General features: G+C 49.3%; 2 protein-coding genes, 2 long non-coding RNA genes and 2 pseudogenes across 15 annotated transcripts; 2 read left to right on the top strand and 4 right to left on the bottom strand.

Annotated features, from left to right (window-relative positions):
• Positions 1-8,896: 8,896 nt before the first annotated feature.
• On the bottom strand, positions 8,897-9,332 carry LOC123381035 (annotated as a pseudogene).
• Positions 9,333-23,904: 14,572 nt separating this feature from the next.
• PLAC9 (placenta associated 9) lies at positions 23,905-38,358 on the top strand. 3 transcript variants are annotated; one of them, XM_006937919.4, is made up of 4 exons: positions 24,103-24,257; positions 36,093-36,190; positions 37,601-37,727; positions 38,221-38,358. In XM_006937919.4, the coding sequence occupies exons 1-4, from the start codon at positions 24,206-24,208 to the stop codon at positions 38,265-38,267; spliced, it is 324 nt and encodes a 107-aa protein (XP_006937981.3). In that variant the 5' UTR covers positions 24,103-24,205; the 3' UTR covers positions 38,268-38,358. The 3 variants fall into 3 exon arrangements, with proteins under 3 accessions (XP_023096378.2, XP_006937981.3, XP_044896145.1); XM_045040210.1 differs by lacking the exon at positions 24,103-24,257 and adding an exon at positions 28,631-29,277; XM_023240610.2 differs by lacking the exons at positions 37,601-37,727; positions 38,221-38,358 and having other exon boundaries at positions 23,905-24,257.
• On the bottom strand, positions 26,237-28,546 carry LOC109492529. The gene is made up of 2 exons (XR_002146431.3): positions 28,388-28,546; positions 26,237-27,487 (listed from the first exon to the last, which is right to left on the bottom strand). It is a non-coding gene; the product is annotated as an uncharacterized LOC109492529 (long non-coding RNA).
• A 10,274-nt stretch (positions 38,359-48,632) lies between the features above and the next one.
• On the bottom strand, positions 48,633-93,220 carry ANXA11 (annexin A11). 2 transcript variants are annotated; one of them, XM_023240608.2, is made up of 16 exons: positions 93,071-93,214; positions 69,025-69,058; positions 66,800-66,862; positions 64,756-64,868; positions 63,450-63,842; positions 62,047-62,134; positions 61,742-61,836; positions 60,918-61,031; positions 59,066-59,156; positions 58,618-58,697; positions 58,425-58,481; positions 56,036-56,129; positions 52,758-52,853; positions 51,736-51,794; positions 51,448-51,570; positions 48,633-49,463 (listed from the first exon to the last, which is right to left on the bottom strand). In XM_023240608.2, the coding sequence occupies exons 3-16, from the start codon at positions 66,852-66,854 to the stop codon at positions 49,404-49,406; spliced, it is 1,518 nt and encodes a 505-aa protein (XP_023096376.1). In that variant the 5' UTR covers positions 66,855-66,862; positions 69,025-69,058; positions 93,071-93,214; the 3' UTR covers positions 48,633-49,403. The 2 variants fall into 2 exon arrangements, with proteins under 2 accessions (XP_023096376.1, XP_023096377.1); XM_023240609.2 differs by lacking the exon at positions 69,025-69,058 and having other exon boundaries at positions 93,071-93,220.
• LOC111557093 lies at positions 90,879-127,945 on the top strand. 9 transcript variants are annotated; one of them, XR_006587043.1, is made up of 7 exons: positions 93,329-93,621; positions 95,044-95,362; positions 95,931-96,009; positions 98,888-99,050; positions 101,421-101,602; positions 106,989-107,170; positions 109,596-110,788. It is a non-coding gene; the product is annotated as an uncharacterized LOC111557093 (long non-coding RNA). The 9 variants fall into 9 exon arrangements; XR_002736853.2 differs by lacking the exons at positions 93,329-93,621; positions 95,044-95,362; positions 109,596-110,788 and adding exons at positions 119,643-119,726; positions 123,678-123,883; positions 127,774-127,945 and having other exon boundaries at positions 95,369-96,009; XR_002736848.2 differs by lacking the exons at positions 93,329-93,621; positions 95,044-95,362 and adding an exon at positions 90,879-91,268.
• Positions 127,946-140,454: 12,509 nt separating this feature from the next.
• On the bottom strand, positions 140,455-141,370 carry LOC109492826 (annotated as a pseudogene).
• Between the last annotated feature and the right edge of the window lie 475 nt (positions 141,371-141,845).

Here is a 141,845-nt window from a genome sequence, read left to right as displayed (position 1 = left end):
ACTTTACTTTCCAAGGGAAAAATAACAACATAGCAACCCTCTGAGACAACTGATAAATAGTAAGTCACACTGCACCCCTTTGTTACTGTTGTTTCCCCTGAAGAATGAAAGGCGGCAGGTGTAATGGAGTAGGGTCCTTGGCTTTTGAGCCACAGCTCTGTTCACATCGTTACCCCGTACTTATTACCTATGTCACCCTGGGTGAGTTTCATCATGTCTTTGAGTCTCAATGTCTACTCGCCCCTTGTTTTGTTTCCTTTTATCCCCATTTCCTGCCTGCCCCGACTCCCAGGCAACAATTCCAATGTGTTTGCTGGGCATGCATTCTTGCAAAATGTACGTTGTTTTGTGAGTTTCATCATGTCTTTGAGTCTCAATGTCTACTCGCCCCTTGTTTTGTTTCCTTTTATCCCCATTTCCTGACTGCCCCGACTCCCAGGCAACAATTCCAATGTGTTTGCTGGGCATGCATTCTTGCAAAATGTACGTTGTTTTGTGAGCAAGTATCTTTAATGTAAATGAGTGGTATTGTGATATATTAAGACTTAAAGACCGGATCATGTTGCAATATGCCAATTGCTACTAGACTCTGGTCTCCAGAAGGACTTCCAGGACAGTGTGAGTTTGGGAACTTAATGTGATTCTTGTTTAACTTTTGACAATTTGCCAACAAGAGCTGGGTTGCCCACATTCCATTGGAGGGAAGAAACTCTGTATGCTCCTTTGGAGCGGGGAAAAATCTGTCTCCAATACAACATGAGAGCCAGCTGGAACCTGTCTGTGAACAAGACAGGTAACAGTAGAAAAAGAAAGTCCAGGTTGGCCAACAAAAAAAAATCTATCTTAGTTTTGCTCAACTTAGAGAGAATGGTGTTAAACTACAGAGATGAGATGAAATCATGTTTGTGGCCCTCTTGTAATCAGAACGCTGGAAGGGACTGCAGAAATGTTCAGATAGACGCCCCCTTCATTTTAGCTTTGGAGAAACTGAGTGCCAGTCACGTCACCACCAAGGTCACACAACCAGTTTGACGGCAGACCTAGGTCCCTGACTCCTCCATATGTCACCAAGCCGCAGGTCAGCGGTGTTGGACGAGACATCCAAAGTATTGTTCTCAATAGCACGCCTCACCTCCCAACTATTTTACAAATGTTATCCAAGAATGATGCACGAAGAGTGAGAATTATCTCCGTTGTGTTAGCTGCCCTAAACCCCTACATCCCGTTCATGTTATGGGTGCCTGCCTTTGATGCCGTCTCCATAGCAATGTACAAATATTGTAAACACTCCACAGACCTAGGGATTTTCTTGCTATTGGTTAAAGATGCGGCAATAATATGTTGCACATGTATACAGAATAGGGGTATTTATAGCCTTTGCGAAACTTTAACATCTGCGATGTTGGCGGGTTGGCCGGGCTTATGTTCTGGTATTACAGAATATTTCCTAGGAAACCGAAAATAAATACATTATGAAATTTCAGTGTTCCACATGTCACTAGCGTTGTCCTGGTGTCCTGTCGTGCCTATTACAAAACACACTGTTGGCCAGAGACCCGAATTCCTTAAGTAATCCCATGATAGCCTTTGAAACTGCAGGAATCTCACAGAATGGCTTCTCTGTTGATAATAATGAGAGCAAACATTAATTGAACTCTCCCTGTGACCCAGGCATTATGCTTAGAGCCTTGCTTGCATTCTTTCCTTGAATCCTCACTAACCTTTGGGAAGTAGGCGCTGCTCCCATTTTCCAGGTTAGAAAACTGAGGTCTGGTGAAATCGAGTAGTTCTTTAACAGTCAGAGCCAGTGAGTGGTAGAACCAGGAATCAAGTCCGGATCCCTGTGAGTCCCAAGCCTACGTTTGTAATGGGCATTCATGGCCCATTGGTTCTGGATGACAGATGTAAACCAAATAAAATCATTCCCTGGGATTAATACATTCACAGTGAAATACACTGCTTCATGAAGTGCATATTCAAAATGGACTCCACCACCTAACTTCTTATATAGATATTATTCCTTCTAGGGGTGCCTGGGTGGCTCAGTCAGTTGAGCGTCCAACTTCGGCTCAGGTCCTGACCTCACAGTTCATGAGTTCGAGCCCCACGTCAGGCTCTGTGCTGACAGTTCAGAGCCTGGAACCTGTTTTGGATTCTGTGTCTCCCTCTCTCTTTGCCTCTCCCCTGCTCACACTCTGTCTCTCTCTCTCCCTCTCAAGAATAAATCAACATTAAAAAAATTTTTTTAAGAAATTCTTCCAAGTATGTTTCAAACAAGGGATCCATTTGAAACGTCTCTTTGAAATGGCATCTAGTAGGAAAGACATTTCCATCTGAGCATGAGTCTGAGCAAGGGCCAGCTAGCTTGGGAGATAGCCCGAAGCAGGTCAGCTATAACCGTTACATCCACACTAGGTGGAACAGGTAGGTAAATGGACCTTGGCCTTCAGGGCCTGTGAGCCAGAGACCAGGCATCTTCATTCAAGCAGGATCAAGGTGGAGATTAAGAGGCCACTGGGGGGGTGCCTGGGTGGCTTGGTCGGTTGAGCGTCCGACTTCGGCTCAGGTCATGATCTCACGGCCCGTGAGTTCGAGCCCCGCGTCGGGCTCTGTGCTGACCGCTCAGAGCCTGCAGCCTGTTTCCGATTCTGTGTCTCCCTCTCTCTCTGCCCCTCCCCTGTTCATGCTCTGTCTCTCTCTGTGTCAAAAATAAATAAACGTTGAAAAAAAAAATTAAAAAAATAAAAGAGGCCACTGGGACTAGAGAGGGCTGGGCAACTAAAAGGGTAGGCCCAGAAATGGGGCAAAGAGGAACCATTCATGTGATATTGGGGCAGGGTGAGGGGACTGCCTTGCAGAATGTAGCAAGGAGAACTCAGTTCATCAGTCAAATGTTCCAAAATAATTCTCGTCCTGGGGTCCACGGATGGATCAGCGAACCTTGAATATAGTCTGGGATCTGAAGAGGCCCAGTGAACACAGCCTGGGGCCTCCAGGAATTGTTCTTTGAGAGGGTGGGGGGCACTGGTGGGCGCAGCACCAAGGCTCTCAGATGCATTCAGGAAAATGGACTTAATAAGATAGGGGGGCAGAGGAGGGTACAGCTGCCGTGTGACTAGCCCGGCAATGTTGGACAAAGCATTTCACCTCCTGCACTTGGGTTTCCTCATGAGGCAGTTTAAATTTGATGGTTTATATGTTTCCAGCTTTAAAATTCCTTTAAAATCCCAGAAGCACTAATCACGAGTGCAAGGATTTACTGGGATAAGTGGTGAGTTCCCCGTCACTGGCAGTATTCAAGAAGAAGGAGAATAGCCACTTGTCTAACATGGCCCGAGAGAGAATTCCTACATTAGTTAGGAAGTTGAGATTTGACTTTGAATAATAAAAACAATAATAACGATAATAATAATATTAACTATCATTGATTAAGTAGATAACACGTGCCCAGTACTGTTCTAAGCATTTACACACATCTTATCTAAGGTATGATTAACATTCCCGTTTTGCAGAGGACATTCAGAGCTGAGGTTGACAACATGTTGCTCTGACTCCCCCACTTCCTAACCACCACCCTTCATTCCACCTTCAGCCTCTGTCACCACCGGGATAGGCATGCCTTCCCCGGCCTGGGTTCCGAGTGCAAGGCGATACGACTGCTCCCACTTGAGCTAGCGGAATACAGACATCCTTGCCAACAAGGATGCTTTCCCAAGGCATGCCGCCAAGAGCAGGAAGGTGTGGTCATCCGTGCTGAGAACCCCGGTGCTCTGGGCCTCTTTCCCCCTCCACCTCCCTTTACAGAGGGAAGACTACTGCCCAGAAGGGGTGAGCTAACTACCCACACTCACACAGCACATTAAGTGTCAGAGTTGGAAAACAAACCCCCTTGCGTCCCGACTTCCAGGTCGGCGCTTGACGTTATGTTGTTTTGTTTTTAGCTCAGCCCTGTTATTGTGGTAGCTCACGTCCGTCAGTCCCTGACAGTCCCCTGGTTTTGATTTCTGACTAGACACATTTTCGCATGAAGGCACATGGATCAACCACAACTAATTGGAGATTCACAAGGCTGGTAATTATTTAAATTCCTGTCTGTTCTAAAAATCCGAATCTAATCTCACCCCCATACGACCAAATTTACCTCGTACTGATCCTGAATCAGCATTTCTGCTTTTAAGCACACGTCTTCACTAACATTGACCCCGAATTACATATTCCTGCCTACTGTATTTTGCCCAAGTCCTCAGCCCGCTAGAATCGCCCCCCCCCTCCAAAACGCCCTCGGCTTATCTGCCAGGGCTGTGAGTTCCTGCTCACGTGCACCCCCGAGGGAACTGCAGTCACTGGAACACTTAGTTTACAAACTAAATTTATGCCTCAGTCAGAGACATGTGACCCCACTCTGCTTTAGAACCCCCCACTCTTCTACCCTTTCAGTCCTAGGGTTCCAGGACAAAGATATTTGCCTGTACCTTCTTTTTCCTTCCTTCCCTCCCTCCCTCCCTCCCTCCCTTCCTCCCTTCCTTCCTTCCTCCCTCCCTTCCTCCCTTCCTCCCTCCCTCCCTTCCTCCCTCCCTCCCTCCTCCCTTCCTCCCTTCCTTCCTTCCTTCCTTCCTCCCTTCCTTCCGCTCTTCCTTCCTCCCTCCCTTCCTTCCTTCCTTCCTTCCTTCCTTCCTTCCTCCCTTCCTTCCTCCCTCCCTCCCTCCCTTCCTCCCTCCCTCCCTCCCTTCCTCCCTCCCTTCCTCCTCCCTTCCTCCCTTCCTTCCTTCCTTCCTCCCTTCCTTCCTTCCTCCCTCCCTCCCTTCCTTCCTCCCTCCCTTCTTCCTCCCTTCCTTCCTTCCTTCCTCCCTCCCTCCCTTCCTTCCTCCCTCCCTTCCTCCTCCCTTCCTTCCTTCCTTCCTTCCTCCCTCCCTCCCTTCCTCCTCCCTTCCTCCCTTCCTTCCTTCCTTCCTTCCTTCCTCCCTTCCTTCCTCCCTTCCTTCCTCCCTCCCTTCCTTCCTTCCTTCCTTCCTCCCTCCCTTCCTTCCTTCCTCCCTCCCTTCCTTCCTTCCTCCCTCCCTTCCTTCCTTCCTCCCTCCCTCCCTTCCTTCCTCCCTCCCTTCCTCCTCCCTTCCTCCCTTCCTTCCTTCCTTCCTTCCTCCCTCCCTCCCTTCTTCCCTTCCTTCCTTCCTCCCTCCCTCCATTCCTCCCTTCCTCCCTCCCTCCCTTCCTTCCTTCCTCCCTCCCTCCCTTCCTCCCTCCCTTCCTTCCTCCCTCCCTCCCTTCCTTCCTTCCTCCCTTCCTTCCTTCCTCCCTTCCTTCCTCCTTTCCTTCCTTCCTTCCTTCCTCCCTTCCTTCCTTCCTCTTATTAGTTCAGTGGTTTCCAAATTTTAGGTGCAAAATTCTTAATTTCAGTATGATTTAAAGGTATAACTTTAAATCATAAACATTTTCAGTATAACTTTAGGTCACATTCTGGCGTGAGGACCAGCCCCTTAGCAAGGGGTCCTTCTGATGGGGTTCTTGTGCAAACGGCTAAGAAAGAATTCTTGAGACATCTTTGGTGCAAAAAGGTGATTTTAGTAAAGCACAGGGACAGGACCCGTGGGCAGGAAGAGCTGCACTGGGGTTGTGGGGAGTGACTAACGATACGCTCTTAAGTTAGTGGGGGTTAGGGACAGCGTTAAGTCCTAAGGAATTTGAAAGCACGGTTTTCAGGCCCTTGAGGGGTAGCTACTGTCTAGATAGATAAGATTACTTTTAGTCTTTAATGAAACAAAAACTTTAAAGAAGTAAGGCAGCCCTGAGTTCCTTGAGCAAGGTCACGCTCTGCAGGTTTTAGGTGTCTATCAGTGGGCTGCAGGCTTTAAGGAGATTTAATTTAAGCTACATTTCTCTCACCTTTGTTTCCTCACCACTTCCACAGTCTGGAGCACTGTTTACAGTCAGGAGCAGGCTTTGGAGTCCAGTGTGACCTTGGGCAGGCTTCTTATCCATTCTCAATCCATTTCTAAAATGGGGGTGATGACAGGACTCCCTCACAGGACGTGTTTGCTGAAGGGGGAATTGGTGGGTCTGGGCCTCTGCACCCTGGTCTCTGTCACCTGCTACAGGTCCTACTTCACCCTCAGATGTAGAGACTGTCGTCCGCATCAGCCCCAGCTGATGCGTCAGGGCCGCCTTCACCAGCCCATCACACTCAGGAACTGTGCCCAATGCCACAGAACTAGGGCCCAAAGCCCTGTTTTCCATTGCTGACTGGACAAGGGAACTCTCAGAGTTTAAGGAGGCAGGGCCCAGCCCCTCCTGTGCCCTCCCATAAGGCTCAGTGCATTTTCTACAGTCTCCCGGGCTGGGCCTCCTCTGCTCCCCTCTTCTCCTTCCCGCCCTGCTTCCTCAACTGCTCCCTGCCCCCACGCATTGCTGCTAACCCACTGGCTGGCCTTTGAGCAAGGCCCTTTCTCGGGGCCTCAGTTTCCTTTTCTGGAGAAAGATGAGCTTGACTGCGGCAGGGGTTGTTTCTACTGCTATTACAAATGTATCGCATGCTTGTAGTGAAACGTGGGATCGATCAACAACGTGCCGTCGGCCACACAGAGCTCCCAGGCATGCGAGGACCTCACTTTCATCCCAGTTTCTGCGTTGAAGAGATTCCACGCTCACCAGCTGAATGTCAGGTTCGTTTTCTAGGTATCAGCAATGGGTGTATGAATGGGCATGCGTGAAAGAGAGTATGATACATATGCACACGCACTCATTCACACACTTTGTTCAGGAATGGGATTGTATCATGAATGCTCTTCTGAAACTTGCTTTCTCTTTTCAACACTAAGTCTCGGAGGTAATTCCATTCTGGCATACGTAGATGGAGTTCCTTCATTGTAACATCTCCTCAGTATACTGTCTGCCATTTTTGTACATTCGACTCATTACCTATGGACTAGATTCTTGAAAGTGGAATTGCAGAACCAAGGGCATGTACATGTAACGTTGTTGTAGATGTGGGCAGATGGCCCTCCACAAAGGCTGTACAAATTTATGTTCCCACCAGCAGAATATGAGGCTAACATCAGAGAAAGTGGGAGCCATCAGGAGAACCAAATCTGAGGTGATGGGTCAGTACGAGGCCCATCTGAGCTTGAAAGAATGAGGCTTCAGCCCAGAGGATCGGGAGAAAGGTTACCTCCATCGGACTGAGGATGGGCAGGATAGTAGCATCCTCAGGGCGGCTCCCAGTGACTTAGGATTGATTGCTTCAGAACCCAAGGCTGGAAGATGCTTCATGCCGTTGAGAAGGGAGAACAAAAACCATTATCTCAATTCTGTGGCAGTGGGATCACAGCCTTTGGTTCTCCATCTCTTTTGGATCATGGACCGCTTTCGGGATTTGACAAAAGCATGGGACCTGTGCCCCGAGTACGCACACATACTCAGACAAATGTGCACATGCAACTTTGCATATAGTTTCCAGGAGCTAATCCCAAATCTCAATGTACACGAGACATCACACAGAAAGCCCAAATTGGCCTTCTGGAAGGTAAGATACGATGCAGAGGCCCAAGCCATTCCAATCCTCTCAAACAAGGCCATCGTAACCTGCTAGTGCCAGCTGTCCCGCCGCTGATCACAGGCCCATCAGTGAGCCCACCTGAGATCAGTGGCGACCAGCAGAAGGACCACGTAGCAGAGCCCAGTCCAAATCGGTAACCTGCAGAATCATGAGCTAAAGAATGACTGATGTTTAAACCATCAAGTTCGGGGATGGGTTGTTATACAGCAAAAGCTAACAGATACAATCTCCATGAAGAACACTTGGGAATGCTATTGGGAGCCTCAAAAGAGGAGTAGAACAAGTGGGAAGACGTTCTATGTTCTTGAGCGGGAAGAATCACAATCATGGAGATGTCGATTTGCCCTAAATTATTCTATAAATTAAATAAGCCGCAAAGGAAACACAAATGGGATCTTTTTATAATCGGAAGAGCTGATCCTAAAGTTCCCATAAAAAAAAGAAAGGGCCAAGAAGAGTCGGGGGGGGGGGGGGAATCTGGAAAAGAAGACGGAGTGGACCTATTCCTATTAAACAGCACAACACATTACAAAGCTTCAGTAATGAAAAACGGGCTCATGAATACAGCAACATATTAGATAAGCAGAATAGGAAGCCCAGAAACAGATCTAAGTATTGGTATATGCTGAAGGCAACTTTTTAAATCAGTAAAGGAAACAAACAAGTATTGTGCAATTAATGTCGCTGGGGAAAGTAGATAGCCATCTGAAAACGTATAAAATTAGGTAGGCACATTTACTTCGAGATTCAAATGTAAAAAAAAAAAAAAGAAGTCATATTAGAAACAAGAATCTATTTTTTTAATAAAAACAATCCCATTGGGCGCCTGGGTGGCGTAGTCGGTTAAGCGTCCGACTTCAGCCAGGTCACGATCTCGCGGTCCGTGAGTTCGAGCCCCGCGTCGGGCTCTGGGCTGATGGCTCGGAGCCTGGAGCCTGTTTCCGATTCTGTGTCTTCCTCTCTCTCTGCCCCTCCCCCGTTCATGCTCTGTCTCTCTCTGTCCCAAAAATAAATAAAAACGTTGAAAAAAAAATTAAAAAAAAAAAAAACAATCCCACAACATTTGCTGTCATCTGATAACAACGTAAAGGTAGTCAAAACAATTATGAACAAGTGTTTCAGAACGACTTGTTCTGAAGCACGCCTAAAAAAACAAAGTATATTGGGGCGCCTGGGTGGCTCAGTCGGTTGAGCATCCGACTTCAGCTCAGGTCACGATCTCGCGGTCCGTGAGTTCGAGCCCCACGTCAGGCTCTGTGCTGACAGCTCAGAGCCTGGAGTCTGTTTCAGATTCTGTGTCTCCCTCTCTCTCTGCCCCTCCCCTGTTCATGCTCTGTCTCTCTCTGTCTCAAAAATAAATAAATGTTAAAAAAAATAAAAATAAAATAAAACAAAGTATATTTGCCTTCTCAAGAATTTCTCACTTCACCGATCATTTCTAGTTGGAGATACTTTGGGACAGGGTAATAGTATCTCTTTTTAGCATGATCCGACCCAGTTGGTTTCTCGACTTTGTTTTAGAATGAATCTGTCTGCATTATCTAACACAAAGTTCATACACTCATCAAAACCAATGATACGGCCCTCTCTCCAAATTTACTTGCTCATAAGGCCACACCTGAATCCAAGATATATTTTGCAAGTATCTGAAGATGAGGTTGATGGGCTCTACCATTACCTTGTACGTTTTGTGACCCCGGGCCATGGTGCACCATGGTGAAAGCTGACAAAGACCACACACAATACTGTGTAGTGTTTTTAAAGCCTTATGGCGGGAAAGGGTTCTCTATGATATAAAACACAAAAGTCATAAAAGGACATTAAAAAGAAACACGGGTAAACTGTATTATATAAAAATTTTAAACTCGATGTTGAAATTACTATAAGCAGACTAAAAAGACAATAATGAAACTGGGATAAATATATGGAATTCATAACATAGACAAAGGGGAATGTCCTTAATATGTAAAGAACTCCCACAATTCAATAAGGAAAAGCTTTACAACACAACAGAAAAAGGAGTAGATGATATTAATATCTAGGTCACAGAAAAGGAAATACAAGTAGTTCCGGATATTTTAAAAGATACTAAATCTCACTCATCATAAAATACATTAAAATTAAAATTCTACTCAGAAAACAATGTCCCACCTGTCATGTTGAGAGGAAACCACCTAAGAGTTTTATAACACAATCTGGAACTCGTGTGAGGGGAAAGGCATTTTTGCATACTGCTGTTGAGAGTGAACATTGGAGTCACCTCCATAACTCAATTTGGCATTATCAATCAAAATTGCAAATGCGTATAGCCTCTGACCCAGAAATACAGATATATCCTGATGCACGCAAGTAATATACAGACGAGATTTTTCACTGCAGCATTATCTGTGACGGCATATCATAAAATATTATGCAGCTGTCAAATGAAGAGAAGGAGGAAGTACTTTTATGTGCTGATATGGAAAGATCTCTAAAAAATAAGTGGAGAAAAATAAAGTGTAACACAAACCGTGAGATCATGACCTGAGCCAAGGTCGGATGCTTAACCGACTGAGCCACCCCAGGTGCCCCTAAAATTTCTAATATTTAAAAAAATTTTTTTTCAACGTTTATTTATTTTTGGGACAGAGAGAGACAGAGCATGAACGGGGGAGGGGCAGAGAGAGAGGGAGACACAGAATCTGAAACAGGCTCCAGGCTCTGAGCCATCAGCCCAGAGCCTGACGCGGGGTTCGAACTCATGGAGTGCGAGATCGTGACCTGGCTGAAGTCGGACGCTTAACCGACTGCACCACCCAGGCGCCCCATAAAATTTCTAATATTTTAAACACATTTCACAGTGTCTCAGACTCAGGTGTTATAAAGCAAGGCAAATGAATTTCATTTCATGTTAAGTTTGTGGCTGACATTTGTAACGAAACGGAATGTATGCATGTTTCTCGGCTGTTATATGAAGGAAATAACTCTCGAAATGTATACCGGAGCATACATTTTTGTTCTGCTTGTGTTTTTTTCCCTCAACTTTCGCATTTACTCCTCAAGTAAGCCAGCACTCCTTTTACTAATGGTTACATTTGCAAATGCAAATCCGTGTTTAACAAAAGGTACATTGTTATACTGAAGAATTTTATTTTTCAAGTTATGTTTTATAGTTGACCAGCTTGAAAATAATTTCTGGGATCTTTAGGTCACTTGAAGCCTTGGACTGATTGATTTGATTAGTGGATATTCACCGGGCACACAGATTATTTCTAAGCAAAATGGAATACGGAGGCATGCAAACTAAGCATAATTTAAGTTTATATACTTTTGCTTCTTCTTTTATATGCTACAGGTAGCCTCTATCTTTGGGTCTCTTAATGCACGTGTTCCTTTTCGCCACTTGGAGAAGCTGTACTATTGGGATACCCATGGCCGCAGAAAATTGTGTTTGAGTACTCATGAGTTCTGCTCATCTGCTGAAATGCTAATGGGTGACAGTGGGTAGTTACGAGTATCTCTCTGTGAAATGGAAGTCACTTTGCTTAAAAGTTATCACCGATGAGCATGATTGACACTATGCTTAACAGTAATAGTTTCAAAGAAAGACAACTGTGTGTGCTTCTGTTTTCCCAGAAAAAGAGTAGTGTTTCCCTAAGGCACCAGTATTCACATTGGTTTTTTGGGGTTTTGTTTTTGTTTGTTTGGTGAAACTCCCTCTACATTCTTCAAGCATTTTGAGGACACCGAACAGCTTTTCTTGTGTTATAACTAGTGATATTTACTGCCTTGGACATTGAAATCGAAAAAGATTTTAACGCTTATTTAGTAATTCAGTTGAAAAAAGCAATAATGAATGCATCGCAAGTTAGTAGCGTCTTAGCAACCTTAGGAGATTGGTTCTTACCTCATGGGTCCTCCGAGATCATTCCTAAAGAGTCAGTTTGTTGCAGAATATGAAAGAGCGTAATGAAAGACTTAACAGTGAAATTCATTTGCCTTGCTTTATAACACCTGAGTCTGAGACACTGTGAAATGTGTTTAAAATCTTAGAAATTTTAGGGGCACCTGGGGTGGCTCAGTCGGTTAAGCAGCCGACCGTGGCTCAGGTCATGATCTCACGGTTTGTGGTTTCAAGCCCCACATCTGGCTCTGCGCTGACAGCAGGGAGCCTGCTTGGGATTTTTCTCCCTTCCTCTCTCTCTGCCCCTCCCCGACTCAGGCTTCGGTTTCTCTCAAAATAAATAAAAATAAACTTAAAAAAAAGATATTAGAAAATTTTTCTTAATTTTGATGGCCCCATTTCCTTGGTTTCCTGTTCTATTGTTACCCATTATATGAAGGGTTATTCTTTTTCCCATGTGATCTGCCTAGAGAGTAAAGACTCTCAGTTTTATCAGAATAATGATCTGATTTTTATGTTGTTATTACGCCTTTAATTATTTAAGAAAACAAGGTTTCTTACTTAGGAGGGTGCTAACTGTGCTTTACAGTCATGTCACTTTCTGTATTTATTCTTAAACGTTTTATTGTCACTTTCAAGTAGATACACGAGTATTTCCTGCGTACCCGTGATCCTACCTTAAGTGTTCAAATCTCCTGACAACTTTGGATTTTTGCCTTCCTCAGGTCAATCCTAAACATAAAACAAAATAAAATTATAATGATATCTGAGATTTCCCAGACAGCCCAAGGAAAATCACAAGAGATTTGTTACTTCGCCTTATAAAAAGGGAGGTGCCAGAAATAATTAGATCTATTTGATACATTACTACTGATGAAGTTGCATGGGAAGGGATGGAATTATTTTTGATCGAAAGAGGAGGAAACTATAGGAAATTTTCTTTCAGTGGAAGACTATGCATTGGCTGTAGTATCCCCTTCTGCATTCTGGTTTTGATTTCATGGGGGTTGTTTTGCAATTCTGTAAAATGTAGGTAACTGACAGCAACAGAAAAATAATTCTTGTTTTTAGACATGCACGTGACCAAAACAGGTTTCCGCCCTGGAAGAAGCTGGTTTGGCCTTCATTCATGCATTTGTTGTAATATTCCTTTACTTCTACACCTTTGTGCTTTTGGACTTCTCTTTTGGACCAATTATAATTTGCTTTGTTCCCTTATTGAACCAGTGAAATAAAATCCTTATAACACGTTTGCATCATATCTGTTTGAGAGTCACTATTTTACCTTTTTTTTTTTTAAAAATGTATCTCTATTAATTTTTAAAATGTTTATTTATTTTTGAGAGAAAGAGAGAGCACGAGTAGGAGAAGGCCAAAGAGAGAGGGAAACACAGAATCTGAAGCAGGCTCCAGGCTCTGAGCTGTCAGCACAGAGCCCGGTGTGGGGCTCGAAGTCACGAACCATGAGATCATGACCTGAGCCAAAGTCGGACACTTAACCGACTGAGCCACCCAGGTGCCCCAAAAATGTATCTTTTAATAATGCATTGAACAGAAGCCCTACTCATCACAATTCATTACAAAAATGAAAGCTTTAGGCATCTGAGTTTGATTCTTTCCCTAATGCTAGTTGAGAAAACCTGGATGGTGGAAACTGAAAGATCAGTAGCTGACATTGACCTTCACCATGTAATCTAGCCCCTCCCCAGCATGGGGTTGCCTTGGGCAAGTCACTTCCTTTCCCTACACCTCCCCGCCCTTCTAGTTGGGTGGGTCTAAAATAATCACTTCCCACCCTACAGCACCAGCCAGGACTGGATCAAGCATCTTAGCCCTGGAAGGTTAGCATCAAACACGTACAGTTTAGGGGTGCCCAGGTGGCCCAGTTACTTAAGCATCTAACTTGATTTCGCTCAGGTAGTGATCTCATGGTTCGTGGGATTGAGCCCCGTGTTGGGCTCTGTGTTGACAGCACAGAGCCTACTTGGGATTCTCTCTCTCCCTCTCTCTTTGCCCTCCCCCCCCCCCTTTCTTTCTCTAAGTAAATAAATAAACATTAAAAAAGAACGTGTGTAGTTTAGATGTCAGTATGCAGGTGGGGGCCAGATTAGAGGCGATAAACGTTAATACCAATTTACATGAACTTTCAATTATTGCCCTCAGGTTTTTTCAACTGGGATTAAGTGAAAGAATTAAACTCTCAAGTGCCTAAAGTTTAGAGATTGGTCCTATTCTATTCAGTTAAAGGGGTTGCTCCAGCAACTGAGCTGAAATGAAGGCAACATGATTTTTAAAAACTTTTTACTGAAGTATGTTCATCTTAAGACTGGAACACACCCAAGTGACCAGCACCCAGACTGAACTGCAGAACAGTACTGGCACCTGAGGAGTCCCTCATTTTTTTTTTAATTTTTTTTTTAACGTTTATTTATTTTTGAGACAGAGAGAGACAGAGCATGAACGGGGGAGGGTCAGAGAGAGGGAGACACAGAATCCGAAACAGGCTCCAGGCTCTGAGCTGTCAGCACAGAGCCCGACGCGGGGCTCGAACTCACGGACTGCGAGATCATGACCTGAGCCGAAGTCGGCCGCTTAACCGACTGAGCCACCCAGGTGCCCCAGGCGTCCCTCATTTTTACAGCCACTGGCAGCCCCAGCCCACATGAGAGTAACTCAATACGCAGTTCTCACAGCATGGGTTAATTTTGCCTGTTTTTGTACTTCGTATAAAGTGAATCATACAGATTTTTTGGTGAATATTTCTTTTCATTAATTATACTTCTGTAAGATTCAGCCTTGCTGCTGGATACGGGTGTGCTGTTTCAAAGGGGCAATTACACCCCAATATTTATAGCAGCACTATTGACAAGAGGCTAAGTATGGAAAGAGCCCAAATGTCCATCGATAGATGAATGGATAAAGATGTGGTGTATATATATATATATATATATACTCACACAATGGAGTATTACTCGGCAATCAAAAAGAATGAAATCTTGCCATTTGCAACAACATGGATGGAACTAGAGGGAATTATGCTAAGTGAAACTAGAGAAAAACCAATATCATATGACTTCACTCATATGAGGACTTTAAGATACAAAACAGAATGGGGGGGTGGTGCCTGGGTGGCTCAGTCGGTTGAGCGTTTGACTTCGGCTCAGGTCATGATCTCACAGTTTGTGAGTACTGGCCCCGTGTCGGCTCTGTGCTGACAGCTTGGAGCCTGGAGCCTGCTTCGGATTCTGTGTCTCCCTCTCTCTCTGCCCCTCCCCCACTCATGCTCTCTCTCTCTCTCTCTCTCTCTGTCTCAGAAATAAATAAACATTTAAAAAAAAAAAAAAACAGATGAGGCGCACCTGGGTGGCTTAGTCAGTTGAGCGTTCGACTTCGGCTCAGGTCATGATCTCACAGTTTGTGGGTTCAAGCCCCGCATCAGGCTCTGTGCTGACCGCTTGTTCAAAGCCTGGAGCCTGCTTCAGATTCTGTGTCTCCTTCTCTCTCTGCCCCTCTTGCGCTCACGCTTTGTCTCACCCTGTTTCTCAAAAATAAATAAACGTAAAAAAAAAAAAGACACAACACAGATGAACATAAGGGAAGGGAAGCAAAAAGAATATAAAAACAGGGAGGGGGCCAAAACAGAAGAGACTCTTAAATATGGAGAACTGAGGGTTACGGAGGGGTTGTGGGAGGGGGGATGGGCTAAATGGGTAAGGGGCACTAAGGAATCTACTCCTGAAATCATCGTTGCACTACATGCTAACTAACTTGGATGTAAGTTAAAATAAATAAATAAATAAATTTTTAAAAAGGAAGAAAAAAAGATTCATCCCTGTTGTTACATGTGGGGGTAGATCTGTCCCTGATGTAGTCAGCCGTCGATGGGAATTTGGGTAGTTTCCATCCCAGGGCTATTGTGATAGTGCAGCTCTCTTGATATTGTTGTCCACGTCTTTTCGTGACCACGCATTTCCATTAGGTATATACCTGTGAGTAGAGGTGCTAGATTACATTTATTTCTGCATCTTTCAATCTGCATATGTATTTAAAAAAAAAACAAAACTTGAATTCATGCTGATCTCTCCAATTCTTTTTTTTTTTTTTTTTAAATTTTTTTTTCAACGTTTTTTATTTATTTTTGGGACAGAGAGAAACATAGCATGAACGGGGGAGGAGCAGAGAGAGAGGGAGACACAGAATCGGAAACAGGCTCCAGGCTCCAAGCCATCAGCCCAGAGCCTGACGCGGGGCTCGAACTCCCGGACCGCGAGATCGTGACCTGGCTGAAGTCGGACGCTTAACGGACTGTGCCACCCAGGCGCCCCTGATCTCTCCAATTCTGATCGAACAGAACAGGGCCCATGTTATCCTTCCCCCTTTCCTTATTTGTAATTCTTTTCTTTGAGAAATCTAGCTCCCATTAAATACAATATATTTACTTATTCGCTCAATCCTAGGATACCCATAACATAGCTTCAGAATTGCTAACCCATAGTCCTTAGTCCTGTCTGCTGAGAGGGCCTAGAAGCAGTGACACCCCAGTAGCAATGAGCACACCCAGCACTCAGATGTTAGTTTCTAAATACCATTCTCCAAAAAAAGGAACCAGGGTTCCTTGGAGAAATGACCGAGTCCGGGGGCGGGGGGGCGGGCCATGGGAATACAAGATGAGCCTGAAACATCCTGTGGTCTCAGGAAGTATGGAAGTGCTCAGAATAGAATCCTGAAGATGCTCCTAATCGCCATATCTGGGACAATGTGAGAAACAAAACAAATAATGTTTGTAATGGATTAGAAGCCACAGAATAAAAGAAATATCCGCGAGTCCATACTTAAATAAACAACTGAATAAGTCACTAAATGGGAGAGAAGGGAGAGCCCTTCTATACACTTGGATTTCAACTCATAAATGTAGAAGGAATTATGGAGGTGGAAAATCACCTTTGGAAAACCAACGGCAATAAATATTGCAGATAAGAATCAGCAATGAACGCTAAAATTACTGGGTTGAAAGTATGATGAGAAATAGATTTATATAGTCTCAGAGCATCTCCACATAAGGTGCTTACTAATTACAAAAGGAAATGCAGTAATTTTGGAGTGGAGAAACCTGGCACACAACACCTTTACCACAGCATCCTTCAAAGTTAACAGTACAAGTAATGAGACAGCAATATCACATGGGCCCTCTGGTCTGATGCACTGGGAAGGATGCAATAGCACTTCTGTGGGGCTCTCACCAAAAATGCACAACTTCAGGGGCGCCTGGGTGGCTCCGTCTGTTGGGCGTCCGACTCCGGCTTAGGTCATGATCTCTCCGTCCATGAGTTCGAGCCCCGCATCGGGCTCTGTGCTGACAGCTCGGAGCCTGGAGCCTGCTTCAGATTCTGTGTCTCTCTTTCTCTCTGCCTCTCCCCCATTCACACTCTCTCTCTCTCTCTCTCTCTCTCTCTCTCTCTCTCTCTCTCAACTCCAGTTGAGGGACAGTCTGTAAAACAATTGGCCAATACTCTTCAAAAATGTCAAGGTTATGAAAGAAAACACAACTGACCCGGACTCATAAGAACCATCAAAGTTCTGAGACACACGGAAAAAGAGCAGCTGTTCTAGATCTGTGGAATCCCGGACGGCATCCTGGACCAGAAAAAAAACAGGAGGGGGACAATTGGCAACATCTGAGTAAAGTTTATAGATTCTTTAATCCTATTGTATTGCTGCTAATTTCCTGGATTTGCTAATTCTTCTGTAGTCATAGAAAATGTTAGTATTTGGGGAAGCTGGTAAAGCCTATACAAGAACTCACTGTATTATTTTTCTAAGTCTAAAATTATTCTGGGGCGCCTGAGTGCCTCAGTGGGTTAAATATCGGACTCTTGATTTTGGCTCGGGTCATGATCTTGTGGTTCGTGGAACTGAGACCCCGTGTCGGGCTCAGCACTGACAGCACAGAGCCTGCTTGGGATTCTCTCCTCACCGCCACCCACCCCCCCCCCCGCCCCAGCTTGCACTTTCTCTCTCAAAATAAATAAATAAACTTAAAACAAAATAAAATAATTTCAAAAGAAAAATATTAAAAAAAATTTTTTTTTTCAATGTTTATTTATTTTTGGGACAGAGAGAGACAGAGCATGAACGGGGGAGGGGCAGAGAGAGAGGGAGACACAGAATCGGAAACAGGCTCCAGGCGCTGAGCCATCAGCCCAGAGCCCGACGCGGGGCTCGAACTCACGGACCGCGAGATCGTGACCTGGCTGAAGTCGGACGCTTAACCGACTGTGCCACCCAGGCGCCCCAGAAAAATATTTTTAAAGGAAGAAGAAAGGGATTGGGCACGACTGTGTCATCCTTCGGCCAAAATCCCTTCCAGCACCTCCGCCCAGAGCACGAAAGCAGACTCTCCTGAGAGTGGCATTCAAGGCCCTCAGTAATCAAGCCAAACATTCCCCACCAATCTCGAAAGCATGAGGTGCTTGGGAGAAGCCTTATGTTTAAAGATCACCGTCATGGGACCTTGACTCAGAACCGACCTCAGGAAGCAGCATCTGCTGTTGGCTCTTACTTGGTCAGCAGTTGACTTTCCTGACTCGCTGGGAACTTTGAACTCCTTCCGAGGGCCTCCGCAGGCCTTTTAGGCATTGCTCACACACCCTTTCTAACCCCAAGAAACGCACGACATGCAAATAAGGCCAGGAAACAACAGTGACGGGCTCAGGGACACTCGGAAAGCAGGTCAGAGGCTGGCAGGGGAATTCACACTTTCTGCAGTGAGGCAGGTGTTGCTGTGATCCCCTCTTCGCTGGTGAGCAAATTGAAGCTTAGAGAAAGGAGGGCATCTGCCTAAGGCTACATAGCCAGTGAGGACAGAGTCAGGGCTTAAACCCGATGCCTTCCCTTGCTTACTGACGGGTTCGAACTGAAATGCTTTGAATAGTTAGCCAGGCAGGGTCCTGAGACAGTCTACAGTTTACCCCAACTCCAGCCTTGAGCAGCAAAATGAGATCTCCCTAGAAAGCAGTGCAGACAAGATTCTTAAAGAGCCAGGGTGATGCCAGCCGACTCCCCACCCACCAAGCCGCGGAGGATGCTGGAATCGAGCATCAACACATTCTTGGCAAATGTCACTGCCTCTTACGATGACCTGAGCGGACACTGAGCAATGTGAATCTGTGCAAAGTACCTCTGGGCAGGCGGGATTCCTTGCTAGACCCCACTCGGTGGGTCTCCTCCACTTTTAAATGTGGATTCATCACTTCAGAAAACGCCGGCTGGGAAAGTGTTCTTGCCAATCTCTGGGATGGCCACAGAACCCATCTCCCAGAGTGGCAGCCGCAGTCACTGAGAAACGGAGCACACGGTGCTTCCAACGCGGTCGGGATCGGTGAACGTCAGCTCTCAGGGCTGTGATTATTGACATCATCATTATTTTTATTTTCTAATGCTTATTTTTGAGAGAGGGAGAGAGAGAGAGAGAGACAGAGCGTGAGTGGGGGAGGGGCAAAGAGAGAGAGGGAGACACAGAATCTGACACAGGCTCCAGGCTCTGAGATGTCAGTGGGGCTCAAACTCGGAATGACGAGATCATGACCCAGGCCGAGGTAGGACGCTTAACCGACTGAGCCACCCAGCGCCCCTTGATATTATCAACGTTAAGCCTCTACCCTCCCCCACTGCTCGGCCCCTTGGACTCAGCAGATCTTCCCTTCTTACAGAAAGATCTTCTTACGTCTTTTCCTATCGGGGGAGATTCAGGACCGCATACCAGAAAGGGAGCAGAGTCAAAACCAAAGAGTTCTAGGGTGGGGGAAATGGGTGACGGACATTGAGGGGGACGCTTGTTGCGATGAGCAACGGGGGTTGTACGTGAGTGAGGAGTCACGGGATTCTACTCCTGAAGCCAAGATTACACTGTATGGTAGCCAACTTGACAGTCAAAAAAAGTTCTGAAATTTCAGCTTGTCGATCCTACCCCCCCCCCACTGCTATCTAACCCCCAACCTCGGCAGAGACATCCATGGCCACGCCCCACCGCCCCACTGGGTCGCTTCCTCTGACGGAGGCTTGCATGGCCCTGGGCTAGTAGCCTGCTCCATCTATGCTGAGAGGAGGCGGCCTGGCCCACCAGCACTGAGGGCTCTCCTCGAATGGGTCTTGCTTGTGCCCAGACAACAAGACGAGGAGGCTTTGTGAGGCCCAGCTCTGACACTTCTAGCCCCTGAGACCCTTTCTATTGGGCTGTGCCTCCCCCTCCCCCCCTCCCCCCAGCCCCCCAGAGATGATGGCCCTTTGCTTTGGTTGCGGGCTGGGAGAGCAAGCCTCTGCCTGACTCCCCTCCCTTCGTCCCGGAGCGAAGCCGGGTGGGAGGCCCGTGCCCGGTTGCCTGTGGAGGCGTGGGGTCCCTGGGAGCAAATCCCCACATTTCTACATGGTATGTGTCTAACCTTGGGCCACTTCTTAACCTCCCTAAGCCTCATATTGCTAATCTTGACGCTATCTGACAGAGTGAGGGTAGTATTAAATGAAAAACTCTGCAAGTTACAGCACTCCATTGACACAGGATGCTATGCATGTCCCCCTAAAGGCCAAGAACTTGCCGCTCGGAGCCCTCAAATGCCCTGTTTGCCCTCTACTCGCCCACCTCCCTCCAGACTTCCTAACTCCCTGCTCACCTGGGGCCTGAGAGTCAAGAGGCTTAATATCACACAAGAGCATGGATTGTAACATCAGATCTTCCTGGCTTTCGAGCTGAGATCTGCCCCCTCTCTGACTTTAACCAAATACATCTTATTTGAAAAATGGGGATAAGGACACTCACCTTATAGGTTTATTGGTACTAGGATTAAATGAGATAACCCACGGACGGCCTTTGCCCAATACCAGGTTCCCAGAAGCTTAGCAGATAACAGAGTAACAACACATAATGATACTTATTGTCATTAGTCCAGCTGGCCACCAACTTGCTTTGAGACCTGGCATATGGTTGACATATTTCCCTAGTTCCTGGCACTTTCCCTAGTTCCTGCCAGTTTCTTCTATTTTTTGTTTTATTGCCCATTTCTGGAGAAGGTCAGAAGGAGGATATTAACAAACGATGACCTTAATATCATCTGGCCCGGAAGTTTTCCCTTGCGTGTTGTAGCCTGATTTCCGTCGGTATGCGGAAATAAATTGATTTCCAGACACTTAAGTCAATCCAGCCAGTTCATGGAATCATTTGAGTTGTCCTTCTAAGGATTTTCTAAGAAAGCAATGGACCCTTCTACTGTTAGCAATATTTTGTCCCCTTCACAATGCCTCTTCGTCTGTGTTTCGTTGCATGGATCACACTAAGGATAACTAACAGTGACTCATGTTGCCTCTTTACCTCATTCCTGGCTTAACAACGAATGCCTCTCTCCTCTCTCCTGTATGTACGTGTCAACTATTTGTGTGAGGTAAAAGTAGCTATCTTGTTAAGGCAATATCCCTAGAGTTTCTTGTTGTTGTTTAGTCTGGGAAGGCTGTTCAATTTCACCAAACAATAGTTTCAGTGTTCGTTGAAATGATACGGTTATTTGATTTTTGTTTCTTTGACCTTATGACAGACACGATGGCTAGAGATTTTTCCGGAACTCCACTTGGGAATGAATAGCTATTTAATTTTGTGTTCCAATTAGTGGCTAAAGGATGGGGTTCACAAGAAGGAGCATCAGGCTGCTTAGATGCCCATTCAGGAAATTATTTAAGTTTGAATCTTTCTTTGCAACCACATTAAAATTCTAGATGGATCAGGGATTATACCTTTGAAAAAGTTTTGGACTAGTTGGCAAAAAAAAATATTGGAGAATATTTTTTATAGTCTTGATATGAGGAATCACAAGCAAGTTGTAAAATCTAGAAGCCATAAAAGAAAATCCTGAGAGATTTGGTCACCTAACTATCTAAAACTTCTGTATGATGAAAGACACCACAGAGAAAGTTAAAGACTTGGGAGGAATGGAAAGAAACATTGCCAACATACGTAACAGGCCTTGGATTAATAATCAGAGTATGTCAAAAGAGGAAAATAGAAAAAAGTATTTGACTAGGCAAACAAATACTAAATAGCATGTAAACAAAAATAGTAAGGTAATATTTTTCATCGTCACACTGTCCACGTTTTAAAAGTTGTTTCCAGCGTTGCGAAATGTGCATGGCTAGCTAGCTCTAGGACTTCAGCGGTATTTTATGTCAACAAGTATTTTATGCAATCGGCGCCCCCTGCAGCCCAACTGCCTTAACTACATGGAACGTTAGTTCCATTAACTACAATGGAATTGGGTGCCCCTTGGAGTCAGGCTCTGAGTGCCTGCCTCCTCCCTCCGGCTGAGTGTCAGTTTTTGCATAACCAGTAAGATGTGACAGGCCCTCTAACTCAATGATTCCTTTTCCAGGAATCTAGCCTTTCAGAAATATATGAGTATGTAACGTGGGCGTAAAGATACACGCAAAAGGATGCTCATTGAAGCTTGCTTTATATTGGGGAAAAACAGGAAAGAAAGTACATGTCCATCGACAGAGGGCTGTGTGCACAAATAAGGGGGCATCCGTTCGTGACATATTTTGCAACTCTTCAAAGGAATGAAGTGGATTTCTGTGCACTAACAGAATGATCTTCAAGGTTTAATGTTCTGACTGAGGTGAACATGAATGTGAAAGCAAATCCCCCAGATATCTATTATTCATTCCCCTGTACGTACGTTTGCGTCTGAAAATGCATAGGCAAGGAGCTGGAAGAGTCCACCAGGCTGACAGAAGTGGACTGGAATGGCTGCGCCAGGGAGGGTGGTGACAGGGAGGACTCTCAGCTTTCACTCTACCTGCTCTACGCGTGACTCTACCACAACCAGAAAGTATAGTACACGTGCTGTTTTTCTCTGCGACTTCAAAACCTTAAGTACCCCCACTTGGTCCGAGCTTCGAGAATCCCTGTGGGTTCGGCTGTTCTTTGACACCTTCCCACCTGGCTGAACTACTGAGGAATGTCCTACGGAAGCGGGACACATTGTTGTTGGCATTCTGAAATAGATTTTTCTGAGCCGGCTCATCCGGGCATCCTAATCCCCACGACAGCTTTCTAAAAATTTAGATCCAAGTCTCTGTGCAAGATCTGCGGATTCAGAACAGGAATTTCTGTGCTGTGGCTATTATCTGGAGGAGGAAGTGACGGGTGAGGGTCCCTGGGTAGTGTGGTGGCTGTATGGGACAGCCACAGGTGGGAGGGAGAAGGCAGGGAGGCAGCCTGGATCTGCGAGGGCTCCAGTGACCCCCAGTGGAGACACCTGATGGATGAAGGTGTGCTCTTGGGCCAGTGTAGCCAGGCCAGGCCCTCAAGGACTGCAGCCTTCATTTCTTGTTTTCGCTAAAAGTTAGCTTTTCTTGCACTTTTTGGGTGGGTGCTATTGTGTTCTAAACTGGAGGGAAGGTGGAGAGTTGAAGTTCACCCCAAAACTCACCTGGGTTTGCTTAGATGGAGAAAGAAAACCCGGCTCTCGGGGACGATGTGTAAGTATATCCTTATTTAAGGATAAATAAATAAACTCCGGCCTGCAGAGGCGGTGGAAGTGGATTCAAATCCTGACTCCGCATTTATCAGCCACGTGACTGTCGCAAGGTTCTTAACCTCTCTGAGCCTCAATATCTTGGTCTGCAGAATGGATGTAACGATGTGCTCCTCCTGGAGTTGCAGTGAAGATTGGAGAGGTTGTGTGTGTAGAAGCGAATCAATCAAAGCTGAGCTGCAGCTTATTAATATTACGGCAGTTCCTAGACCATGAACTCCTGGAGGCAGACATACGTGATGCCGAGAATTTGTTCTCTCCTCCCTTCTCCAGAGTTTACCTAACACTAATCTAGTACAGACCTTAAGTATTTGCTGAACACTGATTCTGATTTTGATCCTATTAGGGCTCCGGGTCTCTCCTTGCGATGAAGCCATTTCACAAGTCTGTGTGTTACAGAGAGCAGTGCAAAATAATTGTTGCCTACAGACAGGCAAACTATTCCTGTTAGAGGTTCAATTCTCCGTCTCCACGTGGAAGAAGCCGGTCTCACCTCCACCTGTGCCTTCTTGCCGATATTCCAGACCCATGTCTGTTCTTTGGACTGGGTGTCACCTCTTGTTGGTTCCCTCCTTAATCGTGAGTGAAATAAAATCTTCAGCACATGCTCACTTTACATCTGTATGAAAGTCACGATTTTACCTTTTTCTGAAAAGTATCTTTTAACACTTGCTATTACCTATTAGCAGAACAGGAAGTTTCCATGAAAGGCAGACCCCACCACTGAGATTCTCAGGGTCCCTGTCCCCTTGCAGTTAATTACGAATTAAAATGCGTAGGTGGACGGATGAAAGCCTCCACACTCGGTGCGTTCGGGGTTCGGGAACCGGGGGTGACACCGGGGAAGCCTCGGTCTGCGGGTCTGAGATGGGCTCCCGCGAATACCCGGGCCGGGGAGCGGTGGCCCCGGGATGGGGGTGGGGGCAGCCCTCGCCCCTCCCGCCCTCCTGCGCCCGGGCCCCCGGGAGCCGCAGGGAAGGGGGGCGGCGGCGGCCCCCGGCTGGGGAGGCGCCCGGGCTGGCACGCCGGCCCCTCCGCCCGCGGGGTCTCTGGAGGGGGCGGGTCGCGCGAGCCGGAGAGCCCGGAGCCGCCCAGGAATCTTGGCTCGGGCTGCGAGCATTTCCTGCGGGCGGGCCGACGCGGGCCCGGGGGCGCGGCGGCGGGCAGACTCCGCGCTGCGCTCGGCCGGCCGGCAGCATGCGGCCCCTGCTCTGCGCGCTGGCCGGGCTCGCCCTGCTCCGCGCCGCCGGTGAGTGGGGTCGGGCCGGGTGGGACCGAGGGGACGGAGAGCGGAGAGATGGAGAAAGGGGGGACCTCCCGGGAAGGGGGGGGGTGTGAAAAGAGACGTGAGAGAGAGCGCCCGAAAGAGGAAGGCTGGAGAGACCCGACGCCCCGCAGGAGAGAGAGGAGACAGGCATCGCAGGGCGGGGAGGTCAAGTCTGCAGGGAGGGCACACATCCCCCCAGCGCCCCCCGCCGCCTTCCGGGCCAGCTGCATCCCGAGGGCCTGTGGAGGCGCCCGGGCTGGGCTTACGGGCAGGGCACTCCCTTGGAAGCTGAGTTCCGGCAGACGACGACCCAGGCTTGGCCCAGCAGAGCCAGCGGGCGGACAGGCGGCCCCAGGAGAAAGGCCACGACTTCACCTGCCATCTGGCCGGCCGGAGGGCTCTGCGGCGTGGGAGAGGAGGCCAGTGTCTCTGCTTCCAGAGATCTCCCCTGAGGCCCCCGAGCTGCCTTGGGTGGGGGTGTTGGGGTGCGGGAGGGAGAGGCCCTCCGGGTGCTCCACAGGCTGCTGCTCCCAGCGGGGCAGGTGAGGGGAAGGCTCGGCTCTCACCGCGGTGCCATGGCAGAGGCCTCACCAAGTACCCAGGCCTCCTGCCCCCTCAGGCGGACCCTTGCCCCCACCAGGCGGCTTGCCGGTCGGCCTGGAGCCAGTGCAGGTGAATCACCTAAGTGAAGTCCCCTGAGCTAAGATGGGAGCCTCCCAGGCCAGTGCCTTTCAGGGCACAGCCAGCTGTGGGTGTGAGCACCCAGGGGCAGGGTGGAGGCCTGTGCTGATCCTGGGCAGCCCGCCCGCTGAGTAAGTTGGGTCGGCTGCCTTATCTCTGTGAGCCTGTTTCCTCCTCTGTAAGGTGGGGAGAATGACACCCACCCTGCGGAGACTGAATGAAGTCCCCAGCACAGAATTCAACACACACGGGCTCCCTCCCTCATCCCCTCAGCTCCACTGATCTCTCTGAGCCTCAGTTTCCCCACTTATTAATGAAGGAGGACCAACAACTGCCTCCTCAAGGGCTGTATGACGAGTGGCTGGGACTGTGCTCGGCACAGAGCCCATAGAGCCAGGCCTTCTTTCCCCCCTCCTCCCCCGCTGCTCCTGGAGCCCCCCTTCCCCTCCAGGAGCCGAGGGCACAAAGCCGAGTCTGTGCTCCCCCAGAGGGAGGATCTGGCTGCCGCCCACAACTGGCCGACTTTATTGTGGCCCCTGCAGTCATGACCAGTATATGCGCTTTAATTTAAAACCGTTCTTAAACATTCTTTCTGATTATGCTTGCTTATTGCTACGGATGTTTTAAAAAGGGGGGAAGTATAAATGTATGAGTGTAATCTCACACCGCGTTCGCACAGTGTTGTGTATAATCTTTCAGACTTCAGACAATTTACCATTGTGTTTCTTAACGTTTGACTATGAAATATCTTGGATGCAAAGGCAGAGCAGTGCGGCAAACCCCGGTGTTCCTGCCATCCTGCTTCGGCGAGTATTGGCCTGTCTTGTTTCCTCTATCACCCCACATTCTGTCCCCTCCCTCCAATAATTTTAAAGGAAATTCCAGGCACCATATATTTTCATCCGTAAATATTTCCTTCGGTATCTCTAAAAGATAAGTAATCTTGTTCTTTTTAAGTTTCGTTTATTTAAGTAATCTGCATACCCAGTGTGGGGCTTGAACTCATGACTCCAAGATCAAGAGTCATATATGGGGCGCCTGGGTAGCTCAGTCGGTTAAGCGTCTGACTTTGGCTCAGGTCATGATCTCACAGTTTGTGAATTCAAGTCCCGAATCGGGCTCAGAGCGTGGAACCTGCTTCAGATTCTGTGTCTCCCGCTCTCTCTGCCCCTCGCCTGCTCATGCTCTGTCTCTCTCTCCTTCAAAAATAAATAAATACACATTAAAAAAATTGTTTAAATTCATATGCACTCTCAGCTGAGCCAGCCAGGCACCCCAAAGATAAGTAATATTTTAATAAACATAACTGCAACACCATTATCACACCCTAAAAAGGGATGAAAATTTCTTAATATCATCAAATGTCCACATCCCCCATTGTGTCGTGTTTACATTTGGTTTTGTTTTGCCCAAATAAAGTACACATGTTGCTTTTGGCGGACATGTCAGTTATGTTTCCTTTAACACATGAGGTCTCTTCCCCCCTGTTCCTTAAGATGTATTTGTGGACGCAGCTGGGTTGTTTTGTCCTATAAAGTTTTTCCACATTTAGATTTTAGCTGATTGCATCTGCCGCGAGTCATTTAAATGTTCTTCTCTCCCCTGTATTGTCTATAAACTGGCAGATCTGGAAACTTTTGCTGTTCTGCAAGAATATGTTGAGATGGTTTGTTGCTTTAATTTGTATTTCTTTGATTACTACTGAGGTTGAACTTTTTCTTTAAGTGCATATTGGTCATTTCTACTAATTCATGCGAATTGTCTCGCGCTTTTCAGTTGCGGTACTGGGATTTTTCATATTGACCCAGAAAAGCTCTTTATGTAGTGACCGAAGCAAACTGCTTGGAATACTGATAAGAGCCCTTTTTCCAAATTAAGTTTTCTGTTGAGTTCCTTTCCTGTTTTCCTATCAGAGACATCTAAACTCCTAGAGCCTGGTTCTTTTACCAATTGTCACCCATGCCTTGGGGCCCTTTGGGCATTCTCTCATTGTCCGCCCCTGCTCCAGATCCCCGTGGACTGGACATCTGTCTTCCACTGGAATTCTGCTTTGTGCTTCAAGTGAAGGAAGAAGATGCCGAAGGGCTGTCGTGAGGGCCACAGCATTTCTTCCTACAAAGGTGGATATCGTGGGAGTGAACCAGTCAAAGACATTTCGATCCCAAGCACATATTTGGGCTCTTATGGGGCCCCAGACAGCTGTAAGGGTCATGCGAACAGGTCCTCTTTGCCCCATACCTGTCCAACCCCTCATTTTGTAACTGTGTTCAAATGTATTTGCTTGCCGGATGATAGGCGAGTTGAGAAGCAAGACGTTGGTGTAGGAAAGCCAGCCAACTGAGGACATGGTGAACTATTGTCCCAAAGAACCATCTCTCAGAGCATGTGAGTCGGGCTTGTTCTATGTTAGAGGGACAAGGGAGTCAAAAGATGACTGATATCTGTAGACATTGAAAACAGTCGTGTAACTTCTTTGCCCTTGGTCAGTTGATCTTTGTGTGTAGGGATCTGGTGGTGTCGTTCCTGTAAATCTTAAACATAGCATAGTCATTTCTGTATGTACTTTTCTGTATTTCCTCCAATGAGGTAGGTTTCAGGTAAGAAGGCGGTTTTTGCAAATCTCAGTTGTAAACAGAATTCCTTCCGTGATTACCGTGCCTGTGTGTGGGGCTAAGCAACGTTTCTAAGCTACAGGTTACAGTGGCAAGGGAAATAAAAGCAATATGGAGTCAGGCATGCTAAGTTTCTCCCTGTTACCTTTTACAGAGGAGGCAGCTGAGGCCCCGAGAGGAGAGGCCCTTAACTTACACAAGGTCACATGACTGCCAGTGCACAGTCTAGACTGTGTCGGGCAGGTAGGATTCAAATCCTCTCCCTACCACCTACTAGCTCTGTAATCTTGGTCATGTTACGCAATCTCTTTGATCTTTAGTTTTCTAATTTGTAAAAACGTGACGCAAGCGTCAAATGGGATAATGTACGTAAGCGCTCAACAGAGAGCTTGGCGCACAATGAGTGATCGCTAATCGATGGGAGCTTCCCGTGTAGAGTGTGGCTATGCCTATTGAAAAGGCGAAGGACCCAGGAATCCAGTGAGTGGGACTGGCTTGTAAGAGAGCCAGAGAGCCGAGTCAGCACCGAGCCCTCTGTGTCCTTGTTGGAGAAGCCCCTCCCCAGCATCCCTTGGACCCCTGCATAGGTTTATCCCTAGAGCAGATGCCTCTCCAGCCTGAGAACTGGTCTGTGTGACCCGGCAGAGAGGCAGAGCCCTGGCAGCTTCCTCTGCCTTCTTCCATCTTCAGCTCCCCTGGTAGATGCCCTACACGCCAGTGGCACAGCACTTGGCAGTTCCAAGGCATCTTCAAGGGCAGGAGTCCCTTTAATCAACACAGCAGTCCTGCCAAGTAGACCTGGCAGGACAGCTCCCTCACCGTCTGAAAGAGAGGCAAAGAGCGTCCTCAGTAAGTCTCGGAGGTGGGGCTGCGTCTCTGACTCCCAGCCATGTGTGCTTTTCACGGTGCACGGAGAGAGGTTTATTCTGGATGGCTTCTTACACCTTCTCCGTCTTGTGGGGCTTTTGGAGTGTTCTAGTACATTATGACCCCGCGGACTAAAAGAGCATGGTATTCCGAGATAGAAGGAATCAGGGTTCCCATAGGGCTCGGGGAGCAGAGCTCTCTGCCAGCCCTGACCACCAGCCAATCTACCTCTGAACTCACATATGAGAAAACGAATAAATACATGTGAAGCCGAGGGGGAGAGGGGGCTTTTTTATGGTAGCCTAGCTTACTTACTGCAACCAGATACTGAATGTACTGGAAATGACATTGAAGTGTTCTCAGAGTGATCAACAAGACTCAGACCCCCATTTGGAAAATGACCAGGGGAGATGGGAGGGCGTGTCTCCCCCAAGAATGTGCCTCAGAATCTGAGCTCTTTCTTGGGGGGCTCAAGGGTCTCTCTCCTGGCTCAGCCAGAGCAGTTCCTCATACTGGAATTCTTCATATACTTGTTTGAAAATAGTATTCTTCTGCTTAAAAAAAAAATTTTTTAAACCGCTGGTGGTTTTAAATGAAGCACCAATTTTAATACGAATATTAAATGTGGTAAATTTTATTCTATTATAGTGAGTGCGGTCGAACACAATTAACCCCTAACTGATGGATGTTGCTGGTCAAAGCAGAGTGTGTCTTTGATGATTCAGAAGGCACAGCAATCTTCAGGGTCTCCTCTGGGAAATTATGCGTCATCCCAGAAATCGTTGGAGCTGTGCACGCTTTCTTGGTGTTTGAGTCCCAGATACAAGAGGTCCCCTATGCCTGTAAGTAGGAGGGGCCATACTTCCTGCCTCAGAGGATGGGGACCCGGTGGCCATGTCTCTTTAACTGAAGAAGTTAGCCCAGCACCTCCGCTGGGCCTCTGGCCTCCCCGACAGCCTGCTCTCACCAGCCCACTGTGTTCCACCCATGGCCGCCATCCAGGGTGCGCATAGGCCCTGAGTGGGAGCCAGGCCAGGGAAAACAGCCCGGCGTCCAAGAAGGTCCATTTCCCAACTGGCCGGGCAGGGAGGGCGGGAGCAGAGGAAGGAAGGGAACATGGAGACCCACAGCCTTGGCTCCTCCAGCATGCTCATGGTAACCCTTCAGCCTTCCCCACTCCTGACTGTCCCAACAACCCCGTGGGGCAGGCATTTTCCTGAGCCCCTTTCTACTGACGGGGAAGCTCAAAGACGTGGCAGACGCCCAGCTCTTGTCTCGCTGGAGCTTCTGATCCAAGAAGCAACTTGTCCTTGACTCAACGCCGGTTTTGTCCTGGTAGCTAATTTTTGAGGCCTCTCAGCAGGCTGTGAGAGACAAAGCGGCATCCCCCATGAGCCAGATGGGGGTGGCGGTGCGTCAGGCCTCCCCACCCCGAGTTAGCAAGGAGGCAGCAGAGACTCAGGGAGGAGAAGAAAGCTTCCCACAGGCCCGCACCAACTCGTGGCGGAGGGGGGCGAGAGGGGGGTGAGAACGGGGCTCTCCGGTGTGTTTGGGACCCTTGTGCAGTGAGGTCAGTGCCAAGTTAGGGACCCACGTGGGGGAGGGAGCAGCAGCACAGGCCCCGAGGCAGCTTTCTGTCTCAGATGAGCTCGTAGGGAGGCCTGGATGAGCTCACGGACAGTTGTGCAGCGGAGCCCAGGGCACAGCTCTGTCCAGATGTGAGGGATTAGTGCTGTGTGATGTGGAAAGCAACCTCAGCCAATCCTTTCCCCTGGAGGGCTTTTGGAGCCAAATTAGACCTCATTGCAGACTCGTACAAAACAGGATGTTTTAGGCCGGCGGAGGGGAGTAGATTCATGTTGTTCAGGACTTACAGGGCTGGCGGACCCTCACACTTGGCCAGCCGGGTCAGACTGTTTCCTCCTGGCCCAAGCTGGGGCTGGGAGAGGGCAGGCCGGGCTCCGGGGAGAGGCTCGGCCAGAGGCTCATGGGCGGAGCCCACAGTGGCTGTGTGTGGACACAGATCCACACTGGACAGACCCCCTTTTCACGGACAGTCCTCCCTGGGGGTGAAAGCGACTCTTCTTGCCCCCCAGAAAACCCTTCCTCTCTAGACTGGGCTCTGGAGAGCTGAGTTCTTTCAGCTGAGACAGATGAGTCAAACTTTCTAGTCCCTTCACCATGGCCGCTTCTAGATCTGCTTCTGCCTATCAAAGGCCCAGAACAGAGCACAACCATCCAGGTGGGGTCCCTCAGACCACCCCCACCCTCTTCCTGAGTCTTTCCCGTCCGCGTATGCGGCCCGCAACGGCTTCTGCTTTTAGCTAACAACCCTATCAGACAACTGGCCTTTATTACGGAAAATTTCAAACCATATATACAAGAGCAGAGAGGGTAGTGGGAAGAACTCCAATGTCCCCGTCACACAGTTTCAACAATTATCAATTTCGGCCAATCTGGTTTGGCCACCCATGCCCCCGCCCACTCCCAGGCCTGGATTACTTTGAAGTGAATCCAAGATATCATAACATTTCATCTCTAAAGATTTCAGTATGGATCTCTAAAAGACTCCTTTTTAAGAACATAACCAGTCCTCACTTGAGCCGCACATATACTAGAAAAAAATAACCGAAGTACCATTGTAATGTCTACCCCCCTCCCCAAAGTCAACAAGACCATTGTCTTTAAAAAAAATTTTTTTTAAATGTTTATTTATTTTTGAGAGACAGAGAGAGCGCGAGCAGGGGAGGGGAAGAGAGAGACGGAGACACAGATTCTGAAGCAGGCTCCAGGCTCTGAGCTGTCAGCACAGAGCCCAACGCAGGGCTCCAACCCACAAAGTACGAGATCATGACCTGAGCCGAAGTCAGACGCTGAACCAGCCAACTCCCCTGGCGCCCCAAGACCGTTGTCTTTTGAAGAGGCTTTTCTAAGTTCAGTGGAGGGAACAATGGAAAATAGAGAAACAAATTGTTCTCCGTGAAAGATGCTCAGGGTGGAAGGGAGTTTTGTCTCTGCTGTTAGTTCTTACCCCTAAGTGGAAGAGCTGGGATCCAGAGAGAGTTGGGACAGGAAAGTCTCAGGACGGGAAGCCTCTGGCAGAGATCCAGAAGGCCAGCTTGCTGCGGTGAGAGATCAGGAGAAGGGTGCTAGGGGTCCAGTCATTTGCTAACCATGTGACCTTGGGCAGGTCACTCAACCTCTCAGAGTTACACATTCATCACCAGCAAAATGGCTCACCATCTCTGTCCTCACCTCGAGAACTGTCAACCTTCTGGGCGACTCTGTATGTCCCCCTGGGCCATCCAGCCGACACCTGGGTCTTACGGTTACAACAGTTTTGCACCTAGACAGATCAAGTCCAATAACTCTTTGTCCCCACTGTGCCTCAGATGCCCACGTCTATGGCCGCAACCTTGACATTGCCACTAGGAAGTTGCTTCACCTCTTAGAGCTGAAGCTGCAATATCTTTTGCCACTCATTCCTTCCGTTACTGCCATCACCCTTCAGCCCCTCCGTTTCTCCCAATTTGTTGGCCCTCTTCTTGGCCTCTCTCCTTCCTTATTCAAGCTAGACTCCAGAGCTCATCCCCTTAAATGCTTGCTGGTCAAACCCTCAGTCCTTTGCTCGCTTGCTCTCCCCCATACTCTCTCTGCAGACTCCCAGCTTCCGCTCCATCCAGCCACCTGTCCTGGCCACTCCCAGCCTGTCAGGTGGCACACTGTGGGTCTGGGGTTTCCAGAGTTCTTCCCTGAGTCGCGTCCTTCTCCATGGCCCTCCTCATTCTCCTCATCTCCTTTTGAAGTCCTCTGTATATTTGAGCCCCCTCCCCAGTGGTCTGCCGATAAAGTGGCTCGCAAAAACAGACACAAACCGAAACAGGACATTTGCTGGTTTCCATGATGTAAGTACTTTCACTGCGCCTCCTGTTTTAGTGGCCGTGTTCAACAACCCCCCTTACAGAATTCCTGAAAACGTCACAACTAGCTTCCTCTTTCACAAGCCCACGCGTATCACCAGCAGATGATTTCCCCTCTTGCTTTACAGAGTGAACAGAGGCCAGCAGGTGAGAACTCACGCAACTTCTTGGCCCTTTGAGTAGAGGTCTGCGGTGCCCCTTGTCCTCTGCTCAGTTCTTTTTTTTCTTTTCTTTTTCCTTTTTTTACTGATTTATTTATTTATTTTTACGATTTACACCCAAGTTAGTTAGCATATAGTGCAACGATGATTTCAGGAGTAGATTCCTTAGTGCCCCTGACCCATTTAGCCCATCCTCCCTCCCACAACCCCTCCAACAGCCCTCAGCTTGTTTTCTGTATTTAAGAGTCTCTTGGGGCGCCTGGGTGGCGCAGTCGGTTAAGCGTCCGACTTCAGCCAGGTCACGATCTCGCGGTCCGTGAGTTCGAGCCCCGCGTCAGGCTCTGGGCTGATGGCTCGGAGCCTGGAGCCTGTTTCCGATTCTGTGTCTCTCTCTCTCTGCTCCTCCCCTGTTCATGCTCGGTCTCTCTCTGTCCCAAAAATAAATAAACGTTGAAAGAGTCTCTTATGTTTTGGCCCCCTCCCTGTTTTTTTTTTATTCATTTTAATTTTTATTTTTTGAGAGAGAGAGAGAGAGAGCACAAATGGGGTAGGAGCAGAAGAGGGGGGGGGATACAGAATCCAAAGCAGGCTCCAGGCTCTGAGCTGTCAGCACAGAGCTCAACCTGGGGCTCGAACTCATGAACGATGAGATCATGACCTGAGCTGACGTTGGACACTTAACCGACTGAGCCACCCAGGCGCCCCTAAATCTTTTTTTTAAATTTAGTGATTTATTTTTGAAAGAGAGAGAGCACACGAGTGAGCGTGGGAGGGGCAGAGAGAAAGGGAGAGAGACAATCCCAAGCAGCTCACAGCCGGGAGACCGAAGAAGGGCTCGAACTCACAAACTGTGAGATCATGACCCGAGCGGAAACACAAACACAAACACAAATATGGAAGCAAATAAGCCCAGAACCGTGAGAGGAACCTCGACTGTGGACCCTTGGGTGGATGATGTTTCTCATGGAAGTTCTGGGCTTGAGAAGCTCTGTGGGACAGCTTCCGAGGGACCTGCACTTCCTGCCATGCTCCCTCTCAGCCCGGTGTGGTGGGCGAGCACGCCCGGAACTGAGACTGCTATGCCTCCTTTACTTCTGGAAACTAAGTCGACGTGAGAGAATCAAACCCCTCACTTGAATTATTTTGACTTAATATGTTCCTGAGACTTTAACTTTGTCATTTCTGGCTGCTCCCATCATTCAATTTAGATCATTAATATAAATTAGTATACGCCTTTCACCTTTCTGTGAGAATCCCAGATGTGAAAGCCCGAGTGAATCTTTCTTTAGTTTGAACCGGGAGTTCCATTTCCAGCCCTTCACAGGTGGGCCCCTCCTGTCTCACGATGTTTCTTTCTTTCCGATGACACTCGGGCCCCGGCGTTTCCGCAGGTGCTCACTTTCAGCCTTCCTTGGGTAGCCTAGAAGAGTTTGCTGCGGTCACTCTCCCACATCTCGCTTAGCTTATTTTTGCCAAATCTGATCACTTATGTATTTAAAACTTCTGAATAATATGCATATATCACCAATCTGCAATAATCCTGATTCAAAAAGAGAAAAAAGTTCTCCATTCATGCAGTCTAATCTGCACTGAAACCCTTTTTCTAAATTTTATTTTTTAAAATTTACACCCCAATTAGCATATAGTGCAACCATGATTTCGGGAGTAGATTCCTTAGTGCCCCTGACCCATTTAGCCCATCCCCCCTCCCACAAGCCCTCCAGCAAGCCTCAGTTTGTTGTCCATATTTATGAGTCTCTTCTGTTTTGGCCCCCTCCCTCTTTTTATATTATTTTTGTTTCCCTTCCCTTATGTTCGTCTGTTTTGTCTCTTACAGTCCTCGTATGAGTGAAGTCATATGATTTTTGTCTTTCTCTGACTAATTTCACTTAGCATAATACCCTCCAGTTCCATCCACGTAGTTGTAAATGGCAAGATTTCAATCTTTTTGATTGCTGAGTAATACTCCATTGTAGATACACACCACATCTTCTTTATCCATTCATCCATCAATGGACATTTGCACTCTTTCCATACTTTGGCTATTGTTGATAGTGCTGCTATAAACACGGGGGTGCATGTGTCCCTTTGAAACAGCACACCTATATCCTGTGGATAAATGCCTAGTAGTGCCATTGCTGGGTCGTAGGGTAGTTCTACTTTTAGTTTTGTGAGGAACCTCCATACTGTTTTCCAGAGTGGCTGCACCAGCTTGCATTCCCAGTCCTTTGTTAAGTTCTTTCCTTCAGACTGTAAGTGTGGTTGTTTCTTCGACTTAAAAGAACAGAAATGACAACAAGAAACATTCTGTAGACCACGTGATCTGATCTCCCTTCCTTCACAGCCAAACTTCTTGAAAAATGTTTCCCAGGGTCCAAATTTCCACCTTCCAACCTCTCTTTCCGTTCCCATCCCACAGCATCTCGGCTTGGCTTTGCCTCCACGACTCCGTGAACAGGGTCGGGGTGGAATTTAGCAGGACTTTCCTGTTGCTCTGTCTTTCAATCCTTATCTTGCTAGACTTCCCTGCTGCTTTAGGCCATGCTGACCACTTCATCCTCAGGGAAACTCCTTGCTTCTCTTTGTTTCTGGGACAGTGGCCTTCTTCCTGAGTATCCGCATTCTCCGAGGATCCAGCCAACTCTGCTGCCTCACAGGTACCTGGGGGTCACTGACACAAAACCTGAGCTCAGAACCTTCTGGTGTGATGGCTGGTGGTGCCAGGAGGAACCAAGGGGGAATCAGCGTTGGGGAGGAAAACGATGAACCAAAATCCGGACGGGTCGGACCTCAGATCTTCCATTTAACTAGCTGCGTGACGTAGGATATAGCATTTCACCCCTCTGCATCAACTGGGGATAATAAACAGGTTATTGTAAGGATTGAATGAGTTCGCACACTTGTTTAGCGGGCCATGTGGTACATAGTAAGTGCTCATCAAATGTCCGATATTAATAACTGGTCATCAATGTCAGTGTGACGACTAAAATATCTTCCCTTCATCCTCTCTATACCTACTGCCTCCCCTCATCACTTCTCACAGGGATTCCTGCAATAACTTCCTGCCTTCAAAGCCAAATCCCTCCGATCCATTCTCTGTATTTAAAAAATTCACATAGGACCGTGTGACTCTTGTGTTGAAATAAACCCCAAGGTAAGCACTGAGGTTGGCTTATTAGGGCCTCTGGTTTTGTTTCCATGACCCAGTGTCCTCCCATCCACCCTGTGCTTTCCAGCCACGCCAACTCCCTGAGGGTTTGCACACGGAACCGTGCCGCCGTGTGCCTCTCTCTTTGCACACGCCGTTCTCTCTGTCTGCAACCTTGCCTCCCTTCCTTACCTCACCCAGTTCAGGCAGCAGCTTCTTGAAGAAGCCCACCTGGGTACGGAGGTGACCATGGCCATAGAGACAAGCGAGTGATTGGGCCAGCCCCCCGGCCCCTCACACCCTGACCCACACACCGAGCCTTCCTTTGCTTCTCTGTGACTGTTTTCAGGACCCACCTCACGGAGCCCAGCGCTTTACGGGAGTCTCTAGTGTCACAGGGAATGGTGACAAGGCTTGTTTTTCCACAGCTGCTGAACCCTTCATGCCCTCCCATGGAGACCCAGCTTGGAACACAGGGTGTGACAGACACATGGCTATCCACGGCCGTTTAGACGTCATAGAGGAGGTAATCAGGGTGACTTGGGAGGACGTACAGCTTCAGGACCACCTGGCAGGCTGGCAGCTTTTTTTTTCTTCTTTAATTTTTTTAATGTTTGTCTATTTTTGAGAGGGAGAGAGACAGAGTGCAAGTGGGGGAGTGGCAGAGAGAGAGACACACACACAGAATCTGAAGCAGGCTCTAGGCTCTGAGCCGTCAGCACAGAGCCCGACGCAGGGCTCGGACTCACGAACCGTGAGACCACGACCCGAGCCGAAGTTGGATGCTTAACCGACTGAGCCACCCAGGCGTCCCCAGGCTGGTAGATTTATAGGGCTCAGGACAACCTTGCTTTGGAAAATTGGGAAAACCCATGCCAATTCTGCTCCCTGGCCACCATGTGAAACATCTCCCTGCCCTGTCTGGGCTCTTAGGCTGACCAGCCCTCAACAGACCCTGCCCCTGGTGGGGGGTGGGGTGGGGAGAGGGGCTTGCTTAAACCCAGCTAGAGATCGCCACATAATTACACAATGAGATGGTGGAAATTCGGTCACTGTGTTTTGTTACACAGCCACGGTTTGTAACCGGGGGTCTATAAACTTGTGTGGGAAAAAATTACACCTTATTTTCACAAACCTTTAACTGGAATTTAGCATTCCAATTCACTATAAATACAGGCAACACACCACAGTAGTATTAACAGTACTGTGACTTTGTTCTCAATAGAAATCACAGATAATTTCACTCCATCATAGTTGTGAATATATCGACACATCATTCATCCTTGTCAGCATGACGTAATTACAGTCGTCGTTAGACCTGATGTTAGATCGTGTTATTTCCTAAGTTAATAAATACATACATTTTTACATCAAAGATTTAATTTTTAGCACTTGGACAGTATTTTAATGCAGTGGGAATCCTTGGAAATCCTAATATGCTTTATTTTGTTTTCAATTAAGGTATTTTTCTGAGAAGGGGGTCTGTAGGTTTCACCAGACTGCTTTTCATTCATGAAAAGGCTAGGAACCCTGAATAAAGAACATTTCAAAATCCCCCACCTGTCATTTGGCAGAATTGCCACCAGGGGGCGGGGCGACAAAAGGAATGTGAGCTCCTAGCGGTGAAGAACGGAAAGGAAAACAGGAAAAAAGGGTGGCTCCTTGTCAAACCTGTTGTGACTGGGTGAAGGGCTTAGGGCCCGAGCCAGCAGCGGCCTTGGAGAATGAAGCCCTAGGATCCTGTCATCGGGGGGAATGGCGAGGCCGGCAGGGGCTGAGCCTGAACGAGAAGGGCCCAAGTCCCCTGGCGCTCAGTTCTCTCGCGCCCCACTGGGCCGCCCGTGCCCCTTAGGATGTGGCTGATGGACTTGGCTCCACTCTAGTGCCCCACTCCTGCCCCCCTGCCCCCGCCCCGCTCCCATCTCTCTCGCTCTAGACGGTGGAGAAGACGGTGGAACACCTGGAGGCAGAAGTGAAAGGCTTGCTGGGTCAGCTGGAGGAGCTGGCCTGGAACCTGCCCCCGGGGTCTTTCAGCCCCACGACCCCCGACCTCCTCGGAGACGGTGAGCGGCTGCCTCGGGCTGGGGTGGGGGGTGGGGGGAGGGATGGTTGCCCACCGCACAGGTGTGGCCTGGACAGGCAGGGAGAGGCCTCGGGTCGGAGTTGGGAGGGCATCACCCCCTCCCCGGTCCACCCCCAATGTTCTTTGCCCTCGCCCCCCTCTGGAAGGCGCTGCAGCCTGGCATCCGGACGGGGCTTCGGGAAGAGCTGGCACAGTTCACCGGGGTCCCACCCAGCGCCGCGCCGGGGGCACAGCGCTGCTGCCTCCTCCGCTGGCCATCTTCCCGCCTCAAAGCTCCTGGTCTCCTTTCAGGTCCCTTGCAGGGAACCACTCCTGCGCCACCACAGAACCCTCCGAGGGCGCGGCGGAGGGACTGCCCCCTGCCCCTCCCCGAGCCCCGAGTTCCCTGTCACAGGAGTTGGGGGGGGGGGCAGGGCCTGGGAGCGGGGCCGCGGGGGGCCTTCAGCGCTCCCGAGCCGTCCCTTCTTTTTCAGATGACTTTGGAGCACCGGAGCCAGAGCTGCCCGGCAACTGGAAATGACACGCCCGTGGTGCAGCTTCTCTGGGCACAGAGTGGCACATGGTGGCCTGCCTTCCTCAGCTTTGTGCACAATAAAAGCTACTCCCTTGGGCCTCTGTGTCTGCTGACCGTGACCCCTATAGCCACAGCCCCTTCTCTGTCCACTCCCACGCCCTGAGGCCCACATCCTCCTGCAGGCTCAGACCTGGGGACTTCCGGCGGGCTGCTTCCGCCCGTCTTCGTTGTAGGGGCAGACAGGGCAGGAGCTGGTGCGGAGGTGAGGCACCTGAGGCCCAGACCGGCAAGGGGACACAGCGGAAGGGCCCTTGAGTAGCCTCACTACTCAGAATGTGGCCATAGATGAGGGGCAGTGGGAGCCCGTCACAACCCAGACCTCCTGAACCAGAACCTACATTTCAGTGAGATCCCCAGGGGACAGGTGTGCAAATTTGTGTGCGACTTAAAACCTTTTCTATTGAGGTAAAATTCGCGCAACGTAAGTTTCAGATTTTTAACCTTGTTAAACTGTTCAAATTCAGCGGTTTCACACTGTTGTATACTCATTGCCGAACATTTTCATCACCCCCAAAAGAAACCCTGTACCTACAGTCACTTTAAAAAAATTTTTCTTTTTATTATTATTATTTTTGAAAGAGAGAGAGAGAGACAGAGTGCGAGTGGGGGAGGGGCAGAGAGAAAGAGGGAGACACAGAATCTGAAGCGGGCTGGAGGCTCCGAGCTGTCAGCACAGAGCCCGATGCCGGGCTCGAACCTCCAGATCGTGACCTGAGCCGCAGTCGGTCGCTTAACCGACCGAGCCACCCAGGCGCTCCCAAGCAGTCACTTTCTATTCCCCTTCCTGCCATCCTTCAGAAACCACTAATATTTCTGTCTCCATGGACATTTTATATAAACGGAATCATACAATATGTGGCCTTTGTGTCAAACCTTTTTACCATTGACCATAATGCTTTCAAGTTTCATCCGTGTTGTAGCATGTATCAGTACTTTATTCTCGTATAGCTGAATGATACTATACCATTTTACATTCTCCCCAACAATGTGTATAGAAGGGTTTCGATTTTTCCACATCTTCACTGTGTATCTTTTTAATTATAGCCATCGTATTAGGTATGAAGTGGTAACTCATTGTGGTTTTAGGTTGCATTTGCCTAATGGTGATGACCATCTTTTTTGTGTGTGTTTCTTGGCCATTTGTCTTTTTGCGGAAATATCTATTCACGTCCTTTGCTCATTTAAAAATTTTTGTCTTTTTGTTATTGAGTGGTAAGAGTTCTTTATGTATTGTGGATACTAGGCTTTTTCAGATATATGACTTACAAATATTTTCTCCCGTTCTGTGGGTTTTTACCTTCTTGGGTGTCCCTTGAAATACAAAAGTTTTAATTTTGATGAAGTCCAATTTATCTATTTTTTTGTTGTTTTTGCTTTTGGTATCAGCAAGAATCCATCGCCAAATCCAAGGTCATGGATATTTATTCCTGTTTTCTTCTAAGATTTTTATAGTGTTTGCCATTACATTTAGTTCTTTGATCTGTTTTGAATTACTTTTTGAATATGGTGTGAGGTTGGGATCCAACTTAATTCTTTTGCTTGTGGATATTCAGTTGCCCCTGCATTATTTGTTAAAGAGAATATTCCTTCCCTATCAAATGGTTCTGGCACCCTTGCCAAAAATCAATTAAACGTAGATGTTTGGTTTCTGAATTCTATCCCATCCATAGGTCTATCTTTATGCTGGTATCACACTGTTTGAATTACTGTAGTTTCGAAGTAAGTTTTGAAATTAAGAAGTATGAGATCCCTGACTTTGTTGTTCTTTTCCAAGACTGTTTTGGTTATTTGGGGACTGGTCCTTTGCAATTCCACATACATTTTAGGATCAGCTTGTCCATGACTGCAAAAAGGCTGCTGGAATTTTTATAGGGATTAGATTGAATCTGTAGATCAGTTTGCAGAGTATTTGCCTTGTCAATACTGAGTCTTCCAATCTGTGAGCACAGGGTGTTTTGTATTTTTGTGTTTTCAGTGTACAAGTCTTACACCAACAAATTTACCCTTACGTATTTTTTGTTATTATTGTAAACGGAATCTTATTTTCAAATGGCTCACTGCTAGTATATAGAAACACAACTGATTTTTGTATTTTGATCATGTATCCTATACCCTGCAGCTTTGCTGAATTCGTTTATTAGCTCTAATAGTTTTTGTGTGGGTAGGATTTATAATTTCCTATATAAGATCATGTCATCTGTGAACAGAAACTTTTACTTCTTACTTCCAATTTGGATGGTTTTTCTTGCCTAATTGCCCCGACTAGAGCTTCTGGTACCATGTGGACTAGTGGTGGCAAGAGCAAACATCTTTGTCTCGTTTCTGATCTTAGGGGAAAGATTTTCTTCTTTCACCATTAAGTATGTCAGCTGTGGCTTTTCATAGATACTCTCTATCTCAGGTTGATAAATACTCCTTTTCTTACAATTTTGTTTTTAACCATCCAAAAGCGTTGGGTTTTTTCAAATGCTTTTTCTGCATCAGTTGGGGTGATCGTGCGGTTTTCATCCCCCTTTATCCTACTAACAATGTGTATTACATGGACTGATTTTTGTATATTGAATGGTTCTTGTATTCCTTTGATAAATCTCACCTGGCCATGGTGGCTAATCCTTTAAATACCCTGCTGGATTCAGCTTGCTGCTATTTCATTGAGGATTTTTGCACTTCCCTTGTGATCTCTTTGTCTGGCTTTGGTATCAGGGTAACATTGGTCTCATATGAGTCAGGAAATGTGCTATGTTTTGAAGAGTTTGAGCAGGATTGGTGTTACTTCTTTAAATGTTTGATTGAGGGGCACCTGGGTGGCGCAGTTGGTTAAGCGTCCGACTTCAGCCAGGTCACCATCTCGCGGTCCGTGAGTTCGAGCCCCGCGTCAGGCTCTGGGCTGATGGCTCGGAGCCTGGAGCCTGTTTCCAATTCTGTGTCTCCCTCTCTCTCTGCCCCTCCCCTGTTCACGCTCTGTCTCTCTCTGTCCCAAAAATAAATAAATGTTGAAAAAAAAAATTAAAAAAAAAATAAATGTTTGATTGAATTCACCAATGAAGTCTCCTGGTCCTGGCTTTTTCTTTGTTGAGAGGTTTTTATTATCGATTTAATCTCTTCTTATAGGTCTATTCAGATTTTCTATTCTTGAGTCTCATTTGGGAATTTGTATATTTCTAGGAATTATCCCATTTTATGTAGGTTATCTCATATGTTGACATGAAATTATTAACAGTATTTTTGTATAACTTTATAATCCATTAAAAATAAATAACATTTTATTTCTATAAGTTATCAGTAATGTCCCACTTTCATTTTTTTTTTTTTTTCAACGTTTATTTATTTTTGGGACAGAGAGAGACAGAGCATGAACGGGGGAGAGGCAGAGAGAGAGGGAGACACAGAATCGGAAACAGGCTCCAGGCTCCGAGCCATCAGCCCAGAGCCCGACGCGGGGCTCGAACTCACGGACCGCGAGATCGTGACCTGGTTGAAGTCGGACGCTCAACCGACTGCGCCACCCAGGCGCCCCCCACTTTCATTTCTGATTTCAGTAACTGAGTCTCCTCTGTCAATCAGTCTAAAAGTTTGTCAATTTTGTTGATCTTTCCAAAGAATTATTTTTTTGTTTCATTGATCCTATTGTTTATCTATTCTGTTTATCTGTGTTCTAATCTTTATTTCCTTCCTTCTGGTTGCTTTGCATTTAGCTTGTTCTTCTGTTACTAATTCCTTAAAGTGAAAAATTATTGACTGGAGATTCCTTTTTTCTTTTTTAACATAGGCATTTGCAACTATATCTTTCCTTTGAGCACTTTTTTTTTTTAAGGATGTTGTTTAATTTCCACACATTTTGTAAAATTTCCAGATTCCTTCCTGTTATTTTTTTCTAATTTCATTCCACTGTGGTCATAGAAGATATTCTGTGTAGTTTCAATCTTTGAAAATTTGTTTAGGGGCACCTGGGGGGCTGTCGGTTGAGCATCTGACTTCGGCTCAGGTCCTGATCTCATGGCTCGTGGGTTCGAGTCCAGTGTCCCACTCTGTGCTGACAGCTGAGAGTCTGGAGCCTGCTTCGGATTCTGTGTCTCTCCCTCTTTCTACCCCTTCCCGCTCATGCTCTGTCTCTCGCTCTCCCAAAAATAAACAAAAAAATTTTTTTTAAATTCGTTTAGATTGTTTTGTGGTCTATGTGGAGAGTTTTCCATTTGCACTTAGGAATGTGTATTCTGTTGTTGGGTCTACTGTTCTATATATGTCTGTTATGTCTAGTTGGTCTACAGTGTCGTTCAAGTTTTCTGTTTCCTGTTATCTTTTGTCTACTTGTTCTATCCACGAGGAAAGTGGGGTGTTGAAGTTTCCGACTATTATTAACTATTTCTCCCTTCAATTCTGTCGGGTTTTGTTTCAACTTTTCTGGGATTGTACAGTTAAGTGCATACATGTTTATAATTGTTCTCTCTTGATGGATTTAACCCGTTTATCAGGATATAATGTCCTTTGTCTGCCAATCTGCTTTTTTGAGAGTTTATGCCATTTATATTTAAAGCAATTACTACTAAGTAAAGGCTTGTACCATTTTGCTATTTGTTTCCTATGTTATGTATATTTTGGCTCCTTAATTCCTCGATTATTGCCATATTTGGTCTGAGACAGTTTCAAGTGTACCATTTTGATTCCCTTCTCAGTTCTTTTACTATGTTTTAGTTATTTCCAGGGATTAAGTTAACATCTTAATGTGTAACAACCATTTTGAATTAACACCAAGTTTCAACAGTATATAAAAACTGCTCCTACATAGCTCCACCACCTTCCTTTGTGTTGTTGTTGTCACAGATTACATCTTTATGCATTTTGTGCCCATCAACAGAGTTATATTTCTTGATTGGTGTCACTGTCTTTAAATCGTGTAGAAAAAAAAAAAGAGCTACAAACCAAAGAACATATTAATAGTAATGTTTATGTTTACCTAAGTAGTCGCCTTTGCCAAGGTCTTTTGTTTCCCTCAAGTGGATTTGGGTTACTGCCTGCTGTCTTTCATCTCAGCTTGAAGGACTTTTAGTGTTTTCCATAGGGCAGGTCTACTAGCAGCAAACCATCTCCGTTTTTCTTTATCCAAGAACGTCTTAACGTCTCCTTCATCTTTAAAGAATATTTTGCCAGATATAGGATTCTGGGTTGACATTATTTTTTCTTTCAGCACACTGAATAGGTCATCCCACAACCTTCTGTCCTGCACAGCTTCTGACAAGAAGTCAGATGTTAATCGTACTGGTGATCTCTTGTATGTGACAAGTTGGGTTCTCTGTTGCTCTCAGGATTCCTTGTCTCTTGTGTCTAGTTACGTGTCTCGATGTGGATCACTTTGTGTATCTTGCTTATAGTACGTCGAGCTTCCGAGATGTGTAGATTAACTTGTTCCATCAAATTTGGTCAGTTTTCAGCCACTGTTTCTGCAGATATTTCTTTCTCTCTCCGCTGACTCCCATTACATGCATGTTGCTACACTTGATGGTCTCTCACAGGTCTCTTAGGTTGTTAACTTTTCTTCATTCTCTTTTCATTTTGCTCCTCAGACTGGGAAAGCTCAACTGGCTTATCTTGAAGTTTGTTGATGCTTTCTGCCTTCTCAAATTTCTTCTTAAACCCCTCTAAGTGAGTTTTTCGCTTTTACTGTACTTTTCAACTCTAGACTTTCTACTTGGTTCTTTTTTTGTAGTAACAGAAATTTTCTCTCTCTTCTATTCTAATATAGATTTTATTTCTATTAGGAAATTACAAAAGGGAGCCAAATAGAAATTGGCGTTTAAAAAAAATTTTTTTTTCACATTTTTATTTATTTTTGGGACAGAGAGAGACAGAGCATGAACGGGGGAGGGGCAGAGAGAGAGGGAGACACAGAATCGGAAACAGGCTCCAGGCTCCGAGCCATCAGCCCAGAGCCCGACGCGGGGCTCGAACTCACAGACCGCGAGATCGTGACCTGGCTGAAGTCGGACGCTTAACCGACTGCGCCACCCAGGCGCCCCGAAATTGGCATTTTTAAAGACAGTCGATTTAAAGTCTTTGTTTGGGAAGTCCAATTTCTGGGTTTTCCTCAGTTTCTATTCACAGATTATCTGGGTTTCCTGCGTACGGCTCATGCTTTCTTGTTTTGCATGCCTCATAATTTTTGTTGAAAATTAGGCATTTTGAACATTATAATGTAACAACTCTGGAAATCAGAGTCTTCCCCTTCCCCGAGATTTATCGTTGCCGCCTGCTGTATTAGTTGTTTAGCGAGTTTTCTGAACTGATTTTTTGACGTTTGTATTCTTTGTTAGGTGTCACTATTGAAGTCTCTGAATTCAGTGAGCTTGGTGGTCACTCGTGATTCGACACATTTCCTTAAACTCCTGGAACCAACTCCCCAACCTCCATCCCCAAATCTCCCAGTCTTTGCAGATGCGTTCTGTGTGTGTTGGGGTTTCTGACACTCGGCCAAGTGGTCTAGGACTCGACCTAAGCCTTTATTTCCTGCTTGTGCAGAGCCTTAAGATCAGCCAGAGGTGAGCGCTGAGAGCCTTCTCGAGTCTTTGCTAGGCACACGTTCAGCCCTGGGCATATGCGTGCCCTTCCAGATTGCCAGGGACTCGTGGTGCTCTTGGAAACCGTTATCCCCCAAAGTATTTCATGCCCAGCCTTTCTTCCCCAAACTCTTGAATTTGTCTCCTATTTGCCCCTACTGTTACCCCTTCCTCCAGGCATCAATGGCTAATACATTTGCCTTCAAATGTCCCCCAGAGTTGCCGCCTCCCCCCCCCCACCCACCTCCACCAAATTAGGTGAAATAAAACCAAGTCATTTGAGCCGGTTGCTTTCAGGGAGCAACCAGACTGATCAAAATATCCATAGTTCTTGAGGACAACAAGATCCATTCTGTTCCCTCCAGTGCTAAGAACTTACAAGGACCGTGGGATATTGTTTCTGAGGCTGCTGCTGAGCTAGGGGGGTGTGGGGGATAGGGGCGGGGTAAGTGAACACGCAACAAAACCCTCTTAACGGAGCCTTTTTTTCTCAAGCATTTGGTTGCTGCAGACTTTCATTTAGTTTCCAGAGTTTGAATAAAGTTGATTCTGACTGTTCTCATCACCTTATTTGTTGCTTTTGTGGGGGAGGAACACTCCTAGAGGCCCCTACTCCACCATTTTTTTTTTTTTTAATTTTTTCAACGTTTATTTATTTTTGGGACAGAGAGAGACAGAGCATGAACGGGGGAGGGGCAGAGAGAGAGGGAGACACAGAATCGGAAACAGGCTCCAGGCTCTGAGCCATCAGCCCAGAGCCTGACGCGGGGCTCGAACTCACGGACCGCGAGATCGTGACCTGGCTGAAGTCGGACGCTTAACCGACTGCGCCACCCAGGCACCCCACCTACTCCACCATTTTTGCTGACTACATTGAAGTTTAAGAAACTCTGATCTAGTCTTTCATTTTACAAAGGCACAACAAAGGCCCAAAGCAGGAACACATGACTTTTCTAGGATCATAGAGCAAATCAGCGGCTGATCTGAGATCGGGACAAGATACTTGACTCCCAGAATGGTACTCTTTCTGCTTCAGGATGTCCAACTCTTACTGTTAGAAGGAACGAGGTTCAGAGTAGACACCCGTGTTGGGCCAAGGCTAGCTTTCCAGGGAATGGGGGCTGAGGGTAAGAGCCCCTTGTAAAGCTGAGAGCTTCAGTGATTGAATCTTTTATGGCGAGGGTCCCTGTAAGGGGCCAGGCAGAAGACTGAGCAACATGGCCAGAGAGAGCTTTCAGGTTTGATGGGGTGAAAATTTAAGCTGTTATCTGCCCGGTGAAGACATTGGTGATGATTTAGCTTGGTTTCTTGTTTCCAGGTCTGACTCCACTTCCATCAGCCAGGGCAGGGAGGAACTGGCAGCAGAAATAAGGGGCCGAGTCCTAAGCTAGAGCTGTAACCCTTTGCCAAAACAAGAGGAAGGACACAGCACGGTCACCCAGCGGTCACCGCCCGTGGGCATCTGTAGAGGGCCAACCTGCAGATCCCTCTTGCCCCATCTTCCATCACCTGACTGAACTCCAAACACAGCCTTCCTCAAGCTCACCTGCCCTGTGTGTGACCCAGCACCTCCAGGCTCAGAAGTTCTGTCTCAGCTCAGGAGCGTTTAGATCAGCATCAGAATGACAAGGCACGCAGGAGGCAGGAGCAGTTTCTTGGCCCCCAGGACTGCTCAGATCTGTGAGGTTGGGGCCCAGGGACCTGCATTTTGACAAGCGCCTCAGATAATCCTGATACACGCTGGGGTTTGGGAACCACCACTTTAGGACCATTTCTCCACCCGCAAAGTAAGCACCTTTATTCAGCCTAATATACAGCAGGGAGGATTTCTTCAATTGTGCACCCAAAACAAGTGACCCCCTTGCCTCGCCCTCACCGTGCTCCTGCCCCCAACCGTGTTCCTTCCGATGCCCCACAGCTGCAGAGAATTCACTCAGGGCTGAAATTCACCGGGTATCTCACCCTCTGGTAGCTCTTCTGGAAGTGACATTAGATGCGTGGCAATGAACTGGCCTCGACCACCATTTCCAGGGGGCAGAAAAAGACCCAGGGTAGCCCTCTCCCAGAAAGGGAGGTTGAATGTCTCCCTCCCCATCTTCTTCGTCTTGGGCATAATCAACGCAGTTAATAACCTCCTGTCGACCTTGGAAGGCAGTAAATGCCTTTGCCCCTGAAGCAAGCTCACTGAGGAGGTCATGCAGTCCTCCAGCCTTATTATGGGTTGGGTTCCACGGGTGTGACCAAGAGGGCAGCCTGAGGGACAGGAAGGTAGAGAGAAACCAAGACCAGGATGAAGGCAGGTGGTCCCCAAGTGTGTGGACCAGGGGTCTCAAACTCCGACACCTACAGGGGCCAAACAGGTAACATGCTGTGGGGTGTGGTGGGGCTGGTGGCAAAACAGAGAGCGCTGTGCTCCAAGGGGGCAGCTGCGACCTGGCTCCAGCAGCTCCTGGTCTGCAGGGTTGCCAGAGCTGGGTTTTTCCAGGGAAGCCAGCATTGTGTATTTTTACAAAACGTAAAACTTCTCAATACCTCAATGTTGGCAATAAATTCGAATGTCTGAAAAGACGCTTTGGGGACCAAAGTAAATGCGTGTACAGTCAGGTACTGCCTGCTGGGCACCAGGCTACAACCTTTGGTGCAGACAACAGGGCAAAGTAATGTCACGGGACACTTACCGTCACCTTGGAGGGGGCTGAATGCAGGCCCTGGCAGGGCTCAGGAGGCCGCCGGGGTCAGCCTGAGTTCACAGTCGTGTCGGGCCAATCAGTCCATCCCACCAGGCAGGGCCCCCCTGGCACCCGAGGGCAAGGGGCCTGCCCTAGGGGGGCAGCACCTGCACCGGGCATGCTGGGCCTTGTTCAAGAGGCCACGGGCATGGAAACAGGGGGAAAGGAGTGAAGAGCAGGACCTAAAATCGATATTCCAGGGCCCACAGGGACTTCTCTGGCTGGGGAGTGGGTCTAGGGGGAACAGGCTGGGATCTAGCTCACGGGTGCCCCATGCCCCTTGGGCCGTCCTCTCCTCTCTTCTATGTCCAGGGGAGACTGAGGGGTCGAGTGGTATTCCCAGGCAGACGTCTACTCCAGGGACAAGGCCTCCCTGGACCCTGCCAGGGCCCAGCTGGCTTGATCTCCCACCTCAGTCCCTGAATTCTCTCCTTTCTAAATTCCAACAGAGGTCAGAAAGGGAGTGAGCGGAGACCCCTGGCAAGGCAAGCTCCAGGCTTCTGGAGAGAACAATGATGTCTAGAAACTGTGACCCTTCTAGACTCACCCTCTAACACTACTGACCAAGGGGCCAAAGGCCCACCAGGACCACAGCCACGAGCACCTCTCAGACCGAAGGGTCCCTGAAGGGAGGCGCCAGTCTTGTGCCTCTCTGGGTTGTCCCCACCCTCCTCTCCGGCGCCTGGCCGTGAGGACTGCCCCAGGAGTCCCACACACCCCCTCTTGCCCGTGCTTCTTCCTCAGGACCCGGATGAAGGACCACACTCTTCTACCTTGTCCTCAGTGCACTACACCACACCCGTATCTGACCAAACTCCACACATCACTTCAGCAGCTGGGTCCTGAGCACGGATGTCGGGAACCTCCCTTCTCGTTCCTTACAAGCCGGGGCTCCATAAATTACCCACGCTCAGGATTTCCTGAGCATGTTTCTACTTAAAGTCATATACACTTGCACTGGCTATTAAGGCCGAAACCCAGAGCTGCAGGCAGAATCGGGAGGCAGGAGAAAACAAGCTGGCACCAGGGAAAACATTTCCAAAATGTTCCAGAGCTGGCTGACTTTAATTTAGAAAGTTTTTGGCTATTGACATCCAGGTTTAAGGCACATTCACGTAATTTACACGAAGCCCTGTCACTGGCAGGGGGCTGGCCGTGTCCTCGTGGCTTCGCACAGAAGGAACAGATGAGTTTCTGGCCTTTTTCTTCTTCTTCTTCTTCTTTTTTTTTCCTTTTCTAAGAAAACTCTAAGGAGTGGGTTTGGCAATGACAAAGCTGATGACACATTCTCACCAGATGCAAAGATTACTGTCAAAGGTCTTCCCTTTTACTCCTTACCGAGGACACGGTGCTCCCCAGCCAGCCTCTCTGACCCGAAACGTGCACGCAGCACAGACCTGTATGCATCTGTCTGGCAGGGACTATTATAAAAAAAGATGCCTCCAGATAAAAATGAAAAATTACAGGACTAATATGAAGCCAAGAGTCTCAGCCACAAGCAAAAGGGGATGGCTGCACGAGTCGAGAAATAAAACACGTACTTCAGCAGCAAGCGGCCGTGAGGGCTGGGGAGGGGAAGGCACCCCGAGGGAGGGAGGGACCCAGGTCCTTCAGCTCGAGCATGATATACGGAGCAGGAGAGGTGGCGGAGGACGGGCCAAGGCTCTGCGGACGGACGGGCGGCACTGGGGCACCTGGGGGGCTACTCTGTGGATTTGTTAGAAACAGATGGACATTCTTTTGACCTTTCCCTGGCATCGCTGTTGCCCGCAGGCGGACAGAAGGGAGCCACCGGTCACAGCTCAGTCGTTGCCGCCACAGATCTTCAGCAGAATCTTCTGGTAATCCCCTGAAGTGTCTCCCTGATCACAGAAACGAGGAAAACATCAGCTGAGGGAGCTGTGGCCCAGTTTCGGCCTCCTATTTTCTGATTTTCTTCTGCCCTGAGCGCTTTTACAGAGAGGCAGGCCCCACGGGGGAAACTCCCCATCACGTGGGTCCCGCGGCGGGAGCGGCTCACTCGTCCTCTGCGCCACTGGCGACCCAAACCCAGTGTGGTGCGGTTCGGCTTCCCCAAACCCCCGCTGAAAAAAACAGAGCTGCACTCACCCCAGTGATCAAAGTCGTCATTTGAAAAATAAATACACAAAAATTATAAAAAGCTCCCCCCAAGCCCCTAACTCTGAGCTAACTCGTGGTGGTCTCTCCCCAGTGCAGGGTCATCGTGCTAAATTGAGACTGCCCCTGATGCGGCACTAACTGTGCCCTGGAAGAGTCATCTCCTGTGGCAGGTGCGTCCGCTGCTATTATTTGGGCATCCCAGCTCAGGGGAGCCTGGGTGGCTTAGTCCGTTAAGCGCCCAACAACTCAGGTTATGATCTCACGGTTATAAGCTCAGGTTATGATCTCACGGTTCGTGAGCTCGAGCCCCACATCAGGTTCTCTGCTGTCAGCTCAAAACCCGCTCTCGATCCTCTGTCCCCCCCTCTATCTACCCTCCCTCACTCGCATGTGTGCACTCTCTCTCTCTCTCTCTCTCAAAAATAAATATTAAAGAAAGAAATTAAGAAAATATGCAGAACACAGCTAACTTTTTTTTTAAAAAAGTTTTATTGATTTATTTTAAATAATTTTATTTATTTTAAACTAATTTATTTTTTAAGTAAGTTCTGTGCCCCAGATGGGGCTTGAACTCACGACCCTAAGATCAAGAGTCGCACGCTCTACTGACTGAGCCAGCCAGGTGCCCTTCACTTAGCTAACTTCTCATCATTTCCTTCTACCGTTTCTTTCCTCAGGGGTGAGGCCTATGGCGTCTTCCAGTAGCCCACGGGCACACAAGACCCACTCTGTGAATAATTACTAATCCTCTGCTATCAACATCATCATTTTTATAGCCAGGAAATGGAGATTAGCTGTTCTCCGCGACAGGCCCAACATCAAATTTGAGGGAGTCTGAAGTCAGAACCTGGTTGTGGTGACTTTGCTTTCAAGGCTCATGTGAGTTCAGAATTTAATGGTCAGACCGCCCCCCCCGCCACCAACAGGAATGCATTTTGTCAGACCAGCCCTGGAACACGGTGATAAGAGTAGCTAGCGTTTCTTAGACATGTCACATGTCATGACGTGCTTTATAGGGGCTGTCTCAATCAAGGCTCCCCGAACTCCTGGGGGGGGGACTATAATTATCCCCATCTTGGGGATGATGGAACTGGGGTTCAAGGAGGGTGAGGAACCTGCTTGAGGTCACACAGTTAGCAAGTGGAAGAGCCGGGCTGGACTCTAGTCTGACAAGGAACCGCGTTCCTGCCCCAGGACAAAGGGCACCCTCGGGACCGGGACCCTCATGGATAAAGGACGGCTGAGTGGAATGACTGTGACCCCGGGGCCCTGTTCTCAAGTGCCTTCTTATGCTGCCCCTGCCATGAGGCTGCGTGAAGGAAGTACTTGTCAGTGGGCTGAGCTCCAGGGAGCCTCGGGATGGGCGTCCTCACTGACGGGTCAGGGTCACAGGGTGACCAAGTACCCAGGTGGGGAGGCCCTGCGTTTTCTCACACACCGGTGTTTGCGCTCCCCCTCTTTCCACTTACTGAGCAGCAGGTGTGCTGGAGGCTGGGGAGATAGGGATGGGGCGCCATGCAAGGTCAAGGCCCAGCCTGCCCTCGGGAGCTTACAACAGTCTGGGGGCAACCGGACAAAGGAGCAGAAGCTGAAGAGGGCCAAGTACGCAGCCCACAGGCAAGATGCCCGTGCACGGCGGAGGCCAGAGTTCTGAGCAGGGAGGTACAGGAACAATGCGGGTGACCAGGGAGGTCCACAAGCATCCATCCCCCAGAGGGCCCTTACCGCAATGTCGTGGTACAGCGACTTGCCGTACAGCCGCTTATACTCCATTCTGATGTCCAGGAGGTCGATCTCACTGCGAGACACCATGATGCGAATCAGGGTCCGGTCCTTCGTCCCCGCTCCCTGGAAAGAGTCCACCAAGGGCGTGAGCAGTGGGCATCCTTCCTGTCCCACGCTCCCGCTGTGGGCCCTCTGTCCTCTTAGCTGAGGGGTGGCTCTCCTCGGGCCCCAGTCATGGGAGGGGCTGAAACTCCCCCACCCAGACCCCTGCATGTGGGAGGCACATACCCTCATGGCCTTGTTGAGCCTTTCAGCAAAGAAGGCTGGGGTATTCTTGAGACATTTCACTAGAAGAGAGAAACAGCAAAACTCAATCTGCAGAAAACTCTCAGTCCGAGGGGCCTCAGAGAGAGCGAGTGTCCTTCCAGGAGGCCGCACGTGATGCCCGTCACTGCATCCACCTTCCTCTCCCCATTTCTCCTCCAGGCTCAATTATCTGTGATCTTGGCTCCGGCTCTTTGGGATAGAATCACACAGGGCCTAGAAACCAACCTCAGCCTCCTTCCTGGCAACCCATGTGGTGAAAGGAGCCACGTAGGGAAGAAGCATGGCTGGTGACGGGGAACCGCGTTCCTGCTCCAGTGCGAGGGGTGGCCTTGGGACTGGGACCCTCACGGAGAAAGGACGGCTGAGTGGGATGACTGTCTCCTTAGAGACCTCAGGCCACGATCCTTACATCAGAGAGGACACGCCAGGAAACGAGGAGACAAAGATGGGCAGACTGCTGCGTCCCCACAGGGTACAGGGAGGTCACGAGGGCTATGCAGCCGGGGCCCAAGCCCTTGACGGTGGGCAGAAGCGAGCCCACCCGGCCCTGTCCTGAAGGGCACGGCCCCGCACTGTTCCGGGAGCTAAGCCAGCTTTCCTTAGCAAGGGCCTGTTTTGCTGTTGCAAGTAGAAATCTTTCCACGTGTTTCCATCACCGACATCTGACAACTGCCTGCAGGGATGTATTTTTAGAGGGAACTTGGAAGGATGTGAGTCATCTTCCTCCGGGAGAGGAGCTGGCTGCCCTCCCGCGAGTGCCCGCGCACCGCGGCTCCCTTCCCCGGAGCTGCGCCCGAGACACAAACAAGACACCTCGGGGGCAGTGGGAGGGGCGGTGTGGCAGTGAGCGGGGAGCGGTCTCGTTTCCCACCAAGGACGCCCAGGAATCAGCATCTTGGATCACGTGGTTCGCTAGCTACCCCTCAAGCAGAGAGCGGTGAGCACCCTGAAACCGACAGCGCTGGCGACCCCAAGACACGGACCCACGGCCAGCATGCCCTGCTCCAGGTCCCCGGACATCTCCCGGCAGATGCTCTTCTCAATGTCTCGACCCGTCATCCGCTGATACTCGTTGAAAACTAGCGGAAAGAGAGGGAACAAGTTACGGACTGAATTCTGTCCCCCGAAATCCACATGGTGGAGTCCTAACCGCCGGTGCGCCTCAGAACGTAACTGTATTTGCAATGCAGACTTTAGAGAGGTGATTGAGTTAAATGAGGCCCTTACCGGGGCGCCTGGGTGGCTCAGTCGGTTAAGCGTCCGACTTTGGCTCAGGTCATGATCTCTCAGTTCAAGGGTTCAAGCCCCGCGTCAGGCTCCGTGCTGACAACTCGGAGCCTGGAGCCTGCTTCGGATTCTGTGTCTCCCTCTCTTTCTGCCCCTCCCCAGCTTGCACTCTGTCAAGAGTGCACTCCTCTCTCTCTCAAAAATAAATAACATGAAAACAGAATTAAAAAAAAAAATTGAGGCCCTTAGTGTGGGCCCTAATCCGATCTGACTGGTGTCCTTATAAGAAGAGATTTGGACACACAAGGAAACACCAGGGACGTCCACACAGAGAAAAGATCGTTTTAGAACACTCCAAGAAGCTGGCCATCTGCAAGCCAAGGAGAGGCCTCCGAGACTGACACCTTGATCTTGGACTTCCAGCCTCCAGAATGGTGGGAAAGTAACTACCTGTTGTTTAAGTCACTTGGTCTGTGGTAGTTTGTTGTGGCATCTGGATCAAACTGACACAGGACACACGGTAAGGAGGCCAACCCGCTTCGCCAGAGCCCGCCTTCTCCCCTCTGCCTGCAGCACCCCACGTGGCCCCACTGACCGTGCCCACCCAGCTCTCGAGTTGGGCAGGGTCTTCACCCCACGAGACGTGTGCCCCCAACTCCCGCCTGCTCATGTGATCCCCTCACCAGACTGCTTTCCCAATCACACCTTACTACCCCACCCAGGACCCCTCCACACACACCAGCAGAATGTTTGCTCTCTTCCCAAATCCTTTCCCGTCTCCAGGCGGACTATATGTGCTAACTCCTATCCGGCCCACACAGCCTGCGCTAGGACAGGCCAAGAACCCACGGGAACAGGACCCTAGGTTCCTAGAGAGGCAGATGGCACAGTAGTGACTTAAGTCCTAACTCTGGCTCTGCCCCCGGAGATTAATCCTCCCTTCCCCTGCCCGGGTCTCCCTTTCTATCACTGCTCCCTAACCTTTGGGCATTTGCCCCTCTGTGTCGTGAATTCTGCTGTACCTGTATTGGTCTTCATTACTTCCTATTTTCTTCAGATCAGCTCCTCTTTTTCCCCTAAGTAATAATATTTTTGAAACCACGGGTTTGATGTACTACTTATGTATTCTATATGCATTGAAATAAATAAAGACCAAGATGGAAATCTGTTCCCTCATGCGCCGTGACAGCGTAGTGGAGGGATTAAGAAGTGCTCTGGAGCCAGGGCCCAAGTTCAGACCTGAGCTCTGCCACGTGACCGGCTGGGTGGCCTAACTTCCCACCGGCCCCGCACCGCCCCGTGGCTTCTCCCCCATCTGTACCAAGGGGAGAACACCAGCACCTGCTGAATGCAGTACAGCCTAGGGCACGTACGGAACGGGTGCCTGCGTTTTCACTCGGGCTCCCGCCGTGCCGCTGAGTGTGGCTGTCATTCCCAGTCCTCACCGCCTCACATACTAGCCTTTCCGACACAGCTGGCCTCCAGGACTCCCCTCCCCTGGGTGTTCCTTCACAGCCAGCTGTGATGGCCATGGCCCTGTCCTCCGCTGGTTTCTCTCCAGATCCCCTCCAGAAGGAACCTCTTGAGGTCCCAAAGCCTCAAGCACCGATGACCCACTCAGAGCTCCCATCTGGAGTGTAGGCGTCTCCTGACCTCCAGAATCCTAAACCCAGTGAGTGGTCCACCTGGAATCTCTGGACAGAGGCTCCCGACTTCTTTCCCTCCTAAAGCCTGTTCTGCCCACAGCTTCCCGATCTCGGGGGAGAGGCAGGCACTCCGCTCCTCCTCCAGCCATCCACCATGCTTTGCTTCTCTCACACCCCACGTCCAAGCGTCAGCAAACAGGGCCGGAATCTGCCCCTCCCTGCCCCTGCCACCCGGTCCGGGCCACCAGCCTCCTGGCTGCTCTGCCCCTGAACCCTCCACCCTTGACGACACAACAGCCAGTGAACACGCAAAATCTAAGTTAAATCACCTCCCTCCTCCACTCTGAGCCCTCCAGGCCCTCTGGCTTTATTCAGGATGAAAACCTAAGTCCGTGCAGTTGTCCCCAGGGCTGCCCACCACTCTGATCTCGTCTCCTCTGGCTCTCACTCATGCCACCCGCCCCAGCCTCAATGACCCCCTTTGCTGGGAGCCCCCCTGCTCAGGGCCTTTGCACCTGCAACTCTGTCATGTTTTCATTTTTTAAACAAGTTTTAAAAGGCAGAGAGACAGAAAGAGACAGAGGCAGAGAGACAGAAAGAATTTCAAGTAGGCTTCACAATGTCAGCGCGGAGCCTGATGTGGGGCTTGAACCCATCAACTGAACCGTGAGATCATGACCTGAGCCGAAACCAAGAGTCATTCGCTCAACTGACTGAGCCACCCAGGCGCCCTCACTCTGTCATGCTTTTAACTCAAATGTCATTACCTCAGCAAGGACCACCCCAAGCACCATCCCTGACCCCTGTACCATTTTCTATCCCCGTTTCCAACTTTATTGTCCATTTCTAAAGGATTTGCCATCTGGCACAGACTTTATTTCGTTTTTGTTTACTGCCAGAATGCGAGCCTCAGGACAGCAGAGATTCCATGGTGCTGTTCCCTACCGCTTCCCCACGCCTCCTCCTTGGCCTGGCACACGGCAGGAGCTTGGCTTATAAGTGCTGAGTGAAGGAGTAAATAAATGCTACTTTTGTACAATGTACGATTGTTCTGCTTATGTTTTTATGCAGGCGCCGGATAACTTGGAACAGGTGCTCTTGAGGGCTGTCTGAATTCTAATTTCCACGTTCTGGTGTAGAAAGACACCAGCCCACAGGAGGCTGCCATTCCTCTCACCTCTTCCTTTGCTTTCCTCCAGAACCCGATGCACGCAGAAACTCGGGAAACCCACCGATAAGATCTTTTAAATCACCACCAGGGGGCTCCTTTAAGGTGGAGTAAAGCTCCACGCAGAGTAGGATTGCCCAGTGTTCCTGCAAGCTGTCTCCCCATCACATCTTGTCTGCTCTTATCTATCTGGCCCCAGGGAGGCCTGGGACTGCCTTACCTGCCACCAGGTGGGCCCGGCTCCGGGAGCACAGAATTGCGTTGAACTTGGATTCATCTGTCCCCAGGCGGTTCTCCCCAGCTGCATACAGCTCCTAGACAGATGGGAAAATGGCCAGGCAACGCAGGCCTCACCCCAGAGACCAGGCCCAGGCCACCTAGGACGGCCCTGCAGGCCCAGAGGGGAAAGAAATGGGAGCACACCCTGGCCGTGCTCCCTTCACCGTGTGGAACTAGCCACCATTCACACATCCTCTCGCTGGCAACACAGAGGATTCTGAGGCAGGGTAGTGGGAGGGGCGGGGCACAGGGATGGGACACCCTGGACCAGGAGAACCGAGGCCGACTGGGGCCAGGACAGGCAAGGAACGGCTTTAACCCAAGCAAGGGAGTACCAGCACAGGGGCAAAACAGAATGAGGGCCGGGCTACCAACTTGCCGCGGGACTCTAGGCAGGCCACCGGCCCGCTCAGAGCCTCACTTCCTCATCTTTAAAGTGTGAAGGTCAGATTAGATCCAGGGTCACAAACTTGAAAGCCCAAAGGGGTCAGCTGGGTAATTGAAATGAGAGAAACGGGCGAGTTATCAGGCCAGGGGGTGGCGGGGACTGAGGCCAACCACGGGGAGGGGCGATCGCTTCTCAGCACCCGCTGTGCACTTTAATAGAGAAGCTAGGCTCAGAGCCGCCGGAAATCCAGATTTCTATGTAAAATTTCCCAGTCTTTATAAGCAGTTTCCCTATCTATAAGGGGGAACACACGAAACAATAAATATTATGACAACTGATAGACTCCAACCGTGGATGTGGGATTTCATGTGATAGGTGCTTTCCCTGCGTTTCACTGCGGGTACCATGATGTTTGCAAACGGGCAGAATTTGCACTTGCCTGTTAAATCCTTGAAAGTTTGAGCCCAAAATATTTGCCAACTTGCAACCCCAGTACCAGATGGCCCGAAGGTGCCCTCTAGGCCCCAGGTAGTGGCTCTTGGACCTAAAGGCACCGAGAGCCAGGAGAGGAGGGCGGCCACCAGGGGCCTGGAGATCCCATGGGTCAAGGTGAGGCAGGAGCAGGTCTACAACTAAGAAGACAGAAAAGCAGGCACAGAACCAAGAAACGGAGGCAACTTCTGCCTCAGTTAGGGAATGGACTATCTAGGAAACAAGAAAACAGGAATAGGAAAATTCCCACTGGGATAAGAGCCAGAGGCTGGGAGCTTGGGGGTGCCCGGCCCTATGTCCAGAAATGGGAACGGATGTCGCAAGCCAAGGAAATGTTAGGGTAGGCCCTGCAGGAGGGCATCTGGGATGCTGTCTGGGCACAGGGAACAAGCCAGGAGTTTGGGCCCTTATCCGGTCTCTGCCTCCAGGTTTCTCTGGGCACAAGGCTCAACCTTTTTGAGGTTCAGTTTCCCTATGTGGAAGGAAATGGGCCAGAGCAGACGAGCAGCTGCCGTCTAGCCCTAAAAAGCGGGCCCTCCACCGAGGTCGCCTTCAATCTGGCAGACAGCAGAGGTGAGGTGACCACTGGCAGCTTCTGGTGGGTGCCGGGCTGGGGGTGGCAGGAGTGATGAAAGGGGAGAGGCGAAGCCAGCTCTGTCTCTCCAGCCAGCACTGCTGTGGTCTGAGCTCATTAGGGGGAAACCCAAACTCCCCTAGAGAGGCACTCAACGCCTGGACAAAGAGGCGCAGCGAGAGACCTTCGCCTTTTGTCCGCAATCATACCAGGCTGGGGAAAAGGGCAGAACTCTCAGGCTGCACAACGAATGTGACAGCTGGCTCCTAGGCCCAGACCTTCAAAAGCATTATGAGGCAAGTGTAAAGTCTGCCCGTTTGCAAACATAATGATATATGCAACCAAACACAGGAAGAGGACCAGGTCACATGACATCCTGCACCCATAACTAACCTACCAAGTCTTGCAATACTTGCTATCTCTCGGGTTGGCTCTGAGAAGGGATCAGAAAGGGGGGGCGGGTAGAGGGGGAGGGATAAAGATAGAGAGGCGGCTGGAGCCCAAGCCCGGAGTAGCTCAAGGTCACACGGCTGATAAGCAGCAGAGCCCATCTGCCCATCCCAGAGCTCCTCCCTCCAGCAGCAAAAAAGTGGGGGGAAGGGGAGGGCGCCTGTGTGGCTCAGTCGGTTAAGCACCTGGCTCTTGGTTTCTGCTCAGTCATGATCTCACGGTTCGTGAGTACAAGCCCCGCTTCGGGCTCTGTGCTGAGTGCGGACCTGCTTGGGATTCCCTATCTCCCCCGCCCCCCTCCCTGCCTGCCCCTCCTGGGTGTTCTCTCTCTCTCAAAATAAATAAACTCAAAAACAAAAAGAAATAAAGTGGGGGGGCACACCCCAACGCAGGAAGCCCAGGAGGGGCCCTGGCCAGCACACCCACCTGGGCGTCTCTCTGGACGAGCGACATGTCCACACTGGTGCTTTCATCCCGGTTTCCCTGAAAGGAAGCAGGACGTGTGGTCAAGTCTCCACCCTGCGGTTGTGTACCTGCTCCGTCCCGGAGCCCTCTCCTTGCTGCTCACAGGTCCACCCCGCTCCGCTCTGAGCCCCGAGCTCTGTCGCGGGAAAGGTACCTGAGACAGAGAGATGAGGAGCCGCTGGAAGTGCCCTGACGTGTCGCTTCGGATGGCCTCCTCCAGGGTCTTTTTGAATTCTGAAAGGGAGACACAGAGAAGGCCCCCCCTGCAGCCGCAGTCGCCAGCCGGCACTGGCAGAAGGGCGCGGGTGCGAGGAGAGAGGTGTCTACACGGCCCTTCAGGGACACAGGGGGCTGTGACCTCCAGGCCCACCTGGCCTGGCCCAGACCACACCCAAGAAGTTCTCCCCCTCATCCCTCCCTTACCTCAGTCACCTGCCCCGTGAACAGCAGGCAGGGGCGGGTCTTGGATCAAAGCCCCATGGGTTGGGGGAGGCAGAAGATAAGGTGATGAGAAGGCCAGGAAAGTTTAAGAGGCCATGGGAAAGGGTGTGGCCGGGGCCCAGAGAGCACAGGAGTGTGCGGAGGGCGGGTGCCAACCTAACCTGTTTTGTAGGCTCTGCTTAATTCCCGGATGTGTTCGTTGTTGCGGGAAGCAAAGATCTCGATCAGACAGGCTTCGTCGGTGCCAGCCCCCTGAGGTGGCAGACAACACAAACCACAGGCTTGTCACCGCTCCCTCACCAGCACCCAGGGAAGGAGCCGGTGCCCTATGCCCCACGGCACGAATCCCAGAAGCAGCGGCCGCCAACACAGCCACACGCCCCTGCTTGGCTGCTGAGGCCCCAGGCCCAGAAAAGTACCACGCAGTGACAGCGACATGGTGATGGAGCACAGATCACATGAAGGGCCACCCCACTGCACCACCCGGAAACTGAGCATCGGAGAGATGTAGTGACTTCTCCAAGGCCACACGGTGAATGGGGGGGGGGGGTTGAGATGCGGACCCAGATCTGTTTTTATTCCAAGTTCGGCCAATGAACGAGACGAGAAAACAACTGGAAAACGGGTATAAAGCAAGAGCAGACGTGTGGACAAATGTGAGTCCCAGACTCGACTGTGGAGAATCTAAAGACATCTAGAAGAGGCAGCAACGAGGGCGAGAGAGATGACCAACCACGCCAGGGACAGGGAAAGAGCCGAGCACACGGTCAGCATCCTGGCTCCTAGGCTGGCTTGAAGCTTGGTCTGCTGCTTATTAGCTGTGTGACCATGGGCACCTTCCTTAACCTCTCTGTGCCTCAGGTTCCTCGCGCATCAAATGGGAACAACGCTAACACCTAACTCCTGGGAAGTCATGGGGATTAAACGAGCTACGCGTGTAAAGCACTTAGAACGTGCCAGTCACAGGAAGTACACCACAGGGTTAGCTATTTTCATGATTACCACTGCTGTTAGATTACTCGGAGCTTACAGAGAGCTCCGGTTAGCTACCATGCCCGGCCCTCACCACACGCCACAAGAAAGAACATCCGCATTCCCGTTTCACAGACGTTCAAAGACACATAGCTTGTCAAGGACAGACGACCCCAAATCTGTGTTGTTTCCTATACTCAACAATTGCCTCCACCTCACGCGGCTGGCTGGGGGGCAGGGGCTGGGCTGAGGTCTGGGCTGCCATCCCCAACTGCCTCCCGACACGTCTCTAGAAGCGGGCATGTCTGAGGATTTCGGCAGGGTCCTCTCTCCCTCCGGGCTCCGTCCTGAATTCTCTGCCTCTCCTCTTGGGGGCCGGAAAAGGCTTTCTGCCTATCAGGCCCTCTGAAAAATGATGGATTCCTTCTGGAGCCCCTGTTCAATTCACAAGGGTGTCCTCCTTCTGTGGGAGCCGCCTCCTCCCCATCCACTGGACTGGGGGCAGATATTAACCCTAACTAGGTCAGTCAGAATCTGACTCTATGTGAAATTTGGACCGAGGGACAGCTTGTCTCTTCTGTGGCTGAACCTCATAGGTAAATGGAGTGGGGTCAACAGGGGTCCTCTGCCCCAGCAGATGAAGAAAGAAGGGGACACTCAGGAAGCAGCAAAGACCAGAGAAATCCTGCCTGGGTCCCTGCCCTCTGCTAATAACAGAGTCCTAAATGAATAAGGATGGCACCACCCAGGGCCTCACATCCCTCTTCCTATCACGGTGCCACCAGCTTCCTCTACAACCCAGCTGCCACCATGCTTTTCAGATGGAGAGACCCGGATGCTCCCCGATGATGAATGATACCTGTGCTGCCTCCTGGAGAAGTCACGAGAACTTGGGCTCCAACCTGAGAGGGTCCAGGAGCCACACTCACAACAGCGGCTAACGAACGGGTTAAGCCACACCACGCAGGCCAGGGAAAGGCCTGGCCTTTGCACGTCCATGCGTGCAAGCGGACACACACGCGAACGTGCACACGTACATACCTTGATGGCATCCTTGATCTCATAAACGTCAAAGAGGACCGGGGTCTTCATTAGAGCCAAGATTGTCCTCTCGAAGTTTCCTGACAGTTCAGATTTCAGATCTTTGATCAAATCCTGGTCGAATATTCAAACAAACAAACAGACCGATCTTGAGAATCCACAGGTCTGGGGACCGGCGGCATCTGCGTCAGAGAAGCCAAATCTCAGCCAGCCCAGACCTGCGGAGCCGGGGCCTCCACGTGAGCCAGCTTCCCAGGGGACCCAGGCACAGTCAAGCTGCAAAAGCACAGGGCTAGGACACCAGCCTGTTCGATTCAGCCAGTGTTTACCTAAGATTCGAAAGCCCAGAAGTTCAAAGCACGTCCCACTGCATTTGTTCAGAGCTGAAAGCCTTTTCCTTCAAAGCTCGTCTGTCAGCTACACCTCCTGGGGCGGTCGTGATGAGGGCGGGGACTAGCAGCCTGGGTCTCCAGGAGGGAAAACAGGCCAGGTGGGAGCGGAAGGGCAATGACTTGTCCGCAGTCTCTGTGAGTCATGGCAGAGCCAGGGCTAGAACCCGGATCTCCAGGCGCCTCTCATCAAGCCTCACCCTCTGGCCTTTGAGATTTCCCCCTCAGAGTATCCTTCCGCTCTAGAAAATGCCATGAGCCGAGAGGCCACCACTGGGCGGGCAGCAGGAAGCACCCTAATGGGCCTTACTGCCCATCCAGGAGATCTAGACTCGCTTGGCACCAAGGAAAAGCAAGGGTGAGTAGGGCTGTGCTGGAGGGCACGCCTCAGTCCGGCGGGGAGCAGGCCTCCCTCTGCCCCGCAGTCCCCCTCACCTTCCCGTAAGCGGTCTTGAAGGACAGGAGGATCTGCTGCCGCTGCTTGTTGGAGCGACTCCCCAGGCAGTCGATGATGGCCTGCTCGTCAGTCCCTAGGGGAAGAAGAGGTAGGTGTGGGCAGGGCTGCGGTCGTGGGGCCACCCTGGCCTGGGCCCTCCAATTCTCCTGGACGTCCCAACCGCACCCCCGTGTCCTCCTCCTCTCCCGCCACCACTGGGACCGGGTTCCCTCTTCCCGGCAACCCCGCAGGGGGCCCGGCGAGCCAGGGGCCGTGAGGATGTCGGCCACCGGGGGTTTCTCACCAAAGCCTTTCATAGCCTTCCGCAGAACCTCAGCATCTCGCAAGGGGTCAAAGCCGGGAGCATCTGTGATGGTGCCTCGGTTTCCAAACTGCTCGGACAAACGGACTTAGGTAAGATGCCGTATCTCCGAAACGCAAGACTTCCCCAGCCCAGACTCTGGAAGTGCCCTGACCACCACAAGTTGGGGTACCCGAAGGAGCCTGCGACCAATAATTGAGTGGGCCTACGGCGATCATTTCGTGTCCTCGTGTTCTGGTACTGAGCTTCCTGCCTGGCTCCTGCGGCCAGGAGCCCCGCTCTAGCTGAGTCCCGATGCTGAAAATCTGCCCTCTGCCCAGGTTCTGCAGGACTGGGCCTGGGTTCCCGATGAAGGGGGAGGCCCCGGGAGCAGGGGCCACTGGCTTCTTCTTGATAACTCACTGCCACAGCGCACGTGAGCATATATTCGGGTCTTCCTGACAAGGTCTGGGTGGTCCGTGCAGCACAGCACCTCTGTGCAAATGAGAAAAAGGTTTTCCCCCCAGAAACGCAGGTGCCCAGCCTTCGCGATGGTACACCCAGCCCCGCAACCTCCTGGGCTAGTGCTGATTTCCAGGCTCTGTGACCCACCTGCCGGACTTCTTCCTCATGTTAACAGCTGTACTTCCGGCAAGCAAATTTTCCTGCCTAAATGGTCTCTTGGTGGACTACCTGCTGTGGCCAGTACAACGCCGGTTTTAACAGAATTAAGGAGAGAAGCTCCGAGAAGGGACGAGGGGGAAGTCACAGGGAGGACAGAGAGTAGGGCGGGAGTAGGGGATTGTGGGGGCAGGGAAGACAGAGACCCTCAGTCTAAAAATAGTAGTCCAGCACTATGCTTGGTTGGTTTGGCCACGTAACCATGACAATGAATTCTAGGCCCTGCAAACATGAAATGCTCTCCAAAATGAGCCCAGAGCAGTCCCGAAGGAACCGCCAACACCCTTCCCTCGCCAAGGGAGGTTTTAAGAATCCTCTAAACCCAGCCTGAGAGGCACCTCAGGGGACTAAAGGCTAAGCACTGTTGGGCACAAAGCCTTGAGGCCAGCGGCCTGGCAGCTGGTACAAAACACAGAGCCCGGGCAGTAAATGACAAAGGAGTGACGAGAACCCCAGGACATTCAGATCCAACTCGCACATGGAACATCTAACCGAACTGGGAGAAACAGGCCGGCTCCCTCAGGTCTTTTCAGAGCACAAACCAGGGGTGGGGGGGTTTGAGAGAACGCAACACCCTGTTAAAACAAGATGTTATGGGCGGAGGACCGAGCCCTTATCTGGCCCCTGCACCCTCCCTGGCCTTGCCGGTGGAAGACACTATGCCACATGTCGCGGGCCTTTGGGGCCCAGGCCTGGGCAAAGGGCAGTGCAGGGCGGGCACTCACCTGGGCTGGAGGCACGGCAGGGGTGACGGTCCCAGACCCCAGGTATCCTGGGTAGCTTGGCACTGGCTGCTGCTGCTGCCCAGGAGGCGGCATCGGCGGCTGCCCGGGGTAGGTCATTGGCGGCTGTCCAGGGTAGGGCCCTGGGGGCTGCTGTCCAGGGGGCGGCATGGGCTGGCCTGGCACAGGGGCCCCTGGGTAGGGCGGATATGAAGGCATCCCGGAGGGCGCGTTTCCTCCAGGGGGCGGATACATTCCATATGGAGGAACAGGCTGCTGGGCAGACGGGGGCTGCCCGAAACCCCCAGGGGGGATGGGAGGGTAACCACCCCCGGGGGCCCCAGGGTACAGATTTGGCACGTTGGCTCCTCCAAATGTCCCGGACATGTTGGATGCCTGAAAGTCCACAAAGCAAGCCTAAAATCAATGGCCGTCCCTGATGAGCATGGCCACACCCATGCATCTGTCCTTCCCTGCCCTGAGCTCAGAGTCCGAGCAGCAGCGATTTCTTAGCGAGGCCCAACCCGACCGCCCAGCTTGAAACTACTGTCCCCCGGCCCCCTATCTGCACTCCTGACCCCTCATCTGCCGTCGTGCCCAAGGCACCCATATTTGCTCTAAAAACACACAGTTTACTTATGGCGACAGTCTTCCCAGTAGGTTCGTACTTCAGGGTTGAGGTTTCTGTTTGTTGTATTCACGTATCCCCAGCGTCTAGAACAAGCCCGGCACAGGTAAGACTGCGTGCCGACTGCACTGTTTACACTGTGCCAGCAGTTGTTTTTAGATTGTAAAATGTATTATTTTACAAGCCAAGTAACAATAAAAGGAGCATGTCCGGGGGCGCCTGGGAGGCTCAACCGGTTAAGCATCAGACTCTTGATTCTGGCTCAGGTCATGATCTCATGGTTGAAGCCCCACACACTGACAGCGTGTGCAGCCCGCTTGGGATTCTCTCTCTGCCCCTCCCCCACTCTCTCTGAAAAAAAAGAGGTGCGCAATACATATTCTATGAAGGCACCACCCCCACCCAGTTCAGAGCGGAAGGGGACTTGAGAGACCATGCGGCCCAACACATTCCCCTTCCCCTCATTTTACGGATGGTAAAATCAAGATGCACAGGGACGGTGAACCGGAGGGAGGCCTCAAGGAAACCCTTCGTTCTCAGATGCAGTTCCGGACTCGGTGCCTGCCCATACGTACGCACACGCACAGACACCTCTGAAGCCACCAAAGCCAGCAGTCTTTGTCCCTCTGGCCATGCAGGTGTGGCCCCCAGGGGCAGCCCCAGCAGGAGGGCTGGACTCACCATTCCCGAGAGGTAGTCCTGGTTGAACTGCCCTGCGTAGTTGGCCATGTTATCCAGCCCGATGGGGGGCATGTTGGGCGGGGGGTAGCCAGCACCTCCCCAGGCACCGCCACCTGAAAGCAACACTGAGCCCTTTAGCACCCTGCTGGCACCCCCGACAGGGAAAGGCAAAGCATCAAGCTCTCAGGGGTGGGGGGAGACCAAAGCAGGGCCTTGGGGACAGCACAACAGACCCCACGGAAAACACTCAGGCGAGAGAGTTGAACCCAATCCCACTGCCAGAAGGAGAGAAGAGAGGGACCCCCACCTCCTTCCGAGGAAGGTGGGGTTCAGCAAACACTCCCAGGACCTCTGTGGGATATTATTAAGGAGGTAGGAGGGCCAAGGGCAGACCTGCCCTCCTGGGCTCACCATCATGGAACAGGAATACAGACATAAAAAAAAAAACAACAACAGGTCTTTGGGGATGCTGTGCTGAGCCCATGACAGCGGTGAGCTCAGAGAGCACCGAGAATCCACAATGAAGCAACAGCATGGCAGGGAGGGGTGGGTGTCCTGCTGACCGGGTTGTTTGCAATCATAAGTCCGTGAAGGGCAGGGAGAGCAGGATGGGAGGGTGGAGGGAGACAGGGTTGGGTCACAGAAAACACAGACACCCATCCCTACAAGGGGGGCTGTTGGGGGAGAGCCGTAAAAAGGCCCAGCTCTGAACCCAGAGGGACTGGGTGTGTGCCCTGGGGCGAGGGACTCAGCCCCTCTAGTTCAGCTTCCTCAGCTGACAAGTAGGGATAATAATTCATTTGTGTCACACTGCTGTGAGCAGGACTAAGACCTAAATGCCCATGCAGGGCTCCCATGCTGCAGCAGGCGCCGGGACAAGGGGCGTGGCAGCTAGCATCACGGTGCGGGCCGCTGGCCTGTTATATGCCTTCCTGACCAGGGCTCCGGGACACTGAGGACAGACCCTGCTGGGAATCACCTCCTCTCAGTGCTGCTCAGTGTGGCAGGGGTAAGACACAAGGGCAGGATCCCTCCTGGGGAGAGGACCATGAGGCCAGTGCCGGCAGACCCAGGCCGTGTCTCATTCAAGAGGGAAATGGCCCCGCTCAACTCGATATGCCACACAACAGTGGCCAAGCCACCTCCCTGCTCCAGGCCCGTTCTCCACCTGTCGGATGGCAGGGTGGGCTCAGGAGGCCTGCAGGAGCCATAGGTGCTCAGACTCAAGGACCTCGGCTCTGAGGAAATGAACGTGCCTGGTGGTCTTGTGGGGGCGAGGGGCAGTGCAGCTCAGGCAACCTCAGGATGACCAGCCTGGAATGATCCCCTCTCCCCCTCATCTCAGAAGACCTCGTTTCCTCCCCTACCATGGGGCCCAGTCTCATTTCAGGAACCTAGGAGGGGCTGGGGCCAGAGGAGCCAACTTCTAAGTGTGAAGAGAGGTGTTGGAGCTGGGGCCGGCTTCTGACGGCCTGACCACTGGTGCAGCCCCATTGCTATCAGGCTGTGCACAGCATCTGGCAGCTGCAGGAGGCCCATCTGACCCTTAGTGACTGCCTCCTCTTCCTCCCTTGGCAGGAGGGACCCTGCCGCTGCACAACCACGTGTTTGAGCCCGGGGTAGGAGAAGTGACAAGGGGCAATGGTCACCTAACAGTGCTTTGGAGGACACGGTGCCGCAGGCTTTACCTGGCTACCTCGTTAGTATCTGGGATAGCCCAGTGAGGAGAGATACTTGAAACCACTTGCAAAGGAGAAGACTGAGAAAATGGAGTCTCTGAGAAAAGAAGGCATTTGCCTGCTGTTATCAGCTAATAACGCAAGAAACTGGGTCTCGGCCTTGTCCCGGCTTTCCAGAAGTGCTTCCAATCCAGGCCTTTCGTGGCTCCTGGGTCCAGGATTTTCTCCAACCCCTCCCCACCTGGCTGAGCCCTTGGGGTAGTGAGGAAATGACTGGAAAGCACCATTCCTCTCTCCCTCTCCACTCCTGGACTTTGGGCAGACAGGGCATTCATTCCCTTCCCCGCCGGCCCCGACCCTCTTACCTGGTGCAGCCGGCGGGTAGCCGCCTCCGGGCGGGGGATAACCTGGGTAGCTCATGGTTCAATCTGAAGGGGAAGAGGAAGAAACCATGCTCAGGCTCTGCTGGGAGCCGCCACCAGCCTTCCCGACAACGGGGACACCCACAAGTTCCTGCAGGAGGAGGGGCCGCCTCGGGCGTGACCTGGGCCAGACCAGTTCACCTTCTACTTGCTGGGTGGGCCCCCAGCTAGAACAGGGAAGCAAGGGTAGACCCATGCCTGCGCCCACACCCACGACAGGCTTCACCACGCACCAGTGGCTGCATTTCCTGGCAAACCCCTTTCTCCCACGCTTCGCTCCCACCTCGGCCGACACAGGATGCTGCACGTGGGGAGCTGTTCTCTGACCTCAGGGGCGAGCATGCACTGCCTCGTTCTCAGGGGTCTGGGTCTATTTGTCTTCGTTTTCCAGTGTCTTCATCACCATCCAGCCAGAGGCCCTGTCCCCTGAGCCCGACCGACAGACCCCAAGCTACCCACGGTGGCCTCCGAAGTGCATCTGCCCCAAGCTACATTTTTCATTCTCCAACCTCTGGTTCCTCAGGCATAGATAGGAATGTGGCACGGAATCATCATTTCTAGCAACCAGACACCTCAGGACAGCTCACCTGACCCAGGATCTGGAGTGAGGGCGAGCGAGGCAGTTGGGAGCCCAGAAAGGGTAAGTGTCTTGCAGATCAGGAGTAGGGGAGGGGAAAGGCCGGGGACCCAGGACGCTTGCCTGTTGGTGGCCCGTAGGATACCTGCTCTCACCAAGTCCCTCTATATACAGATCCCTCTGCCTGCGCCACGCCACTTGAACTGCCCAGGAGGGACACAGACCTGCTGTGACCCAGACCACTCAGACTGTCATGCAGCCTCCTTCCTCTTGCTCACTGGCGGCTGCCACGGTTTGCAGAGGCACTCAATGACAGGCGGGAGTGGCAGGAAACCCGTAGGCCCCCTCAACAGTCATACCTGCTGACCCCCGGTGACCGCCTTCTCCCTGTACATTGGGCCCCAGCCTAGTTCTCAAACCGCAGCGTGTGAACCCCCGAGGGGCTTTTTAAACACGTCGCGGGGCCCCGCCGCAGTTTGGGTCAGCAGAACCAGAATCTGTATTTCTAACTAATTCCCAGGTGACGCGGGGAGCCCACTCCGAGAACCACTGCTCTAGATGCCATCGTCCACCCACAAGATTCTAGTTGCCCTTCATAGCTCCTTTGGAGATCTGTGCATGTTGCTGTCAAGGAGGCTGACGGGCTTCCTTTAGGTGCCACTCGCTGGTCCCCGCAGGGCCCACAGGAATGATGGACGTGGGATGTGTCAGCAGGGGCGACTGTAGGCAGGGCAGCAGGAGGCCAGATGATGGCCTGGTGACCTTGGAGAGAGCCAGAACTGGCCACGAGCAGAATGGGCCAAAGACCCTTCCCCTTGCACACCGTGGTGAGGTAGGTGGTTGAGGGTCCCAGTGGTGCTGCCCTCGGTCTGTCTCATCCCCCCCGTGGCTGGCTGAGCCGTCAGCATAAAGTCCTCCCAGGTCCTGCCCTAGGCCTGACCCTTCTGACAGAATCCCCAGACCCTGCTGATGAGGAGAGCCTGGAAATCTGAATGATGGATGAACCAGGAACCTTCCGATGGGAGGAAGAGGAAGCACCCTGCACGAGGTCAGTGTGAGCTGCAGTTGTGTTCCAGACGCCCTTCTCTCTGGAGACCACCATTAAGCAGAAGCTCTGGGCACCAAAGACCCTTCCGTGCCCTTCTCGTCTCCTCCCGGAAGACTGAGGCCAAAAGGCCCATCCATAGCCAGGAAGGGAAAAACAAACAAACAAACAAACAAAACAAAACCACGAACAACCAAAAGCTGGATACTACCCTGTTTCCACACATCAAAATTAATTTCAGCTAGAGATTTCAATATGAGAGGTGGCCCCAAGCCCCAAAGACATAAAAATAAGTCCTGCACAATAAGAAACAAATAAGGAAAACAGCAAAAAGACAAGAGAAATGAAAAATGTAAGAAAATTGTTTTGTGATTAAAAAAAAACAAACAAACCCAACAACCACTAGAGGAACTCAAATGATGTGAACAGGCCATTCTAGAAAAGCAACTGAAGGTGCTCACCCATGCTAATACCCTAGGAGAGCTGCCAATTACAAACACAGAGATGTCAGAATGTAACACTCCGAGTTCTGACCCAGAAACTCACCTTCTAGAAATCGATTTCCCAGGCACACTGACACCTGTGTGAAATAACACAAACGTGGATCTCACTGGAGCATTCCGTTGCAACAACAAACCCCTAAATGACCATCTGCAATGGGCTGGTTAAGTTCATCAGAACAGATCCATACAGTAAATACGCTGTAGCTATTTTTAGAATTAGCCAGTCCTACGTGTGGGGATAGGTAATGGTCACCGTTATTAATCAAGGTGAAAATGGTGTATACACTAAGCTAACATCTTTTTTTTATATATATAATTTATTTTCAAACTGGTTTCCATACAACACCCAGTGCTCATCCCAACAGGTGCCCTCCTCCATGCCCATCACCCACTTTCCCCTCCCTCCCACCCCCATCAACCCTCAGTTTATTCTCAGTATTTAAGAGTCTCCTATGGTTTGCCTCCTTCCCTCTCTGTAACTTTTTTCCCCCCTTCCCCTCCCCCATGGTCTTCTGTGAAGTTTCTCAGGATCCACAGAAGAGTGAAACCATACGGTAACTGTCTTTCTCTGCCTGACTTATTTCACTTAGCATAATACTCCCCAGTTCCATCCATGTTGCTACAAAAGGCCAGATTTCATTCTTTCTCATTGCCAAGTAGTATTCCATTATATATATAAACCACATCTTATCCATTTGTCAGTTGATGGACATTTAGGCTCTTTCCATAATTTGGCTATTGTAAGCTATAACATCTTTAAAAAAAATGTAAACATACAAACTCAGTGGTGTATATGTATACACACACACACACACACACACACACACACACACACACACCATCCCTGGAATGATAAACAAGAAACTTGGTAACCCCGGTTGCCTTTGGAAGGGAAAACTGGGAATAGAAATGAAGCTTACGGTTTATATTTACACTTTTTTTTGCCACATACATGTATTGCCTATTAAAAAAACAGCTTTAAAAAAGGCCTGATTCAGGTGCGGATTTCTGAGCTCACTTGAGGCCATGGCTGTCCTTCCAAGATTTAAATAACTCACACAGGGTCTATTCAGCCCCAGGCAGCCTGGCTCAGAGCCTGGGGTTAGCATTATTACATAAATGTACCAGGGGACCCAGACCCAGAAGATCCACTAGTGTGTCCCCGCCCAGGGCAGGACCGCAGGGCAGCCTCAGGCTGCTCCCAGCGTGATGGCACTCATTCCCAGGAGGGCTTTGCAGCCTTCCCAGCAAGAGTCTAAATTTGTTCTCTGTCAGTAAGCCAGGTCTAAACCCATGACCGGGGAGCAGGCTTTCATCCCTGGGTCTTCCCCTCCCCTTGTGAGTCCACCTCCAGTCCACGCCCTCTCCTGCAAGCAGCCTCATGTCCCCACCACTTCCGGTCTGCAACTCACTCCCTTCTCTGTCGCGGAGCCCTCTTCAGAAGCCAAGGCCCCAGTTGTGGTCCCCCAAGAGTACAGGGCAGGACAGGACCACCGCCTCCCTCTTCCCTGCCTCTCTGGGGGGTACACTGAGAGAAAGTTCTGGACAAGGAGACCTGATGCAGATTCCTGTTAAACTCCCGATCATTCAGCCTGCTGCTCAGCCTGCTGATGTGCGGACATTCCGATATCAAACATCTTCATGCTCAGTTTTGTTTTATAGCCGCTGATTTGGTAAGCATGACGTCTGCTTTCTTCCAAGCAACTGGGAGAAAAGGGCCAAGGACCACACTCTTGAACTGTCACTGCCGACCACACGCCAGCCCCACAACAGCAGGTGCAGCCACTCGGCCGGCTCTCCGGCCCCCAACTCTACCACAACACCACACACAAGTCCCCATCAACTTCATGATGGTTTAAAGAGGGCCTGCATCAAGTGAGGATTCTAACACACTGCCCATGCCTAGAGGCCTCTGGTTTACCTGCCTAATAATCCCCAGGAGAAGGGCGACGGCAGCTGGATGACTTAGGGCACCCTTGGGGTGCACCATCCCTGCCCCCAGTGCCTACCCAGCCAGGAGGTTGCTGGGATCCAACTCTCTGACTCACAGTGCCCACATGCTTTCCCCTTTGTGAACATTAAGAGATCTGCTCATCGTCCAGTCTTTGTGTAACTTTGAGCCACCACCGGGGGTGCCTGGGTGGCTTGTGGCTCAGTCGGTTAAGCGGTTAAGCGTCCAGCTTCGGCTCAGGACATGATCTCAGTTCGTAGTTCGAGCCCCGCATTGGGCTGTCTGCTGTCACTGCAGAGCCTGCTTCGGATCCTTTGTCTCACTCTCAAAAATAAATATTTTTTTTTTTTTAAAAAAAGAGGCCACCACCAGGGCCTGCTGTACTCGGTGGAGGTGTTCCCGGCACCCCGGGGGCTGCCATATCCCCGCTCGGAGGTGAGCTCAGGCAGGGCTGCTAGGGGCTCCTCACCGTCCTCTCCCAGTGCCTGTCCAGCCCTCGTTCTCCACCGCAGAGGAGAACACAATGAGCTACAACCTAGCAGATCTGCTTTCTCCTTGGCGTCCACAAGTATGGCATCTTCCGCACTGACCAGGCCCTTCTCCTACTTCTGTCCTTCAGCAAAGGAGAAAGGTGCCTGGGGAGGAATGCTTCACATTGCTGATGCAAGTCGCACAGACTGGGGCATATCCCCCATTCTACGGTGGCTCTGGTCAGGATGCTGACCCGGGGGCTCACTGGAGAGAGCTTATTCCACAAGGCAGGCAGCTGGCCTCTTTCAGGATTGCTCCAATTCTCAGACCCCAGTCTCTGGGGAACGTCCAGCCTCCAGTCCTGCCACTTTTGGGCCCATGTGAAACAAACACCACCCCTGCTTCCTCACTGGGGCCATCCACCTGCCACTGGACACTTGATTTCATCCAGCTGTGGCCTGTCTCTGGCTAAATTGTGCTTCTCCAACTTCAGTCTGCAAAACAATCCCCCATCGGACTTGTTAAAACCCAGACTGCTGGGTCCCTTCCCCACAGTCTCTGAATCGGTAGGTCTAGGACAGGCCTCCAACTCTGTATTTTCCACATGGAAGCTTCCAGGTGGTGCCGATGCTGCCTGACTGTGGACCACACTTTGGGTAGCACTGCTTCATCACGCACGGGAATCGTCTGGACTGCTCGCTGAAAATGCCTGTGCCGTGGCCCCAGTCATTCTGGGCCCTTCAACCTGGGAAGGACCGAGGAATCTGCAATTTAAACAATCGCCCCATCCCCATCCCCAGTGATTCTGATGTAACTGATTCCGCGCTCCACACTCCAGGAAACACTCTTTCCTTTCAGGTACCGGGACACCTTCTAGCTTATACTGCCTAGCCTTTCTTCCCAATAGCAAGCCCTGAAGACAAGCACCTAGACCTGGGCATCCCAGGATCACATCAGAACTGAGCCTCATAGTGCCAGGCTGATGAGGAAACAAAAGCAAGAGAAACGTAGCTTGAATTACATCTCCTTACAACCTGAAGCCCACTGACACACATCCGATATACGCAGAGCGTGACCTTGCTCAAGGAGCTCATGGCTGCCTTTGTGCCTTCACGCTTTTTATTACAAACCACAAGTAACCTTATCTCAACAGCAGCTAGCCCCTCAAAACCCTGAAAGCCTTGCTTCCAAATTCCTTCAAAACATACTTTATCTTGGGGCGCCTGGGTGGCTCAGTCAGTGAAGCGTCGACTTCGGCTCAGGTCATGATCTCGCGGTCCGTGAGTTCGAGCCCCGCGTCGGGCTCTGTGCTGACAGCTCAGAGCCTGGAGCCTGTTTCGGATTCTGTGTCTCCCTCTCTCTCTGACCCTCCCCCGTTCATGCTCTGTCTCTCTCTGTCTCAAAAATAAATAAACGTTAAAAAAAAATTAAAAAAAAAAAACACACTTTATCTCTATCCCCCTCCCTCCACAAACTTAAAAGTATATCATCAGTCACTCCCCACAACCCCAGTGCAGCTCTTCCTGCCCACGGGTCCTGTCCCTGTGCTATAATAAAATCACCTTTTTGCACCAACAACGTCTCAAGAATTCTTCCTTAGCCATTTGCTCACGAACCCCACTCCATAATTCCATCAAAGTGATGCTGAAAGTATACAGCAGGCACACACTATATACAGTCTCAAGGACTGTAAAAGGGCCTGTTTCCTAAAACTGTGTATACGTATGCAAGCATATGGTTACATTTCAAGGGCTCCACAAGGGCAGGAGCCAGAGTCCTCAAACGCAGGAATCTAGAAATGCTGTGTTGGCAGAAGAGGCAAAATCATCCAGAACGAGAACCTTACTCCTCCCGCTCACTCGCCCCCCTCCCGTAACAGAGAGCCTAGTCGTTTCCCCACCTCATCAAGGGGAGAGGGAGACAGGAGCCTCCAGCAAGGCTGGGCTACGCACACCTCCTGGTGTCCAGGCTGACTTTTCCGGGACATGGAAGAGAAAGGGAGGGTTGGGTGGTGGCAGTGCCATGCCGGGCACAAGGACACGGAAGTATCTTCCCCAGAAGGCCAGCACGGGACTCAGGTGGGGGACAGAGCTTGCAGCAGGCTAATGCTGAACAGAAGGGGAGGCCTGAAAGCATCATCCCTGAGACCTCCCGCCCCTCTGTGCCCTGCAGCAAGCCAGGCAGGCCTGGACGAGAGTGGAAGCTCTTGGGGGATGACCTCTCTATTGGCCTTCCCCAGCCTGGGGGCTGGAGTATTCATTTGTGTATTCATCTTTTAATATTAAATCCTCAATCTGGTTGTATGCAAGAATTTAAATATAGAGTTTAAGTCATGCAGCTCAGATGATTCTTGGCTGATATATTTTTAAAAACAAAAAGAAGAGAAGACAAGCCACCAACTGGGAGAAAAAGTTTATGCAAGACACATCTGATAAAAGGCTGTATCCAAAATATAGAAAAGAACCCTTAAAAACTCAACAGTAAGAAAACAACCTGACTTTTTTTTTTAATTTTTTTTTTCAACGTTTATTTATTTTTTGGGACAGAGAGAGACAGAGCATGAACGGGGGAGGGGCAGAGAGAGGGAGACACAGAATCGGAAACAGGCTCCAGGCTCTGAGCCATCGGCCCAGAGCCCGACGCGGGGCTCGAACTCACAGACCGCGAGATCGTGACCTGGCTGAAGTCGGACGCTTAACCGACTGCGCCACCCAGGCGCCCCAACAACCTGATTTTTAAAAATGGGCCAAAGGCCTGGACACCTCACCAAAGAAGACCCGCAGATGGCATTTGAGCAGATGAAAAGATGCTCCCCATCAGACATCAGGGAATTGCAAATTAAACAACGATATACCATTACACACTTATCAGAATGCCCCAAATCCCACACAGTGACAACACCAAATGCTGGTGAGGCCGGGGAGCAACCAGAGCTCCTGCTCACTGCTGGTGGGAGTGCAACAGGGGACAGACCCCTTGGAAGAGTCTGGCGGCTTCTTATCTTACCCTATAATCCAGCAATTCTTGGTACTAACCCCAGTGAGTTGCAAACCCGTCCACGTAGAAACCTGCACACAGATGTTTACAGCACCTCTATTCAAAATGGTCAACGTTTGAAAGCAACCAAGAAGTCCTTAAGTAGGTGAATGGATGAATACCCAGAGGATGGAATATTATTCAGTGCTAGAAAGAAATGAGCTGTCAATCCACGAAAAGACATGCAGTGCAAGGCTACATATTGCAGGATTCCAACTCTTGACAGACTGGAAAAGGCAAAACTCATCAGGGGTAAAAAAAAAAAAAAAAAAAAATCAGTGGTTTCCAGGAATTAGGCAGTAGGGAGGGATGAACAGGCAAAGCACAGAGGACTTTTTAGGCCGGTGAAACTATTCTGGATGATACTAAAACGGTGGGTATATTCGTTAAAATTCAGGGAATGTCCAACACTAGAAGTGAGCCCTAAGGTAAACTATGGACTCTGGACGATTACGATGTGTCCACGTAGGTTCATCAATTGTAACAAATGTACTTGTCTGGTAGGGGTGTTGATACCAGGTGTTGATAGTAATGTACTTTCCACTCAATTTTGCTGTGACTCTAAAACTGCTCTGAAATATAAATTACACTTAAAAAACAGAAAATAGAATTAAAAAAGAACAGGGGTGCCTGGGTGGTTCTGTTAGTTGAGTGTCCGACTCTTGGTTTCGGCTCAGGTCATAATCTCAAGGTTTGTTGAGTTCGAGCCCCACATCAGGCCCTGTGCTGACAGCTCGGAGCCTGGAGCCTGCTTCAGATTCTGTGTCTCCCTCTTTCTCTGCCCCTCCCCTGCTCATGCTCACGTGCTCTCTCTCTCTCTCTCTCTCAAAATAAACAAACATTAAAAATAAATAAATAAATAAATAAATAAATAAATAAATAAATAAATCTAAAATAAAAGAATAAAATAAAAAGATTAGAACATATTGTAGCGAAATTCAAACACAGCCAGAAAGACACAAAGTGAAAACAAAAGGTCTCTCTACCCAAGGTTGCCGCTGAGCAGTTTCTCATGTATAATTCAAGACCCCCTCCCCCAAAACATACACAAAAATGCATGTGTATGCACGCGCGCGTGGTTTATGTATGCTCCTATGTATATACAATTGTTTTAAAGCAAGCGATGTATTTGCTTATCTGTAAACTCTCCTCGCTCCAGTGCAAGGCTAGGTTTGGGCAGACTCGGGTGTAATTAATGGTGCACATTCTTACCTGGCACTGTTTGCAGAGATAAAGTTAGTTCGCCCCCAGCCAGTCTGAGCAACTTCTGGCCTCCATACACTGCCCCAGGAGTGGTGGGCCATTCTCCCTGGGTCAGTGGGCAGGACAACAGGAGACAATGACCCAGACAAGATGCAAATGAAGCCCAAAGCAAGCAGAAACACCTACCCAAAGTAATCCACTTCCAAGAATCTTACATGGAAAAGGATCCCAAATGTAACCAGGAACCAGCTCCAACCAGATCTCCGCAGACCTCACTAACCCATGGGTGTGAAGTGGGATTGGGAGGAGGGCTGGAAGGAGGGCTTTACCTCTCAGGGCTCGTCCTTCCTTTTGCATTCTAGGACTCCTAAAGGGGTCTTTAGGTTTTTACTCCAGTCCTAGGTCTATAGACTCCCAAATGTTCACACTGGAAGCGACCTTGAAGAATATCTAATTTCCAACCCCTTTGGTTTTGCAGCTAAAATACACCAGGGGCACTGTTTACTCAAGCCACTAACACACTAGGGAGAGGGTCCGTGGTAGAACTCTGCTTGCTGCCTGCTCTCTCCTAACACAGCCACGCTGCAAAACCTGTGGCCACTTCATCCTGAGCTAGGCTGGCTTGTTTGGTGGTCCCAGTCGGTCCTGCCACTGGAGACCTACTTCCAGGCTCCTCTTCCCAGGGCAGAAGGAAATGCAGTAAATATGCTCTGAATCAGGGTTTGCCAAGGCCATTTCTTATGGCCAGAAGGCTCCAGAGATCCTCAGGTGCCTAGGCTCACACCACTTCCCTCTCCCCACACCTACAGGGTAGGAGGGAAGCCAGGTACAGCCTAGAGCTATGCCACATACAGTCCTTCAGAGCTGGCTCAGCACTGACCTGGACCCCCCACCCGCAGCTCAGCCTTAGCAAGCAGAAACAGGCAGCTTGATGTACAGTTCAGTGTTTCCTGAACTGTGTTCTTGGACACCAGCTTAATATCTTGCAAGTTGAGAATTTAGACGGATGCAAAGAGAGAGAGATCAGTTGTCCAAAAACTTTGGAAAATGCTGCCTACCACATCCCCTCCCCAAAGTGCCAATTCATAATAGCATAATAAAGGCTCTGAGAAATCCTGTAACAAAGGAGCCTACTTAACTTTATCCCCAAATTTCCCAAACTTATTAGGCAATCATGACAACAGTTACCATTTATTGAATAATTATGTGCTAGGCACTGTGTTAAGTGCTTTATGTGGAATTCAACCTTACAACAATTCTACAAAACACTAAAATAATGATGCCCTATTAGAGATAAGGAAACTGAGGTATGGAGAGATTAGGAAACTTGCCCAATGTTACAGCTAGCAAATGACTGAGCCAAGATTCACACCCAAGCAGTCAGACTCCAAAGCCCAGGCCTTTCACTGCCCTCCCCTCGCCCCCCCCCCCCCCCCCGCCCCGGCTATACTATACTCCCTCCAGCCCCAGAAACTAGTACCTCAAAAACTAAAATACACCAGTTGATGGAAGAGTATGGGATTAGGAATTGGGACCATCAAGCCTCACTGTGATCCCAGGTGCTTCATCAAAGGCAGGATAGGGTGGTGGGAAGAAATGAACTCTGATGCCAGACTACACGGGTTCAAATTCCAGTCCTGATCTCTACTAGGTGTGTGGCCTTGCTTGGGCAGGTTACCTAACCTTTCTGAGCCTCACTTTCCCACATCTGTAAACTGGGGATAGTAACAGTTTAATATCAGATATGTTCTCCTTGTATCACTTAACCTTTCATTATATCTCTTTCCCCGGTATAAAACAGCAAACAGAGTTAGAGGGTCCCAGAGACCCCCAGACCATTTGATAACACTCATGATGAGAAGTGTGTGGGCAGAGGGGACAGGGTGTAGGGTTGGGGAGTAAAACTAGAGGTGGGGGCAGAGGACATGAAGAGTAGAATCCAGTCCACCAGTCCCTTCTCTCACACCAAGCCCAGCCCTGGGAGCAGCAGGTCCTGGGAACGGCTGTGTTGGATGTTCTCATCTCTCCAGGGAAAAATCACGAACCTGAGACTGGCAAAGTTTTCTTTCCTTTCCTTCTGCACACCTGGGTGCCCTGGGGGGCCTGGTGCAAGCCCCAGGAATGGCAGGGGCTGGGGAAACAGAGGCAAGAAGCTGATGGGGGGGGGGGGTGGGGGAGAAGGGGTGGGGGGAGAGGAGCATCTCTGAAAAGGCCTCTTGGAGATGAAACCTGCTCAGGAGGAGGCAGCTGGGGAAGAGCCCCCGCGCCCCTGCACAAAGCTCCAGCCCTGCAGGCACCCGGGAACTGGCGTCGACACTTCCACCTGGGCCCCGCACTGACGGAAACCATTTTCTCTCATCTCAGCTGGGATGAGAGAGACCACAGCGCAGCTCTCCGACAAACCTGGCTCGCTCCTGTTCACGGGACGGTTGCCTCTGACACCGCACCGAACGGGCTTTGGGAAGAGCCGACGCTTAGTCAAAGGCCGATCCCCGATTCGGGATTTCTGAGCGATGGAAAATGAAGGTGAACCCAGATATGGTGTCACCGTCTGGCTCACACCCAAAGCCCAGAACGTGACAAGGGCTCAGGCCTCGGTCCTTGCCGATGCCAAGGGTCTTGTGACAGACGCAGTGGCAGTGAAAAGTCCAAGTCATGGTCAGGACCTGAGGAAACCCACCCCAAAAAAGGGAAACTGTGGGCTGTGTTTCCAAGTGCAGTTCAGGCTGAGAGCCAGGTCTGTGTCTGCCTCACCACTTCCGCCTGGGGAGGCGCCTCCTGGTTACGCCACCTGAGCCAGAGGGGCTGCTCCTGGAACCACCTGAGAAACAAGGAAGTGGGGCCCGCACACATTAATCAGGCACGAGTGCCAGGGATGCCTGGGCCCTCCTGGCTGCCCCCTTCGCTCTCAAGTCCCTCGCCCTTTCCTGCAAAGTCCAACCCAAGGCCGTTTCCCCAGGATCACCTGGGCCCCCAGGGGTGCAGCGCATCCACACCCCAGAGCAGTTACTGTCTGTGCAACACAGCCTTTCAGTGGCTCGCAGGAAGGCAACTTGGGGAGTTCCTTCCCTGGACCCCGCCTCTGAGTGGGGAAAGAGGAAGCCGAGTGGCTCATCCCACGTCTTGTAGCCTAAGCATCACCAGCGTCCATCCCCAGATACTCTGTAGGTCCTGCTACCACCAACTGCTCTCCCTCCCGGACCCTAAACCAGTTCCCCGTCTTCACACAACCCACGCTCCCCCATCAAGAGCCACAAATATCACAGGACAGTCACAAGAAACATCTCGGCTCTGCCGTATGAGTTTTGCCCACAGCCCACACAGATCTGATATCATCTTCTAACACTGCTGCGGAGGAACCAGGGTGATACATGGGGTTTCGAGGCCGATGACAATGATTCCAAGTCTAGCTCTACCACTTGCTGGCTGGGTGACCTTGGGCATCTTGCTTGACACCTTTGAGACTTTTTCTTTACCGGGAAAATTGAGGAAGAAACATCTATCCAACTATGTGGCTGGAAGGATTCGATACACTGATACCCATATACAAAGCTACCCACCATGCAGCTTATTAGCATATAGTAGGCACTCAGGTAATTCCAACTTTCTCCCTAAAAAGCATTAGCCTGGAAGCTAGGATCTGGGTCCCAGCTCCACCACTTGCTGTGTGACCTTCTTGGAGCAGCTCTACCTCTCTCAATTTCGATGCTGTCTGCAAAGATATGACCTGCCCACCTACCTTGGAGTTGCCGTGAGTACTGAAGGAAGCAACAAAAGAAAAAAAAACTTTGTCAAGTATGGGACAGCTCTCTTAACTCTGACCAACTCACACAGTGCTGGTCTCTCCCAAGAGGCCAAGAGGACAGGCTGCGATGTTCGGAAAGGGGGAAAAGGGTCATCGAAGATCCTGAACATACACCCCAACTTGGTCAGTGTCTGGTACTCACCTACCAGGTGTCCAGCCCACACAGAAGGGGCGTGCCTAACCAACTATACAACCATGGGGTGTCCCAGGACAATGTTGGTAAGGAGGAAGGCTTTTCCAAGCCCGAGATCAGGGCACCATCACGTTCCTTAATTAGGTCCTTCAAAAATATCCCAGACAGTCCACACCCTGATCCCCCAGAACATGTGAACATGTTGCCTTACATGGCAAAAGGGGCTTTGTAGATATGATCAAGGTTACCAATTATGAGACGGGGAGGTTGGCCTAGACCATCCAGGTGGGCCTGATCTAATTACATGAGTCCTTTCCTGAGCGGAGGCCCCTTCCTGGCTGGGTTAAGGATGAAAAGGAAGAACACAGAGGACGGATTTGAAGCACCGTGGAGGAAGGGGCCATGAGCCAAGGAATGCAGACGGCCTCTAGAACCTCACGAGACAGGGGTGCGTTCTCCTCTAGAGCCTCCAGAAAAGACACAATCCTGCCCAACAAACACCACGAGGCCTGTGAGACAAAAGCGTAAGAAAGGTTGAGCGGTAAATGGTGCAGCTGCTGTGGCAGACAGTAGGGTAATTCCACTTTGGGGTCACAGACCCCGAAGACCAGAAAGCAGGGACCCAAACACACGAGCACACCACTGTCCACAGCACTTTACAAGCGCCAAAAGGTGGAAACAACCCAAATGCCCATGAGAAGGAATGAATGAACAAAATGCTGTGCACAACACATGAAAGAATATTACTCGGCCTTAAAAGGGAAGGAGGGGGCGCCTGGGTGGCGCAGTCGGTTAAGCGTCCGACTTCAGCCAGGTCACGATCTCGCAGTCCGTGAGTTCGAGCCCCGCGTCAGGCTCTGGGCTGATGGCTCAGAGCCTGGAGCCTGCTTCCGATTCTGTGTCTCCCTCTCTCTCTGCCCCTCCCCCGTTCATGCTCTGTCTCTCTCTGTCCCAAAAATAAATAAACGTTGAAAAAAAAATAAAAAAATAAAAAAAAAAAGGGAAGGAGATTTGGAGATTCGGACGTGTGCTACAACAGGGATGAACGCTGAGGACGTGATGCTCAGTGAAATATGCCCATCACAAAAAGACCGATACTGTGTGATCCCACTTCCAGGAAAGAGGTGCTGAAGTGGCCAAATTCAAGAACTGTGGGTGCCAGGGGCTGGGAGGAGTGGGGACTGGGGAGTTTCTGTTTAATGGACAGAGTTTCAGTTTGGGAAGATGAAAAAGTTCTGCAGATGGGTGGTGGTGATGGTCGCACAACAATGTGAATGAACATAATGCGGTGGAGCCACACACCTTTTAAAAGTGCTTAAAATGGTGAATTTTATGTTTTTTAAAAAACGTATATATATATTTTAAATGCTTATTTATTTTTGAGAGAGAGAGAGACAGAGTGCAAGCAGGGGAGGGGCAGACAGAGAGGGAGACACAGAATCTGAAGCAGGCTCCAGGCTCTGAGCCATCAGCACAGAGCCCGATGCAGGGCTCAAAGCCATGAACTGTGAGATCATGACCTGAGCCGAAGTCGGACACGTAACTGACTTGAGTCATACAGGCACCCCAGTAAATTTTATCTTTTATATATTTTACCACCAAAAAACTGTGTGTGGTTTTAAGCCACTAAGTTTGTGGCAATTTGTTTTGGCAACAATAGAAAACTAATGCATACAATGATCTCCTTCTTTCCAGATCCTCCCATCGTGTTCTCTTTGAAAAGGTCCCTGCCCTCCGTGTGTAAAAGATTCGTGAACAAGTCTATGTAAGCTTTCTTTGACACGGGAAGCAATAAACCACCAAGACCAGAGAAAAACCATTCCAACTGAGAAAGGGAGGAGCAGGTGCTCGCCTCTCCTGTGTGTCTGGGAATAAGAGCTCAATAAAGCTTTGCTCCCTTGTATTATCAGTCAACATGAATCACCATGGTGAGACTTGGGGCTCCGAGCGGGTTCTGTATGGCCAGGCCAGACACACCCAGCCAGGAATGCAAATGCTCTGGGGAGGGAAAAGCTCTGCACAGGCAGGCAATCACACTCCAACTGGCCAGGACCCCACCAACTAGGGCACCAGAGCTCACTCCCCGCTAGCGATGACTCAGTTCATTCCTACCCACCCCACCTCAGCCCTCATTTCACAAATGGGGACACGGACAACCAGAAGGGAAGAAGGGACATGCCTAGGTGACATAACAAGATCAAGATCTCAAGAGGGCCGACCCAGGACCCCCACCTCCTCCCTCCAAAACAAGAGCTCACTGTCCGAAAGGTAGGACACCAGTCAGCCGCTGCATCTACAGGAGTCGGTCCTGGTTTGGGGAGGTCTGGAACTTATACAATTTTAGGGGCCCTCTTTAAGCAATGACACGATGTCAGGGTGTCTGGGTTAAGCATCTGACTTCAGCTCAGGTCATGATCTCACAGCTCGTGAGTTCAAGCCCAGAGTCAGGCTCTGTGCTGGCGGCTCAGAGCCTGGCGCCTGCTTCGGATTCTGTGTGTCTCTCTCTCTGCCCCTCCCCTGCTCGCATCCTGTCTCTCTCTCTCTCTCTCTCTCTCTCTCTCAAAAATAAACATTAAAAAAAAAAAAAAAGAAATGATAAAATGTTTTGCAGATTTTACAAAATGATAGGACTTTGTGAATCCACTGCCAGGGCCCCTCTCGTGGAAGGGCCAAGGCAAGTGAGGTGGGGGTAGGGGTGTCCCCCGAAGCCAAAGCTTAAATTCCATTAGCTTCAAGGTAATGCCATTCCTGGGCTCGGAGAGGTGCCGGGGCTGGGCTAGACCATCGGGGGGAAAGAAGAGGAGAACACAAAGTCCTGGCCTGTGCCGGGGTTCCTTCTGGCTGCGGACACACACAATAAAGCAGTTGCAGGAAGTTACCCACAAGCGCTTTAGGAGCCATTCCTAGTAAGAATGGAGATTCCGGCTGAGAATCAGGAAATGCATTCTTTGGGAGAGGAAGGTGGGAGAAGAGTCTAGACAACCAGCCTCCCTCTGAAGGGCCTTGGTCAACCTAAGGCTCTCCTCGGCCTCTCCCTCCCTCACCTATGAAATGGGTGAGCCTGCGAGGGATCCATGGTCGTGGACGTGTGCTGCCCAGAACCTGGGGCTCCATGAAGGTTTTGTAGCTCACACTTATTTCCTGGTGGGGAGGGGGAAGAGCATAAAAGAGACTCTGGGCCTGATTTAAAGTTTTTTTTTAATGTTTATTTACGTTGAGACAGAGACAGCACAAGCGGGGGAGAGGCAGAGAGAGAGAGAGAGAGAGAGAGAGAATCCCAAGGAGGCTCCACGCTGTCACCGCAGAGCCCCACATGGGACTCAAACTCACAAACCATGAGATCGTGACCTGAGCCAAAACCAAGAGTCGAATGCTTAACCGACTGAGCCACCCAGCCATCCCTGTTTTTTTGTTTTGTTTTGTTTTAATGGAAAAATAGCAGATCTGGTAACACGGGTCCTAAACTTCCTGATGGGAGCACACGGCTAGGGAGGCAGCAGCTACCCCTTCGGCCAGGTGTGCCTGCTTCAGCTGCTCACTGTTCCCCACTTGCACAGTCCCAGGCACCTGCACACATAGTCAAAGGGACAGGTGTCACCCAGGGCCCTGCCAGTTAAGATACAACGAGCCATATGAAAGCCCAAGGCCTATCACAGATCCTCTCTCACAGTGAAGTAGGGGAAGAGGGGTAGCGGACAAGACTGAAGGCGGTGGCTGTTCAAATGGCTTTGGAGAGGCTCAGTCCCTTCAAGCCTAGGGGACAGGAGACAGTATCTATCCCAGGTCCAAACGGCTGAGGCGCTCCCCACTCACCTACAAGCCCCAGGAAACCTCTCCTTCAAATTATACTTACCAGCGGCTTAACGGTGACAAAGTCCCGGCCAACCTTCTTACTGCTGAAGTGGAAAGAAATCCCCACCAGAGCCTATAGATCAGAGATCTATAAGGATCCGTGAAGATTCTCTTTTAGAGCTCAAGTATGGGCTGACCCCTGTGTAGCTGGGATCCTAAGGTTTGCCAAAGGGCCCTGGGCCAAGGCTCCTGGAGGTCTATGGGCGATGGAAAGACTCACAGGAAATGGCATGTCCGTGGCTCAGCCAGGGCATTTTCTTGCTTCTACCTGGTCTGTCCTCCTTGTCTCCTTTATCCCTTCCTTAAGGCTGGGTCAGTCTTAGCCTTCCTTTAGCCAAGATAGAGTCCCCCCCCCCCCCTTCAGGAAGCCCACCCGAATCTCTCCATGCATAATGACTGCTCTTCCTGGAACTTATCAGCACTTGGCCTAAAACGTTTTCTATGTTCTCCAGTGCTCTAACAATACTCCCCCTTTTCCAGTACCTATGATAGGCACACATATTAACTCAAAATAGATCACCTCATTAATCGTCACAATGCTCCCACAAGATCGGTAGTGCCACCTTAAGGGAGCTAAGGCTTAGAGACGACTGACAGGCAAGGGTCACACACCCAAGTAGTGCCAGGGCCAGAATTACTTTTTCCTAGGGGAAGAGCGAGTGCCCAGGCTGTAGGATAGGCCCCTCCTCCTCCTGCCACTGGCTAGCATAGGGCTGGGCACAGCGAGGGCCTCACACGTTGACAGGATACGAGCGGACCCTGATTCATCGCTTCCACATCCTGGGTGGCACCTGTTCTGATGGCCTCTTTGGTCAAAGCTTCTGGTGCACGGGCTTCAGGAATTCTGGGGGCAGAGAGGACTCATCAAGGACATTCCCTTCTCTCCCTCCCACACCAAGGCAGGACCTCAAGCGTTTTGAGAGGGTGTATGAACATCCCTAACTCTGCTGGAGAAAGGGGGTAAGTGGCCTTACCCTCTGCAGGGACCGCAGAGCCTCAGTGCCCTGCCCTCATGGGGAAGCTGCCTCTCCTCTCAGGTGTGACCACAGTGCCATTAAGTCACAGAAACAAGCCAGAAAGCCACCGGGCAGCACTCCACAGATCCTGACCACATTTTCCCAGGCACTGAACAAAAAAGCCTCCGAGAGGTGCGGTTAAACATTCAACTCCCCACCCACAGGCCATGAATTAAGACTAGATGGAGCCTATGTCAATCATTATCCAGGCAGTGCCTCAGGCTGTCCTCTGAGGCCTGGCACCCGGGGCTGACCAGCCTGGAGAGGTTCTGGGCAAAGCAGGCTGGGAGAGTGGCAATGGGAAGGTGTACAGGCCTTACCACGGGGCTGAACTTGAGCAAGCCAGTTCTGAAAGACACCTCTTAGAAATAAAAAGTCAATTCCCGGGGTGCTAGCATTGGATGACGCAGGAATCCTAGAATACTGAAATTGGAAGTGGGCTTCATGAAATCATTTGCTTCAACCGGCCTATTTTACTACAGTGGGGAACCAAGACCCAGAGAGCAGAAGAGGTCTGCCTGACGTCTCAGAATTGACTAGGGGCAGGACACAGACTAGAACCATGTCTTTTGACTTCCAGGCTGATGCATTAATGGCCCACGGGGGCTCCCCTCCACTCAGCACACTTCTGGGCTCCAACCCACTTTCTCGGGCTGGAGAATGGGCTGGGGAAATGTACAGGCTGTCAATAAGGAAGTGACTCTGCGGCCTCCCAAATAAATTCCCGTAAAATCGAGCAGCACAGAAGACAACCTTTGCTCCACGGAAGCCTCTGGGACATTGTTTCCCTCCCTATGAATTAACAACAGCAGAGAGTGGGGGTTGGCCCACTGGGGCCCGTTCTGACCTCTCTGGGGTCCGTTCGGAGTTTAAATGGCCTCTTCCCCCAAGCTCTCCTGGAAATAGTCACCTCCGCCTAATACCCGGAGTTGAGAAAGGTGAGCCAGGAGGAGGAAGCACAGCAAGATACTCTCCATCCCAAAGCTGGGTCTTGGAGGGGCCATCCAAATCCCTGCGCGGCCTGTAAGGTCAGGAGGTGGCTCCAAGCGACAGGATGTGCGGCTGCCAGACCTGACTCCTGGGGGCAGCCCAGAAGGAGCGATGATTCTCAGAGCATCAGCAAAGTGGGGGCAGCAGCTGCTTGCCTGTTCATTCTCGAGCCCTCGGGTGGGAGGCTGTCACGTCCAGCACCGCGAGCTGGCCTGCCACTGTAGCGACAGACCATTCCTACTTCCTAACCTGAGGGATAGGGGCTTAGCCAATGGCAAGACTGATAAGCACAGCAGGAGTTCAAATTATAGACAGCAGTGGGTGGTGTCCCAGGAACTTCTGGTTGTCCCCCTCAACCATCTGCCCTCTCTTACTTCCGTAACAGAGCACAAACTGTTGCCTGGCACACGGTGGCTTCAAACAAGAGCTGGGTTTCCAAGCCTCCCTTGGCAACTTAAGCAGGGCCCTGCCATGAAAGTCTGCTGTCCCGGGCCATGCACGCAGGGGAAGCTCCTGGAGCAGGGCTACCCAGGGTGGCCCCCAGACCGACGCATCAACACAGCCCGGGTGGCTGTCGCAAATGACAATTCCCAGTCCTCACCCCAGACTTCCTCAGTCGCAACTAGGGTGGGGCCCAGAAACCTGTGTTTTAACAAACTTTCCAGATTATTCTTATATATGCTCACATTTGAAAACCACAGCCCCGGAGAATGCTGGAAGCAACTTTACAGAAGGAGCCTGGTGCCTGCACCATCTCATGGAGCGGACATTGACTCGGGCCTCCAATTTCTGAAGAGAGGAGCTCCTCTCTCAATCCATGACCACACCCGAATCCTAATGCAGGTAGGTTAGGGAAGCAGGATGATGAGAAACCGAAGCAAGTCAGCAGAAATCAGAAAAGCGATAACATCCAAGTATAATAAATAATGAACAGCAAACAAGATGCAAGGAATAAAATCAAGAATATCTGGTAGGTGGGGTGGGGGTGGGGGGGCCTGGCTGGCTCAGTTGGTGGAGCGGGTAATGCCTGATCTCGGGATTATGAGTTCCAGTCCCATATTGGGTGTGGAAATTACTTAAAAAAATTAAAAACAAAAGTAAAATTTTATGTTTATTTTTGAAAGAGAGAGGGAGAGTGCATGCACATGAGGGGGAAGGGCAGAGAGCGGGGGACACAGGATCCCAAGTAGGCTTCACGCTGACAGCAGCCCACATTGGGCTCAAATTCATGAACTGTCAGATCATGACCTGAGCCAAAGTCAGACACTTAATTGCTGAGCCACCCAGGAGCCCCTTAGAAAAATAAAATCTAAATAAAATAAAATAAAATAAAATAAAATAAAATAAAATAATATATACGTCTCTAGATAGATAGATAGATAGATATAGTATGTAAACAGTATTAGGTAAACAGAAAGAAAAACTATTAGTGGAAATACTTATATTAAAAATATGTTGAAGACTGTTTCAATAACCCTGCCTCAGCAGGCTTTTTTCCAGCCTGTTTTTCAGCCTTTTGCCTTTACCTGCAAATACAGGACTTGGAAAACTACTTACTAGGATTTCCTCTGAAATCGCTGATGTGACTTAAAACACAAAGATACAAAAGGATGTAAGATTTGGAGGCCCACGTCTCTGTATCTGACATTGGGCCCTCGGACATTTTTGTGTACTGACTATTTTGTCACATACCTTGCGGAATTGAGAAGGGTCACGTGCTGTCCCAAACGAGGAAGGAACAGTGTAATTGCCAGTCAGAGCTGACTGTGACTTTGGACCTAAAGGAAGGGGCAGATATGGAGAGATGCGGCACCTGGGCCCGTCCTTGGGGCTTGCAGGCAAGTCTTACTTTACCCATCCCTCCTAAGAAGTTGGGACTGGATTATTTCATGATTATCAGGGAGCTGAGAAGCAGGTGGGGGAGACCTGAGCACCACCTACTCCACACAAACCTGAAAGAAAACTAAACAGACCATGTTGTAAAACGTGTAAAACATTGGAAAACCCCTAGTTGATGCCTCCCTCTACATTTCTGAGCCTTTCATTTACTGTCTTAAAAAATGCACATATTGGGGCGCCTGGGTGGCTCTACACCCAACATGGGGCTCGAACTCACAACCCTGAGATCAAGAGTCACATGCTCTTCCAGGTGAGCCAGCCAGAAGCCCCACCATGTAGATCAGTTTTGATCCAAGGATGTTTTAGAAGACAGCATCCTGGACTTCTGAGTATTTTTGTGGAGCAGTATGATCATATTTTAATGTTGACTGGGGCTTTTATTGGGTTATAATTACTAAATGTGATCAGCAAAACTTCTTCTCATTGGGCTGTATTAAGATTTTCTTTGTGGTAACTACACGACCCATACCAGAAGGTTTCATGGACAGGGAAGGCTGTGTATTCTCTGTGGGACACATACTGTAGATGTATCTGTTAACTTGAGCTTATCTGCATTTCCTTGAGTATCTATCAATTATGAGAGGTGCTCCAAAAATTTCTCATTATGATCTTTATTTAAGTCAAGCTGTACTTATATTTATTCTAGATGTATTAATCTGGCATCCATGTTTGGTGTATACAGGTTCATCATGCTTATCTCTGCGGATTGTAAGGGCGTCTGCGTGGCTCAGTTGGTTGAGTGTCTGACTTCGGCTCCGGTCATGATCTCAGGGTTCATGGGTTCAAGCCCCGCGTTGAGCTCTGTGCTGAGAGCTGGGAGCCTGGAGCCTGCTTTGGTTTCGGTATCTCCCTCTCTCTCTGTCCCTCCCTCACTCACGCTCTGTCTCTCTCTCTCTCAAAGATAAATAAGAAAACATTAAAAAAAAAAAAGACATTAAAAAAATTAATTAAAAGACTAAAAATAAATGAACCAATTTAGATATTAAAAGTAGAGCAGCAAAATAACCAAAAGAAGGAATGAATAATGATAAAGGCTGAAATTAATGACCAACAAACAGAAAAAAGTGGAAAGGGCACACAAAAATTATTTTCCAGTTAGCATATCCAGTTGGATTCCCATTCATAATATCTCGCAAAGATGTATTACAAGGCCTGTGATCTGTCCCTGATTTGGAAAACTTAATGTCATAAAAATGTCAACTCTTCCTTATAAATAAATACATTCAATGACATTCCAATTCCAATTTCAAATTACAAAAACAGTCAACAGTCTCAGTGCCCATCGATAAGGGAAAAGTTATATAAATTATGGTCCATCTGCACTATAGAACATTCCACAGCTGCTACTGACCTGGAGGAATGCAAACCCAGAGTCACTGCCTGTGATAAACTAACAAAAACACAAGCTACAGAGTAAGGTGTGCAGTACGAATCCATCCTGTGAAAGAAGCAAACATCTACAGGTGCCTTTGTCTACATGACACAGAGGGACACAGGGAGAGACCCTTGGCTGCAGGCCACCCACCGTGCTAACTTCCTGGGTGGAATGGGAATAAAAGAATGAATTGAGAAACAGAAACAAATATCCCCTCAGTGCAGGCCTCCTGCAGCACCACCCAATCCCTCTTCTTCCTTTCAAAGCCAACATTTTCAAAGCCTGTCTACACTCAGTATCCCCAGATCCCCACCTCCTACGGCTCCTGCACCCATTCATTCCAGTCTGGCTTCTGCTCCAACATCCCACCAAAACTGCCCTGGCTAAATAAAGTGCCGAATATCCTCCTTGTCACTTCCCACAGCAACAATGGACACCGCTGGCCATTCCTCCTACTGAGGTGGACTCACCCTGGCCTCTGTGATCGGACACTGTCCTGCTTTTCCTTCCCCCTCATGGACTGCTCTTTTTCTGGCTCCTTTGTAGGCTCATCTTCCTTTACTCAGCTTTCAAGGTGAGTTCCTCAATCTCATCATGCCTTACATCAGACACAATCCGGACAAAAAAATGTCCCTCTAGCCCAGACCCCTCCAAAGCCCCCCCCACACCTGCCTACTTGGTACCTCAGAGGCACCTCAAACGCTACATGTCCAAGACTGAACTCATGATCATGCCCACTCTCCAGACCTGGTTCTCATCCAGTGTTCCAGGTCTCAGGGGAATCCAGGGGGGACAACCTAGGGTGGGTGGGGTGGCCTTTGCTTTTATGCACACAGCACAAGGCTAGGCAGACAGTGGGTGCTCACTAATGTTGAGTTCAACAGAAACACGCCTTGTCACCCACTTCCTAAAAATAGTCATGACCTTTTAGGTGGACACAGCACGCTCACATCTGCTATCACCAGCCCCCCCACAAAAACAACCTCTCCCGCCCCCCCCCCCCCCCCAGAGATGCCACTCGCGGGCTTAACCTGCCACATGCTCCCCCCACCCTCAGGCTGTAGGTGTCAAAGGCTGGCGCCACGGGACTTCCCTCTCAATTTCAGGAGCAATTCTTCCCTTCTTTTCTGCTAAGGCGTGGCACTTTCAGGAGCACAAGCCCATGGAAGACCAGACACTAAGGGATCACAGAAGCAGGACTCAACCACCTGTACGCTCCAATCCCGTTTCAAGTCTCATTACAGTAACACCCTCAGGGGTACCAACATTGTCATCACTACATCCTAACTGATCTTAAACTCCCTTTGCAAACAGTTTCTGCAATCAACCATCTGAGGTAGGCATTTTTACCATTCAGAACACTGGGACCCCGTGTGGCTCCATGGCTTGTCCCAAATGACCCACAACGGATGAGAACTCTGTCTATCGACTCCTTTTTTGCCCTCACCCCGTTACTTTCTCCCATCAGTGTATCTCAGTCACTGTTCAGGCGGTACTGTTAGGATCCTCCCAAATGCAAGCCACCGGGTGACATCAGACGGTTATTTTGTGGGGCAAAGGGGCCAGAGTCAGTAGGCCTACGGTGGTACGGGTTCCGGTAGTTATTAGAAAGTTCCACTGAGTTTCAACAACTCCCTTTAACAATGCAAATTTCCAACAAAGAAACTTCAGTTTTTTCATTTCCCCTAAGGACTTTCCTATCTAGGATCATTCAAACTCCCAATGCTCCAGGAGACAATAGCATCAAGAAGGTGCTGTAGAGAAAAATCCGGGGAAACCTGTCCGCTTGCCTGGTTGTGATTGTGTAGCACACCTGCACACAGACTCCTCCCTGAGTGCTCCCCATGGGACCAAGTGCCCGGAGCTGCTCAGGCTTAAGGGGGAAAGACAGAAGCTAAGGAGAGAGAGAAGGAGGTGAATGCAAGAGGAAGGAGGGGGAGTTCCAGAAAGGCTCTGGGTCCTCTGAACATCCAGCACTCAGCACAGATTTTGTTTCTACATTTACCTCCTGCCTACACTGGCTTCCCCACCCCCCTGCCTCCCCTTCACCCCCCCCACCCCACCCCCCCCTGTTCTGCAGTGAACAGCAAATTGCCAAGAACCCACACTAACCTATTCTGGCTAGATTCTTACTGCTGTCACCAGGAACTACCCATCCTCCCCTGAATCACAAGACCAAGGCATCACTAATCGATCTTGGCCTTCTAGGTACAGCAATCCAGGATGGGCTCTGTCACCCTTGCCCTGGCTACATAAGGGAATCAAAGAGGACTCTCAGCCATCTCCTACTCTCACCTCTCAGTCTAAACTTATATCTATTTCATTCTCCTTTTTTTTTTAACCGATCCAAACCCAGCCTTCAAGGTCTAATATCAAAGAAAACCTTGCTTCTCTGGCCTGCCTCTTTCAAGCAGCTAACATCTGCTGAGCACATACATTAGGCAAGGCCCATCCTGGGTATTGTGAGACCAGAGATGGATAAGAAACAGACCCTACCCTCCAAAGAGGAAGGACCGGGCAGAAACAAGACACGTGGTCATACAAATACCAAGCAAGGTGAGTACTGAACAGTGGTGCCAAAGGAGTGGAGGAGGAGGGCTTTGTGGGCTCAGGGGATGTCGTGTCCCTTTCTGCTAGGAGGAGGCACCCGGAGGGCTCTCGGGAGGGTGGTGAATAATGGGCAGAAATGGGGAAGGAGGGCATTCCAGGAGGACAGAACGACATGAACTGAAACAAAGGAACTGGCAGAAGGGCAGTTCAATCTGAACCTTCAGCTGCACGAAAGAAACAACAGCTATTATAATTGTATTATTATTATGGCTGACACAGATTATGACTTATGAACCAGGCCCTGCTGTAAGCTTTTATCTACTGTGGGTGCTATCCACCTGGAGCACAGGGGTATGGTGTACCAGTCACCAGTTCAGGTCAACGCCTGGGTTGTATGGTTGCAACATAATAACTCACTGAATTCTCAGTGACCCTGTAAGGTAGGTACTATTATTACCTTCACTTAAACGATGAGGAAACCAAGGCACGGAGACTAGTAAGAGACAAGATTCGGGAGGGAGGCGGGACCCCAGGGACTGAGCACCCAATGCCAAAGCAACAAATTTCCCTGGCACCTCACTTGGCCGGTCTTGTCAGGGACCACCTAGAAGCACAGAGAGTGCCTTTGAGGGAAGGAGCACTGTCAATCCTCCTGGAATCCCTAACAATTGACTTTAGCAAGGAAGGAATGCAGGAACATAATGAGAGCCATTTAGGAGTGAGCAAGAGAACACACCCTGCCGGTCCAGCTCCTGGACTCAGCCCTGCCCTCCCCTGCAAGTTTTGTTCCTTGTTGCGTGAGCAGGGAAGAGGCTCACCCCCACAGCACCAGTCCATGCCTAGGTCAGGGCAGCCAGGAGCAAAGCGGGGGCTCAGGAGAGAGAGCAGAGGGTCTGGCTACCTAGGATACCCAGAGTGTCTTAAAACACCCAATCTCCATAGCAAGGTCACTGATGGGGAGAGGGGAGGGGGGGACATAAATGCTCCCGGGGCCAACTGTAACCGTCTTGGGCTAGAATTGGCTAGCTTAACTCCCCTCCTCGGAAGGGGAACTTCACAACTGTCCTTTAAGCCAATAGACTTGGTTTCTGCCTATTTAAGCCTTCAAAGGGCTGGGTAGGGCCCAGGGGGAGAGAAAAGTTCAAGAACCCCTCCCTGAAACTGTGCTCGAGGGGAAAGGCAGAGAAGGTAAACACACTGGTGAACACAGTACCCCGGACGGTTCCGCATTCTCTCAAAGTGCCTTACAAACACTCTCCAACAGCGGCAGCTCCCAGGATTTGCGTCCTCCCGGGTTCAGAAGGAAAGTTCCTGAAGCTAGCCTCCCCTACTAGCTCTCCTTAGCACAAGTCTTTCCGGGAAGGGCACATACACTCTTGAGAACTCAGCTAGGTCAGAGGGGCCCGGGCCATAGGCCATCCCCATACCAGCCAGTCGCCTTCTGGTCACAGATTCACCCGGTCGCAAGTTCACCCAGTCGTCTCACGCCGACCCCGAACCTGCAGAGCCCCAGACCCCCGCCGAGCAACACAATCACGTGGTCCTGGCGACGGGGGCCCGGCCTAGGCACCTCCCACCCCACAGGGAGGGCAGCCATCTACTGACAGCCAGGCCGACGCAGCCCGTCCGGAACCGACAGCCCGACACCATCATCCCCCCCCACCACCATGCCTTGCAACCAGGAAGCCGCAGGGCGGGGGCGAGAGCGAGCGCGGGGTAGTCCCGGGCCTCACCGGGCGGGCCACCACGCACTGCAGCCGCCGGGTCTCTGCCGCCGCCCCGCCGCGGGTCGGGCAGCCCTCACTTACCTGGCCACTGACCACAGGGGTGGGGACCGCGAGGGACAAAGGGGGCCGCAGGCAGCGGCGTCTCTCTCCGCGGGCGTCCGGCCGCGGCGCCTTGGTCGGCCTGGAGCTCTGTCCCACTCCGGCTTTCTGGGCACTCGGGGCACTTCAGGCACTTGGGCTCCGCAACACCCAGGGCGGGGCGGGAGGAGGAGCCCGGCGGGCGGAAAACTCGGCTGGGCCCCAGCGCGCCCCGGGGCGGAGCCGCTCGCACTGGGGGCGGGGCGGGGCTGGGGGCGGGGCCGAGGTGCGGCCCCGCCCCTAGGTCTTGGCCCAGAGGACTGAAGAGCTGAGAGCTGCCTCCTGAGGCCGGGGAAGAAACACTCCGGCTTGCCGGCTCTCTTTAACCGGCAGGGGATCCCGCGGGCTCTCGGAGGTCGGCGAGAAGTAGCAACTCCGCCCGCCTTCTCCGACGGTCTCGCTCTCCGCCGGGCACGCCCTGCGCCGCGATCTCGGGGCGGGCGTTCCCCAAGCCCCCTCTAGCCTGTGTACCGTTGTTAGCGACTCTCCTTAAGGTAAAAGAACACTTTGCACGCTAAAATGGCCACGCAACCGTATGGAAATGGTGGGGGGTAGGGCGAGTGGCTGTACAGTGGAGAAACCCAGCAAACTACCTTAGCCAGGTGATCAAGGTCAACATCAAGAGAGAGAAATCAGCGGTGAGAGTAGGTGCCGATTGTGGTCTTCCTCCCAAGAATACATATTCCCAGTCTATGGGAAAAACACCAGCCAAACCCTGGTTGAGGGATGTTCTACAAACTACTTGGCCAATACTCCTCTAAATTGTCAAGGTCATCAAAACCAAGGAAAGTCTGCAAACACGTTGTTACAGTCAAGAAAGCCTACGGAGATAGGAAAATAATGTAGTGTGGTATCCTGGATGGGATCCTGGTAAAAGGACATTAGGTAAGAACTAGGGAAATCTGAGTAAAGTATGGATGTCAGTTAATAAGGCATCAGTATTGGCTCATTCATTGTAGCAAAAGCACCATACTAATAGAAGATGCTAATAATAGAAGAAACCAAGTATTAACTTCTCATTTTTTTCTGTAAATAGAAAACTATTTTTTTTAATGTTTATTTTTGAGACAGAGCACGAGTAGGGGACAGACAGAGAGAAAGAGGGAGACTCAGAATCCGAAGCATGCTTGGGGGTTGGGGGAGAGCTCAGCTCACCAACTGTGAGAACATGACCTGAGCCCACGTCAGACGTTTAACCGATTGGGCCACCCAGGTGCCCCAATATAAAAACTATTCTTAAAAAGAATAGTTAAAATTCTTAAAAAAATTTTTTTTAAGTTTATTTTATTTTTTTTTAATTTTTTTTCAACGTTTATTTATTTTTGGGACAGAGAGAGACAGAGCATGAACGGGGGAGGGGCAGAGAGAGAGGGAGACACAGAATCGGAAACAGGCTCCAGGCTCCGAGCCATCAGCCCAGAGCCTGACGCGGGGCTCGAACTCACGGAAGGCGAGATCGTGACCTGGCAGAAGTCGGACGCTTAACCGACTGCGCCACCCAGGCGCCCCTAAGTTTATTTTTGAAAAAAATGTTACACAGGTAATAAATGAACAAATGGTAATTTAAAAGCAGTTTTTAGAAACTGAAATTCTTTACTCTCCCAAGACTTTTAGGCGTGCCCTTCCAGATCCTTCTCTCTGCAACACTCTACTTCTACTCTAGGTAAATATATTCACCTAGATGTACTGTTTAAAATGGTAATTGCAGTAATTTTTTTTTTTTTCAATGTGTTTTACTCATTGCATCTTGCAGGGTCTTTCCCCGCAAGCGTACCTTGATCTACTTGATTCTTCCTAAGGATTGCATGGTGCGCGCCATCGTGCGTGTCACCTAGCTCCTTAGGGAAGGACATTTAGGTTGCTGCAGGTTTGGGGCTATTGCAAACAGCGCTGCTGGTCCTGTTTCCATTTTTCAGAGCGCACGGAGTGGGAAAGACTGGGCGCAGTAGGCCAAAGGGGAGACTCTGGCCTCGGCTCTGCAGGGGGCAGGGGTGCGGGTGCCTTGCGGAAGCCGCGCCCTCCGGCAGCCTGCTGCCTCCAGACTCCGAACCCCGGGGACCCAGTCATTTTCCACGGCCTCTGCAACACCCCTCCCAGCAAGGCGCGGCCCTTTTTCGGAGCTGGACTGCATTTTTTAGAGATGAGTGGCCGGGTGAGCCTGAAACCCTGGCCAAAGGCTCCACTGCGACACGGAGGAAATGCCCCGCCCCCACCCCCAGCAGAAGAGAGGCGGAGGTCAGTGGCACCTGGAGACTCTGCCAAAGTTGGGAAGTACTGCGGTGGGGGCGCCCGCGGCGACACAGGAACGGGCGTCGGGGTGAAGCTACCACCGAGCCCGCGGGGTTCCGAGGAAGCTTGCGTCGCCGGCGCGCTCTGGGGCCGGGGGGTTTTGTCGGGGAAGGTCACCTGGCGCCCACCAGGCCTCTGCCTGGGCACCCTGCCCCGGCGCCGCGCGTCCCGGCGGCCTCAAAGGCAAGCTTCTTCGAATGGCTCACTTTTTTCGTAGATGAGCGACTGCCTCTTTAAATACTACCTTAAAAAAAATAAATAAATAAACAAATCAGGGTTGGAATTCCTTCTGCACGTAGCACACACTTTCTGGCATCGGAACTGAGCTCTTCAAGGCCAGGATGGTGAATAGCTACCACTGTGCTCCCCTTACTGCGACTCAACCGTTTACTTTCAACAAACGTGTGTGGAGCTCCGACTCGGGTGGGGGAAACGACTCTAGGTTTGGTGTGCAGGCACCTGGGTTCTGTCACTTGAAGTTACATGTTCTTTGAGCCTTGGTTTTCTCGCCTAGAAAAGCTTCAAAATGATCTATGAAAACTTGTAATCACTGCTTCATCGCTGAAAGGAGCTGCTAACAAGCATCAAATGAGGTAAGGGAGAGTAAGTGCCTTATGATAAGTCCGGGGCTGCACAGCCCGGAAGAATAGTAGGAGACTCTTCTGATGGTTCTTACATTGAGTCATTCGACAACGATTGAGTATGGCCAATGTGACAGCCCTCTGCTGGGTGCCACAGAGAGGGACAAAAGGAAATTCTCTTCCTCTAGACTCCCATCTCTTCTCATGTGGGGAAACAAATCGTAAACACCTCACAAAATACAGGCTTGTAAAAAGCATCGTTCTGGGTGGATGAGCAGCCAGTGTAGAGGATGGGATGCTGATCTGTCTGGCCAGACTTTTCAATCGACTTTTAATTTTCTTTTTTTTTTTTTTCAACGTTTATTTATTTTTGGGACAGAGAGAGACAGAGCATGAACGGGGGAGGGGCAGAGAGAGAGGGAGACACAGAATCGGAAACAGGCTCCAGGCTCCAGGCTCCGAGCCATCAGCCCAGAGCCCGACGCGGGTTTCGAACTCACGGACCGCGAGATCGTGACCTGGCTGAAGTCGGACGCTTAACCGACTGCGCCACCCAGGCGCCCCATCGACTTTTAATTTTCAAAATCATGTTTATTCTCCCCCCCCCCCCAAGTATCTATTGCTTTCATTTCTGCTTTTATCTTTGTGGGTTTGTTCCTTCTTTCTTTGGATTTGCCCTAGTGCTCTTTCTCTGGTTTCTAGAGTTGAACTTTAGGGCCATTTATTTTCCAAATCTTTCTGTTGTTGCTTTGTAATAAATATATATAAGACTATAAATCTCCCTCTACATCCTGCTTTAACCACATATCACAAGTTTTTAATATGCCATGCTTTTGTTATCTCTCAGTTATAAATATTTTGGTGGGTTTTTTTTTTCCATTAGGATTTTATCCCTAATTCATGGATTATTTAGAAGTGTGTTTCCATTTTTGTTTCACAGTCATGGCTTTTTAAGAAAACATTTTGTCGTAGGTTTCTAATTTTAATGCTTGGAGATGAGAAAATGTGCTCTTTTTAGAATTTGTTGAGACTTCTTTGTGACCTGAGAGACAGACTTTTTTTTTTTAATGTCCCAGTTTTTGTAAAGGCACAAGATTCTAGTATTTCTCCATCCAGTTTGTTAATCTAGTTATTTATTTAGCTTGTTTATACCCCAGGCTTTTTTCCATTCAATCTGCTGATTTCTGAGAGAGTCGATTTAATGTTTTCTACTTTTATTGTACTTTACCAATGTTCTCTATAATTTGGTCTCATTTTGCACTATAATTTTGAGAATGAATTATTAGGTTCACGTAAGTTCATAATTGCTTTATCTTTTGATGACTTATCTTCTTTTATTGCTTTTCTCCTTGAAAAATTATGATGCCTGATATCAGTATTGCTATCTAAGATAGTATTTGTCTCGTATGTTTTTCCTCTCTTTTTTCAGGCTTTACTCTTCTTTAGGTTCGTCTCCTGGAAATGATATACAATTTTTTGTACCAATCTTAAAAAAAAAATCCATCTGAGTATCTGCTCTTTTTTAAGTTTATTTGTTTTGGGGAGAGAGAGAGGGAGGGGAGGAGAGAGAGAGGGAGACAGAGAATCCCAAGCAGGCCCCACATTGTCAGCGCAGAGCCTAACCCAGGGTTCAACTCACTAACAGCGAGATCATGACCTAAGCTGAAATCAAGAGTCAGATGCTTAACTGACTGAGCTACCCAGGTGCCCTCTGAGTATCTGCTTTTAATTGGCGAGTTTAGTTTATATGAATAATGATTACAGAAATATTTGGACTTATTTCTGCCCCTTGTTTTGGTTACACACACACACACACACACACACACACACACACACACTCAGGGCTGATATTCACCTAAAACACATTAATAAAATGCTGTAAATTGTAAAAAAATTGAAATTCTTCCATCCTGCTTGGTAAATAGCTGTTGCCTTGAGACCTCCCAGGGCCCCCACCCCTGACATTCCCCTGACCTAGCAACTAAAGGGGCAATGCTTATCAGAGGGGGCCTACAGCATCTTTTCCAACTCTCTAATTGGTCAGCAAACGGGCCATGCAGGTGGCTTAATATTTTGAATATCATGTGAATTATACTTTCTCCTTTCCTACTTCCCTTTGAATTGTTTGAATTTTCTTTGGTTAAACAGAGAGGTGATACTAGAATTAAAAATGTATGAATAAATAACTACTTACAAGACACCCTTCCCAGGATATCCCTCAAAAAATTCAAATCTATACTGTCAAAAAATGAACCATCTTCTCCCCTCAACCTGCTTTTCTTCTTGGGTTCTGTATCTCTGGTGAGATACCACAGTAGTGTCCCTCACGTCTGTGGGCTCCTCATGGGAGAGGCTTAGCAAACTTTTCTGTGGTCCAATGTTCTTGTAGAGTTTGCAAAGGTAAGCTATTTTAAGTACAAACAGTTAAGACATCTGGCTCGTTCTACCCTGAGTTCTCCAAAACCCTCTCGTGTTGGAGGGGCTATAGGCATTTTTGGGATTTAACTAAAAAAAATAAAAATAAAAAAATAAAGGGGCGCCTGGGTGGCGCAGTCGGTTAAGCGTCCGACTTCAGCCAGGTCACGATCTCGCGGTCCGTGAGTTCGAGCCCCGCGTCGGGCTCTGGGCTGATGGCTCAGAGCCTGGAGCCTGTATCCGATTCTGTGTCTCTCTCTCTCTCTGCTCCTCCTCCGTTCATGCTCTCTCTCTGTCCCAAAAATAAATGAATGTTGAAAAAAAATTTTTAAAAAAATAAATAAATAAAAAAATAAATAAATAAATAAAAAAATAAAGTGAGCTGGAGATACACTTAGTTAGGGCTTAGTAGGAAATGTTTATGCCGTGTGCAATCACTTCTGTGTGTACTTAACATTATTGCTAATCTTCCCAGGTAGAAAATGGTTTCTACGGATGTGGCTCTGATTCAGCCAGCAGAACCAAAGGTGGCTCAATAACAAACATGTCCTGTAACACCTGTTTTCAGAAATATGCAGAAACAAGATTTGACATCTTCGGAACCAGAAACTAGTCTATGGAAAACTCTTCCAACCATTGTACGTATGGAATTTTAAGCATGTAAGTCTATTCTACTCCACGCCCGTTTAAAATGGAAGCTCTCTCTTATAGGGAATATACTCAATAAGGCAACGTAGACAATTGTAATATACAAACAGATATAAATACATCTTTTTAAAAAATGGTTTCAAGAAATATATTTTACTAGAATTCTGTGTAATAAGGCACAAACTGTAGGAGTGCAGTGTGTGAATTAAATGCTTTCTGCACCTCACTGTGTCACATCTCAACTTATGCCATGTGTTTTATACTGATGGAGTCTGTAAATTCTAGATGCGCACACCAAGAAAGACAAAATTTTAGCATGACTTTTTTTCTTAATGTTTATTCATTTCTTTTTTAACGTTTATTTATTTTTGGGACAGAGAGAGACAGAGCATGAACAGGGGAGGGGCAGAGAGAGAGGGAGACACAGAATCGGATACAGGCTCCAGGCTCTGAGCCATCAGCCCAGAGCCCGACGCGGGGCTCGAACTCACGGACCGTGAGATCGTGACCTGGCTGAAGTCGGACGCTTAACCGACTGCGCCACCCAGGCGCCCCTATTCATTTTTGAAAGAAAGAGTGCAAGTGGGGGAGGGGCAGAGAGAGAGGGAGACAGAGGATCCAAAGCAGGCTCTTCACTGACAGCACAGAGCCCGATGTGGGGCTTCAATCCACAAACCAAGAGATCATGACCTGAGCCGAAGTCAGACGCTCAACCAACTGAGCCACCCAAGTGCCCCTAGGGTGACTTTTATATGAACTACATCAGATGATACAAAACTCAATTTACCACTACAATAAGAACATCCATGGCAAGCTGGAAAATACAGTATCTATTCAAGAAATATTTAAGATTAGACATTGCACAAGAAAACTTAAAATGCCTAGAAATCTCCTGGCCCAGGACACCTGGCTGGCTCAGTCAGTAGAGCATATGACTCTTGATCTGTTGTGAGTTCGAGCACCACATTGGGCGTGGAGCCTACTAAAAAAAAAAAATAAAAATAAAGAAGTAACAAGGTTTGTTTCTATAGCCTTCTTGGCTTTAAAGTTCCTATCTGGTGATAAGGATGTCTTTTTACTTCTTAGCACAGGGAGGGTACCTTTTGTATGGGAGATTTGTTTCCTGCTCTCCGGGGGATGGAGGAGGGTCTAAGTGTCTTGCACCTGCTGCTTCCCAAGTAGCTTCAGCTCAAAATAATCTATATTCCATTGGGGTACCTTTTGGGCAGCCTGCCCCCTCACCCCTACAACATGACTTTACCAGCAGTATTAATTGTTTGCAACTCAAGTAGCTTATTTGTGCAAATTCTACACAACCATATGACCATACTAGAAGAAGATTGGCATCCCTTTCTATTCTACGGAAGAAAACATACTATCAGAAAAGCCTCCCTATAGATAGATTTCTCTGCATTTTTTTGCGTCTGACCCATACTCTCCGCCCCTTAAGCACCGCTGTTGTAGTTTCCAGGCCCTTGTGGTTTCTCACCTGGACTCCTGCAGGGCCTTTCTAACTGCTCTTACTGGCCCCAGTCTCATTCTCTTCAGATCTGTCCTCCAGGGCGGTATAAGATGCACATGTGACTGTGTCACTCTTTTAGGCTCATCGTGAGCTCTCCAGGATGAGGTTAAGCTCTTACCCTGCCCCATCAGCCCATGCCCCGCCTCTCCTTTTGCAATGCATGCAAGTATTGCCTCTCTCAAAATGTCGACTTGCTTACAATCCATCCTCCCCGTCCTACCCTGTCATGTCCCCATACCTTTGCTCATGCTGTCCCCTCAGCCTGCAGAACCCTTCTCTCCACTTTTCACCTTGGTTGCTCCTACTCATCCTCCAAGACTCTGCTTAACTGTCATCTTTTCTAGAAGCTCTCTGACCTCCTCTTTCACCCTAGTGGACTGAACACCTGCTCTCGTCTCTCTCTGCAGCCCCAAACTCCAAAAATGAGAGGAAAGGACAAAAATTGGTATTTTAAAAAAAGAGGACAAGGAATGTTCAGAGGAGCAGAAGCACTGAGCAATTTCTGAGAGACTGAAAGTAGACAGGATGAGATATAACATTTCAGCCGAGCACATGAGCAAACGGTGCTTATATTCTGGAGTGTGTATCCCGTACTGTACATTACACCTCATGTTCTGGAATGTGTATACTGCACTATATATTACAGAAGCAGGAGCAGCAACAAGGACACTCCATGCCTGAGGTGGGGGAGGCCTGGGACAAGAAGGAGCTAACGGGCTATTGATTGGCAGGTGAGATAAGCACCCCCTTGGGAGCAGCTAGATGGGTGGACTCCTCAACATCTCCTTAAATCCAACCTTGGAGACAAGATGGCCGTGACAGGAGTATCTGTCTCTAGGTATGAAGGAGTGAAGATAGGACGAGGCCCAGATGGATGGCAAAGCCAAGGAAGAAAGGGTAGCAGCTAAGCTCCAAAGACCAAGTATGAGAGCATCCACCCAAGGATCCATCCTGCCCATCCTGCACATTCTGAATGTGTGGTGCACACATTTGCAAAGTGGCTTTCACCCCTTCATCACAGTAAGTTACGCAAACAGGTCTTTTTTGCAGGAAATCTCATGGCCAAACATTTGTTCACTACCAAAAAATTAAATACCCTTTGAGAAGCACCAACACCATGAAAGGAAGATTTATAACTGAAGAAACATAATCATTGCTAATGTTTACTGAGCATTTATATGCCAGGCACTATTCTAAACATATTGAATATATTTATTTAAAAAAAATTTTAAGCTTATTTGTTTTGGGAGGGGGGAACAGAGAGAGAGAGGGAGAGAGAGAATCCCAAGCAGGCTCTGCACCATCAGAACAGAGCCTGACGTGGGGCTCAAACTCATGAACCGTGAGATCATGACCTGAGCCGAAATCAAGAGTCAGATGGTTAATCGACTAAGCCAGCCACAGTGCCCCATATTACATGTATTTAAACTTTAGGGACACCTGGATGGTTCAGTCAGTGAAGCGTCTGACTTCGGCTCAGGTCATGATCTCACAGTCGGTGAGTTCGAGCCCGCATAGGGCTCTTTGGTGACAGCTCAGAGCCTGGAGCCTGCTTCGGATTCTGGGACTCCCTCTCTCCCTGGCCCTTCCCCTCTCGCGCTCTGTCTCTCTCTCTCTCAAAAATAAATAAACATTGAAAAAAATGTAAAAACTTTAACCCTACCAGAAATCTTTTAGGGTAAGGCTATTTTTATCCCATTTTACAAAGGGGTAAGCTAAGGTGTAAGTGATTAAGTAACTTCCTGCAAAGCCGTACAGCTTTACAGCCATACAGCCATACAATTCTTCCTGCCTCCAGAGTCAAAGATTAAAAAAAGCAAATAGGACGACTGGTACTGAGCTTTGAAGTAGGTATAACGAATTTTCTCAAATAAGAGAAGATGAAAAAGAACCAATTAGAGATGTTGGAAATGAAAAATATATGTATTTAAAAAATTTTTTTAATGTTTATTTATTTTTGAGAAGGAGAGAGAGACAACGTGAGTGGGAGAGGGGCAGAGAGAGAGGGAGACCCAGGATCTGAAGCAGGCTCCAGGCTCTGAGCTTTCGGCACAGAGTCCAACATGGGGCTCGAACCCATGAACCGTGAGATCATGACCTGAGCCGAAGTTGGACGTTTAACTGACTGAACCACCCAGGCGTCTCCAAAGATATATTTATAATTAAAGAAAGAAAACCATGCCAAGTGGATGAGCTAAGTAGTAGAACATATGCAGCTGAAGAACGAATGAACTAGCAGATTGGACGAAGCAATTTTCCCTGAAAACAGAAAGGGATTAATAAATAGAATGGAGAAAAGATAACAGACATGGAAGATAGTTCCAGAAGGGCCATGATCCATCCATTAGGTGTTGCAGAAAGAGACTAGAGCAATGGATGTCCAGTGAAATGTGGTTGATTGGCAACACAAGTTTCTCTCCTCTCCCTCCCCAAATCCCAACACCATGGCAATAGAGGAAACCTGCAAAAACAAAAGGAACGAGAGAAGAAAATGGTAGACAAATTTTCAACACACTTTTTGAAGACAGAAATTATATGGAGGAGCGGTAACTGATTCGTAGAATGGAGGATGCTTTAACTTGGGTGCACTAGAGGGAGAAATCAAGAAGTCAGCTGATTCTCCCCACCCACCCCCAGAATCTCAGCCAGGCTTAGCCTTACAGATGTAAGCTAGAGTATGAGGCTGCAATGAGTATGGGAACAGGGACATAGGCAGAAACCCTACTCATTTTCCCTGCCCCCTTCAGCAGAGGTTCCCCCCACCTATGGAGAAAGGGGACTCATTTGTCATATAAACTGAACTGTGGGGACTGCAGAATGGGACATGTAAGGCACAATGAATTTGTGAGGAGGAAGTAGAGTATGGGGCTAAACAAGGATCCAACAAAAATCTGCATTTTGAATGCTGGGACCCTAGTCTCCAAGAAGTAGGCAATCTGCAAACAGGGAACTGAAGGATTCCCCTGGGGAGAAAATGAGCCGCCCAGATAAATGTCCTCCAGTGGCTGATATTTACTGATTCCCTCAATGCAAACGCTGATTGATGCTTAAACACCCTCCAGTGAACACCATTGGTCAACAAGCCCTACAGCCATGCAGATTCCATTTACCATCGTGTGCCTCATCCCTAAATGCGAACGTCCAGCCTAGGATCACCATCCTGGGAGGAGGGCCTCTGAAGAGGGTGACCAACCGTCCTGGTTTGCCAGGGACCAAGGGGTTTCCCAGGACATGGGACATTCCTTACTAAAACTGGAAGGTGTCTGGCAAGCCAGGATGAGCTGGTCGCCCTACTCCACCTGTATAAGCGAGATCCATATGCTTGGCTTTTGCTTAATAATCTGCAAGCCTGGCCCACTTGCCCAGCTCACAGCCTGTGAGCACAGTCATCCGCTATAATTTGTAGGGTGTGGTGGCAAAATCGGCCAAAAGTTATATTAAATGGTTCGTGACTTTTGCTGATCCTTTTCCAGCCTTTGACATGATATATAGGGGAAAATACGGACTACGCTATTTGTAATTGCCAGGTGGGTAAAACAAAGCTGGATCAAAGATGGCTTCTTTAACTTTTAACTTTACCGTTAACCACCTGACACCACTTTTGGATGGGTTAGAGGTATGTTTTCCTACCGAGCTCGGTGCCTGCCTGCCAGTGTGGGTTCCGAAGGGTCGGCATCCGTGCTATACAGGTTGTTAAATGTGGTAGTACTGTGCCATCTGCTCTGTACTTGACAACAGAAAGCTAAGCGTTCTCTGGGATGCAAATTATCTGCTTTTGACATCATGAACTCAGAATGGTCTTAATAGGCAATCGATACGGCTATCTTATTACCTCCAAATACAAGGGCTACTGATTTTGGATCTGAAACAATCATTTTAATAGATACCCGCCAACCTTAGGGGATTTATAGAAAAGAATTATTAATAGTAAATTACCTCGTTTAGTTACCTTGGGAGTGCATTTCACAGCCAGTTTAACTAGCAGGGTCTGTTGTTCAAAACGAAATGTGCTGCAGGTTTTTATATGTGTCGCCAAATAGGGTGTATGGTTACCCATCTCCTGTACAGTTTCTCCAGGCTGAGTTTTATTGCCAACACACGTTATGATGTGGAACTGCGGGGCCTCAATTACTCACTTGTCGCATTGTTAAGGAACTCTCAGTTTCTCCTAAAGCAGCTCGTGGCTCTGCCAGCAAGGACTCCCTTGAGGACACACTTTGGAGGGGATGTGTGTTGGCCTTTGCTCGAGGAACACGTTCTTGCTGGCACCTGAGTTTTCATAAGAGGCTTGAATCGAAGTTCCAGCTCCATTTATTATGAAGGCATGTGGCTCATGTCTTAAATGGCAATGGAAAGCACCAACATTCCAAGTAGAATCTCAACCTCATGGCCACAATGGACTTTTTTAAAAAGCTTGGTTAAAAGAAATGCTGTTTGTGGACGAGTGCCTACAAAATATGTATTTTATTCAGTCTCTAGACACATGTTCTTAAATATATCACCAATTCAGCCAGAGCATCAGACTTGTGTGCTTGACTGCCTCTCATGGCTTCTTGACAACCGACTTTTAGTGGATTGTGTTTGGGTCAATGTCCCCCAACCTCTACTGAGGGACATTATGCAAAATATGGCTTTGAACATTGATCCGTTGTCTGTTGTAGGGATGCTGTTGAGCCCATTGCTTCTCATGCCCACAGTGGCCTCTCCATGAGGACCATTTGTAGAAGTGAATGCACTAATTGGTCTCATGTATCTGGAATTATGGAATAGTTGCATTTTTTTTTAGTAACTTGCAAATACTCTGGATCTTATAATAGGTCATATTTCCCTCCCCTTATAATAGGTCACATCTCCCTCTGCTGCTAGGTCTTAGAGCTAGGTTGATAAACAAGCGTGAGACTGTACAAACAGGACTAATCACTCACATTGGCATAGTTGGTGAAATGGAATCAGAGCATGGGTGTTGGCAAGGTTCTCTGGAGGATGTGCCTGCCATGTTGAGTGTCAGGGAATCCCCTCCCTGGACAAGGGTTGGAGACCAACATAGGGCTCTCCAAACCAGTCTTATAGAAGTGCCTGCAGATTATCCCTCTCATGTAGGGTTGGGATTAGGATCAGGTATAGTGGGGCGATGACATGGGGAGAGAGGCCCATCTAGCTCTCTACCCTCTTCCCTCACCAGCTTTCTATCTTTTATCACACATGGCATGGTTGGAAACAAATGGGCACCATATGGGAAGTTAGGGGCCAATTGCTTTCCAATACTTCACCCACCTCGGTCTCCAGATCTAGATTCCAGTGTTCGCTTCTGTTATGGGAGCCAGGGAACCGTAGATGTTGAAAGTATAGCTCTGGAGTCAGAGGGCCAATTTCAAATTCTGCCTCCATGCTCAATAGCTGAGTGGCCGTGGGTAAGAAATCTAGTCTCGTCATCTGTAAGGTAGGAACGAAAACACTGCTTGCCAAACACAGTTGTTACGGAGACACATTATGTAACTACTGTGAATCATCTGCCACAGAGCTTGACGCAGCAGTAGATGTTTGCTATGAAGAAATGCATCATGGTGGTTAAGAGTTTGGGCTTTGGAATAGGATATACTGGGGTTCAAATTCCAGCTCTTCCTGAGCCAGCTATGAAACCTTGGGCAACTTTCTAACTTCTTTAGTCCTTAATCTTTATCTGTCTCCAAATGGGACAAATAATACATATAAAACTCTTTTTTTTTAATTTTTTAATATTTATTTATTTTTGAGAGAGAGAGAGAGAGAGAGAGAGAGAGAGAGAGAGAGAGCAAGCAGGGGAGGGGCAGAGAGAGAGGGAGACACAGAATCCAAAGCAGGCTCTATGCTCTGAGCTATCCGCACAGAGGCTCGAACTCACCAACCGTGAGACCATGACCTGAGGCGAAGTTGGATGCTTAACCAACTGAGCCACCCAGGTGCGCCCCTGTACATATCAAACTCTTAACACACCATTTAATATGAAGTGTGTGGTCTATAAATGATTGCTCTAATTTCTTACTTTACTGCCGCCCCGGGAGAGAATGTTGCTCAAGTCAAGCAGGCAGGAGGAAGTGCCTAAGAGAGAGTCCCCAGAGCTGCCAGCACTTTGGTAACAGGGGAACTGATGTCCACCTCTAACGTACTTTGGTAACATAGCCACTTAGATTTATTATTTTCTCTGTGCTCAACAATGAGCTAAGAGTTCTATATGTTTGTTTTACCTGGGACTAGGTGTGGTGGATCTTTTGGGAGCCACCAGTGCTGTATCAGTCTGGGTCCAGTCAGGAGACAGAAACCACATAGGGGTTTAAGCAACGGGCGTGTAATATAAAGAACATTACGCGATGGTGAAAGAGTAACTATGGGATGTAAAGAGAGCCTTACAGGGCTACTCTCCCTACAGCTGAGGAAGGCTTCCCAAGGAAGGACAACCTCGGAAGGGGTCCACCTCTCCAAACTGTGGATCAGGCCTTATTGGAGAAGGATTCGTGGCAGCCCCTGGGACGGCGGAGAAATTTCCCGGTGCATTGGCCGCAACTGCTCTTTGGTTGCCAGATAAGGATGAAGCAATGTGCGGGAGCCCAGGTGAGTCACAACCTGGAAGGTGGGGCTGCGGACATGTAGACGGAGTCAGGCAGCAGTGTTAGATGGGCAGCACGGAACACACAGTGTCAGTGTCGGGAGGGCCATGGGAAGGTGGTCACCAGGCTGGACAGGACTCTAAGGTCTCTGGGGGACCTCCTGGGCACGTAGCTGGGGAAGGGCACCATAGGATGTCCTACACTTGCCAAAACCAGCAGCAGAAGCCCCTTCTCCTGCAGAGTTCTCCCAGCATAATGTTTTATGCTCACTGTAAAGGAAAGATGCTTATGGGGATTCTGCCCGTTATCACACAGCACATAATATTGGGTGAATTTGGAGCTGAAAAGTAGTAAGTTGATAACCAGCGGCATTTGAAGAAAGTTGGAAACACATACGTGTGGATACATATGTTCATGCATGTGCATATATGTGTACTAATCCACCCTGTTTGGTGGGGTGGGGGTGGTGGGCGGATACTTCTAGAACGTTCACAGACCCTAAGTGAAGAACACCACTCATGGTTCCCCACAGCCACAAGAAAGCCTCCATAAAGCACTGAACTAACTCTCCTGGGGAGGTGGGGCAAGGTGGCATGCAAGAATCCACCAAGACACTTCCAAAACCCTGTCCTAGTTATGGAGGGTGACATTTCTTCCTCCTTCTCCATTCCCTTCTGTATTGATCATGCACCCAAGGGAGACCTGAAGACTCCAGCAGGGCAAGGCCTTTTTTTTTTTTTTTTTTATTTGCATATTCATTTCCCCCAACCCCTAGCTAATCTGTCAGCTTGGGCACACAGGGGGCACTGTGCTCTGAACATCAGGCTTCCTGGGTTACTACACAGACTCAAGGCCAGTCATTTTCCTCCACCAACTAAACACCAAGCTACTTGTTGGGAGTGACAGACGCCAGTTTCCATACTTTCTACTGTTCGTGGCACGCTAAGTTCCCACTCATGGCCCTGCTGAGAGTAAGAGCCCAGAGGCTGAAAATTCATCTCTCGCCCTGCTCCAACCTCATCGAAAGGGCCGGCTGTTGGCAGTGGTCAGAGATGTCCAAAGAATGAAATCGATTCCATTAGGTGCTCAAATGTATGACGCATGAATGGAACCCTGTCTCCATCCCACATCTACCAGAGCCAGAAGGGGGCCCAGGAGCCTGTGTGTTCTGAATAAGACTGCCCTTCCCCCAACCACATCACCTTTGGTAGAGTGAAGAAGGCCTTAGGAGCTCCACATGTTGCTGGAAGGCCCTCATCTCTCCTCCCCACGCTTACTCTTCACCACCATTATTTGCCTAGAGAGCATCAGGACCCATCTTATCTTTAAGGCTTTATTTTGATTTGCCTCAGTGGCTCCAAACAGTTCAGGCCCCCAGGCCATCCCTTATCTCCCAGACTGGAAAGCCCTTATAGATCTTTATGGCCCTCTCCACCCTTTATTTTTCCCCACAGCACCTGACAAATAGTAAGGCCGATTCACTCAGGTTGTTAGACTTCTCCAACTGAGGGTGAGGTGTCTTGTTACATTTGTTAACCGCTCTGCTCCCAGCATAGAAGGTATCTGGCATACAGTAGGTGCTTAATAAGTACATGTCCCAGGAATGCATGAACAAACAAAGCATCTCCGATGCCCTGTGTTTTGTGGGACTCAGTGTCCACTGCAGACCAGTTAGTCTTGTCACTACCTTCCCATCAAGGGCCTCAATTACAGCCCTCCTGCAACCCCCTCCCCCACAGTGGCTTATCACAACTCTCCGGCACTTTCAGAACACGGGCTTTGGAGACACACAGGCTCGGGGTTGCATCCTGGTGCTGCCACCTGGAGGTTTTTAGCACCTCTATACCTCAGCTTTGCCTATTTGTAAAACTGGGGCTTTGTGGTCAAGTGGATTAAATGGAAGGCTTGTGTAAAGGACTCCGCACAGCTCCAGGCACCCAGTTAAGTGCGCAGTAAAGGATAGTGGGCAAGCAGGGAGGCCACAGAGCGGGGTGGGGAGGCACAAAGAGGCTTCATCTGCCTTCCGTCTGCTGTGGGTTGGTAGCGGATGCCTGGAGCCCTGTGCTAAAATGGATTCTGGGCAGGCACTGAGCTCAGGGAGGAGTCCCGCAATTGATTAATGATGTCTGCCATGGGCATGGGTGCTGGAGGGTGTGGAAGAACAAGAAGAGTAGCAGACCCAGGCCACACATTTGCCATCCTGAACTACAACTTGCGCCACGGCTCCTTTCCTTTTGTACGTCTTGACTGCTTTCAAGAGTAAGAGCTCCTCTCTTTCCAGGAGCTCTTCCCTGACCTCACAGTTCTTCACATGCCCCCCCCCCTCCCGAAAAGGGTAAGGTTTGCTCCTCTGAGCCCCCACACCTTTTCTGTGCTGTTCCTTTGTTAGTCACCGTATAGCATTTTGGATGATTTTTTTTAACTTTCAGATCTCCTGTCTGTATATATGAGCTGAAAAATGCCTTCAGGGAAGGTTTTGCCTTTGAGAACGGATGTGGTGAAATGAACGTGGTGCGCTGGAGTAGGAATCAGAAAATTTGACCTTGCTGTGTGAGTTTGAGCCCATTGGCTTGCCTCTCTGAGCCTCAGTTTCCCCGAATGAAAATGGGAACCTTGAGTAAGCCGCCTTCCCGCCCGCTGTATTGCAGCATTTCATAAGGCTCCGTAGAGAGTAAAAGCGTTCGTGTTGTGGTTGCATACCCCTTGTGCTCTCTTTCTGCGGCTAAAACTGGAGCTTCTGCAGATATATGTTGATTTCAGCAAAGGAGTAGGCAGAAGAGAGCCTCAAATGGGAGCAATAGGCACTCTGGACGCCCTGACGGCAGAGTCTGGAGAACGGAAAAGCCAACTTTTCTCCCCTTGTGCTTGCAATTGGGGAAGAGTGAGGAGCCGGGAAAGGTAAATGCTGTCATCTGCTGGTCATTTCCTGTGTAGCAGCATCAAATTAATAGTTTTGCAAAGCTCTCGTTCAAAGTTAGCTAAGGACCTGGAGGGAGGAGGAGGCATTTGCTGAGCACCTACTGGTTATAAGGGACTATCTTCAAGGATGCTATGAACAGAGATATGACCTAGCCCTGGATGCTGCCAATAAGGAGAACACGGACCGCAGGGAGCCAGGGCCGCCTCCCTGTGCCTGTGTGCCTCCAGCACACCCTTTGACCTCTCTGAGCTTCAGGTTTCTCATCAGGTGCGTGGACTAGGATGGTCTCCAAGGATCTTGAAAGATGAAGAGAATATTACAGATGGGCACTGGGAAGGAAAGGAGGAGGGCATTAAGAGAAGCCCTTGGAAAGTCTGACAGATGTCCTCTTCCCTTGTGCCCGTGTTTGTGACACCGTGGGCTGGGCTCCAGATCGCTAAGCACCTGCCCTCCTCTGACTTCTGTTCAGGGGAAGGGACAGTGGAGTCGGAAAGACTTCTTGAAGGAAGACTGGAACCAACGCCTGTGTTGTCCCCACCAGTTTTAAGAAATGGAACCATATAGTTGCCTCTGAAGTCACCCATTATATGAATATATTATCATTTCTTTTTTTTTTTTAATTTTTTTCAACGTTTTTTATTTATTTTTGGGACAGAGAGAGACAGAGCATGAACGGGGGAGGGGCAGAGAGAGAGGGAGACACAGAATCGGAAACAGGCTCCAGGCTCTGAGCCATCAGCCCAGAGCCTGACGCGGGGCTCGAACTCCCGGACCGCGAGATCGTGACCTGGCTGAAGTCAGACGCTTAACCGACTGCGCCACCCAGGCGCCCCTTATTTCTTTATACATTCTGCTGTGGATGGCATTTGAATTGTTTCCTATTGTTCCCAGGCTTTTACTGCTTTGGACCTCCATGCACATATATTTCTGTCAAGTATGACCCAGGGGGTGGAATTGTTGGGTTGGAGACCATGTGCATTTTCAACTTTACGGTTAATTACAATTCATTATCCCAAGAGATCGCAGCGATGGGAACTCACATTGGAAGTGTGTGTAAGTTCCCATTACTCCAAATTCACTGCAAGTACTTGATGCTATCAGCTTTTCTACAGTTTTGCTGATTTGGTGGGGGCAAAATGGTGTATTACTGGGTTTTTTCATTCATTTCTCCCCAATCAATAATGAGCATGTTTTCTTACATTTGTTCTTTTGCATTCCTTCTCTGAAATGCTTATTTCTGTTTTTCTGTTTTGTCTTTTCTTATTAATCTGTAGGAGTTTTAAAATATATTTGAGATACAACTCTTTTATCATCTATGTATATTGGAAAATGTTTATCCCCCTCTGTAGCCCTCCTTTCCACCTTCTTATAAATGTCTTTTGCAGGAGAGAAGTTATTAATGGTAATGCAGTTGTAGCAGGCAGACTTCTAAGATGACCACCATGCCCATCACCCTGGTATAATGTCCCCCCACTGGAGTTATGGAATATGATAGGTATCATTGGGGATCATGTTCTAGTCTGTGGGAAAAGGAATTTTGCAGATATGGCTGTGATTACTACTCAGCTGAGTATGAGTTAACCAAGTGGGATGTTATCCAGTTGGGCCTGACCAAGTCACATGGTCCCTTCAAGCCTGAGTCTAGAGATCAGAAACGGAAAAGGTCAGAGATTTGAAGCATGAGAGATTTGATGTACCATTGCTGGCTTTGAAGATGGAGGGGCTCCATGACAATGAAGGTGGTCTCCAGGAAACTAATAGATCTTGATGGACAGCCACCGAGGACCCAAGGACCTCAGTCTTACCACCTCAAGGAGCTAAATCTGCCACAACTCCGTGAGCTCGGAAGAGGACCCAGAGTGCCAGAGGACCCAGAGACCACAGCCCAGTCCATTCCTTGCTTTCGGCCTGTGAAACCCTGAGCAGGGAACCCAGCCATGCCGTGCGTGGGTTTCTGGGCAACTCATCTGTGAGCCAACAAATGAGTGTGCTTTTAAGCTCTGCTGAATTTATTGTGCAGCAATAGAAAACAAACACAGTGGTTGTATTTATCAGCATTTTCTTATATTTATCTCACTTTCTGAGTTAAAAAAATCATTCTCTACACCGAGGTCGTGAAGATACTCTTCTAAAATTGTTACAGTTTTGCTTTTTCACATTTAAGTATTCCAACTTCCTAAAATTGATTTCTCCCCTTGCTGTGAAGTAGAGCTCGGACTCCATTATTCCCCACTTTGGGTAAAAATTTGTCCTGAGACTACTTATTGACTAGTCCATTATTTCCTCATAGATCTGCAAGTGCCGTCTGGTCATGAAGGCGATTTCCGAACAAACGAAGGTCTGTGTCTGGCCTCTTTATTTTGTGTCATTGTTAATTTGTCTATCTTTGCAACAGAGCCACACTGTGTTAATTGCTATAGCTTTCTAGTAATTCTAGACAGAATTCTAGTTATGTCTGGTGAAATAACATGCCCATCTTGTTCTTCAAGAGTGTCTTGGCTTTTGGCTCTTGCAAATAGATTTGAGACGGTTTATCAAATTTCATAGGAAAACCCGTTAGGATTTATATCGGAATCATAATATTATATCTCTAAATCAGTTGGAGGAGAGATTGGCATCTTTAAGATACTGAATATTACAATCTATGCCTATGGTCTATGCCTCCTTTACTTGTCTTCCTATCTTTCCTAAAGACTTAAAATTTTTCCAGTTACACATCTTTCCCAAAATTTGTTTCTAGGTACCTTCTATCTCTTATTTCAACTATGAATGGCATCTCCTAAAAATACATCTTTTCTGTTTGTGACTGGTGAATGGAAATGCAAGCCATTTTTATATTCTCATTTTGTAGCCCACAACCTTGATAAATATTCTTATTCATTCAAATAACTCAGTTGTAGATTCTCTTTGGTTTAATTTCTTGAATGGGTATAAGACAATGCGGATTTGGTAATTTGTGTCTTTCAAGGAAATTCATTTCATCTACGTTGTCAAGTTTGTTGACATCAAGTTGTTTATAATATTCCTTTATTATCTTTTTAAAAATGTTTAATGTTTAATTTAATTTTGAGAGAGAGAGAGAGTGCAAGCCGGGGAGGGGCAGAGAGAGGGAGACACAGCCTCCGAAGCAGGCTCCAGACTCCCAGCTGACAGCACAGAGCCTGATGCAAGGCTTGAACTCACGAACCGTGAGATCATGACCCAAGCCAAAGTGGGATGCTCAACTGACTGAGCCACCAAGGCGCCCCCCCCCTTTTTTTTTGAGAGAGAGAGAGCAAGCGAGAGTGAGCATGTCAGCAGGGGAGAGGGGCAGAGGGAGAGAGAGAGGATCTTAATCATGTCCTACACTCAGTGCAGAGCCTGACACAGGACTTAATCCCACGACCCTGAGATCATGACCTGAGCCGTAATCGAGAGTTGGAAGCTCACCCGACTGAGCCACCCAGGTGCCCCCTTTATTATCTTTTTAATATCTGTAGGGTTTAACTGTTATCTTCTTTTTATTCCCAATATTGGTAATTTTGATCTCTTCTTGATCAGTCTTGCCAGAATTTTTTGGTTTTGTCTTTGCTCGAGTTTTATCATCTATTTTCGCTGTGTGGTCCGTGAGTTTTTGGTTTTGCTATCTGGTTGCTCTGTTTACCTGTGATGATTAGGGGAGATTTAAAAATGATGTCATTGTCATCATTTTCCTACAACCTCACACTTTGATTTTTGAAGTGTATTTCAATGGGTGTAATGCTGTGTTGGCAGATTTTTTTTTTATTTTCAACACTTGAAATTTTTTTTTAACGTTTATTTATTTTTGAGACAGAGAGAGACAGAGCATGAATGGGGGAGGGTCAGAGAGAGAGGGAGACACAGAATCCGAAACAGGCTCCAGGCTCTGAGCTGTCAGCACAGAGCCTGATGTGGGGCTCGAACTCACGGACCGCGAGATCATGACCTGAGCCGAAGTCGACGCTTCACCGACTGAGCCACCCAGGCGCCCCTACTTTCAACACTTTAAAAGTGTCATTCCATGGGCTTCTGGGGTTGAAAATTTCTAAGTATGTATAAAATATGGTAAATCAATAAAGAAGAAATTATTGACTCCAAGGAAATTTTTATATGTATAAATTAGGAAAAATAATCATGGTATACTTCAAGATATATTATAATATATATTATATCCACAACCTAGTGATCCTTTTTTTTATACAAATGCTTGTTCCGTTTTTGGTTACCTCTCGGAGGACTGAAACACTGCCTCTCTCCACAATGTTGTGGGAAATTAATTATGTAGAATAATTTTCAAAAGTTTGGAAGGAGGGACTATGTAACACTTATTATAGTATCTTATTGTTCATTTGCTTATTTATGTCTTATTTTAAGCTCTCTGTTGGTAGGGGACATATCTTTTTAATTTTTTTTCTTTTGGTGAAGCCTTAATATATTTAAAAAAAATCTTTGTGTCTTCTGGAGCTAGAATGTACTGGAAGCATGTTATTGCTTTGAATTAACGATGTCACGTAGGTATTGAGATCACGTAAGGTGCAAGGGAACTAACGTTTCTTGAGCACCTACTGTGTGTCCAAGATTATGGGAGAGTGTCTTGGAATTTGGTTGAGGTTGAGGATAGAGACAGGTGACAGAAATGTTCAGAGCGGGCCTTCAAAGGAGGGGAATTTGCTGTGTGTTGCTGGCCATGGAGTATGTTTTTCTCCACCCGGGAGTCACAGGGGAAGGTGTAGCCTTCACTGGTCAGATGTGGGGCTTAGTGACCAAAACCCTTGTGAATCGTGCTGGTGCGCGAAATCAAGATCCGCACGGAGGGTGGATTAGACCCGAAGTGCCTGGAGAAAAGAAGGTTCAGGAGGACACGGTTTTTTTTTTAATTTATTTTTGGGGGGACAGAGAGAGACAGAGCATGAACGAGCGAGGGGCAGAGAGAGAGGGAGACACAGAATCGGAAACAGGCTCCAGGCTCCGAGCCATCAGCCCAGAGCCCGACGCGGGGCTCGAACTCACGGACCGCGAGATCGTGACCTGGCTGAAGTCGGACGCTTAACCGACTGCGCCACCCAGGCGCCCCAGGAGAACACGGTTTTTACTGAAGTCTTTGAAAGGCTGCCGTGCTGTGTGGAAGATGGCGCAGACTTGTGGGAAGGTCACGGCTGTGTCCTGTGGGCAGAGATTTGAGGGAGACAGGTTTTGCTTCGAGCTTGTCATTACGGCACGCCATTTGTAAATAGAGTGGACTGCGTCGAGAAGGACCGAGCTCCCCGTCTCTGGAAGTACACAAGCAGAACTCGGCTGGCCATCATGACATGACTCTTGCATTAAGAAGGATGTTGACAGCTGACTCTGGGGTCCCTACACTTTTGACTGAGGCTGAGAAAGGCAGTCTCGTCACCTCAGGTTCTCAGCCAATTCATTCAGGCGCCGAGATAGCCGTTTTCGATTTAATAGAAGGTGTTCAGACCAACACTTGGGTGTCACACGGCACATCTAGAAAGAGAGACAGTAGGAGAGAAGAGGGAGAGGGATTGCTGCTGATGACCCAGAGCTCAGACACCAAGAGTCAGTAACACTCCATCTGGACCAGCTGTTTATACATCACTCTCCCTTAAGGGCTGTATCCAGTAGGGTCTCTATAGGACACAGAGTCACCTCGGGTGACACCCGTGAAGATGCTCTAATAGATTACTGGCAGAGATGTGGGTGGGGGAGGGAAACAGGCAGGAAATGGAGAGGCTCCAGAGACTAGCCACAGTGGGAAGCCTTTACTACCCCCAGGCTGCTGGGATCAGAAGAGGAGACTGTGTTCTGGACCCCTTGAGAGCCGGAGCCATGGAGGAGGATGTCTCCTGAGGGAAGTGCCATCATGGAGGTCACATCTGCCAATGGAGACATGTTTGTGAGGAAGGAGAGGAGCCAGGGAGGAATACCCCCGGGGCTTGCTCCTCTTGTCCTCCAGAACCCCCCCCCCCCCCCGGGCCTCCTTTTGGTCAAGCTGATCAGAAACCAGAGGCAGAGGAGCCAGGAAGACTCAGTCTACAAGGATGAGCCTCCCCAAGTTCATAGCAGAAAGGGGAAGAGAGACGTGGGGGGGAGGGGTGACAAACAGAATGGCCAGCGGGAGGGCTCCTTTCCCCACCCTTTGGGGCAGAGGCTACGGGCTGCCCCACGATCTCCTGGACCAGAATGCAGACACATCAGAAGATGAGGGCAGGACCTCAACAAGACAGAGAAACTAGAATGAGTGAGCCTGGTCCCCAAAGCCCCAGGACTGCTGCCCTCTCTCCAGAGGGTACCATTAGGATTGTTACAGGAGAGAGACCCAAACAAAGCAGTGCTGGCTCAGAGCTGTCAACCTGGGCCCCCCACCCAGACTATTACAACCTTTTGTGGCTTTTGACAAGGACAGAGTCCCCATTTTCCAGGAAGCTTTAAGAGCCTCCTGCATGTTTTTACAGCATGCCACAGGGATCTAGTCACCTTCTTGCCTAGGACCCCCGGCCCCGAGACCGCTCAGAGCAACTGCAACCTTGCACTAAGAAGCTCTCTTCCAGCGCCGGCATCCTTCCAGTGCTTTCTGCAGAGTGCTGGTGTCAGCCCCGAGCAGGGTGGGCAGGCCGCGCCCCAACCTCTCTGCCCTGCACAGCCCACGGGAGAATGACTGCTGGCAAGAATCACTTCCTGCCGGCTGCCCAGATGAGAAGAGATGGCCCGCGTTGCAAGCACCATCTCAAGTTCTCTGTGACTCCAGTGAGCCTCCCCCTAGAAGCAGCAGGGGAGACAGAAGAAAAGAAGATAGGTTCCCCCCACCCCCCCCCCCAAGCCTCCTGCCTTGGTTAGGCAACAAAGCCCGTACAATTTGCCCAAATTACTGGCAATCCTATTTTGTACTGGTATTTCTTCAAGTTGCAAAGCAACTTCACACGGAATTTCACCCCGGCGGAGAAGTTTGGCAGAAGCAGATTCCATTCCCATTTTGCAGGTGGAGAAACTAAGGTTTAGAGGAGGACGGTATCTTACCCAGTGACACACAGATGTACCCAGTAGCCAACAGGCTAGGAGTGAAACCTGATTTCTGGTATTTATGCCAGAGGACCTTCCCCTTGTCCCGGAGAGCCCCACGTGATGAAAGAAAAGGTCCCTCATGAGTGGGCATTTTAAGAAGTGACACATAGAAAATTCTGACCTTCTCCCTCTGTGCTGCCTTGGAACAGAGAGACAGTGGGTGCCCGATGGATACCTCATCGGGGCCAGTCAGGAGGTCAGAACCCGCCCGGCTCCGTAAGTGACAGAGAAAGTTTTGGACAGCTAGTCTAGATGCTCTCGGCCTGTGCCTTATGTACGACAAAGTGTTTTGAGGGGCCGGGGGTGGCCTGTGTGTTTGTGGCAGTGGGTGGATATACGAGGTGGGTCTGTGATGTGCGGTTATGCGTGTGTTTGTGTAGACCTGTGCGTGTGTGCGTGCGTGTGTGTGTGTGTGTGTGTGTGTGTGTGTGTGATGGGTCTGTGGCGTATTGTGCGTGGGTATACGGCGCGTGTATATGTGCTGTGGGTCTCCGCTGTGTGGCATTTGTCTGTGTGAGTGTGCACAGGGGGTCCTTCGGAGTCCGGTGGTGCGGTATGCGTGGGTATGTGTGTGGTGGGCGTGTTCTCATCGTGTGGATGGGTGTGTGCTGTGCCACGTGTGTGAGCCTGTGCGGTACAGTGTGTGGGAGCGCATGTAGGAGGGGAGGGCAGGTCTGGGACAAACACCATGCCTCTCGCAGCACCCGTGTTGTGGCTTCCCCGCACCCCCCCCTTGCCACGTGGCTCGGCGTGCCCAGCGAAGGCCTGTGTCAGCGTGTGTCCACAGGGGCTTCTTTTGTTTTAAATAAGGCCCAAATGCTTGGCACGGGCGGGGGCTTCACGCTGGCCTCATCCCGACCGCGGGTCTCCCTCTGGGCCCCCCTGAGCTCCAGGGGCTCTTACACCCGCAGGAGAACCTCCTCCCTGCCCAGGACAGGGAGAAGCTGTTCCCCTAGCTTGACCCAGAATAGCCATGTCAACAACTCTATGTCCCTCCCACCCCTGCAAAAAGTCAGAACTACCGCCAGATGCCGGCCATCTCCAACCTTAACCCTGCTTGTCGGGGCTCGGAGGAGGGGGTCCGGAGGCCTCCTCAGCTGTTTTCCTCCCTGGGAAGCCTGTCCAGACCTCCCTCATTCAGCCTGCAGTGTTTGCCCCCTCCGCCCCACCGCAATCCTGACCCCTTCACGGATGTCTCCTTTTTCTCTTTTGTCGGCGTAACACTCGCACCTTCTAATGCTGCTTACTTTACAGCCAGTGTGCTCCCTCTTGGTCCCCCTCAGAGGAACATAAGCTCCGTGAGGGCAGGGATCCGTTTTGTCTTTCACGTGCCTGGAGGAGCCTGGAGGGGCTGGAAAAGTGTGTGTGGAAGGAAGAGGGGAAGGCGGGTGGGCGGGGCTTAGCCTCTACATTCCACCTGGGCTTGGGCTGTGGTGAGGGTCTGGGCGTAGCTCCCTTCCTCTTGCTGTCCCCCCACTCACCACCCAGGGACAGCCAGGGGCCAGAGGACAGCCTCCGGGGCCGCGGCTGGGAGGCCTGTCAACTTGGCAGCCACCTGGCCTGATGGAAGGGACAGCTGTGCGTGGGGGGAGGGGGGAAGGAAGAAGAGCGTGTTCAGTTTCTAGGGACGGAACTACTGCCTGGGATGCACTTAATTTAGCCCAAGTCCGGGGAGGTGGGCAGATTAAGGCACGTTGCGTGTAGTTCTTTCCCGAAGCCAGGAGCCAGGGTTTGGTTTAAGTGTGTTACTGGCCAAAGGGGCCCGAAGCCAACCGCAGAGACGGGTGAGGTAAACACCCACTTGGGTCAGTCCTACCTCCAGCAGCACAGGACAGCCTGACCTCGCCTTCCCCAGGGCCACGTTGAGCCAGAGGAGGCGGCATGCCTGTCTCCCCTCAGCGTCACAGCCTGCAACTCCCTTCCGTAGGTATGGCTGGTCTCATTGGGTTCCGCAACCACCTGCCAGGGAGATAAAGTTTCCATTTTAAGGATGGAGAGGGAAGCTGCTAGGGCAGAATAAGCTTGCAGGGGCCGTAGGGGGCAGCTGGAACAAGGGCCCCAGCTCCAGCCCTCGCTCTTCAGTCCCCTGCCCATTTGATGGAAGGAGACCGACCCACTCATCTCCTTCCCCAACTGTAGAATGGGCCCACAGGGGAGGCAGAACATCCCCTCCAAGCCTGCACTCAGGCGCCACGCTGATGTCAAGAAGGCAGAGCGAGCCCAAACTGGGAATCACAAGATCTGGGTTTGATCCCTGGTGCGGCTGCAGATTGGGCAAGCCACTGCTGATCCCTGGGACTCAGTTTCCCCACCTAAACAGGCCAAGCCCTGTCCAGTTGATGGTGTTCAGGAGGGCTTTGGTGGGGGCTCAGGCACATTAGGCTTCATACATCACAGTATGTGATGGAGCTTCAGAGGCTCCCACGGGAGCTTGTTCTCACCCTTTTCCTCCTTCCCACTTTCCTTCTCTTCCCATCTCCTTGTCCCTCAGCCCCGGGGCCACGGGATCTGAATAAAGGCCAAAGCAAGTCAGACTCTCCAGGACGCACTGCCCAGCCGCTGCCCCGGCAAGCAGGTGATGTGCTGTTTCGCAATCATAGTCCCCATGAGAGGACTAGCACTTTATGGGGAGGACTCTGGTTGGGACTCTGCTCACCCCAAGGGTTGATTGATGATGGAGGGGCTTTTGGCTTTTGCTGCTGTGCACTCTGACTTACTTCACTTAGCATAACACCCTCTAGCTCCATCCACATTGATGCAAGTGGCAAGGACTCATTATTATTATTTTTTAACGTTTATTCATTTTTGAGAGAGAGAGACAGAGCATGAACGGGGGAGGGTCAGAGAGAGGGAGACACAGAATCTGAAACAGGCTCCAGGCTCTGAGCTGTCAGCACAGAGCCCGACGCGGGGCTCGAACTCACGGAGTGCGAGATCATGACCTGAGCTGAAGTCGGCCGCCCAACCGACTGAGCCACTCAGGGGCCCCAGGACTCATTATTTTTTACGGCTGAGTAATATTACAGTGTGTGTGTGTGTGTGTGTGTGTGCGTGTGTGTGTATATACACACACAACTTCTTTATCCATTCTTTTACGGATGGATAGTTGGGTTACTTCCATATCTTGGCCCTTGTAAATAATGTTGTGATAAACATAGGGGTGCATGTATCTTTTTAAATTAATATTTGTATATTCAATGGGTAAATACCCAGTGGTGGATAATATAGCAATTCTCTTTTTAATTTTTTTTAATTTTTAATTTTTGGAGGAACCTCCCTACTGTTTTCCATAGTGGCTGTACCCCCCCAGCAGTGGACAAGGGTTCCTTTTTCTCCACATGCTCACCGACACTTGGTTGTTTCTTGTTGCTTTGATTCCGGCCCTTCTGACAGGTGTGAGGTGACATCTCATTGTGGTCAATCGATTTACGTTTCCCTGATGATGAGTGATGTTGAGTATCCTTTCATGTGTCTGCTGGTCATCTCTGTGTCTTCTTTGGAAAAATGTCTATGCAGGCCCTCTGCTCGTTTTTTAATCAGATTTTTTCTTAATGTGTATTTACTGTGAGGGGGGGAAGGGGCAGAAAGAGAGGGAGAGAGAGAATCCCAAGCAGGCTCCATGCTGTCGGCACAGAGCCCAAATTGGGGTTCGATCTCACATCATGACCTAAGCCAAAATCAAGAGTTGGGTGCTTAACCGAAGGTGCCCTCAAACTGTTTGTGTTTTTGGTGTTGAGTTGTATGTAAAGACTTGATTTTCAGCCTGGTTCATGATAAGCACCCAACACGAGGTCACTGCTGGAATTACTATTATTATTAGAGCCCCTATCTCAAGATGTCAAAGCTGAGGCTTAGAGTTGAGGTGACTTTTCCAAGGTGACCCAGTTGGTATTGAAGGATAATTGGGGTCATGACTATTTCAAGCCAAAATGTAGACTTTGAAACAGAGGAAGAGGGCAGAGGGCAGTTCTTTGAGGAAATGGGGGTGCCTAGTTGGTTATGGGGGGTCCTGCGGGCACCTGGACCTGAGGCTCTACAGAAGGGCAGTCCTGGCTAGGACACGAGACACAGGACATGGGGACATCGCAACAGAGGGACAGAGGGAGGATGGAGGTGTTGGGAAGGGGAAGGCCCCAGAGGCAACACAGGTGTTTTTCTCACCTGGAAAATGAAGTGACGACATCGTCGCTGGAAGCAGGTCTAGCAGCTGGCCCCGAACCAGAAGCAAGCACCAGTAGTGGGCACAGGCTTCCGGGAGCCTCAGGCAAGACACAGTGGTCTTAGAGTCAGTGCTGCCCCCTAGGCCGGGGTTCAGGGCCCTGCCCATCCCAGAAGGAGCCCCCAGGGGCCCCAGCATCTCAGCAGGATTACTCATCCAACAGCCTTGTCTGTCCAATGGGGAAGCTGGGGCCCAGATGGACGATAAGTGACCTGCTCAGGGTCCCTCTGCAGAGCCACGTTGGAGCCCAGATCCCATTCTCTGTCCAACGCTCCCGCATTGCCCCCACACCAAAAACCTAGATGGGGAGAAGCAACAGGGAGCTCTGGGGACCCGGTTCTCTAAAGACCCCAGGTCTCCAGTCCCTTCTAGGACTTCTCCCCTGTCCTGGGATCCCACCATTAGAGACAAGTTCCCTGGGAGGAAAGGACAGCTCTTCATATTTGGACTTAGTTTGTAATTACAGGCAGAGATTGCATAGAGTCAAAATTACCCTTGAAAACAGCTTAGGAGACACCTGGTGGACCCCTCCACGCAGTCCTTCAACAAACCCGTGACGGCAGGCGTTCCCCCGCCTTGGCTCAGAACCCAGTTTCTTTGGTGGACACCAGCTTCGGTGGATGAGGTCACTCATGAAAAGTCCCCTTATGTTCATTTGGAATCACTCCCAGCACAAAAAGGGACAGTCCTGTGCCAGGGACTGGGGACCTGGCCGAGAACGACAGATTCTGCCACCCCATCACACGCTCCATCCCGGCACACTGGGATGGTGGGGTCCGCCCCACTAGCTCAATCAGGATCTCCTCGGACTCAACCCTGAAAGGGCATACACACATCTGTGGCTGATGTGGGCTCAGTATCCGGATGGGGATAAATCACGCAGCTGCCCTGCATGCTCCCGGGCAGGTGACTGACCTGGTCCTTACCAGGCCCCATGGTTGGCTGGAGAAAGGGCATAGTGGGCTCAGAGGTCATCAGAACATCAAAACTGGGATCAAACCCTGGCTTTGTCATTTCCTATTTCCATGAATAAGTCAAGATTCTCACCCTCTCTTCTCCATTTCCGTATTTGTCAGAGAGAAAAAGTGAGATGACGGAGGATAAAATAAAGCAAGCTTTTCATGTAACAGGCATCCAGAAAATGGTAGTGAGCACACACACGAGCACGTGCACCCACATGCACACCCCTCTGCTGGGGGTGGTGATGATGGGGTGATGATGGGGAAGAGAGGTCAAAAGGCCAGCACCCCAGGAGGCAGTTGGAAGAGGCAAGCAGAGACTTGGGGGGAGGAGGAAGCTGGGGAGGCTTAGAGGTGGGGTTGCTGTTGAACTAAGAGGCCCCAGTTCCAAGCCTAGTTCCGCTCCACCACACTGGCCAGAGTGTATCTTGAAAAGCCCACCCAGCCAGGGGGCAGAGGGGCAGACAAAAATCCGAGCATCAAAGCTGGGCCCGAGGTTTTCCGCCAAACGAAGAGCAGCAGGAAATGTGTCCCCCAGTTGAAAGGCCCCCAAAACCTCGTGGGTCTGAGCTCCTTAAGGCTTCAGAGAACTGGGTCGAGTGGCTGGGAGACGTCTGGATTCCATCCAGACCCCTGGCTAGCGCTGCTCCGCAGTCCATTTGACTCATGTCGGGGGAAGAGAGAAGAGAAAACGGAGGCAGGGAGGGGAAGCCACGCAGCTGTTCCTGAGCTGGGGGCCTCGGAAATTTGAGCCGAGCCACAGGCAGCCGGCAGGCAGGAGAGGGCCTCTTGGAAGCCTACTTCTGAGGCTCTGGCCCAGCCTTGCCAGCAGCCTCGGGATTAGCTCAGCAGCCTTCTCTGAGCTCTGAACATCTGCAGCCTAGAGTCCACTTCCTTCTTTCCCAGCCCCATGGGGCAGCCCCCTGGAATGGGGACTGGGGGGGGGGCAGACAGCTGCGACCTGGAAAAGGGAGGGTGGGGGGGGGGGCCCTGGCTGGCCTAAGACTTGGTTTAGGGCACAGCAGTGGTATAGGAATCACCCGGGGCCTCATTCCAGAAATGCTTTCCCCTTTCCCCATCTTGGGAGCCTGAAGGAGAAGGAGGTGAGGGGGAAAGGAAGGGAAATAGTATCTGCACAGACCCACTGGACACCAGGGGGATTCTGGGTACTTTACCTGATACTTAAAACTATGTCAAGATCGGTCTTGTTATTTCTGTCCTTCGTTTGAGAAAAAGGCTCAGAGAGGTTAAGTAACTTGCCCACAGTAACCCAGTTAAGTTAGTAGCAAAGTCCAGATTAAAAGCCAGGGCAGTCTAATTCTAAATCCTGAGCCTTCTCTTTATCCAGGGCCCAAAGAATTAGGACCAGGCAGGTGGGAACAGAATCGGCGGCTGGGACTACCTTATCTACCTGATGGAGGCCCAGTGGAACCATTGGCTGCATCACTAGGGGAGGGCACCGAGGACGAGGGAGGAGGCAACAGGCTTTGCCAATTGCTCCTGGACTATTGTGCCCAGTTCTCACATCGCGATGTGTTCAGAGGAAAAGAGCAGGTAGGTAAGAAGTCAGCTCACCAAGTCATGGGAGGCTCAGCTGAAAAAACTGGGGCTACATAACTTAGCGAAGACTTGGGGGAGGCTGGGTTGTTGCTGGCCCCGAGCAGATTGACTTGCTCTGTGGGACCCAGTCAGCCAGGATAGGCGAGGCATTGCTGCTGTAACGAACAATCCCCAAATCTCAGGCTTACCCAGCTAAGACTTATTTCTTGCACCCAGCACAGATCAGGGCAGTTTTGAGAGGGGGGGCTCTGCTCGTCCTGGTCACTTGGAGGGGGGTCCAAGCCAAGTGGGTTTTCCTCCAGACAGACATGAGCCCCCCAAACCCTGCAGCATAGGAATGTGGTGAACTTTACACTGGCTTTTAAAGTGCCTGTTCACGTTTCCTTGGTTAGAGGAAGTCATGTGGGAATACCTAATTTCAGGAGGCCAGGAAGTACAATCCTACCCAGTGCCCAAGAGCAGGTGGAAATGTTTGACGGGCAGCACCAACAACTATCTCAGGCCCTAAAGGGGTGACTGAGTGTGGGTGGATGTACTCAGAAGTCAACTTTAAGTTCATTTAAGCATGATCTTCCTGGGAAAATAGTGAGTACCCGCCAATAGATGTGTGCAAACCAAGGCAGGATAGGTGCCCTGCAGGAAGGCGGGGGAAGAGACTCCCCTGTCACTGGGGTGATGGGAGGTGGCCTGTTTGGCAGTGAAGAGCAGTAGTGGTTGAGGCCTAGGGCTCTGAAACCAGAGGTTCCTGATTTCAAATCCCGTTCTGTCTTACTAGCTGTGTCACTTTGTGCAGATCACCTAACATCTCTGGACTCCAGTCCACTCCTCTGTTACGTGGGGGCATAATAACTCCATAGATTGTGGTGAAGGTTAAATGAGATAATATATGTGAAGCCTGTAGCACACCACACCTGGCACATGGGAAGCTCTAATCAAGTCAGCTGCTTTTACTGTTAAGTTCATTTTCCCCCCGAGATCCTATGACCCACTGCTCAAGGAATCTTTGGCAGTGTACTTTCTGGGCCTGTCACGTCCCTAAGACATTAGTCAGTGGCCAGGGCAGGGTTGGGAGGGTTCTGTGTGCTGGCTGAGCAGGCTGATCTTTCTCCACTACTGTCATGTGGTCTATGGAGGTAGGGTGCTTTCTGGAGCCTTCTCTAACCCCCCCCCCCTCCTCCTGCCTCCAAGCCTGACTGCAAAGCATTTACTCTCTTCAGTTCATCCCCCAATCTGCCCTGATAACCACTGAGCTAATGTATGTCTCCATGAGTTTGCCTTTTCCACAATGTCATATAAATGAGCCAGACAGTAGGTAGCCTTTCTGCTGTCTCTTTAAAAAAAATTTTTTTTTCATGTTTATTTATTTTGAGAGAGAGAGAGAAAGAGAGAGAGAGAGAGAGAGAGAGAATGTGTGCACATGAGCGGAGGAGGGGCAGAGAGAGAGGGAGAGAGAATCCCAAGCAGGTTCTGTGCTGTCAGAGCAAGCCCCCTGTGGGGCTGAAACCCACAAATTGGGAGGTCATGACCTGAGCCGAAACCAAGAGTTTGAGGCTTAACTGACTGAGTCACCCAGGCGCCCCTCTGCTGTCTTTTAATTAATCTACTTTATTGAAGTTGAGTCCTAATGGATGGGAGATTTCTGACTCCCCTCCCCCTTCTCCCTGGCCAGCTATATCGCTGGTATTTGACCCTCGGTTGCTGTCTTTGTACCTCTAACCGCAGTCCATAGACCTTCAGCTGTCGACAGTATCCCTAAGGCTCCCCGCTTCATGAGACAAAGCTATCAGTGTTTGCATAAGCTTGAAAACGACCGTTGTAGAGACATCAGGAAGAGGTGTAGCCAAGGGAGATCGTGCGTTTCAGAAATGAGCACTGCAGGAGCGTAGAAAGGAGGAGGAAGTCAGGAGAGGCTTCCTGGAAGAAGCAAGGTTTGAGGGGAGCCTTGTCCGCTTACTTTTCCGGGGGCTGCTGCGGGTGCTCTCCTGGTCTGTGAGCCCTGACCTGCAGTACCTGATCACAGACACCAGGGGGGAGGCGAGTGGCTTTGCTGGGACCTCCTCTGCTCTAGGGAAGGTAGGCAGCTCAGCTCTCCCCACCCCCATCCCTTAAAGCAGGGGGAGGTGGAGTGACCGCAGGCTCTCAGCTCTCAGCCCTTTACCCCGACAGAGGCTTGAATCCGTGACTGCCGTCTGAGCTGTAGTTTCCAGGCCCTCTGAGCATTGATACTGTCTCATCTGTACTCCCAGTTCTCCAAGTGTGGTCACTAGAACCCTCACGTGGGCATCAGCTTGTTAGACGTAGATTCCTGGGCCCTGCTCCCCAGCTCTCATCAGGAGATGGGGCCCGGGAATCTGCATGTTTGGTATTCAGCCCACCTTCCTTGTACACAGGAAAGACCGAGCACCTCAGTCAGGCTTGTCGTGATCTTAGCCCGCCAAGCCTCTTCGTGTTTTCTCCCTAGTTTCCGCAGCAGTTTCTAAATAAAGGGTCCGTGACTGGGGGAACATGGAATATTTGAAACCTGGAGATTCACAGGTCATACCACCATGTTAAAAGCTCTGTGGTAAAGAAGACTGCGTGACTTTGTTAAACGTAGCATTCCCCAAATTAACCTACCCTCAGGCCAGACCCGACTCTTGCCTCCGTAGCCCCTGTGGACATCATGCACTTTGCCACTTCTATACCTCCCCTTAACTCTCACCTGGACACACAGGCTTCAACTGACTCCTCCTTCCCCAGGAAGGCCTCCCAGATCTCTAACACTGCCCACCCCCAGCCCCACCCCCAGGGCTGGGGCGTCTCAGAGCTCTGGCAAATAACTCCACTTTATATCTTCTCTTTTGTCACTTCCAGGATGCTCTGCTGTGCCTATCTTAGTATAACAAAACTTATGCCCTCCCTTCATTCTTGGGGAGAAGTACAGGCACAGGATCTCCTGGAGGACATCTTCCAAGAGAGGAAAAGACCGGGCTCATTCCAGTCCTGCACAAGACGAGCCCATTCTGTAGCCAAAGCCCCAGCATGCTGGCCCCCGGTCCCTTCCCAGTTCACCATCTCAACAATCAAGGCTGCCCTGCCTCACTCGCCCCTGCCCTGGGCTGGCCTCCAGAGCAGCGAAGGTAACCGCTCGGAGAGGACCTAAGGGCATTGCCCCGGAAGTCGGAGACCGCCAGGATTCCCGTTCTCCACCCATTTATTTAGCCCGGTGGCTCCTGGCTTTTGGATTTCAAGGGCCTACAAGCAAACCCACCCCCACATTCCCAATCTAGAAGACTATATGAGGTTCCTAACTGTTAATATTTCCAAGAAACCCATTAAAATATTATCTGATCTGCACGTCGGTTTTCTCAAAAATGTTCCTGGAGCCTTTACATGGGAATCACTCATCATTTAAAAAAAACCACATTTTTTAATGCTTATTTATTTTTGAGAGAGAGAGACAGAGCACAAGCGGGGAAGTGGCGGGGGGGCGGGTGGGACACAGAATCTGAAACAGGTGTCAGCACAGCCCGATGCAGGGCTCGAACCCACGAGCTGTGAGGTCATGACCTGATGCTTAAGTCGGATGCTTAACTGAGCCATCCAGGTGCCCCGGGAATCACCCATCATTTAATAAAATGATCAAATACAATTTTTAAGGGGGCAACTGGGTGGCTCAGTCCATTAAGTGTTTGACTTCGGCTCAGTCACACGTTTACTGTAAATGTTGAAATGGGCCTTGAGCCTGTGGGCAATTGGAGACGCCGCCCTTTGGGCCGCGTGGTTAGATGCTGAAGGTTGGGAACCTGCATGGTGGGTGGAAGGAAGGGAGGAGTTGTAGTAAAATGCTTTCCTAGAGATAAACCCAAAGAAGGTCGTGATACAGCGATCCTATTTCTGAACAGCTGACCCAGGAAGCAACAGGCTGCCCGACAGTCGGAGACCGTGGAAAGAAGAGTGCGTGGAAGGAAGAGTGGCAAGAAATTACGGAGAGATCCTTTTAAACTGGACAGAGGAAAGATGTTCTCGGAATCAGAGATGCCCAAATATAGAAAGTGAGCTTCTCATTACTGCACACAGATGTTGAATCATCATTAGCCTGGGAGGTGATGGAGAGGATTACTACATTTGAGTAAAAATAAGGAAATTAAGTCGAAATAATGAAAGTCATTTTACGTTTACAGTACTTGACATTTATTAAGTTGTTTTGAAGGGGCCCCTGGGTGGCTCAGTCAAAAGAGCGTGCAATGCTTGATCTTGGGGGCGTGAGTTTGAGCTCCAGGTTGGGTGTGGAGCCTACTAAAAAAAAATAATAAAATTTAAAAAATAAAATTAAAACATAATAAGTTTATTGGGGCGCCTGGCTGGCTCAGTCAGAAGAGCGTGAGAATCTTGATTTCCGGGTCATGCGTTTGAGCCGCGTGTTGGGTGTAGAGATTGCTTACACTTAAAGAAAAAAATCAAGTTTAAAAAAAACAAAAATTGTTTTGGTACAACTGAATTAAAAAAAATTTTTTTAATGTTGTATTTATTTTTGAGAGAGAGAGAGAGAGAGACAGAGCATGAGTGGGGGAGGGGCAGAGAAAGAGGGAGACACACAGAATCTGAAACAGGCTCCAGGCTCTGAGCTGTCAGCACAGAGCCCGATGCGGGGCTCGAACTTGGAAACAACGAGATCGTGATATGAGCCAAAGTCAGACGCTCAACCAACTGAGCCACCCAGGTGCCCCGGTACAACTGAACTTTTAAATAGTTTTGGGAGGTAGATAAAAATCATTCTGATTTCAGGTTCAAGATAGCAGATTGAGGACACACAGCACTGACCAAAACAGATAAAAATGCCTGCCTGGTGGAGCTTACAATCTAGAAATTCCATAGATTTTATATTATCCTTGGGATACTAGAACTTAGGGATAGGACAAAATAAGATAATGCAAGGAAGGGGGCACCTGGGTGGCTCAGTGGGTTAAGTATCTAACTCTTGATTTCAACTCGGGTCATGATCTTGTGGTTTGTGGGATCGCGCCTCACGTCTGGCTCTGCGCGGACAGTGTGGCACCTGCCTGGGATTCTTTCTCTCCCTCTCTCCATCTCTGCTCCTCCCCCACTCACGCTCTCTCCCTCTCTCTCTCAAAATAAATACATAAACGCTAAAAAAAAAAAAAAAAAAAAAGGCAATGCAAGGAAGAAAGGCAATTATCAACTCCAGGGAAAAAAGGCAAGAAAAACAATAGAGGCAATGTAATTATAGCATACTTTTGATTCCATAATAAATGATATTAATACAGTCATAACAATATAAATGCTATTTTTGATTTTTTAAAACAACTTGTAGACGATGCATAGAAACTTAGTGATGATTAAAGACAGATACCAGGGGCGCGTGGGTGGCGCAGTCGGTTAAGCGTCCGACTTCAGCCAGGTCACGATCTCGCGGTCCGCGAGTTCGAGCCCCGCGTCGGGCTCTGGGCTGATGGCTCAGAGCCTGGAGCCTGCTTCTGATTCTGTGTCTCCCTCTCTCTCTGCCCCTCCCCCGTTCATGCTCTGTCTCTCTCAGTCCCAAAAATAAATAAACGTTGAAAAAAAAAAATAAAGACAGATACCAGTGTTAATCATCTTGACAATATAAAAAAATACATGTAGAGTCCATGGAAGACTGGAGTTGTGGGGGACAACGAAATAAAAACCAGAGGAGTTAATAGTCAAATTCTCCGAGTTGTTGAGCTACTGAATAAAGTTGAGAAAACAAGAAATAGAAGTATAGGTACAAGGTTTCAATGTTCAAATGTAACCACTAGAAGACAGAATTAGATGATGATGATAAATAAATAGATGAGAGATGGATAGGTAGATAGATAGATAGATAGATAGATAGATAGAATGAACAGAGAAGAAGAGACAAAGGAGGGAGTTTCTGTGAACCAAATTCTTTTTTATCACACCATGAAGTCAATAGACTACCTAAAGTTGGCAAATCAAGGAACAGATCCATAAACATTTGATTTAGATTTTTAGAGGCTAACCACCTAAAGAAACAAAAACATAAATGATTAAAAGAGTTTGCCTTGGGGGCGCCTGGGTGGCGCAGTCGGTTAAGCGTCCGACTTCAGCCAGGTCACGATCTCGCGGTCCGTGAGTTCGAGCCCCGCGTCAGGCTCTGGGCTGGTGGCTCAGAGCCTGGAGCCTGTTTCCGATTCTGTGTCTCCCTCTCTCTCTGCCCCTCCCCCGTTCATGCTCTGTCTCTCTCTGTCCCAAAAATAAATAAAAACGTTGAGAAAAAAAAAATTAAAAAAAAAAAAAAGAGTTTGCCTTGGGGAGGTAAGTCAGAGGGAGGGAGGACTGGACCAAGAGACTTGTTTTTTATCACACACATGTATGTAACATATCTTTTTTTTTTTAAGAACACAATGTAATATATTCTTTTCATATTGTTTTTTAAATTTCAAAACTACCCTCGTCATTAAAAAGGTGAAGAAACTGAGGTTCTGAAGAGGAGGTGATTTTCCTTAGGTGATAACACTAGGAAGGACCAGGAATGGAGGCCATATTTCATGACACCCGGTCCTCTGAGCTCTATGGGGCTGTTCCAAGCAAGAGTTCTTTCTCACCCTGCCTCTATGATTCACCATCCATGCAGGCCACTATGCCTTTGCACCTGCTCTTTTCTCTGCCTGGGGTGTGCCTCCCAGCTTCCTGCCTTGGCATGTGCCTGTTCATATTCCATAACCCAGCATCATGTCAATTCCTTCGAGACTATGACTCTCTCTTTTCCTGTACTGTCCCTGACTCTACTATAATGTTTATTTCTGATCCCACTGGATCATAAATATTTGGTTACCCATATGTCTGCCCATCTTACCGTCTCATTTGCTAGACCGTGGATCCCTCAAGGCAGACGTTTGTGTCTGATTCAACGCTGCACCCCGAGCTCCCACCCCAGTGCCTGCCACAGGGCATTCAAAAGTGTGTGGGGAATTTGTGAACGGGTGGAGCACACGAGTCTCTGCCTCGAAGATTCTGGGCTGGTGGCCCAAGGCCCAAAGCCTGGCCACAGGCCTGACAGCTGTGCAGGAGTCTCCTCCTTCAGGTTCAAACTCATCCCTAAATGACTCCCCCCACCCCCAACCATCATATGCTGTCACCCTCCTGTTTTCTTGTGCTTCTCTGACATGGCAAGGTTTATCTGCAAATCTCAGCACTCCCCAAAGGCATGCTTGAAGAGCCAAGTGGAGCCCTCCATCTGGATTGAATTAAATCACTGACAGAGTTATGTTCCCAAGTCAGCAGGGGCTGGAGGAAGGCTTTGGGGAAGGGACCAGACCTTGACTCCTTAGAGGAACTACCTCAGAAGAAAAATAACATGCTGGTAAGAGCTGCCCAAAGGGGTGGGAACAGGGAGATGCACGGACTGAGCTTCTCTCACTAGACGTGTATCTTCAGGCAGGACCTCGGTGCCTCTGGGCTGCTCATGTATCACCTATATCCTACAAGAGGTGATGCATGCTTTGTGGTTGGGGCATGTGGTGTGGTGTGGGGAGATTCATTGAGGAAAAGGCATGAGGAGGTGTCTGGAACCGTGCTGGGTCAGCGGTGCTCAGTCTACGTATGAGCTTTCTCCTCCCTCTCCAGTTCTTTTTCTATTTTTCTCTTTTTTCCTGTTTTTATTTTTATCACCGTTATCCATGGACATAGTCAAGGAAGCCAATTGTTCTTTTGCGACAAGAAAAACAGCTTTCCCACCCTGCCCTCACTATTTATTTTTCTCCCAAAGCAATGACTTCCAACTCTTTTTAGCAGTTCTTTCCCGTTCTTCTTAACAATATGGTATTCACTTCCATATTTCAAAATAACTTGCTCGCATTGATACTTTCTAAATGCACCTGCTGAAGGACATCTTGGTTGCTTCTAGTTTGGGGCAATTATGAATAAAGTTGCTGTAAACATTCACGTGTAGGTTTTTGTGTGGACACAGGCGTTCAACCTATTTGGGTGAATACAAGGAGCATGATTTCTGGATTGTGTGGTCGGCTGTGGTTGGCTTTGTTAAGAAACTTCCAGACTGCGTTCCAAAGTGGCTGTGTCGCTTCTCATTCGCACCAGCAATGAACGAGCGTTCCTGTTGCTCCCCAGGCTCGCCAGCACTTGGTGTTGTCAGTGTTTTGGATTTTAGCCATTCTAGTAAGCGAGTAGTGGCGTCTCGTTATTTTCATTTATAATTCCTAATGGCACGTGATGTGGAGTATCCTCTCTTATGCTTACTCGACCTCTGTATATCTTCTTTGAGAAGGAATCTGTTCAGATATTTTGCCTATTTTTTAATTGGGTTGTTTGTTTTCTTACTGTTCAGTTTTAAGACTTCTTTGTAGACTTCTTGGCATATATATATATATATATATATATATATATATATTTTAATTTTTTAATGTTTACTTATTTTTGAGAGAGAGAGAGACAGACAGACAGAGTGTGAGTGGGGGAGGGGCAGAGAGAGAGGGAGACACAGAATCGGAAGCAGGCTCCAGGGTCCGAGCTGTCAGCACAGAGCCCCATGGGGGGCTCGAACTCACGAACTGCAAGATCATGACCTAAGTCGAAGTTGGTCACTCAACCGACTGAGCCACCCAGGCACCCCAAAACTCCTTTGTGTATTTTAGATACAAGGCTTTAGCACATGTGTGTTTTGGAAATATTTTCTCTCATCTTGGGCATGTCTTTTCATTCTCCTTGTGTACCGAACTTTTGTTCTGACTCCAGCTTTAATTTCTAAGGGCTCATTTTTGTTCTCTGGATATTTTTCTTATGGTTCCTCTTTTTGTTTCATGTATGCCATACTCCTTCCCATCTCTCTGAAGATATTCAGGGCCATTTTTCCCGATGCTCTCCTGTCCCTACACAGCCTCTGTATCTTCCAGGTTGCGTTTGCTTCTTTGGAGAGGCTTTCCTCAAAAGATAAGAGATTCTTGGCTGTCTTCTTGTCTGAGGAGGCCCCCCACATCTTCACTGGATGCTGTGCGCTTGTATACGTGTGTGCACGTGTGTGCGGGCATGTGTGTGCGGGTGTCTTTGGGGAGTGCTGCTTGGTGACTATGAACTTCTCTCTAGGCAATCGGGCCAGACATTTTGTCAGGGAGTGCCTACACCATCTGGGTCTGGGTCTGATAAGCCTCGCTGCTGATGCTTTGAGATCTGAGTTGGGGAAGAAGGCTGGAGGTTTCAACATCTATTAAGTAAACTTACCTTTAATCCCATTGTGATACTCCATACCCATCCATGCTGCTGTCCTCTTGTCTGGATGTTCTCGTTTTATTGTCTCCAGAAAATGAAGCCTCAGGCTTCTGCTGAGGTGGAGAACAGACCATCCCCAACCTGTGTGGTGAGGGAGGGAATGTATCTTGGGGTTAAACTTCTTAGAGATTGTGTGTGTGTGTGTGTGTGTGTGTGTGTGTGTGTAATAGAGTTCGTTCCAAAGGGAAAATTTCATTTCAATGTTTCCTTTAAAATTTTTTTTCTTTTTTATTCATTTTAGAGAGACAGCACGTGAGTGGGGGAGAGGGGCAGAGGAAGAGAGAGAGAGAGAGAGAGAGGAGAGAGAGAGAGAGAGAGAGAGAGAGAGAGAATCTTAAGCAGGATCCATGCTCAGCGTGGAGACCGTCACAGGGATCGATCCCAGGACCCTGGGATCACGACCTGAGCCAAAATCAAGAGCTGGATGTTCAACCGACTGAGCCACCCAAGTGCCCCTTCCCCCAGTGTTTTCTATTCTACAAGAATAGCATCTAACATCTTTTTATAGTGTTTGTGGACTTAAATTTTATAAAATTTTTAAAAAAATGTTTATTTAATTTTGACAGAAAGAGAGACAGAACATAAGTGGGGAAGGGGCAGAGAGAGAGGAAGACACAGACTTGGAAGCAGGCTCCAGGCTCTGAGCTGTCAGCATAGAGCCTGATGTGGGACTTGAACTCACAGACCACGAGACCATGTCCTGAGCGGAAGTCGGACGCTCAACCGACTGAGCCACCCAGGCGCCCCATGTGGACTTAAATTTTAAAATCAGAAGTGATGATAAAGGAGTATATGTACTTGACATTAATTTTTAATAATTCCTTTAAATTTTTTTTAACATTTATTTATTTTTGAGAGACAGAGTGGGGACAGAGCACAAGTAGAGGAGGGGCAGAGAGAGAGAGAGGGAGACATACAATCCAAAGCCAGCACAGAGCCCCATGTGGGGCTCGAACTCTTGAACCGCGAGATCATGAGCTGATTCGAAGTCTGATGTTAACTGACTGAGCCACCCAGGTGCCCCTAATAACTCCCTTTTAATAACAATATGATGGAATTATTTCTGTCATTCCAAGATAAGACTTTACTAAAAATGTATCCTTTTCTGTCATTTGTTCATCCAAAAATCCAGTTTGTGTTACCCTTGATCTGTACTTACAATGAATGAACTTGAACAAAACGCTCCTATCAGAAAACATTTCTATAGTTTTTCGTTGAGTCGATTCTTGGAGTATTCCGGGTTCTAGCTAACATTATCTAGCATTTATTGTTTCCGTGGATTTTAAAAAAAGAAACTTTCTGTTTAGCAGTCGTTTCGCCTTGGTCTCCTTTTGGCTATAACCGTTCTCAGACTTTCCTTGGTTTTGATTATCTTGACAATTTTGAGGCGTACTGGTCAGGCATTTTGTAGACTGTCCTTCAACTGGGATTCTTCTGCTGTCTCTCTAGTGACTAGAAAGGAATTATGTGTTCTTGAGAGAAAGACCACAGAAACACAGCGCCATTTTCATCATGTTTTATCCAGATCACATAGTATCAACACGGCTTATCACTGATGGTCTTAACTTTGCTCACCTGGCTGAGGTGCTCTTGGTCAGGTTTCTCCACCCTAAAGTGGCTCTTTCCACCTTCTCCCATCCCCCATGCTGTGATCTTCGGAAGGAAGTCACCGTGCGCAACCCGTATTTAAGAACTGGGGAGTTATTGTCCACCTCCGCGAGGGCAGATTTCGACATCAACTGTTTGGAACTCTTCGGTACAGGAGATTTGACTATTCTCTGTTTATTTAGCCATTTATAGCAGTATGGACCCATGGGCTTTTATTTTATACCTTGAGTTGTAATCCAGTACTGCTTTATTTAGTTGGTCAAATCGTTCCAGCTTTGGCTATTAGGAGCTCTTTCACCTGGTTCCTGTGCCCCCATCACTGCGTGTGTGTGTGTGTGTGTGTGTGTGTGTGTGTGTGAGAGAGAGAGAGAGAGAGAGAGAGAGAGAGAGAACACTTACTTTTTAGCACTACAAGATGCTCCTGGCTCATCTGTGTTATTTCCTGCCCCAGTTGTAGAATCAGCCATTTCTCTGAAAAGTCCTTGTTCCTTTTACTGGACAGAGTTAGAGACCAGGATCTGGGCACTGGGTGTGTGCATGGATGTTGGGATGTTGTTGCTCCCAGGTCTGCTCCGCTGATAGAGTAACAAAACCCATCCGTGTGTATACGATGCCATGTGTAGATACATACCTATAAAATATTTCTCTAGGTAGCCATCTGTATGATATCTACAGAAGCTAAATATCCATTCACACTGCTGTTTCCCACTCAGATCCATTAAGAAATGGATCATTCTAAATACTTTTTAAACACGTATTTATTTTTGAGAGACAGAGAGAGCATGAGCGTGGGTGGGGCAGAGAGAGAGAGGGAGGCACAGAATCCGAAACAGGCTCCGGGCTCTGAGCTGTCAGCATAGAGCCCAACGCGGGGCTTGAACCCATGAACTGTGAGATCATGACCTGAGCTGAAGTTGGACCCTTAACCGACTGATCCACCCAGGCGCCCGAAGAAATGGATCATTCTAGACTCTTCTCCCTGCTTATTTGTAACCTCCTCCTCCGGCAGCGAGAAGCCAGTCTCCATCCATCTACCTCAGCACTCAAGTCCGTGTAAGGAACTGTGAGAATGTTTGCCTGTGCTCCAGTGGGGAGGGCTTCGGGCACGACTAGAGCACAGTGATTACGTATGGCTCCTTTTGTCTTTACGTTCTGTCATTTCCAGAATTACTTAGGTCAGCACCTTTGGCCCAACCCCTTCAGTCAGGTTCGTTCATGCATGTGTAATTCAGTGAGATCGTTTCGTCACATTGTGCATTCCGTCCCGGGATCTGATGACCTCCTAGATGATTTTTTTAAAAATCTGCATATGTTAACGTTCATTCCTCGTGTGAATGAGTTTCATGGGTTTTGACACATCCACCACTACAGGATCATACCGACTAGTTTCGCAGCCCTAGGAGCCCCCCTCCCCTAACCTCCCCCCGCCCACTTTACCTATTGAGCCCTCCCCAACTCTCTGCAATCACTGGCCTTTTTACTTCTTCTAGAGCTGTGTTTTTTTTTTTCCAAGATGCCATCTATTTGGAATCACACAGTATGAGGCCTTTTCAGACTGGCTTCTTGCCCTTGGCAGTGTGCGTTTAAGTTTCCACATGTCCTTTCCGAGCTTCATAGCTCCTTTCTTTTCATCACTGAATAATATTCAATCATGTGGATACACCATTTTGTTTGCTTGGTTATCCATTCACCTATGGGAGGGCATCTCGGTGGCTTCCGGTCCAGGACGATTACGAGCAAAGCTGCCGTAGACGTTTGCACGCAGAGTTTTGTGTGGGCGTCCGATTTTCAAATCGGCTGGGTCATTCAACAGACCCGTGACCAATCATTCTTCCTTTTGGCTCCACCTTCACACCCACTTCCAGAGGAAAGGGAAGCTGCCTGTTCTCAAGCTTCTGGGGGTTCCGCGGTATAAACCCACTTGCTTTGGGGCTCTCTACCTGCCCACGTTATCACTCAGCTTTTCGCTGGTGTCCTAAGCCTGTGACACTCTTCCATCAGCTTTCCAGCCCGCACTATGATGTTGCTTCATCCCCTCTACTTCCCTCATCATTTTCGTGGGTTTCTACCTTCTCGCGATCCAATCGCTGTCATTTTAGTGCGAGGGAGCGAAAGCTAGTGTCAGTGTCCAGCCCACCACCTACAACCGGCAGCGTTCCCCTCCTCTCTCCAAGCCTCCGATTGGATCTCCCTGGGCATGGAGTGGGTGGAACCCATATTTGTCAAGTCATGGCTGCTACCAACTCAGTTACCGGAGAAGACCCCTCTGCTCCAAATCTGTCTCCCAGGGCCTGTCCCCCTGAGAGCCTCAGTCCCAGCCGCCACCCTGGCTGATCTCTGCCTTGGGGCTTTGAAGGCCCACACGTGTGGAGAAGGGCGGTGGCTGGCTTAGCATTCTGAGCCGGAGGCCTCAGAGCAAGGTCACGCCTGGAGAAACGACACCAGTGTGGGACAGCAGGGAAGGGACAAAGAAAGCAAGAGCCCCCTGGACACTAAACATCTTGTGCTGTTTGGCACATCCTCCCTCCTCTCCACAACAAGCAGTGTCTTGCAGTAAGCCTTCTGGGGATGTGATCAAAGTGGTGAGGTTCAGGGTTATGGTCAACAAATTGAATGGTCATTGAATGGAATCACCTCCCTCTGCCCATCCTCTAGTAACCTTGTCCTTATCTCTTTTCACTCTACCTGGAGTACCTTCTCCCTGGAGAGTCCTTTTACTCCGTGTCCTCATTCACAGCCCGCACTGTTTCCTGAGGACACCCCCGAGTTGTATCTCCAGCCACAGTCCCCTTCCTACAGTCTAGCCGAGCGGCGATGGCTTGCCCTGGGTGTGCCACAGATATCGTAGGTGCGTGTGCTCTGCGCCATACTGTCTGAGTATGTATCTGAGTATGTATCTGAGCCATACAGATCTGAGCCCATCATCTGTTTGCGTTTCTGAAGGATCCCTCCAAGTTTCTGGTTCACTTGTATATTGTCCTTTTGTTTCTGAGAACTGGTTGGTATTTCTTTGTTAGCTTTGAAATGTCTTTGCTATGATTTTTTAGGTCTTTGGTGGGGCAAGACAGCTGTGTGACTTGAAATTGAAAGAACACATTCCTTCTTTCCTGGAGACATCTTCATTTTGGAAGGGGCTCGTGTGTTCCTTCAGCCCCTCAGCCGTCATAAGGCGAGTGAAAGTCCGCCTTCTTTGGAAAAGGAGGTTTCCCGGCCTCTTACGACAGCGCAGTTCAGGGTCTCACAAACACGTACGAGTTTTTCCTGGAGCTTGGTTTAACTTCCACTTTCTCTCCTGCACCATTAGCTCATCTCTCAGTGGGGTTAAATACAGTTTCCCGGCTCTTTGGTTTCCCCTTTGGAAAATACACAGGAGGTTCTGTTCCCATGGGAAGATATGGGATGAAAATCTGGTTCCTAGGATGACTCCACAGCTATTTCACCAGTGACCAGGGGCTTATGCAATGTTCTCACTGTCCCCAGGCCTGTGCCAGTAAATCTGCAGTGTCTGTGGGATAGAAACTCCCAGTCCTGTCATGAAAGCCACTCAGTGTGACCCTTATTTGGGGGCTGCAGTTGGTGGAGCACCGAGGTGAGGAGCGGAGGCTCTGAAGCCAGAGTGCCTGTGTTCCCGTCCGACTCTGCCAGTGCACTTGCTGTGAGACTTCGGGCAAGTTACCCAACCTCTCTGTGCCTCTGTTTCCTTCTCTGGAGAATGGTAAGTGATGGTCATCATGGCGTGTGCCTCTTGGGTTTTCATGACGATTAACCTAATTAGTAAGTGACAAGGGCTTAGAATAGTGCTCAGAAAGTGGTCTGCAGCTGTCCCCTACTCTCCTTACCTCCTGTGTGTCCCAAGATAGAGCCTTCTCTCCAGTCAGACCGGACCACTCCCGGTTTCCGTCCCAACCCTGACCTTCTGTGCGTGCCGTAGAGTCTTCAAGGGCTTTAAGATTAAATCCTACTCTTCCTTCTCCTTTCTCTCTTTCTCCTTCTCCTATTATCAGTGATACCTACTGTTCATTGAATATTTGCTACATATTGGCTACTTTTCAGGTGTTATTTTTTTTTTTCAAAACTCACCATAATCCTGAAAGGCTGGTAACACCCGCCTATTTTAAGTAATTAATTTATTGATTTACTGATTTATTTTTTGACGTGCTCACTTACTTTAAGAATACTACATTTACCATGTTAGCAACATGGAATGTAAATTCAGGTTAGATAAGAAAATGTCACAAGTGCAATAAAGCATTTTAGAGCACACCAAAATTTGTGTATAATATCTGACCAAACCACCTTGCTGATAAATCGCTAATCACTTCAGTTATAGGTAATTTGCTAACATTTATGATTCTTACGAAGAAAAATAAAGTTCATACATTTAAAAAGTGTTTTTCAGGGTGCCTGTGGCTCAGTGGGTGAAGCGTCTGACTTCAGCTTAGGTCATGATCTCACAGTTTGTGGGTTCGAGCCCCAAGTTGGGCTGTATGCGGACAGCTCGGAGCCTGGAGCCTGCTTCGGGTTCTGTGTCTCCCTCGCTCTCTGCCCCTCCCCCGTCCACGCTTCCTCCCTCCCTCCCTCTCTCTCTCTATCAAAAATGAATAAACATTAAAAATGAATTTAAAAAGTGTTTTTCATTTACCTTTGCCTTAGTACTTAAAATGCACATTTCTATTTCAAGGTGATATTGAAAATTTTTTCTAATACAACAGCAGCACAAATACAATTCTGCAATTACATAAAAAACTGAACTAGGACCCATACTTAAGTTATTCTCACGTTTACGCATGATTCTGAAATAAATACTACTTCTAAGCAGCTGTTATCAGCTTTTGAGGTTTGTTTTAAACACACACACACACACACACACACACATTTTCGGTTGTGGAGAAGCTTATAATGTTATATTCCATGCACTGCTCTGAAAGGATTCTTTAAGAGCCAACCAGCCCTAAAAACTGAAGTACTCGGTCAGTCTGCAAAACAGGCAGAAAAATGTTAAATTAAACAGGATTCCGACATAACCTCAAAAGCATGCGATGATTTGCAGCAACTGGGAGGACTTGAAGATTGGCGATTGTCCTCTTTGCACTTAAATTCAGCAGGAGAGTTTAAGAAAGTGCATGTGTTACTACTGTCAAGTATATTTAAAAGCGACATGTTTCTTTTGTGCTAATTTGACTCGCCTGAATGACCTACCTCGTTAACTAGTCACTAGTAAGTTGGTCACCAAGCAAATCAAGCCTGCAAGAAAGGAAGCCAATATTTAAATTGTCATGTTATTTATTGTCTGACCCGTTCAAATGATTTACGTTTTTAATTTTTATTTTTTTAAATGTTTTAATGTTTATTGATTTCTGAGACAGAGAGAGACAGAGCATGAGTGGGGGAGGGGCAGAGAGAGAGGGAGACACAGAATCAGAAGCAGGTTCCAGGCTCTGAGCTGTCGGCACGGACCCTGATGCGGGGCTCGAACTCGCAAACTGTGAGATCATGACCTGAGCCGAAGTTGGTTGCTCAACCAACTGAGCCACCCAGGCGCCCCAATGTTTTAATGTTTATTTATTTTTGAGAGAGAGGAGGGAGAGAGAGATCGGGGGAGGGGCAGAGAGAGAGGGAGACACAGATCTGAAGCAGGCTCCAGGCTCTGAGCTGTCAGCACTGACGTGGGGCTCGAACCCACCAACCAGGAGACCATGATCCGAGCTGAAGTCGGACGCCCAGCCGACTGGGACACCCAGGCGCCCCTCAAATGAGTTATTTTCAACATAAACATATAAATGCCACATGAGATGTCTCAAGCAAGCGCCACCAACGAAATCAAGACAGAGTCTCTTCTTCTAAGGCTTAGGCTTTGCCCAGAATTCCTTATACATGGAATAGCCCGTCCCAAGAGTCACTACACCGCAACCAAGCCTTGGACTGCCACATGCATGTGCATCAGATGAACAGACGTTTTAGTATTTCCCCTGCTCTTAAATTTATATAGCCCATAGCAACAACTTTAGCAACCCCGCCATTCCAGTGGGACAAACAGTGCCTTTCTAGCTTTCTCGGAGAAGTTTAGATTTTAGGTCCCTGATCTTCATCATATGAAGAAAGAGAAACATCTGTGCGGGTTGACGAGGTGACTGAAGAATCTTCCTAGAATGACAGGACCTCTCAGAGCTCCAACTGGTTTCTGACTCTTGCCCGCGCACGGCCTCCAAGCCTGCTTCTCCTCCAGCACCTTCCTGTTTTATAGACGAAGAAGCAAGCCTTGCAGAGGACAAGGGAGTGGCTGTGCTGTGTGGCCGAGCTGAGAGGCCCATGTGGCTCTGTCCTCCACGGCACGCTCTCTCCGTCTCATCCGGCATTCCCTGTCCGCCCTCCCCACCTGCGAGGCCGTGCCTGGGGCTCTCCATGTTGTGAATTATGTAGGTCACGACGCTCTTGGGTGCAAACGACAGAAACCCCAACTCCAGCCGGTTTAAACTAGAAAGAAAATGTGCAGGTCACAGAAATGAAATGTCTGGAGGAAAGGCAGACTTCCCTCAAGGATGGATCCCACAGCTCACTGATGCCCGCAGGGACCCACTTTTCTTCGTTCTCCTGCCCCTCCTTCTTCATGGTCCAGCTCTCAAACTAACACTGGCTCTCATGAGGTCTCAGGAGGGCCGTCAGCAGCAGTCCAGGTACTTATGGGGTAGATTTCCCCCGGATCCTGAGAAGAGGGTGTAGGATGAAGTAGTTTATTTGGGAAGTGATTCCAGGAAACTGGAGCAGGAAGATGGCAAAACTAAGATAGGGAAGGGAAAGAACCCATAAAGGGTTTTCTAGAAAAGTAACTTTAGAGGGCTGGAGTGCAGGCCCACTGAGGAATTGGGGGGAACGGTGAAGAACCATGTACAGAGTTATCCCCGAGTGGCCCTGGTACTCCCGGCCTGCCCCGGGAGCAGGCAGAGTAGGCTCCGGCAGCCAAAAAACGAAGCCTCAGACCAAAACCAAACCAGACCGAAACAAGCAAGAGCTGGCAACTGGGAATGGGACAGGGAGGGGACACGGGGAGGGCGCTGAGTGTATCTGTCACCCCAAGAGTGTGCTT

This window comes from Felis catus, chromosome D2 (assembly GCF_018350175.1).
Source record: "Felis catus isolate Fca126 chromosome D2, F.catus_Fca126_mat1.0, whole genome shotgun sequence".
NCBI classification, from domain to species: domain Eukaryota; kingdom Metazoa; phylum Chordata; class Mammalia; order Carnivora; family Felidae; genus Felis; species Felis catus.
The sequence above is the reverse complement of the archived record's forward strand: the minus strand, read 5'-3'. Positions and strand labels throughout refer to the sequence as shown.

Coding starts and splice junctions, on each gene's coding strand:
- PLAC9 (XM_045040210.1), top strand. CDS start 29,121: ATGTTGCTGGTCAAAGCAGAGTGTGTCTTTGATGATTCAGAAGGCACA. Junction 36,191..37,600: donor GTTTAGACGTCATAGAGGAG/GTAATCAGGGTG, acceptor CTCTCGCTCTAG/ACGGTGGAGAAGACGGTGGA. Junction 37,728..38,220: donor CCCCGACCTCCTCGGAGACG/GTGAGCGGCTGC, acceptor CTTCTTTTTCAG/ATGACTTTGGAGCACCGGAG.
- ANXA11 (XM_023240609.2), bottom strand. CDS start 66,854: ATGAGCTACCCAGGTTATCCCCCGCCCGGAGGCGGCTACCCGCCGGCT. Junction 58,698..59,065: donor AAGCAGAGCCTACAAAACAG/GTTAGGTTGGCA, acceptor TCTCCCTTTCAG/AATTCAAAAAGACCCTGGAG. Junction 56,130..58,424: donor TCGTCCAGAGAGACGCCCAG/GTGGGTGTGCTG, acceptor CCATCTGTCTAG/GAGCTGTATGCAGCTGGGGA.